Source organism: Erithacus rubecula (genome assembly GCF_903797595.1).
Source record: "Erithacus rubecula genome assembly, chromosome: 8".
Lineage (NCBI taxonomy): Eukaryota > Metazoa > Chordata > Aves > Passeriformes > Muscicapidae > Erithacus > Erithacus rubecula.
Genome location: NC_136659.1, coordinates 25,263,262 through 25,375,520, shown reverse-complemented (window position 1 = coordinate 25,375,520; position 112,259 = coordinate 25,263,262). Strand labels below are relative to the sequence as shown.

Sequence of the window (112,259 nt, the reverse complement as noted above, 5' to 3'; positions counted from 1 at the left end):
GACACCCCGTCAGTCCCTGCCTGGCAGAGGAATTGGCATAATAAAACCCACAATAATAACTCAGCTCCAGTGCCTGAATACACATCGAGTTCCCTTGATGTCATTTACTGAAATGGGGGAAAAAAAATTAAAAAGCTACCAGGTAATTGTCCATCATTAGCTGAGAAAGCAACAGGCTGATTTTACCTAAATGTCTGTTTCTGTTAACAACAGATCATTCTCCTGCCGCTGGGAGGAGCAGGGCGAGCTTCGAGGAAAGGTGCGATTCACGTTCATGTGCCTGTTTGTTTTTATTCAGAAAGATGAATCACAAAACGGGGGGGGATTCAGATATCTTCTTTTTATCAGAGGAGCAGGGACTATGCTTGCTCTCAGTAGCCTGCCATGAAATACCTGTGGAAGCTTGCAATAAAGTTCCCAAAGAAACCATACAAAATCTTACTATATTTAATGTGGAAAAATAATCTGTCTTGAGGTTTTACAAATATCTGATTAATTCTCATTGCAGATCAACTAACCAATGGTTTGCATGCTGAGTTTATAGTGGAGATCCGTCAGGTAGATGGGAGTCTCCTGGCTATTAAGTCTACACCAACTCACATTCTCCTACACGACAAAGAATTATGGGGAATTCCATGATTCCTGGACCTTGTCCTTACATTCTCTAACCACCTTCAACTAGTTTCTTTTCAGTCATTCACAAGCTCCCATGTTTCTGGGAGATTATTTCCCTCCTGTAGCTTCAGTGACACAAGAACTTAGTTGCTCATTTTTGCAATTGCTACTTCACACCACCCTCTTGCTACTCTTCCTGTAATTACAGTCTGCTCCCTCCTCGCTATTTGCTACTCAGATACAGTCCAAGTATGTACACAACACAGTTGAATTTATCAGTGGAGTTAAGGACATACAGGGGTTTCAGACACTCATCCCTCCTGAGATTTTTGTCTTGCCTCCTAGGTACTTTCATTATCTTTACCTGCTTTTGTTTTGAACATCCTTTCACTTTTTGGCAGCAAATACTGGCAGCATCCTAAGCTTCCATCTGGAATTTTGTTCTTCACATCAGTATTCATTCATACCCTCAGTTTTTTCATCAGATTATCTTCTCTACTGAACACCATCTCCACTCACTGTATAAAAGGTAATTTAACAGTTATTACTCCATTAAAGCAAACCTTGCAGTATGTATATATTTTCAGGCAAAAACTTGGGCTGATGCTTTAACCAAGCAACTTAATTCCTGATAATTTGCATCCTCTTCTATTACACATAGAGGTGTATTTATGTCATACAAGAAGTAAAATACAAGGTGAACATTATCTGGCATCTGACACAAATGTGGCACAGCAAAATCGTGTGTACAGTAGCAAGAAAATCGCAAAAAAAAAAAAAAAAACCAAAACTTTAAATTACTAAAGCACATCTTTATTTTGCAATTAAACAATTAAGATCCACAAGTAAACTATATATATATTTTCAAGTCTGTACCTAGACAACTATTTGTCAACTGAAATTAAATATATCCACAAAATATGCATAACAGCATTTTTTTCACATAATAGAATGAAATTTTACTTAAGACTAAAACAAGACTTGTTAAATGTTAATTAGCATATTTATCCTGGGAACTGCTGGTTTTCGGTAGAAGTTAGTGTATAATTTTAATGGCAAGAAATTTCATTTTATCAAAATGAGGACAAATACATAAGGCCCTTTAAAGCATACAGTAGCTGCAGTGACAAAAGCTGAATTTATTTTCACATTGTCCAGTGTTGACCAATTTCAAGTTTCCATTGTTTTCCATCAACCACCCAAGCTGCTTAGCCAAGATGGAGCATTTAGGTTGTTGGTTTGTTTTTTCCCTCCCCCTCATGTGCTTTTAAACAAATTTATAGGCAGAAGTCTACTTATGGGAACAGCCTTTGCATCTCCCCAATATTAATAAAAGATACACAAGAGTTAATCTAAACAACAAAAGAGCTGTTCAACTCTGAGATGATTTACTCCACATTTGCAGTCCATCATTCAGCAATATGAAACTGAGATGAAATTTAAAAACTGAAAGCCACAGCTGGAAATGCAAATTAATAACCAGAAGTAACTGGCAAAAAATATTGCCACCATCTGATTGTTAATAATGATCTAAATAATACTCTTCCCTTTGTATTTATACATAGTATAGCACCTGTTACAGAAAAAACCCCAAACCTTACACAAACAGCCCTGCCAAATTCACTGGTTAAAATGGGATCACTGGTAAATGAAGCAAACCAAATGGAAAACAAATCTGGATACACTGGATAAGATAAAACCTTCACTCTCTTACCTTAATTTTCCTGTAAATTATTATGGGTTATTACTGTGGTGCCCCAATGTACTGAGATAATTGCACTGGATCATTTATAGTCTAGTCCTTGTGGATATATTCTAGTTAAAGAAAAAACAGCTTAACGTAAACTGCTTAACCCTTTCACCTATGTCTCAGGCCCCTGGCCTAGGTGCAAAGGGTGACAACTTCTTTAAACTTTGTTGTGCATTATCTTTAGTTAGCAAAATTCAAATAAGTTAAGTAAAAAAAAAAAAAAAAAAAAAAGAGAGAAGAATACTGATTTCCAGGTAATTGATCTAATGTTAAAAATAATGCTTAGCAGAAACATTTACAGTAAACATAGCAAATTTGGAGCTAGCTGAGAGAGATCACAGAGATAAATTTACAAGTACCCTGTAAGTTTCTATTTGCACCTTTTTTTGTTTGTTTTGTTTTTTTTTTTTTTGTCAAATGCAGGCTTCATATTCATATTAAGACAGGAAAATTGAGATGATAGCATTATGTTATCAATAACTATTTTCTGAAAATCCCTCAGAAACACATGAACAATCAACAAGAAATGGTTGGAACAACAGAAAGCATTTGTACCAGGGTATAATCCAAATAATCTCTGTACAGAAACCCATTAAGCATCTCTCTCCAAACCCAATTTATTTTGTCCAATAGTTCAGTCAGTAGTAAGCATGAGATAAAGTGCTACTATTTAAATATCAAAACACTTTGAAAACAATTATCCTTTAAAATGTGTAAGCTTGCTAAATATGAAATACCACAACCAACAAGCTGCCAGCCAGTCCGTGAACCGCCGTTCTTGCTACAGCAGACTAGAATCAGATATTTTAGTGGCTTTTAAAATGAGGCTACTAATCAAAATGTTTGAATTTTAAAAATTGAATATTTCAGCATTTTTTAAAAATGCAAGTAGTTTATCTCTCCTTTTTACGACTGAGATCTCTATGAGCAAAATATAGCAAAGCCAACAGCCAGAACTTACAGCTTATGCACCAGATCAAAACTTCTACTGGCAGGAGAAGCCCTGTGAAAAGATTGACACCTGGGGGAGTAGCAAGCACAGAGGTCAAGTCCAGTGAAAAGGAACTGGCCTTCTTTGCAGACTTCTAAACAAACAAGTGACTAAGTGCAGTGAGATAACAGAGACTGGACAGAACAGTTACACTGAAACAAACCAACCACTTCCTCCTTCTAACAGCTTCCTAATCACCACTAATTATAAATCCCATATTCATACAAGATCCACAGGTAATGAATATGTTTTTACCAGACCTTAATAGTAGATCCTAGCACAGAAGTAGCAATGGGAAAGAACTTTTTCAGTCTCAAGATAAAAGATGGGTACTAAAATTGGCAAATACACCCAACTCAGCCAACTGGGGACCAGAGATGTGAACTACAAAAAGACTGCAACTGATATTAGAGAATACCATTCCTCTACTTGGTGGAAGTCCAAATATGCAAAATTTTCATGTGGACCATGACCAAATCACTCCTTTTATCATCAGGCTTGCTGACTGCCTGCATAGTGGCTCTACAGGCAAAACTACAGCATATGTACTGGACAACCTTCTTTTGCTTGGAATTTGGTGGATCTGTAGAGTTTTTCATGCTCATGCTAATTCCCTGAGCCATCCAACATCACCCACACACCTGCACACACACTGCATAAGCATAAAAATATCACATAATTCAGCTCCACAGCATACCTGGAGCTCCAACATCTCTATGCCAGACCTTCCTTCTTCCTGTTTCCTTGGGCAGCACAACTGCAGCACATCTGCTGCACTTTGGCCCTTCCACGGATACCATGAAGCTTTTTGGAAGGTCTCCATGGAAAGTTGCCAGCTACATAAGTTCCATAACAAACTCCTCATGTTCTTTAATGTCCCAACTGCTTTCTCACCTTTTCTTTACTAGATGGTGTGCCAGACTGTAATCAGATATTGGAGAAGAAGTGTTATTGCTTTATCTACATGGCATATAAGCTTTCAAGATTTAACACAGAAATGTGGAAGAAATGCCAGATAGCATTAAATCTAGTGAGGAAAAAGCCCAGATGTTCTTTTTCATAACTAGGAGAGAACAGATTAAAATACAACTAATAAAAGCAGTATTTTAATGCTTAAAACCTACAAGTGATTGAAAACACCAAATGCTTCCTAATTCAGGATAAATTAATTTTTCAGCTCTCAGTTATCTGGGACATCTAATGCAGTATTTCTCAAAGTGGACTGGCTGACAGTCTGTGGGTGGTTTATTAAACAATACCTGTATCTTATTTCATATTTAGCAAAAGTAAAAAATGCTCCCAAAAAACACTCAAAGCCCCCACTAGAGCCCTATGTCTGTCAACTAAAAAAAACTTTCCAAATCCATTTTAAACAAGAGATGGTAGTGGTAGTTTTCAATCTGAACCTAAAAGTAAAACAAAAATCTTAACATTTAACATTGGCACAAAATTGTCATAATATTGCTCTTATTTACAATGAAAACTATTTTTTTTTTTTTTTTTTTCCCCAAACTGGATTTGTATCATGGAAGTGTTAGAAACATACTCTTTCCCACACCCACCCAACATTTTTCCTAATCAAATGGTATGAAAATAATTATTCATAAAATCCAACAGTCATAACACCAATCACATACAGGTCTGTAAGTCATTATGTCTGAAAGATACATTCATGTTTTGTACAGCATGAAACATACAAAAACTTCTTTAAAAAACTCTTAAGGATGATACAGATCTTCATAACCCAAAGTAAAATATTAAGCAGTTTTGCTTTTTTTTTTTTTGGCCATATAAAAATATTTCAAAGGCCATTTATACCACAACAGGTAGAAAAATTTAAATGACTGATTTATGGTGCAGAAAGGCTTCAGTGCTATTCTCTTTCCCAAGCAGTTTTTGGTTACTTTTATCCTGGCTGTGGAAAAGCCAAAAGCCACTGAGTTGCTGATGGCCTATTAATTAAGAATAGGTACTTTGTTCCATTTTTTTCCCCAGTGCAGCTAATTAATAAAATACAAGTCAGTGCAGAGGAAAATTTTGAAAAGACCTATTATTCTTGCCTGTGTTTGTAATCAAAATAGTAATGACAGATGACAAATACATATCCCACACTTAATTGTGGTATAAATGGGACTTTTGAACTTGAACTGCTATGGCAATTTTACATAAGAATATTTAAATATGTGACATACCAATGCTATATAATGCTTCTATAACCTCCATTTCTGATTTCCTTCAGAATAACAGGCCAAATGCTATTTTTGTTTACAACTTAACTAAGAAGAAAATTTATTTCAGTATAATGGATGACTTATTTTACTTTTTGGACATTAAGTGCTGAGTTCAATATAACCTTCTAACTAGCCAGCAACTCAGCTAATAACCTCATCATAAGGAAGTTAAAGAATTTTAAAAGAGAATTTTTATTTGTTGCAAATGGCTTAAAATATAACTGAGATTAAAGCTACTAAATATTACTATTTTTCAGTTCAGTTCAGATCCAGAGATTCTTGTAAAATTTGTTTTTCACTGAGGGATAATATTGACTTAAGCATCAAATCTAGAAATATAAGTAAAAGAACCGGAGCTCTACTAATATTATTTTTTTTTCTAAAAATATTTAAAACTCTATCTTCCATTTGGCATTGTTCATCACTAAGTCATAAGCCAGGATTTCATGTTGCCTGAATCCCTTTTCATTTAATAGTTCATAGCTGATCTGTTTCAAATGTCCACAGAACATAGTATATTATACAATATAATTCTTCAATAGTTAAAAATTATTTAGCGTAGAACCTTCCATTTTAATTCTATGCCATATATATAGCTTACAACAAAATTGAATGGATAAACATTTTCAGGAAACCAATACAATAAATTAAAACTTTTAAATAGAGGGCACAAAGTTATGCTGTCACAGGGCAGTCAAATAAGTGACTTTTTTCTTACAGTATATTACACTGGGTACCTTGCTTCTGACTTGGTTTCTCCTGTACTAGAAAAATGTTAGAGAAGGGGGACACTTGTGCAGCTTTAGAATGAGCTCCGATACTGTATCAGACAGACATTTCTTACTTATCTTCTACCTACTTAAATAAGAACCAACCCATACCAACTGGAACAATTTTGCACAAGTATATCAGAAGGTTACTGGGGTATTATGAAATTAAATTTAAGTCCTGCAATAACTTCATAGTGTTCTCCTCCCTTCTCCCCTCCAAACAAATAAAAGAGAAAAAAGGCAGACCTGTACGAACATGGCTTGAAATCAACTATGAGGACTTAACAAGTTAGTTAGAAGGTAATGGAATTAAATCACATCTGATTGTAAGTTCAACTTAATTATCAGTGCTATTAAAGAGTTATGTCTAATTGAGTAAAACAGCTATTCTCAATAAAAGGATAAAACAAGGTATCAGTATCTAATGACCTACCAGCATTTCACAGTAAGATGCTAGTAAGTTACTAGTTGGAAGGAATGAAGGAATGTGTCAGATTTGTCATATAATTACAACACAGCAGCATACAATGCTCATTCATTAAGTTGGCAGAGGTGCTTTTGCTACAGAGAGTAGCACACAAGTACTTGTATAAGGAAAGAGGGAATGGTATTTCCATGACCCCTTGTGGTAACACATTCCAAGCACCAAGGGCCATTTAAAAAATCTGAACCCATTAAGATAAATATGACAGGACAATACCACCCCCATGGAATCATGAGTGCCTTTCACTGGATGTACACTGTAAGTCTCAAGGCACTTAAGGGGTTAAGACATAATGCATGCACTAGTTCCCATCACATAATCTGAAGTCACATGAATCAGAATACACCAGTGTATGACACACAAGCTGTGCCAAAGAAATGCTGTTTATTTATATGTTGGGTTTTTTAAAATTTTATAGTTATTATTTTGTACAAGATGCTGGTAAGTGGGCATTATGCAGCTACTGCTGGGTTAACAGATGCCAGCTCTCCTCTAACAACCAGCTGGTCTCTAGTAAGGGTGTAGGACAAAGTGTGCTGCATCAGTAGGCAGTGTGTATCTATCTAGTATTGGCAATATTGCTAATGTTGTAAAAAACAAAACTGTGAGAGTCTGTACATAGTAAATAAACCTAGCACTGGAAAAAGACCATGGCTTAGTGTATTTTAAAATTTGTTTTTTCATTTTAAGAGAAATGGGTGTAAAACAGAGTGAAATAATTCCAAGCCTTGTTTGTAGCAATTCAACCAGAAGCGCAGTATATGGCACTACAATGAAAAATCGTAGATTACCCTGAACACAATTAGTTCTTTCAGTTTATGGTTTGTTTGGAGCAAATCACGAAAATAAAGTCTTCAAACAGATGAAGGTTAGAAGAGTTTCAGAGACTGATTTTGTTTCAACGTAAAGTGCAACAGTGCTGAAGTTTTCAAAGTCCTTTGTCAATTCTTTGCTGTACTTCACTATCATTTCCTGCAAGCAGTATTATGGCACAAAGAATGTTGCCAGTTCATTATAGAGGACAGGATTCCTCAATTGATATCATAGGTTTTTTTGCTCTTTATTTATGCAGTGATGCTTGTAAAGGTTTAATAAATCCTTCTTCATACACCTTCAAAATAGCTTCACATACAAATCGGTACTGACTCTGAAAAGGAAAGTGGATTCAGTAAATTGAAAAGAAATGTAATTGAAAAATGTCATTTGGAAACAGCAAAGGCCTCTAAGATTTCCCCACCCCATTATTTTGACAGGCCAAGAACCGTGCTTCAAGGTTAGTTTAGGAAACACAACACAAAAGGAACTTTAGATGAGAGCATTTGTTTCTCAACGGAAAAATAGGATAAATAGCACTTGGAAATATATACCAAAAGTCATACCCAAAACTCCAGTATTATTATTACATCATCACCTATTTAGTAATTTTCTGCTCTTTATTTTCTTGCTGAAATTTCACTCACCTGAGGTTTCCAGACCTTTGGATTTAGAAGCCAGAGCTTCAAAGCACTTTTTCATACTTACATTAACTCAGGCATGTTACAGACACTTGCCCGTTAGAATTTGATTTGAAAGAAAAATGTTTCATGTTTTAAAGACCCAGACTTCCTGTTTCTTAACATATTATATAATATCTAACTCTTCAATGTATCCAATTCTACTATCTGCATACACAGAGGTGACTAACAGTTTATACAAATAATAATTTAAAAACCCGACAGTAATCAAACTAGAAAATAATGAAAACAAACCGAAATAAAGGCAAAACCAACTCAAATTGCATCCTGCACAATGTGTCTGCGCTGGTGAGAACTCCACTGCCAGTGCTGTGGAGCAGCTCTCTCGGTGACAGCAGCGCTATCACACCGGGACAGTTCAGCGCTGGCTGCAGCCCCGAGGGGCCGGAGCTGACCCTGCACAGCGCCCCCTGCGGCAGCGCACGGGAGCAACGGGAGCGGCTCGGGCGCGTGGAACCCCGACACAACTCCTGCTTCTCTCCGAGCCTCGACATGCTTTGTGTTCTAACAAACACTGCAACTCCTACCTCTACTAACAGCTAACCATCCTGGAGAACTGCCACAAACAGCAAGAGCCATCATCCTTTGCTACTTTTCATGTATCATCACCTTTCTCGTCCTTCCTATGCTACCTGAATGCAACATTTTAGTGAAACCAGAGTACTGGAAAATGAATTCAGCAGCCCTGAATGACCGATGACCTAGAAATGGAGACACATACATACTTTTTGCCAGCCTTAATACTGTCTGAAGAACAAAAAGTTTTGTTCAAATTTTATTAGAGGAACAGCAGCAGGGACATGAAAATTACTACAGTGAGTAACTATCTTCAAGTAATTGTGATTTGATGCTGGATATAGTGCCTTTTCTCCTTCAAGATGCTTTCTCTCTAAATGCTGCATATTATGAATAAAACTACATCAATTACTCATGTTTACTCTTTAAAACAACAACAACAACAACAACAAAAACCCAATAAAAAATAACAACAAAAAAAAACCAAACCCCCCCCCCCCAAAAGCCCCCAAAACCTCCACAAAAAACTGGACCTATCCCAAGTTTAGAACAACCAAAAATCCAAGGGGTTTTTTTCTGTCTGAAAGAAAACACAACCTTTTCAGGTACTTTCTGAAAACATACACACAAACTTCTCTTAGAGATAAGCTATACCTGACTGATACAATAACAAGTTTCTAAATCTGTTCTAAAACTCTTACAAATCTGAAATATAATACATGAAATATCTCACAATACCCAAGCATTACAGGTGCATGAAAAATTCTGATATCTTGAGGTATATCAAATGCCATGAAAGCCCCAGAAGTATCCTTTAGTAAGTTACTTTTCTTAGATTAAGTGTACTTAGTATTGCTTTGATGCATCTTGCAGATTTAATTACACTGATTTTTACAAATATTATTTTTCTGATAATTTCTCTTTAAATCATTACAGGGCATAGTTCAGGCTTGTTTCCATTACAGCTAAGGCAATATAAAATCACAGAATTTTATCACTGAAGTTTTTTCTTGCATGTCTTGGTTCTTTCTGTGTTTATCTTTTATACTACTCCCATTCTTAACACCTGGAATTAGGTTCCTGCTTTCTTCTCTGAGTGATTTTTACACTGCTGAAATTTGTAGTGATGATTTGTCATGATTTGATAGGTGCCCTTGAAACAGCTGCTACTTTTTTCCCAAGTTTGCTCTGTTGAAATTTAAAGAACTGCTCCTTTCAAATGCCTTAGGAATTAATTTTTGTCTGGAGCCAAGGCTACAGCTACACTGGGTAAAGTGATTTCTGCAATATGATCAACAACAAGTACATTAAAAATCCATCCAATAAAACTGAATCATAAGAAATTATTGTTCTGCAACTCAGAACAGCAGGGAGGATACTCACAGGTGTTTGGATCATCATGGCTCTTTGATCTCTCATGGTTCTTACAATATCTAGAGGATAAACAGGCTGATTGCACTCAATGAGACACATTGCTGTCTCCATGGTGATCAGAACCCCTGTCCGTCCAATCCCAGCACTGCAACAGCAACAACAAAACAAAGTGGAAAATGAAATCAAGTGTCTCAACTACAGTTCATACTTGAAGACTTTCCTTCTCCTGGATGCTCAGGGTTGATCATTCCTATACTGCTGGGGCAGGGATTGGACTGTTTCTGGAAGCAGCCTCTGAGCTGCTTGAACACAGCAAAACCCATCAGTACAGAACTGTCACTCTTTGGAAGAGGAAGGGCCTCACCCAGCCATTCCCCTGAGCAGAACTTACAGAGATGTTGATTAAGATCCCATTATAAACCACACTAACATCCAGAGAATAACAAAACACAAGCATATGCTGGACATGTTGTGTCAGTTTGACCATTGCTGAAATGATGATTTCTCAAATGTTGGGCCAATAAAATCTTAATCATGTCCTTCAAGTGGCACATACCTTCCTATTTCTAAGTAAGGAAAAGCACAATTATTAGAAACCTCTGCAGGGTGACAATAGTTTTCTTATTATTAAAAAGTACAATATAGAACTCAATTGCATAGATTGAAAAGAACTACATAATAGCAATCCCCTTCAAGACAAGAAGTACCATAACATACACATCTCAGAATGGCAAAATTATCAAGACAGCTTACAGACAAACTTTTTTTCCCCTTAAAAATAAAAAAAATCTAAAAATACATCTACCTTGTTTTATATACACATATGCTTTTCCAGAGGTAGCAAGCCTCAAAGACTGAATATTTACCCTTGAATTCAATGAACAATTTCAATTTTTTCAATTAATGTTGCACTTTTAAAATAGAAAACAAATGTTTCCCTATATTGGAATATAAGGTCAAATATGTACTTTGAAATGCCAGCATCATCCCAACTCATACAATAAATCAAAGTATTTGGATCTAAAGTGATTAATATAAACATTTCAAACCTTGGAAGTTACTTATTCTGATTTTAAAGAGTTTCTTCAAATTAAGTCTGGATAAACTACTGTTTAAATCTTTGTCCAGGAGGTGGCATTAAAGCTACTCTATATTTCAGTGATGTCATAAGAATTTTAGGACAAGATGTAAATGTGTTGGTTATGTAAAACGATTCAGTAGTATTTTGTATTTCTAGAATTTGCACATATAAAACTTGAATGCGGAATGCTTTATCAAATCCAGCACTAACTGTCAAAGAACCTAATGACTCATTTTACAACTTCAAAAGATTCAGAGGGCAGCAATGATGGAAAATGTGATAATCTCCCTATAGCAAACATAAGGTAGGAAAAGACTCTTCAGTGTAGAAAAAGAAACCACTGATGGAGTAGAACACAGGGCACGAGAATCATGAAGGGCACAGACAGGATGGGTGGATCCCCATCTCATCAAGAACAAGAATTAGAAACTGTTCAAAACTAGACCTTGTAAAGATAAAAATAACCACACGACACAACATCAGAAACGAGTGGTTTATGCAGCTCAATATAACAAAAACCTTTCCAAATCCTTAAGGTCTTTGTTGCCTTAAAATGTCTGTGGGTTTGGACCATTTTGTTTTTAAATTACTATTATTGTACAAAATAAAATAATTTTCTATTAGCTACTTGGATTCCTTGCACTAAAGCTGGTGGCTTAGTCCTGAAAACAAATTTTGTTGCACTAATGCCCTGTCCTATTATTCTGAAGAGATGTTAAAAATAGAGTGCATGCACCATATGGAGGAACACCTGGGCTCCTTCTGCTTGACTCCCTGCTGGAATTTAGTTATACTTCCCAACAACCACCAAGTTGGGCCAATTAAGTAAATTATGTTCAACTTGATCTGATGATGATAGAATATGATGGAACGATATTCCATCTCTTTTCTTCTGTGAAACATACATTTTTCATAAAGCTTCAATTACACATTGAAATTATCAGTTGGGAGCTGAAATGGTGCCCTCCTTGAGATTAATGAAACTGTCCCTACTGTCCAATATTGTTGTTTCAGTGTTTCTGCAGACTTGCACACTTTGTATCATAGAGGGTTTATCTGGCTGCCATTTTCACCATTTTTTCACAACCATATTAATCAAAAGTATATCAATAATGGAAGTTGAGAAGCAGTATCAATTAAGACACTGGCATTCTGGTACTAGTTTCCCTAGTCAGTAAGATTCACCCTGACTTATGTAAAACAGAACTTGAGAGCAGAACTAATGAAATAGAATTTCTGATACACAGCATATGTTTTTATTTTTCTTTCGTCTTCTTCAACAAATGTCTAATTTACTTGTAGTCTTTAAATTTATTTTATCCCTTACAATTCACTGCTTCTCTCTGAAAAGAATGATACATGCCTGACTCAGGAACACTGACCGTCTGGGGAGTATTCAAAATTGAGAGGTCAAACATTCACAGAACTGTTCCCCAAGAATTGTGATAGCACATCTAAGTTTGAAGACAACTGGCATTATTCTAGTTTGCTAAATATTTTAAAATCATAAAGATCTTGAAATTCACTACAGGAATGGAGAGTGCTATTAAAAAGCATAGCACAAGAAGAAGAATAATCACATTTAATGTGTATGTAAAGATCTAAACAATGGTTATTTTAATTCATGACAAAGGTAAATTGTTCAGAAAAATGTCTCATCCTGATGTATGCATCAAAATTCCACATAGCATAGAACTGCAGACTTGAGGGAAAATGTCTGTTAAGTGATCTCTTAATAAAGCACCCACATTTTCCACTAAGGATCATTTACACAACTACTCCAGAACTTTGTAGAATAGGAACCTGTTCTTCACAGTTACCAAGTGTCTTTTGCTGTTTCTCTGACTTGTGTAGATTGTTACCACAAGCATTTAAATTGCAAATAAAACATCCCAGCAAAATGACTACACAGATGAACACATGTTGCTATTAAAAATTTTGCTTATTGAAATGTGATTAGCATGTTAAATATTTGTTTTATTTCAATGTTGTGTTTTCCTGTCATCCCCAAAGCAGATAGTATTAAATATTTATTTCAAGAACAAAGCACAGAATAACTATTTGATGATAAAAAGTTCACTTTGATGATTTAATAAACTTGGGAAATAATTTGATACCTGCAGTGAACAACAACAGGTTCTTCTCTGCCAGCCCTCTTCTTTCGCACAAGACACACGAAATCCAGGAAATCGCTGGAATCATCAGGAACCCCGTGATCAGGCCATGCTATGTACTGGATTTGAGTCAGCTGGCGGCTTTCCTCTTTCTAATCAGAAACATGAAACTTAATCAAGGGTAATTCAAGTCCCATTAAAAAAAAAAAAAAGCCAAAAATAATAATAAAAAAGATCAATAGTACAGTTATAGCAACTTCGACCTATAATCTGGATGGCTTCAGGCAATTAGCAGTGCTTTATTAGTGTTAACCATCAATCATCCTGGATTTTATAATTACTTGGTTTTTCTTTTTTTTTGCTTGAAAGGAAAAAAGCAAATCCACAAATGCTAACACCTTCAACAGGTGAAAAAACTACAGAGCACATTTGACTACAAAGCAGTTTAAGAATATCAGCAATCTAACTGAACACTACATGTACAAGGTGGTGGTCATATACTTAGCAAACCAAATTTAACAGAACGAGATAGTATCTTACAAGACTAAAAGACAGAAGTGGAGTAGTGAGGGTACATCAGACATAAAAGCTTTCCTTCAGACCCTGTGTGAACAGCACCAGTGTTTTGGCTTGATCTGCACCTCCTACATCTACAAGGCACAATGGTTTGTTTTCCACTCCCTCCCCTTGCCCTGGTATCACAAATATAATCAATCGGCCTCTGGTTAGGGGAGGGGACAGCCCGGGCAACCAGAGTTGAATTTCAAAAGAAGAGGAGCTACTGCACTTTAAATAGCCTTGAGGCACTGAATCATTTACAGAGATTCCACAGCTGATAGCAGATGAGCAATTGTCTCAACAGGACACAGGGCAGGAATTTTAACTGCAAATTGACTAAAAGGCAGGTCTATAAAACTGGCTTCTCAACAGGTAACTCAAGCAGGGAGAAGTAAGTATGTGAACTAAATTCCAGATACTCATTTCCAAACATTTCTGAAATTGAAATGCTGGCTGGGGAGGCTCTGAAAACTACACATGCCCTGAAAATCATGCAATGCATCTTCAAAAAGGTCCTTGTTTAAGTGTAGTCACCACTCCAGATTCATCTTTTTCTCAGCAGGATTTATCTTCCCTCTTGCACATACTGTTCAAGATGATTAAGAACTGTTTGCCTCTACAAAGAGTTTCAGTTGTGATGCTGAAACACCTCTAATGTCTCATGTTCTGAAAACATCAAGGGAATGTCTTCTTGTATTACTCTTTTTCTTTGGCCAGGTTATGAAAGTCACCAGTAAAAACTTTTAGGATAAACAATATATCCTTTATGTGATCCAATTAATACAATTATGAAAAATGAGTCTCTGTGATATTTTCAGTTATGAAAGGTTTGTTGTTATTCTATGGACAGAATTCCTCCTAGGAAAGTATGTGACAATGAGTAGTTTTCTAGATGGTTCTAGGAATAAACAGTTCCATTTACATGGATATGCCACGAAGTTGAAAAGAAAATCTAGGTATGTTTTAGGTAGCATCCAAGGATTCTACCTTGATTAATACATGAAAATATAGGAAGATTTTACCTCCAGATTAGTCAATGTCATTTCTCGAAAGACATAAGCAGGATTTCCTTCTTCTGAATGGCAGGTAATCTGAAAATTCCCATATGATGAGCTTCCTGATGGCTCTGGCCAGTACTGATGACATTTAACCTAAGGTCAACACATTTTTAAAGATGTCTGTGTTTAAATTCAGAGTATTATTTTTATTTTCTCTAGCTTTTATATCTTTGTTTACAGATAGTTTTGATAATTTTGTAATCACTATTTATCTACTTACCAAATAGACTGTATTACCTAATTACTGTTTATAAAATAAAGTGTCATAGAGATTTCCTGTTTCTCTTTTCTCCTTTTTCTAAGAGGACACATGCACCAGGTCTTGTAGTTAATTTCTGAAGATGGATGTCTTTAACTTCCATTAAAATTTTTTAAAGAGTTTATCTATAAATATTCCCTCTTAACACTTGAGTGACAAAGATGCTGCTTTATAAACATTTCTAATCTCCAAAATCCTAATCTGATATTCTCAAAGTACATTTATATGGGAAAAGAACAAACGAGAAAAAAGAGAAATATGTAACAAAAAAGTTGCTAAGCTAATGCAGAAAATAGGGGGATGAAATGGTGGAATTCAAAGACTCCCAGTCAAGCCCTCAAGCGTGAATGAAAACTTGAACAACTATGATTTCCTGACATATGCTTTAAATGCCTAATTACAGAGGTCATTTCAGCTCAAGTGTACTTTTGCATTTCCAACCCACCTGGCGAATCTTTAAGAGCAGCCAGATTTGCAGACTTCCTGCTCCACTGAGACATCCCGGCATGCAGTGGGATAGTGATGTCAGAAGCCTCATGATCAGCTTTAGAGCAGGGAGTCTGCCTATGGGTATAAGACAGATAAGTCCTTTTATTTCATTATTAAGCAGCTCTCCAAAGAACTCCACAAATATAATTATTGAAGGGGTGGGGGAACCTTAGAGAACTGCTATTGCAAGTCTGTTCTTAGCAGATCTGCAAAGAAAACTCAAAGTAAAAGGGCACTTGCACTGAAATTCCCTCTAATCATGTTTATTTGGGAGCAGGCAGTATCAAGCAAAAATTGAATCACTAAAAAATGGTTTAAAAACACTGCAACTTCCCTTCAATTATTTAAATTCTATTTAGAGTCTTGACCTCACAGCAAATATATGGTTATTGAAAAATCAGAATATATAGAGACAGCTGAACTACAGTCCAAGTTGATCAGAATAGCCACAACCCACTATAAATCCATCTTCAAAAGAAATCCTGATATGGAGGAATTCCACTACACTGTTATTCCAGACAGTAATTTCTGTCCACACACTTAATCAGCCAGAGCTACTGTGAATGCTCCAGACTAAAGCAAATAAAAGTCTGGAATTACACTGTGTGTATGACCACACTTGATTGTTTTGCCTATTTCCACAGGACAAAAAGGCATAAAATACAAAGCTATTAAGGAGAAACTACAGCTTAAACCAAAACCAAAACCAAACAAGCCACAAAATACACCTGGGGCCTTTTACAGTACTATACACAATTATTTTTACTAATATTAACTCTAATTACTCTATTATGAGAATTCTATTTTAACACATTTTATATACATATTAAAGAGCAATGATTATTTCACACAAAGATTAAACAAATCTTTATAGCCACAGAATAACATTTTATGGAAAATTTTAGAGTTCAAGTTTTAAGAAAGTACTTGATAAGACAGCCATCCAGGCATGGGATATTAACACTACAAAGCTGTGTTAGGCTGCCTTAAAAATTAATCTCATTACATATCAAAGATGCAACTTATTGGAGTTCCTTTATTTGAAGTTTAAAGAAAAAAAATTCCATTAAGGTAAATTCTAAATGCTTTTTACTTTACAATAAAGAATCAAACAAAGCATACAGAAAGCATTTCAGGAAACACATGAAGAGTTAAGTGCATTTCATGACTGAACAAAGTTTAAATATTAGCTGCATTAACAACACCAGAAAGTTTAAAATCTAAGACTTGTCATAGCAAAAGAACTAGGAATGCACTGCTCTTATAAAAAACAGTTACAGAATTGTAGAACAGTTCTGGTTGGAAGGGACCTTTAAAGACCATCCAGACCAAGCCCCTGCAGTGAGCAGGGACATCTCCAACTAGACTGAGTTGCTCTGAGCCCCGTCCAACATGACCTTCAGTGTTTCCAGAGATGGATACTGACCACCTCTCTGGGCAACTTGTGCCAATATTTCATCACTCACACTGTAAAAATGTCTCTAAGTGCACTCTTCTAGTTTAAAACCACTTTCTCTTATGCCCTTGTCATATTACATGCAATCATAAATATATTCCTCTAATATTTTAAAGGCTAATCAATAACAGTTTTTTAAAAGATTCTGGAAATGGTATTTAGGGAAATGTTTTACTTACTCTGCCCCGTTCTACTTGAGTTGTTAACATTACAACCATAGAAGAGCCTTGCTCCCAAGTCATCTGCCAAAAATCAGGACAAGTGTTCGGTAATGGACCTTGACAAGCAATGTACTGGTTTATTATTGTGGAAGAAGGGATTTCCATCTAAGAGAAGACAAAGTCATTATTTCAATTCCTACAGCAAATGGAAGTCAGGTATCAGACATTTACAGTTTAATAGCTGATTTTTAAAAAAGCATCCATGAACTCTATTTCTTAAAGGCTAGCAAATATGAATTACTACAAACACTCAAATACACTTTACATATGAACTGACAGTCATGTAGTTGCCATAATGAAGATTAATGGCTGAAAAAAGAAATTACAAAACAGTTGGCCAATAATTCAGGTGCAAATAGTACTTGTTCTGTGGGTTTTTGACACTGGCTTTTAAAACACAGATCTCAATTTAATATCTGGGGGTTTTTTCGTTAAAGTAAGTAGCTGTAATTTTGCCATTACTAATAATGAAAAAAACAAGATGCAAAAGAAACTGATGCCAAATTAAACTCTACTGTTGTTGAACATAATTGTCTGAAAAGCAATCAGAAAACAAGAATTTATTGCTCAGGAGAGGGCTGGCTTCAGTTTGCATTTTTTAACATTAAATGTGGGGCTAGACTAACATATATGAAACCACGTGCCACAGAACATTAGGAAGCAAATAGATCTACAGGAAATTTCAAATCACCTGACTAGAGGTTTAGTAGCCATTCTAGCCTAAACTAGATTTATAAAAAATAGATTTTTTAAAATTAATTTTTTCATTGAAAAACTGTAGAATTACCTAATGTCAGAAGCACTTCTGAAAAATGCTACTCACATTTATGTAATTTGCATTGATGTAATCTTCATTACTTTTTAAAATAACCCGTGTAGCATCATCTGAAAAAAAAATTTAGAAAGATGTTATTTATTGACTAACCACAGTAAAATACTTTCAGGGCACATATACACATAGCAATACTTACAAGGCGAAATGTCTCTGTATCTATTTTTGGAAATGTTTTGAGGTAATCTGGCACAAGACATTGTCATTCCAGGCTTTTTTCTATACAATTGCTAAAAGACAAAGCTGATGGTCAGAACATAATACATGCAATAGACCTGCTCTTTCTAAAATATAAAAGGAAATTTTACCAAAGTTCTTAAAGAATAGTATATATTTTATAAATATATATTGCAAAATATAATGCTAGGTGTCCATTTGATGAGGAATTTACAGAATTTGCACAGCTGTGTTTTATAAATCTACTGTTCCTTGCTTAAGCCACTTGATCTCATGCATTTAAGATTGATATCACCAAGGCACAAGTCAGTGCTGAAGAAAGACCATGGCTATAAGCAGATAAATGCCCCACAAAAAATGCACTGCTTTTCTGAAATATGTAAAAAGATTTAGCTATTTGTAAAATACAGTTACATTAACCTTTAACATTAAGGTAATATTTTCCATTGGTTATTTTACCATCCCCTCATTGAGAATGCCCATAACAGCTCAGTGTCATTTGGTTTCTACAGCAACTTAGGTATGGAATGAAGGCCTGAGTACAGAATACATATTTTGGTAGACATTCTTTTCAGTCTTCATCCTGATGCACGTATTTTATTAGCATGTCCCAAGTAACCACAAAAAGTATAAGTAATCAATAAAGCTATTTATAAAACTAAAACCTAGGATTAGGTATTCTTAAGTTTGCACATACAGTACAGGATTGATTTTCTCCTTGGTGATTTTTCTTTTGAGAGCATAAGACAATTATTTTGCTAAAGGATGCTGACTGTACTGAAATTTAACTGAAATCTGCTCTGTTTAAAATAACTGCCATCCCAAAAGACTTGGAATTTGCCCCTGGCTCCAGGCAATACAATACTTACATCAAACTGAGCCAAGACAGTTCCAGTGATGAGCCCCTCTGCTAACTGAATCATGGATTCCCTCAGAGCATTATCATCTTGATGGACACCATCAAGTGGAGATTTCTCAGGGATGTATTGAAAATCAGGCTCGCTCTCCAGCTTCTCTTCCACAACATCATAGACAGCTGGAACAAGCAAAGGTATGAATGTTCTGACTGAAGATGCTGTTTGACTGAAGTTAGCTGTAAGTCTGTTATTTAAAATAGCAAAACCACCACTGTAGAAAAATCCACATTTATTAGCACATTGATTTTAGTCCCCACCAGCAAGGACAGGTAGCTTTCACTGATCATTATAATCCACAATAAAACTATTTTTTTCTTTGCTGTAATAGTAATTTTAAGTGAAAGCCCATCACTGACAGCTAAAATTTTGATCAAAACTCACATTATACCCTGCCTTGTCTGATCTAACTCTAATCTCAGATTCTCACATCATGCCTCTGATATCATTAGAGCTGCATTTACATTTTACTTAGAATTCCCTTAGAACTCATTTTAGGATTCAGCAATTAGGGCAAGATGTGCAGACCACCTGAGAAAACTGCATTTAATACATGGCATTATAAAGGTACCAGTGTTCTATGTGTGCCTTGCCTATAAGCTCAGAAATAATGTCCTCTGCTACACATAACAGACATGTGCTGTTCAAGAGCCTGTGTTTAAATTGTATCACATCACTACAAAGAAGGAAACTGGCAATTCCTCACTTCTACAACTCATGTTTTTATCTAGAATACAAAGATAATCAACATGCAAGGGGAAAGATAGTTTGTTTTAGAAAATTTGTAAACAAAGCTCATAATTTTGTGTGAAAAAAGTAAGCACACAAAAGCTGCAAGAGAGCTTACATACAGAATGACAGCACAAGTAAGTGGGGAATGCAAATTAGTGAATTAGGGAAACATTTTTATGAGGTCAATGAGGTACTCTGCAAAAGTATTTTCCATTATTCCAATTAAGCATCAATATTTTTCATTTTGCTTTTTCCTCTACAATTCTAACTATAGTTAGGAAGTGCAGCAAAATTAAATCCAGTGCCCACCTGCTGGCTATGATCCAGCAGTGCATTTTGTGAATACACTGCATAAGCTTTTATTTATTACCAAGTGCATTTTAGCACTTCTACAAAGACTCCTCAAGTGAAAATGTTATCAGTGATTTTGGATTGTTTCAAAAATGTATGGAAGGATTTTGTATATATCAACCTTCAAAGTCACACCCAAACACTGGATATTTGGAGAGGGTTTTTTTTGTTTGTATTTGGTTTAAATTTTCCTTAAGGGAATAACAATAACTTTATGAAATATATTCAATACCCATATTGCTTTCAGGACATTTTTATCAATGAGAGGGAGAACAAAATTTAAATTACCTCTGTTAGAAATATTTGATGTCTGACTTTTTCATTAGTTTTCACCACTTAGTTATACACAGCTCCTTAGATTATGGGATCAATACACTGCATTGTCCCCTTTTCAAGGAAGGGAGTTATCTCTTACAGGTTAAACACTCCATCTCAGGACATAAAATGCATTTTATAAAATAAGAGCAGGGTGTGGATTTTTATTTTTAATAATGATGCACAAGCCACTCACCATTGGGTCGAACTAGGAGCACAAGTTCCCCTGAGTGTCTCTCACAGCTGGCTTTAATAAACATCACAACTTGGTCGTGGGTATGCTCTGCTATATCCCTGCCATTAATCAGAACAACCTGGTCCCCTTCATTCAAACGAGGGACACACAGATCAGCCTGCAACGTTGGGGGAAAAAACAAAACCATCTGTAACACAAGTCATTACCAATTTCTTACCTTAAAAATAACAACTTCAAGTAACTATACTTGGGCTCTCAAATCCTAACAGCCCTGTTGCTATGGCTGCTGCACTGTATTCAAATGATAAATCCAAGTGTTACACAATACACAGGCAGTGCCATTGCTATTTGCAGCTGGGAGGTGACTGGCACTGTAAAATATCTTTCAGCAGCTGTTCTCTATCCCTCAGCTGATGCAGAAAGCTCCTCTCTTTGAATCTCCCTTTGTACAGACAATTAAAAAGCAGGATATTTTTATCTTTGAAGGGAGGGGAGAAACATGGCAGAACCATGTAAAAATCAATTTCAGAGGCTTAAATGCTTCAAGTCTGAAATACTGCAATAGTAATGGCAAAAAGAAATGCACAACTCTCAGTAATCTCAGAGAATTAGGTGATAAAAATGGTTATTATGATGACAGTCTAAACATCGTTGAAGAAAAGAAAGAGCACAAGCCATCACCAATTATCTGTCTTCTCCCTACAAAGTGAATGTTTAAAGCCAAAATTATTCACAGTATTGAATACTTCAGGGATAATAATTAACAAGATACAAGAACAATGATTTTGGCAAATATTTCAATACTTTCAAAGAGTTAACAAAAAAAAAGAAGTAAATAAATGTTAACTGCACTCTAACATGTATCAACAGAGCTGACTTCATTCAGCTGAATACCAGGTCAGTATTTCTGGCAATAAATTGACAAATATTGTGCCTAGTTTGAAGACACTCTTATAGTCACTAAACATCAGTAACAACACGCAATCAGACCTGATGAATGATTCATAATGTCTGGTTTTAATCTACATCTTGGCTTTACTCAGCTACATCTGTCACTAAAGTAAGGCATTTGCTATTTTAGCTATTTTTAACACTCTTTCAATATGTAATTTATGTGAAATTACTAAATGTCTATATCTAAAAAAAGCAATAAAGTAAAAGTATTTTTAGGATGGCACAGCTCAAGTACCAGTGCCTACTGAGTATCTGTAATGCCCTGTCATTTTCAGAACTTAAACTTAGTTTCAGTAGGAATAAATACTTTTGAGGATTCAAAAACTTTAAAAAATATGTTATACAGCCACACCAAATTCTTACTGCATGTAATTTGCTTTGCTCTGATAATGTTATAGCAAATACTAATTTTCATAGGCAGGTAGGAAATAATTTATCATTTACTGTACATCCTTCAAGATACACAGATATTGCTACCAATAAAAGCAAGCTGGCTTTTTTGATAACTTACAGGTGTTCCTGGAGCTACCCTGGACACTATAACCGGCATCTTCTGATCATATCCACCCTTTAAAAACAAATTAAATTAGTAAGAAATCCCCAATGTCAGAAAATAACTTTAATAAGTGTAAAAGGAATAGATGTACTGTTACCTTTACATTGAAGCCAAACCTTCCATTTTCGTCTGGTTTCATTCTGATCATAACAAGATTGTCATGGGGGACACCACCATTGGGCTAACAGACAAAAGTTAGAATATATTAGTATATATTTTGTTCACAATTAGATTTTCAGGACATTGTATCTAATGATTCTGCAGTTTTCTTATCAAATAATTGCACCTGGACACCTGAGAAAACATCAAGCAAGAAGACAAGAATCTTGGGTTTGTATAAAAGGGAAAAATTACACATTTAAGAGTCTTGGACATAACTAAGCTAAAGGACTGTTCTGTCAAAGCAAGCTCAAAGTAAGAAAGAATATTAAAAAACTAAGTGGCTTCAAAACTAATAAAAACAGCTTGCTAAATGAAAATTTCTTTAATTTGTTTTAATTAAGACCACAGTGAAGAGCTGTAATAAAAATGCAATACAATGAAAAAGGAAGATAATGGAAGGCATCCTTTTGTTTCTATTAACAGTCATATGCCAGAAGCAAGCAAGAAAATCCTGGTTCCCTATCCCTTACTCCATTTCCAGTCCAGTGAAGTATGAGGTGTGACATATGCTCTGCACTGATTAAACTCTGAAAATATTAGCTGCTTTCTTCTTGGTTTTATTTGGATGACAACAACATTGTTAAAGGAAATGCCAGTAAACTGAGGAATACTAGCTACCTTTTTAATCTGAAAAATATTAACTTAGTGACATTGAAGTGATTTTTAATTGGTTCCCCCATTTATATTTCATAGACTGAACATGAGCTAGTATTTCTACAGTTCCAGTAAGGATGCAAAGTAATAAATAAAATGTGTTTCAAGGAAATTTTCAATGTAACCAGTTATAGCAAAGCAGAAGACTCATACGCAGAAAAATAAAAAACAAACTTAGAAAACCAAATATTTTTATATGTAAGGAAGTTCAGAACCTGGAGTTTCACTAGGTTAAAGAAGTCTGCACAACTTGGCTCATTAGAAGTTAACTCAGTTGTCTTCTGTTGTCATCTGTTCCCGGTTAAAACAAAACTAAATTCCCCAAATACATTCATAGTAATGAAAAAGTGAAAAACTTGGCAAAGTAATGGCACAAGAAATGTTAGTGAAAAGGAAGGGTGCCAGGAAGCCTGATCATATGCCAGTCATTTCAGCCTATGCACACTGGTGTGGGAGATCAGACAGAATGAACATCAGGCAAGTGCCCACCCAGAGCATTTGGCAGCTTCTGTGCCACTGCACTCCCCAGACAGAAAGGAAATGCTAATTTCCTGCTTTAAGATGCTATTCTGAGCAGAAGTTTATAATGCAAAATGTGCAGAGAGCATTGTATGCCATCATTAATGTGTTTGACTGAAGGGACTTCGACCACACCTGTTTTCAAGCACTTCTGCCATTCTCAGACTGGATACTCAGGGATTGGAGATGGAGTAAGAAGTTGTCATTCCCATGTGTCCTACTACCTTTCTACACACACTCTCCATACGTGCAACACACAAAGGAAATTCAACAGCTTTGTGAAGACAAAATGGTGAAAGGTTATTTGAGATGGAACAGCAGAAGACTTTAGTGGTGCAAGAACCTGAATTCTGGTCAGAAAAGCAATTTTGAAACAAAACAACATTCCAAAAATTTCAGTCATGCGATGTTCCTTCTTCTGCAATCCCCAGAATAAAAAGTCATCAGCAGACCAAATTAGATGTCCAATCACAACAGAGAGCTGCCTTCAGTGAGACTGCATAGATGTGTCCCACTGGAGCACAGCAAACAATCACACTGACAATGGACAGAGAAAAAACAACCTCATTCACACAGCTGTGTTGGTTTTGCAGAACTGAAAGGAGTTAAAAAAAACAACTGAAAGTTATTTTTGTCAATTTAGTAAAGACAACTGAATACAGGGCAGAAAAACTTGATGACTAAAGCAGTGTTATCTTTCAAAACAGAACAGTACTTTAATGTGACTCAGGTAAGCACTGGCTGAAGGGAAAGCTGTTACAAATTCTGTTTCATCATTTAATTAATACAAAAATTTTTACAACATTTCCAAAAAACTCAAAAACTTTAAACTTTCACTTTTGAGTATTTTATTAAAACCCCAAGTAAATAGGGGTTTTATGGGTATCTTAACTTTGTTATAAGGACTGAGAGAACACCCTAGGTTTACAGTTTAGGATGAAAAAAAAAAAAAAAAAAAAAAAAAAAAAAAAAAAAAAAAAAAAAAAGGCATTTCTAAAAATCAGTTTGGGGAGGTGACTCAATTTTTAATGCCTGAGATTGAAAAAACTGTTTACACAGTGTTTGCTACAGCTGGATATTTTCCCATCCTGGAACACGTTTCTTGTCCCATTTACTGTTCACATCAGTATAAAACCTAGAATCTCTGGAAAACTTCTGGAAGGACAAAAATCACATAAACGATCAGGGAGATCTCTCCTCAGACAATCAACTATCTTACTCATCTCACACATACTTAATTATGGAAAAAGAACTTTTGCTCAATATTTTTGTATTTGCCGTGTCAGGCTTCTTGATAGTCTCTCTCTTGGAAATTCTGACAAGAAATGCAATCACAGACTCAAGAAGCTTCTCCTGATAAAACCACTCTAGAAGCTGGTAGGCATTTCCAGGTTTAGTTTTTTAGCTAAAGCTAGATTAAACACTTGCAATGTCTTTTTTAAAACTGATGGCAAATTACTTCTCAAAGAGGAGGTTAGGTAGAAATTTCTGCATGTGCTGAATATCAAATGCTCAAAATGTTTGCACAACCACCCCAAGGTAGTGATTTGTTGTCAACTGACACAGCACTACTCCAGTAGCTAGAGTAAAACCAGCAGGAGCCAGTGAAGGGACAGTATGGATAATGGAAATGCTGCAAGGTAATGCCCAGACACAGCAGCTCTGAAATGCTTCAGAACCAAGCTCAGGTAAAATAGGATCATCATTCTGATAAAAAGCAGAATAGCTCAACTGGATCGAAAAAAAACTTACGGTGGATTTTTCAGGTGATGCAGGAACATCAAATGTTTCATTAATATGGTTATCCAGTTCTTGCTGTGAGTGTGAATGATGAATTTGGTTCCAACTGTTCTTTTTAAATTGTTTGGGTGGTAATGCTGGAGGCTGCCCATCTATAGGAGTCTCTTGAGATCTAAACACCAAAACACAAGTATGAAGTGGAACAATCAAGAGATATTGACAGTTCTTTTAGGGTTGCAAATAAACTGAAAATGTTAGAAGAAACTCAAGAAACTTCATTGAGAAATAAGTATCTGCACATATTTTTAGAACCTCAAAAATGTAGTGCAGTAGAATATATTGGCAGCCTATATTAGCACCTGCTGCAGCATTTTTCTTGACAAGTAACTGTACACAGAATCAGCAAGTTAATCTTTTACCTATGACCTTTTTAAAAAATGGTTTTAGCATGCTAAACCCACTACTTCTGATCTGCAAGCACACCATATTAGATTAATAAAAATGCTCTCTGTGTTTTTGTATAATATGAAGAATTTCCTTTTGTTAGTCCCCTTGGAATAAAAACTTAACTGTGTAATTTATATTACATAAATACATGATTCATCTTTCATTATATGGATCTATATTTAAGAATAAGAAGAACATTTGGAAAGGCTCAAAAGGGCAGTGAGCTCACAGTTCCCATTAATTTGGTTTGAATGTCAGTTTCTAAATACCAGCAGCATATGTTGTCCTCCACAGGCACCCCATTAAAAGGTGCTATTAAGTCATTTAACAATTTCAGACAACAGCCCATTGATACCAGATGCACAAACCATCAAGAATGAACTTACAGGTTATAGCTAAATCTAAAGAGAATGCTACCACCAAAAATAGGGGTGTCTGTTCTTTCACCCACATCCCTTGCTGCTTCCATGAAGAACTGGTGCTCCTCCCTTAGCTAATGCAGCTTACACCAAGCAGCCAAAAGTACTTTTGGACAAGCCCAGGTCCTCTGGTTTACCTCAGGGAGGGAAGGACTCTCCCAGAGGCAAAAGCAGGACACTGCTCCTTAGGTTATCAGCAAGCTGTAGTGGTAACTCATCACAGATCTCTCTCCAAAACACACAGGTAGCCACATGAGCAGCTCTGCTGAATTCAATAGTCTCACCTCAGTCAACTGTTAGCAGGGCAAGACTCTCAGTAGGAGACTGCACAAGGTTTCAAGTTGCTGCAAATCTGAAAACCTAAGGCACATGCTAAACTCCATACCACATAACTTGTTTCTATGCAATTCAAGAATGGCAGTTACCAGATAGATGTTCAAAAATAAAAATATCTGAGCAAAATTGAGTATACCGATTAAAAAAAAGGATGAACCTTTTTCAAAAAGCATGAAAACTGGGAAATAGAACACTTCACTTTGAAATGCCAAACATTTTCTGCTTAAGTTAAAAAAAAATTAGTCAATATTCTTAGAAAACAAAACTGGCAACATTTTTGTCAGTGTATGAAAGAAAACAGCACATTTGAAAAGATCCCAACAATATTTTTCTCTATTTTTCTGCTTTATTTCAACTTTCAGAAAATATTTTTCTCATGAAGTGTTAAAGGGAAAAAAAAAGTACTAATTATTCAGTCTGATGTCTGAAGAACCTCATGTTCAAAACACAGTTGGGAAGAAAAATAGTATTTCTTAACACTTTTCAGTGCAACAGAAAAAAGAACACATTTCATTTTTCAAGATAAGCAGCTTTTCTAAATTCATTTTTGTGGAGAGAAAAATATGATGATTGTCAACATTTGCAAAACAAATCTGCAAGGCAGCTATAAACTATTTAGACATCAACTTTAAAAGGTCACCCAGAGATTTTTAGCTGCCTATGCATTCATTCATTCAAGTCTGGCCAGCAAAGATTACTCAGTCTTTTAAGTTATGTATTTTCCTGAAAACAATTACTCCTGAGAGTTATAAACCAAAGAAAAAAAGGAACAGAAAACATGAATAGAAACACAAAAGAAGTTATTTTGATAAAAGTAGAAGATGGATCTTATGTTTGACTAGATGTCTGTAGATACATGTCAACAAACACAAATTCCTACTGAACACACAAACTTACAGAAAAGATTTGAAAAGTTACTTAAATGAGCATTTTACAGGCAGCAATGCAAGTACTGTAATATATTAGCATAATGAATTGTGAGAACTAACAATCAAGCCTTGGGCATAAACTTCACTGCTTTATATTTGCCCAGTCAGCTTTGAATTTCCTTATGAATGCTCAGACAATGGCAGTGAAAGCAGCCTATTTTGCAGGCAAAGCAGCTCTCTGTTACTGAATTCAGCAATTTACATAATAATAAAATAACCCTGGCACTGAAAAGCTTTGGGTATTTTTGTTACAGATATCCAGTCTGATCTTTTTAATATATTTAGCAAAAGTTCCATACACACCCCCATACATTTATTAAACTAAACACTTATCACGTGCTTTTGGAATCTGAAGTTACAATTACCTCTGGGAACTCCAAGCACTATCTCTCAATTTAACATTGAATAGGATGTGCAGATGGAGAAAAGAAGTGCAATTAAAGGTTGTATTAGCTTAGCTAGAATATCCTTCTGAACTGCATGGAAACTGTTAATTTCTTTTGCTATGTTGTTTCCAAAATCAAAAAGACCACTAAATCTATTGCCATTCAGGTCAGCTCCTCTTTTGCACACATATAAATTTGATCAATAAATAAAAGTTTCTGACAAATCAGCACATGGACTACTCAAATCTTCTCAGCCAGAAAGATCAAACTGGTTAAAAATGGCTTTTTGGATTGTAGAACAGTATAGTTTAAAATTATATAGCTAATATGAACTTCATGTCTACTATTTTCTTTCATAAATGGCAAATCTTGAATCAATAACATCATCTTAAACCTTCAAAAGGCCTTAATGGGGTTCATATATTTTTGAAAGTCAACGTCTTCATTCTTAAATGTATCTTACTAGAGATCTGTACTGGGATATTAAATTTTAGTTTTAAGCTTCCAATAAGTGGAGAAAAAAAAACCCAAAAAGTGAACCCCTAACACTTTGTGATGGAAGAAAAATACTTTTTCTGCTTGGGCATAAAAGGTGCAAAAACATGAAAAAGAACAGCCAGAGCTGTACAAAACCACTTCCTTTCTTTCTAAGACTCATTTCTATGGTGACTTACTCAAGAAATGAAGTAAGTAAATAAACAAATCCTAAGAATACTCAGGAAGATCTTGTACAACTTTGAGTAAAGGCATATGAATAAAAGGGAGTATTAAAAATTGTTCTTTCTTCACTGTATCTTCAGTCAGGATTTCTCATAACTGACTTCAGCTGCAAGTCTTAGAACAGAAGGAACCTGACCCTGTCTGGCCTTTGGAAAACAAAACTCTAATATGAGAAAAGATTCACAACTGTTCCAGTTCTGAGAGTCCTCTGATACATGAATATGTTAAAAAGTCCACCAAAAAAGGAGAATTTACATGACTAGGTCAAATTAATATTACATAACCCTGAAAGTAAAGTAACTAGCTGAAGGTCAAATTGTAAATGTTGCAGCCTATTGTAAAAAGTATCATGTGCTATTTTACAAAACTTAAAATTTGTATTGTATTTCCCTCCAAAAAATTACATGTAGTTATTAAAACTGAAAGCACAGTCAGTTAAAAGCAAGGTTTTAAAACTGTATTTAAACAGCTTCCTAAAGTAATTTTTCTTGAGACATACCACTTGTTTATAAACATGTAATTAGGTATGCATTGCTTACAGCTCTCAAATAGTTTTGAAATGGTTTGCACAACTTCCCTGCTAACAGAAATTATTATACAAAATTATGAGGGCATATCTGGCATTACATGTATAGCTATACTAAGAGCATACAGTGGCAGTGATAAAATGGTATATATTGCAATATTTTTCCCAATTAATCTATACTCTGAACATAATTTATTGAGTATTTCAGTATCTTTGAATAACTCAACATGCTTTTTATTTGTATTTCTTCTGGACACAACACATAATAATAGTTTTTATTTTGCCCATTGTATCTTATAGCAAGTAAGCTTACAATATAAAGAATATTCAGCATAAGTGGGGGGAAAAAAAAAAAAAAAGGCTGACGGTGTTAGCTTAAAAAAATAAATTCTGCAACAATGTAACAAATACACTAGCAATGTCCAAATGCTGGGGTGCCAAAATGGTATTTTGGCTATGTAATTTGTAAAGCCTACTTTTGTGCCTTGACAAAAAGAAACATTTCCAAATATGCAGGAATTAAAACTTTTCTTCAACTCTATCAAAATCCCAACTTTTGGTTCCACATACAGACACTGATGGTCACATTACAGCAAACCCACTTAGGGTGGTGGGGATGGTATTGTAACCCTGAACCTAAAATATTTCAGACACAAGTCTACAGTTCTGTATCATCTAGCTCTTTGTCACAGTAAGACCCACACTGGTACTCCCTAAATAACAGCCACCTTTTTATTAGATTGTCTGGCTCTCCCTGACCCCACATTTAACAATAAATCCTTCAAGGCCAAGGTTTCTGTCTCCTCAGAAGCCCTGCACGCTACATTGGCGTGGTAAGAGCAGAACTTACGGGGAGGACTCCAGTATGATGCTGTTGGCCTGGGTGGAGGATGGGGATCTGTGATTTACAAACACTTCACTGGGGGAGGTGTGAACCACATGATCCACTAAATGTCCAACTGACGAGGGTCGTAACCGGGCTCCTTCTTGAGCGAAGGCAGAGTTGCGACTGAGAGGGAAAGCAGAGCAGTGCAATGTGACAAGAGTATTATTGCTAATCTGTATTTCTAATATCACCCACTAAAATAGGATGCTAAAAAAATATTTTCTCTCAGTGCAGGCACATGTTCATACACATTTTTATTAAAATTCCGAAAATCATTGAAACAATTATGCTGTCAGATCAACATGAATTTAATTTCTTTAAGTGTTTAAAAATTATTTTAATAAACACTAAGGGCTATTTAAAAATTTTATTTTATTTTAATTAAAGAAGACTAAAACTATCAGGATCCAACGAACAAGCTGACAGCCCAGTCAATAAGAAGAAAAATCGATTCCTAAGAAGACAAATCCTGACTCTGATCACAACAGAACTTAACCTGAATTCATTAAGATGAACAATTTATCCCCTGCCTCTTCCCCTGAAAGAATCACAAGTTTTGCACTGAGAGTCTTATCATTTCTGGAATTCAGTATTTTACCATTTGAAAACTAACACGACAAAATTCTTTTAAATGTGCATGATTAATTTTGTTATGCTTTAAGCATCATTATTACACAATCTTTCAGTAATTTTTAAATGCTACAGGTATTTATAACATTAATCTTGTGAATAATATACTGCAGAATCTTAATATCTTGTCATTTATGTAATACAAAATTGAGTAATACTGATTCTTAAGCAAGTTTCAGCACACTGAGAAAATTGGTCACCTTCCAAAAGAAATGGGATGTGTTTTCACTAGCTTAAAACAGAAGGCTCTATCCTGTAAAAAGAGTGAACATTAAGAGCAAAGACAGAAAGATTAAGAAGAATAAGCCTGCAAGAATTTCCAATTAAGCATTTTCTCCAATGTTTTAAAAAGTGGCATTAAACAAAACAAGTTATTTTTAAAATATCACACAGATTTTTATCATCAGGGCCTTTTAAAAACCAAATTAATAACTTAGTTCTAACTGTGCTTGAGAAAAAGCAAACTCTCAAATTTACGGCAGTGTGACACTTCCCACGGTTTTCACAGGCCAAGTGAGAAGCACCTAAAACTTAGCCCTGAAAACTTTCCTGGAATCTGAAGCATGGATTTTTTGAAGCTATTTGTCTACATAACACATTAATCCTTTTATTACACAAGTAGGTCACTAACATTAGAGATAGAGAGCCACTTGTAGGGGGAGAAGATTTGATGCTACTCACTGATTTGGGGTTCCAGGTGGAGACCGTGACGGGAGGCTCTGGGTTTCCAACCTATCATCAGACAGTGAGTTCCTACTCACTACTTCCCAATCCATCCCACTCATTACTTTCCGTGCCAAGGGTTTACTGGGGGATCTAGAAAAAGAAAGTAAAATGACTAACCAAAAACTGCATGATGTAAGAACAAAATTACATAAAACTCACTACAATGAAACTCATGTTCTATCATAGGAAACCAAATGATATGTAAGAAAGGAAATGTAATAATGCAAAGTTGTATTTAAATGGGCAGTTCTGTATTTTCTCCATCCACTGTACTTCATTTACTGTACTTTGAAAAGAATGCCACTGAAATAGTAGTGAACTAATGTTGGCTGTGAGGGAGACATGTGAAACAGAATCTAAGCTCACTAAACTTCTAATGTCTCAAAGACAATCTGACTCAAACAGCATAATCATTGGGGGATTTGAACTTAAAAAGTGTAAAACAAAACCAAACAAATAAGCAAGAAAAAAAACCCAAAACCAAAACCAACCCTCTAAGTAACACAACTGTTCAGCCATCTCAGGAAACATAAAGCAGTGAAAACATCTGGCCAAAAAACTCCCAAAGACTTTGAAGAACTGAAAGTGAGATAATCAACAACATAGCAACAGAGAAACAAAGTTTTGTTTAGACTTCAGGTATTTCCACCAGGATGACTGACAAGCCTTCTCCCAGAACATGCCTGGTCACTTGTCAGGCAGATGCAATAATATTATTTAACTATTTAAACTTCTTTGTGGGTAACAGAACTTCATTTGGTTTTGGGCCAGAAATGTCCTTTAGGTTAAAGGTCATTCCCAGCAGTGCTTTAATACAAAGGGAATTCTATTTTCTACTCATTGCCCTTTCTTGACATTAACAAAACCTTTTCTTCCCATTCTCCAGTCATTCCAGGATACCAACAATTTCCTGCTGTCCCTTTCACCTATTTCTTAAGCACAAATGAAACCATACTTGCAATTTCTCATTAAATACGACATTTCCCTTTTATATTGGAAAACATCAAATGAATCATCTGTGGTTGCTTTTTTCTTAGCATTTCAGTCATCCTGCAACCAAATATACCCAGATTTTCGTGGCTTGCTGTTTTCAAATGAAAACTCTTCAACTAACAACAAAAATAGTTTTAAACAATTCATATATGTCCTGTATAGTTTGTGCTCCTGGGTTTTTACTTTAATTCTCCTGCTTTGATAGTGCTCCATAGTTCAGATTTCCCCTGATCATTACCCAAACACCCCTCTAGTTCCAGTGATACTTCAATCTTTTGTGACATGATAATTTCATTTCCATTTGCCTCCTTATTCTATCACTAAATTCTTCACCTTTGCACAGTGAGGTGACAATATATTGTATGAGCAGTACAGATCCATACACCCATATAAAAAAAACAATTTCTGCCTTCACTGTCCTTGTGACACATGATAAAGCTGTTCTTTATCATCATTATTACTGGTTTACTGAAAGAGCAACTCCAGAAAGAAGGAACTTTGAGAAACTAAGGAATTACTTGCACACAAACTACATCGTCTGAAAACAGGAAACTTGGTTACAAATGTATTTTTGCTTCTCAGAGAACTTAAAACTCAATGCAAGTCATCCATCACCTTAACATTATCAAAAAAGTGTACAACAAAAACAACCCAAACATTATATTGAATAAGCTTCACATACACAAGTAAATAAGATGCCAACACTGTTTGATACTAATGGAGAGGTGATGTGCTTGTGGAAGGTTTATTTTTATTTTTTACCCCACCAAGCAGTTCTAAACATGTATTGCAATCTGCTTTGCTGCTCTGAAGTCTCACTGAGTAAGAGCTGACAAATTTCAGACAGTTAAGCGAGACGGGCTACTCGAAATAATGTTTCAGGTGTTATTCCATCTGGGGGAAAATCTAATAGTATATTGATATTTGAAAAGAGGGAAGGTATCAATAAATTCCTCAGGAGAAACACATCCAGTTTTAGTATGCTTCACTACATTTAAGGAGTATTAATTTGATTTGAAAAATAATTAGCTTAGATCAGATCAATTAAACTAAAATTCCAATTTCTGTAATTTGCTTCAAATGTGAGCAACTCAAACCACTTAGGTACCTTTCTTTCACAAACATAAAAATGTGAGCAGTTCTGAACTGGTAAAATATCAGGAAACTGAAATAGCAAAACTGAAATGCATGTCTAATTCTAGCCTGTTGTTATTCTTTTATTGATCAGCTGGACCCTGCTGACACCCAATCATCTGTTTGCAGCCAGCAGATGAGCACCAAGAGCCAGCTCTGCCAAGAACAGTCTGAGGGGAAAATGCAGAAGAACATAATATAACTGACTTCAGTAAATACAGAACTGCAGATAAAGTATTTGCTGACAGACATGTAAAAGAAACTACTGAACCTCATTTACCTTCAGTGAAAAAGCAACAAATGGAATGTAGGGGAATTGGAGGGGGGCTTTTCTTTATTTAACATGCAACAACAGTAAAAGTGCACCATCCTTGACTATGTGAAATTAAATAAATTACAAAGAGACACAGGAGCATATAGGGAAAACAAATCCAAGTTTTCCTACAAATTACATTTTTGACTGCTCCAAAAACTCCCACTGCTTTGTATCTTAAGTTACAGTCTGTAACTACATTTATGTAAACTTCCTCAATCTACATAACAAATGAACACAACTCCATAATGAGCAAAGCATCACCTGCTTCCCTATGAAAACATTCAATTTCAAGAAAACACTCACCTTTTACTGTGGATAGGGTCTGATCTTTGAGAAATAATATCTACCACCATGTAAACATCTGCAGTGTTTATCACCAAAGCTTCGTTTCAATTATTTTATTAACAGCTCTAACCTCAGAGTCCCCACCCACTCATGTTTGTTGCCTCAATTTCCTGTCTTTGCAGAAATTTCAAAGAAAAAAATTACCACACTGCAGAACTGAACTTTTTAGCGCTGTGGCTTTTTGATTTTAGTTCTCCTCTCAACACTTTTAAATCTAACAATAAGCTACTTTATTTAATTAACATGTAAGACTTGTTGTGAAATTTGTCCTGTATCTCTGACTTCTAACACTAAAACAATTTTCTCATGCCAGAGTACAGCTGATAAGATGGGAGAAGGGAACTGAGATGTATAAAACTTTAAAATTTTGAAATTCTAAATTCCACCTCTGTCTGCTCAGCCTGGATGCTTCTATTGCACCCAGAACAGGGCACTGACAGTTAAGAGAATAAGGGATTTTCAGATTTCATTTTGGTGTACCTGCAGAGACATTCCTAAGAAAGCTGGAAGCACTCCCGTCTATTTGAGTAGCAACAGAAACTGAAAACTTTACCTGTCCCCAAGTCTTATGAGCTGCAATGTCACAGCAAATGAAAAAAGTCCCAAACCCAAAACTGAGCAGTAGCGATGAAATTACATAATGCAACTAAAAAACCCCATGACATGATATTAGCTCAGCTACAGGACAGAAAGGCCTTCAAAGACAGAATTTGTCTGACATCCCACAGCTGAAGGGCTAAAAACTTACAGAAAGTGGGAAAGAATAAAGGTGTTGTTTGGGAATACAAGTGGGAATTTAAAAAGTAACTTCTGTCCCAAAAAGAAACATAACTTGAAGCCACAGCCTTGCTTTGTATTGTGACAAGGAGTACAGGGAATGCATCTCTCAGCAAAACTGACAAATACTGCTGCAGAGCAAGAGGCTTAAACTACACAAATCTGCAAGGTACATCACACCAATGACAAATGCAATTTAAAACACCTGAAAAATTATTTAATTGACCTGAATAAGGGTATAGTTGAAGCAAGATTGAATTTTTTGAAACAGAGACTGCATATTAATGCCAGGGAGTTTGCAGATACAAATGACTGACACGCACTCACTCAAATTCCCTTCTCTCAGCCCCTGTGCACACCAGAACTGAACAGCCCTAGAATATTTTGCAAGGACCCAAGAGAAAGGAGTGCCCTCTAAGCATTCCCTCAATTCATGACTTGATTGAACCTCTTCAACTCTTATTATCTATCAGTTTATGAGAATTCTTATGGGGTTTCATGGATTGTAAATATCTTACAATAAGTCAGGCCAAGAAAACAGCTGTAATAAAATTATTTTTAAAAACCCCAAACAAAATCCCCCCCAAAAACCTAAACAACTGCAGCAACAGTCTTCAGAACTCTGAACTTAATGCTGCCCAAAGATTAAGAAAACAGCATCTACATAATGTATGCAACTTATTACAGAATATATTCTTCACAGTAATAATTCAATTTTTTAAAGATTAGAAGGAAATGTTGCTATGATTTGGGAAAAAAGAATCCTTCAGTTAATTTTAAAGTAAAATCCTGAGAACTAACAGCTAAGCCTGCTTCCTGTAGGTTGAAATTGCTTGTTTTATTTAAACAGCTGTTAAAAAATTTTATTTCCCTGACTTGTGCTCTGCACCCACATTCCACTCAGCATGCAAAGGCCAGATGAGCTGGTCATTACTTGTGGCAATCACTATTTCCCAACTTAGAACAAACAGATCACTCAAGTAACAACTCAATGTAATTCTTTGTGTTCATTTTCTTACCATGAAATGATTCAAAGCTTTGCTTAGACAGTATTAGTTCAAATAAAGTAGTTCCTCATTAGATATTGTTTAGAAACCCAAGAGTAAATCTGGATAACTCTACAATAAAACCACTGAAAACAATTTTTAACTGATCTTGAATAAATCTTCCTATGTAATAATAATAATCATAATAAAAGCAATAGCAATTATTTAAATTTATGTGCCCACCTAGTTCTCAAGAAAGACCTTGAAAAGCAACCAAAAGAAACCCACTGCCTGAGAGTTTAAAAAGCTGTTCAACACCACCATGACTTTGTCTGATAAAGACACACCATAAAAGACAAAGGCAGGTTCCTGGAATAACACCCACATTTTACCTGGAAAATCTTAGAAAACAAAATTTATCCTCTGTATGAATACAAAAGGGCTGACATTCACTCAGTATGTCAACTTTAAATATAAATGTTTAGAAGACAAAGAATTAATGTTCTTAGATTAAGTTTCTTGAACAACACTGTGTTTCAGAAAAGTCTTCTGTTTCCAGCTTTTTTCACTCTTGAAAATATTAAACGTCTTTAAAATTGAAAATGCATTAATTGCTGTCATGAGGGAGACAAAGAAGCAGCAGCTGATTTATGAAAAGCCTTTTGAGATGTATTTGTAACAATACACCATTATTTAATTTCACTGATATATACATGTATGCCTCAAACATCAGTCATCAACATTTCTTAGAAAGTCAAAATATGTGGATAATTGCTCTATTTCTTAATAAAAAAGCAACGGTGGAAAACAAACTTTCTGAGAAGAGCCAAGCATTTTATTAATTAAAAAACCCCCAAGATTTATGAAAATAAGAGCAGTTCCAGCCATGGCTTTTGATTTTATTGACTTCATCGATTTTATCCAACTATATATATTATAAATTAGAAGTGACCCCCAGCAGCACTTGGTAAGTTTTGCTGCAAGGTAAGACTGCCATCTACTGCATAAGGGTTTCTGAAATGATAAAAGTACTCCTCAAAACAAAGTGTCAGTCTCTTCCACTCTCCTGACTTGTGGGGAATTGCCAAGTTCAGAGTGCAGTGAGAAAAATAGTTTTCAACTCATAGCTGTCATTTTAATTAATAGCTGTTATTTACTGAAGTAATGCTCACCTGTTATAGTGTTGAGTCTCCTGAGTACTAAAAAAAGTTGTTCCAAGTGCAAATGTAAATTCACTCCCTTTCCCAGAGCAAATTAAATTGAGGAAAAAGTAATTTTACACAGAAAAAAAAGGTTTTATAAAATCTACTTGTTGAAGAAGCATGTTACAGCATTTCTGCCCCCAAACCTAGTATGGAGCTGTATATTCATGCTGGGCTGAATAAATGAGAATAAATTATATTCTAATGCATAGAGAGAAAGAAGAGGTGGAGACAGGGAAGGAAATCAAGGTGGAATTCACCAATGCTCTTAAAAAAAGAGTCTGCAGGCACCTTCAAAGGTAGACGGACTTATTACTAGAAGCCAGCAAGCAGAAATTTGAACTCCAGAGTTCCTTAAGGGACAAAAAGACATCTCAGATCTCAGGGAAAGTAGAAGCATAAAAAAAGCATAGAGCTTCCCCTCCCTGCAAGGATTCTATTAATGATCAGAGCAAACTGCCAGGTGGATGTAGCATGTTTTACTTTGGAAAACACCATCATAGTTTCTCAAGAAATAACTAAATGTATGTCTTGACTCTATTATTGTAATTACTAAACTCCTCAGGAGTCTGGAATAAAATTAAGTAATATATTCTTGATTAGCCAACTACTCTGGGACCAAATGCATTCAAAAGCAGCTCACTTTTCACAGTAAAATGCCTCATGGAGACTACAGTGATAAAGTGTTCTCACAAGAAAGACTCACCGTACTTATTCTAAAGGAAATGCACATGTACATTTGCAGGTTATTATCACAGACAAAAATACCCATTAACAGAGTATTTTAACAGCAGGAGACCATTGTTTGTAATAAAAACAGCACAAAGAGGGCTAATATGTGTAACAACAAACTATGTGGACTGAATGCTATTCTGAGTTTTGAAAATACATAAAGGGAGAAATATTAAAGAATGTAAATTACTTACCTTGCAAATACCCTGTCTTTATTTGCTCTTTCTTTACCATACTGCACAGATTGGACTTCTGTTCTCCCACTGGAAAGCAAAACAAGTTTAAATAACATTTTTTTTAAAAATTGAACCGTCTCAACAACATGCCTAAATTATTTTTTCAATCATGCTTAAGCAATTGTCATAGCTTCAGTACAGCATAACCTTAGAAAGCATTTCACAGAAATGAAGGTCTTCTTTCCAAATAATTTTAGATGCAACAAAAGCTTTCCCTTCTGTTTGCTTTATTCAAAGCAGTAAGAAATCTCTGCTTGGATCTTTGGGTAACACTTAACACTTCATAATATTTACTGTTATAGCCCCTGTCAAAAACTTAGTGTCTCTTCCATACTCTTCCTAAACTATTCCCTGAATTGCTAATAACTTAGTTGCTACTTAGTTTAGCAAAACACCACAAAAAATTACATGATAAGCATATCAGGATTGTATTCTTCTATGCAACTTGTCAAAACTAAGTTTAGATCTTGGAACTTGCTGACTTTTCATATAAGACCAGATGTCTTGTGTCAAATCAAAGATTCTTATAATATTTCATAATTTATTTTCTAGATAAAGTACAATTTTTGAGTATCTATCAGCACTTAAGAATTGGTGCCAAGATACCAGCAGCACTCTCTCTTATAGCCTCTTTCCCATTAATAATTTCAGAACAAGCACAGTCTCCTACAGGGATATTTACATTACAAAACCAAAGAATCAGCCATTTCCATGTTCATATTACAAAACCAATGGATGTGTGAAGACTCAAGAAATGGGTCAGCTGGAATCTGATGAAATTCAGTGAAGGAAAATGCAGACTTGCAAGTGAGGAGGAATAACTCCACACACAGGCTGAGTGACAAGTGGCTGGAGAGCAGGTTTGTCCAGCACAGGTGAGAGCACATCTGGAATGCTTGGAGGAGTTCCAGAGCTCCGCAAGTCAAGCAAAGGCCACAAAGACAACTAAGGGTCTGCAGCATCTGATGGATGGGGAAAAGCTGAGAGAGCTGGGACTGTTCATCCTCAGGAAGAGGAGGCTCAGGAGGATCAAATGACAGAAAGGGAAAGTAAAAATTAGAGCCAGACACTTCTTAAGGGAGCCCAGAGACAGGACAAGAGGCAATCGGCACAAACAGAAATATGAGATATCTTAATCAGGGCAGGCAGCAAGGACAGGGCTACAAAAGAACAGCCTCATCACCCAACAAAACAAAACAAAGTCTTTAGTTTGCAGATAGTTCAACACTGAACCATGTTGCACAGAGATGGTTCAGTTTTCCTCTCTGGAGACATTCAAAACCTGGCTGGATACTTTTCCTTGGCAACATGCTATAATGGACCCCATTAGAACAGGGCACTGGACTCAACAACATCCAGAGCTGCCCTCCAACTTCTGCCATGCTGTGATGCCAGGAAATTTCTCTTTCCAAACCTGCTACCAGCTAAATTGCTGGAGTTACACATTTTTAACTCCAACAACCAGTAAGCTGGCTGAATTTGCCTCTATTCCTTTCCAATAATATCAATATTATTGTATTTGTTCTTCTATAACTGCTACTAATAACTGATTTAAGGTTTTCAGGGAATTTATGTTCCTGCTCTTTTCTCTCTCTCTGTAATTTATTTTGCACTTCTGCACTGAACTACATCTACTATTTTATTGCCTACTCAGCCCTCATTGTAAAATAACACCAAAACTTTCTTCTGTTGACTTCAGATTTTACCACAAAACCCTATATCACCCTCTGATGTGAAGAAGGAACATACTTGTTTCCCATCTGGTTAAAAGAGATGCTAATATACAGTAAAACTCCTCATGTTTTTTCATGAGTATTTGGTGAGGAATACTGTAAGACGCACTTTGAAAAATCCAATGACAGTGTACAGAAGTCACCCTTGCTCACTAACAACCTTCTAGATTCCTCTTGGAAGCTTTAAAAAAAATCCCAAGAAACCAAAACCAACCAAATTTGCTTTAACATGCATAGAAGTATTTTAAACCAATGGAAATAACTTATGTTACAATTTAATAGTTCAACAATTTAATGTCCCCAATTTCTTTAAGAAGTGGAGACAGTTCTGTCTAGACCTGTCAGTTCTGCTATTTTATTGACTCCTTTTGATGACACAAATGTTGGCTCGAAGTCTCCAGTCCCATCTCCTGCTAAAACTAGGTCACCTCTGGCCATGACTTTGTCTAGCTGACTTCTGAAAGCCTGCACTAACAGAGATCCCACAACCAGTCCAGGTAACTTGTTCCAGCAATGCAGTTTTAAAAAACCCAAACACTTTCCTCATGTCCACCCATAATCTTCAAGGTGAAATCTCACCTGCCTGTTGCCAGCCTTTGGGTCCATCAGTACTGACATCACCCCTGAAGTAGCTTTAGGATTGCTACTGAATTCCCCCTTATCTTTCTCTTCACCAGATTAAACAAGCCTAATGCCCTCAACCTCCCATGGTGTGCCATGTTACTCCTGTTACGCTGCCTCTCAGCAAGCTCTCAAACCACTTGCAGAAATTCCAGCCTTTTGGCTGTTTCAGCAACTTTAATGACCTTCTTCATTTTTATGCAGTTTTCCTTTTCATCTTATGTTAACTTAAGTTGAATGTCATCATCAAAGAGTTATCCTGTAATAGTAACCACAATGACTCAGATTCAAAATCCTTACAGAAATGAAAAAGCTCCCTGAAATTCTCTACGGCAACATTGAGTCAAGCCTGTTCAGAATCACAGAATGCTGTTTCTCAAATGAGTACTGCAAATGCTGGTAAAAAACCAGATGCTATAAACAGTTAGCCACTGAATTAGTTTCCTCTTTATACATTTATGCAATTCACAAGTGTGACAGAAATAGCCTGTTATTGTGTTTTCTAGCTTTTCATCATGTCCCTTTGTACGTCACAGACACTACTGCCATTCTAGATGATTAGGAGAAGCTCTGTTATTCTCTGTTTCAGGCATGATTTAAACCACTGGCATTCTGCATTACTTGAAGAAATAGTTAATTCAGTCACTGAACAGAGATATTTTTTTGTAATAAAAGTATAAATCACCAAAACCCAACACCACCACTCCAGAATTGCAGGGATTATAGTTATAGCACAGACATTCTGGGCACCTACAAGCTTTTTTGCCTATTATTTCAAGTTGATCCTTAAAGGTTATGGACTTAATTTCCTCCCTGTTTTCTAAAGTTCTGGTTTTGATACACAGCATGTATGTCCTTTGTTTTCACCAAATTCCTATTTGTATACATGTAGATAAGTGGGCTTTACTTGTACAAGCTTCTTTTCAGTGATTTGTATTTGGTATTTATTTAGGTCTATTTTGTTGCTGTTGCTGCACAAAGTATCTGAAACTCAACAGTTTTCAAAAACATCAGTTCAAAGACTTTGAAGTTTTGAGACAACATTTTTAAAATAAACATAACCCAGTAGGAAGACAGGCCAAGAAATGCAGCATGGGAGACAATCTCAGAGGACTAGTGCAATAATGACCTCAAATAATATAATACTTATATTTTCAAGCTATCTTAAAAAATTGACATTTGAAACTTAGTCCAACAGGGAAAGGAAACAGTTGCAGGATTCAAAACCTACTTGAATTACATTTTAATATAGATTCTAGATAATTCTCTGTGTTTATTGATGAGCTGCCTACTCACTCATATTCTTTCCCATATTTCAAATCAGCACTTACCAGTACCGGAACTTGGAACCCAAAGTGAAATAATGTGCAAAAAAGTTCTTCTGAGGTGGGAGTGGTCGGTCCAACCGGAAGAACGTGTGATACTCCACACAAGCTTTCCACAAATTCTTACATGCTCGGTAATTCACCATATTGAATCCCAGTAATGTTTCTCTAGATTCATGCTAAAAAGTGAGAAAAATGTATTTCAGGTAAGAATTATTTCAAGTTCTTTTTGAAACTAAGATTTATATTGTTGGCTTTGGGGCATTTTTAAAAAATCATGCCTTTTGAAGTGATACTCTAATTTTCTATTAATTTTATGCAAAACAAACCTTTCTAAAATATCTTTACAATTTCTTTTAATAGTCGTTTTCTCCCCCTGGGTTGTTTTTTTATCCAACAATCCTACTCAAAGGTTAATAGTCTGTTTAGTAATATAGAAAAAAATCCAAAAGGTATGACCCAAACTACATAAAAAGAATTTCATGATTTGGGAGCTTAAAGACAATGCTCCTCTCCTTCCAAACCACTGTTGAGTAATTGTCACACACATGTGGCAGCTGGAGATTGGGAACAGGTATCCATCTCAAGAGCAACTGACAGTTCCTACTTCTAAATGATTCCTTGGATTCCTGGGAAATGCAAGAAGCAAAACAGCAAAGGAAGCTAAGCTATGCTGCTTGTTGAGAAAGCTTGATAACAACCTCTGTAGGTCCAAAAATATCAGCAGCATTCTTCTTGCTCTTCACAGTACTAAATTCTCCTCAACATTTTTCACACATTAATTGATTTCACTTAGTAGTAAAGTCCTTTTCCAAGTTAAGGTTTTTGTTTGTCTGCTCATCAAGGTAGAGATCTGCAATTCTTCCCCCAGTGCTGTATTCAGGAACAAGAATGACATTGTATTTTCAGCCACAGGAAAAATTTAGGCCAAAATAAAATGGATTTTAAAAATCCAGCAAATTCTAAGTATTTATTGATGAAACTTAAGAAATTATATTCAAGAAATGAACATGTGAACAGAACCATTTAAAAATCAGAAGTCAGAAACAAGATAACAGAAATCAAGCCCGTTATCTCTGCAGCTATAAAAGGCTTTATCAACAATATAAAAGTCAAACAATATAAACAAGGTCGATTACTATTCTGCAAGAGAGCAACTATGTATAATTATGGACTGCCATTATCTGGAACCTGTAAGGATCAAACAGCTAAGGTTTTAGATCCTAACAAGAAGTAATCATGATGTAGTAAATTTTCATGTTCTGTCAGACTTTTAAACAGTTGGAAAAGAAAATTTGACAAGTTATATGAGCTGGTGATCATGCATTTTAATGTCATTCAAAGTATTATAATTATGAGTTGGGGAAAAAAATATAACCTGCTGTTTCCCCTAGTTTGTATTCCAGAAAATGAGCTGATCTGAATCTTATGCCACCATCTGATCAGTAGATCAGACAAGAAGCATGAAGGAGGAGATGGTATGGCAGGATGAGAAGGAGCTGCAAGAAGATCAACTTAATTGTAATGCAAGACAGCACTTTCACAGGAACTTGGTGTGCTAGAGCTTTAAAGGTACCTTAACAATAGTTCTATTCATAGCTTTTATAGCTTTCATGGCAGTGCAGGGAGAACTGATTCTCAAATCCTACACTTCATCTCAATTACAGCTGGGAAACATTGTTTAAGACAAAGAATAATATATGATATTGGCTCTTAAGTGCACTCATCCCTCCCCTATTCACCCTTGAAGGTTCTGTAATATTCTAATGTATCGAGCACTTGAAATTCATTTTAGCTGATGATTCTGGGGTGCAAGATCTGGTTCTACTGCTGGATTCAAAACAAGGCTGCCCTTGTATTCCTTGCAAACAGCAGGCTTGAATCAACGTGGGCTCAGCACAAGACCCCAAACCAACACGTGTAATATCCAGGGCACTTCAGCTGAAAACACAAAGTAACAGGACAGTGCAGCCCTGCAGCCCATGGAATGCTAAAATCACAAGGCTCCAGCAAGATGCAGAATGCTCTGTGGTCTGATAATGACATGCAGACATTTCAGGGGGTTATGTCTGTTGAGATCAACGTTGAAGACTACCTCAGAGAGTCACAGCAGGACTCTGCTTCAAAATGATTACCTTAATAATTGTGTCTGTGGTTTTTATTAAAAGAGAGGAAAACAGTCTGCTTGCTATGTAGAGGAAGAGTGAAGCAGCTGGGATGCAATACTGGTAATGAAGCTCTGGGCCCCAGCACAAAACTACAGTAAGACAAATAGAGGTAGGGGATAGTGAAGTCCAAGTCATCTTTGTGATTCCTATTACTAAAAATGCAAACCCAACAAAAAGCAGACTGGATATTGGTGCTCCTCTCACATAGAACAGCTCAGTACTTGAATAAGCACCTTGAGTGGGGTCATTTATTCAAACCCACCTTTGCCTGCCTTGAAATAGTGACTTTAGAACAGATAGATCTCTTGCTACTCAGGAAAGAAACTGGGTTGAAAAACTTACTCTCTAATGAGACTCCTTTACTTGGGCTAAACAAGGAAAAATCCCAGAAAAAAAAAAAAAAACCAAAAAGCACCAATTCCCTAACCCATCTGAGAGACAAAAAGATTTGTGCTTTATAATGATGTTCCCCATACTCAACATCCTCCAGAAATAGTGGGCAGAAGTCCAGTGAAAGCTTAAATGCAGCACAGATACTTCTGCCAGCAGTATGTGCTATTCACAAAAAAAAAGGCAATACACAAACTTTGATAGGATTAGGTAGCAATCAAGAAGGCATCTAATGAATTAAAGTGCTACTTAAATCAAGTATGTACTCAAGCAGATAAACCCATGCATCACCTTGTGAGTTCAGACCAAATTCTTTCTAGAAGTCAGTCAAAAATAGTCAGACAAAATACAAAGCACAAACTTCAGATACATAACCTATACTTTTAAAAAAATAAAATCAATTATCTTGGCCACTGACTGAAACTAGGTTTCAGTTAAGGCCAGAAACCTCTCATATTGTTTAGTTCCAAACTCAAGTAATTTTTCAATGGACATCTGGCCTCTACAAGAGTAAAAGAAAATCTTGAATAGCTTCTTTGGCTATCAAAGGATCAAGATCACAAAAACATGCTGGATGCCATTAAGAGCTTGTTACCAGCTATTGATATTTCTACAGCCAAGGGGGCAACTGAACAGAACCAGAGAAGTTTAGGGAAACATCTAGAAATGCTAAACTACTGAATCATTCTGAAGCAGCTTCAAAGCATAAAGGGAAGCAGCATACAAAGCAGACAGAACAAAGCAAGATACAGTGGAAAAACCTGCTATAGAAGTAATGGCTCAGGGGGCTTCTAATGAAGAAGTCGTACATATAACACACTGTTCCCCCACTAAATCATAAAAAAAAAAAAAAAAGGAAAAAACCCTGCTCCAGCCATATGACTGTTAGAATACTCCACCAGCTTCCACTCAAGACTGTATTACACTACCACTGGAAAACGATTGTGACATTCAACTGCTTCATCTCACTTCATTTAAGTGATTTATTTAAACACAGATACAATCTAATAAAAGTAGGCAAATCATTCTTTACTTATGTTGATGCCTTTAAGCTATGCCAAGTCAGCAAATAAATTTAATAAGTGATTACGAGATAAGGCACTTGCACTTTTGAGGACAGTTGCAATTAAAAGCTCTCAACATTCATTAGCAGTATTTGAAAAATATCTTTTAAGGATTATATTAATGTGCATGCAGCCCAGTTGGGAAAAAATAAAACCAGTGAAAAATTATTTTCCAAGTCGACTAATTTAATATTCTGCAGCATCTCAACTTTGCATTCAAATAAAAGCACTTTCTCAGATGTACAATTTCTTATATATTTACACACCAGTTTGAAACACATCATCAGCATACCATGAATGTATTTCCCCTATCATGTTGTAAATAGGTGTTTAAAACATACACTCAAAGATATTGAGACAGAGATATTTTACATACCAAATGTGCAATCACTGAGTCACTTCACCTAATATCTGCTGCCTAAAGAGAGTCCTTTAGGCTCCCTTCATTGTTAATGGGAGCAAAAACAAAAGCAAAAGAAAGAATATACAGAGAGCAACTTAAACCATCCTAAAATGTACTTTCTGTTCATACAAGATGCTTCTGCCTTTACACTTTTGTAGGTGATTATTATTACAAAGGAAATCTAATGATGAGCTTTGGTGAGCCAAGTATCAAGAAACAGAAAATATGTTCTTTTAACCTAAATGAAGCTGAATATAGGCGAGATGAATTTTATCCTATGAATCTAGTCAGGGAAAGTAACTCTGGAAACAATAATTTTAATATTACTGTGATTAAAAAATTAGTTTGACTTCTTTGGAAGCCAAATTTGAGCTTTGATCTTAAGATATTCATGACTTGGAATAAATGAAAATTAAGTTCTTGCCACCAATTTTCATCTGATACACAAAGTTTAAAGAAAAACACTACAAGGCTTTTTAATTTTTTGACTTGGATGTCTCAGAAGAGAAATTACATTAATTATATAAACTATATTCTCATGAAAGTAATAATATATAGAGCACTAAAAAGCAACAGAGAAACAAGATGAGAAAGCTATCTTTGTATTACCTTCTATTACAAAATTTCTTTTCTGCAGAAAATAGAGGAAATACTCAAGTACACAGTACCCAACCCTATTTTATATCTAGGTATCTTAATCTTCAAGGTCCTGAGCTCTGCTATCACAGCATTTTCAACAAGTTCTGACTTGGAAAACAACTGCAGTTGATAAATTCTGAATTCCAAAAAAACCCCAAATTCTCATCATATATGCAAAGACAACTTTCCTGCAACTGTAATAGAAGTAACACACACTGGTATCAAGACAAAATTTGACCTCAGCCTGACTTTGAGAACAAGGCTGTAGCTTCAGTGGGGTTTTACAAAAATGCTATGCTACCCCAATACAACATTCCTCCTCCATCATTTTTCTGCACATATTGCATATCTGCTCACATTGACAGACACTCCTGTTCCCTTCATGTTTTTAAAGGATCTGCTTTTAAGATACACCTGTTGTATACCTGTATGACTTGTGTTTTCAACACTAGTACCAGTCACCATACATTGCTCTGATCTGACAGAACAGGTGTGTTTCTCTTGTTTATCCACATTGTCTCAAAACCAGAACAGCCCTATAGTACTCTGCTGTGGGGTGACTTTATGATACTTGTATCCCCAATTGTCCATTCTGTTCATGCTGGATATCAAGTCCTGAACCTTTAAGACTAGTGCAAAGGGGAAGAAGTACAGAGTTTGTTATCAGTTTGGGTTTCCTCCCAAATTTTGCCCTAAACAAGGACATACTCAAGATACATTTCTGCCTAGAGTCATCTTTTATATCTAGTCTGTAACTCTGCAGTTCAGGTCTTCAAATCATAGAATCACAGAACATTAAGGGTTGGAAGAGACCTTAAAGATCATCTAATCCCAACCCACCTGCCATGGGCAGGGACACGTCCCACCAGACCAGGTTGTTAGACCTGGCCTTGAACACTTAGAGGGCTAGGGCATCCACAGCCTTTTCCAGTGTCTCACCACCCTCACAGTAAATCTTTTCAGATGCAAGAATTGCACAAAACCTCTTAACTAATCTGCTAAATTAATCATGTAGTCACATTTTTAATAAACTCCTCCATCTTTCCCCAGTGCTATGTTTGTGATCTCTCAGGGGCACAGAACAATCCATTACTTGCTGAACCAAATGCACAGTGGTCCTGTAGTGCTTCTTGGGGCAGCAAACACACACCTGAAGCAGTGAAACACTCAGCTACAGCCTTTTCTACAAGAAATTCAGAAGTAGGCATAAAAATTTATCTTTAGAACTACAAAGGAATTCTTATCTCTTCTGTTTAAATATAACTAATAAAGTCATCATGTATTACCAAATCTGAATGATACAAGTCAACATATTTATCAAACATTAATTTACAACCATATACACAACTGAAGTGGCATTAAGCATTACCTTTAATTTTAGTTTGTTTTTTCATTAAATTTAAATTTAATATTGATTTGCTTTCAAACTTTTCCACATTTATCTTACACAACCAAGTTACATTTCCCGCATACAAATGTAAAACTAAAACTATATAATATATAAGAGAAACCAAATTAAAAAGAAAACCTATAAAGCACTGCAATGGTCTATCTGAAACATGAAACAGCCAGAATATTGGTGACACTGGACTTTCAATTGGAGACAAAGCCAAGAATCAACATAGTATCAGTGTAATGCAGACATGCAGTAGAAGAATTTCATTGCTTTCAGATCAAATTTAAGACAGTACTCACCAATTCTTTCCTAAGTTGAATAAAAAACTGCTTGCACTTGAAAGAAATTTTTACAATCTTCAACCTAAATGAAAAATAAAACCACAATACTATAACATTTCATATACTGAATCATGGTTAAAGACTTAAACACCTACTGAAAATATACTTTCTAGAGAGAACCGATTTCATTTCCATGGACAAAAAATAAGATACCAAAGATTATATAAAATAGTTTGTATAATTTGAAATTTATGAGCTGTGTATTTACATTATCCATCAAATTCACTTGTTTACATCCTAAACCCAAGGCAGTTGCTAATTTTGGTACCTTTTCCCCATTCCAAAGCCCAAAGAGCTTTTCTATCCCCAGGTCATTCCAGGCAGATGTTCTCTTTTCTGAGGCTGCTTTCATTATCCCTTAGAATATGAAAAAATCCTTTGAACTTCACCTGATCCCTGAAAGAAATTCTTTCTCTATGTTCTTACATGTCTTTAAATATAACCAGAACTTGTTTTAGTAAAATAGCTAAGATAAGATGTAAGCACAGAGATAGGGCTCACAACCTTTAAACAAATGTTCACACTATTAGGAAGAAAAAACCATTTACATCATCACATGACAGGGAAAAATCTGCCCACAGAAATGTTCACCTTTCAGATAATCTATAAACATATTAAATACTGACAGCAACTCCAGACTGTTTTGGATGATCACTGTAGTACAGGTTATACAGAATGGGAAAAGACTGGCTGTATTTTTACCACAATCTGATGACATGCTTTTTCAAAGAAATGTAATATTAGGATAGCCATATACTTTATTAAATACACAGGAGTATCACTTTGGTCAAGAAAAAATGGAGGTTCAAGTTGCAAAAAAACCCACAGTAACATTTAATTACTTGAAAAATGAACAACTGATACAATACTGCAAACTGACTGGAATTACTACTTGCATATTTATCATTTGCTGAACAAAATACCCTTTAGACCAAGAAGGATGAGAAGCAGAACATCAACAGACACCTAAGTTGGATATCTATATATAGAAATTATCTTCTTAACTAAATCAAATGAAGACATTTTTCTCCAGGGGATTATTCAGAGCAGGAACCCTAAGGTGGGATATCCTAATTTGTTGGGAAAGTCTTTATCTGCAGTAGCATAAAGACACTCTGAGAACATTAGTGTTTAAATTATGCTTATTTACATCTTTTCCCATTTTTTTTTCTTTCCCAGCCTTAGCATTAGTTTAACAGTTAATAACAATAACAATAAAAGCAGCAGCAATAACTGTCCTATTTGTTAATTTGGCTATTTTAAAAAAAAATTCTTAATAAATTCTTGCTATCAGAGTTGGTTTCTCTAGGATTTGAAACTTAAAGGGGAATTACATCTTATCTACTGAATTAAAATTATTCCCCTGGCAATACATCAATCTTCTTAGAACCTCCTGTGACAAAAAATGGAGGATGGGTCTTATATTTGCTGAATAGGACATACACTAGTGATTATTAACAGTTGGACTGTGGGAAAAACAGAAAACAGAAAAAAAATTTACTATTTAGGCTGCAATTAATCAACAAGTATGTTATTACTAATTTTTCTAACATTTTGGTATACAGTACGATTAAAAGAATATTTTAACATATACCTTTTCTAAAAAGGGAGTTCCATTTATTTAGCAATTATTCAGTTCATAAAAACATTTACTATCTTTCACTCTTAGGGGTTTCCTCTTCTGCTAAAGAAATTACTGCTCTTGCTGATTTACAGACTCAAGGAGAGCAAGAATAATACATACAGGGTTTTAATCCTAACCCCATAATTTAGGCTCACAGAGTGAGGTCAGCTGACTTTTAAGCCTGAAACCATTTGGAACAGACTCAAAGCTGTAACATAAACTAATGAGGTCTAACTCAACTGAAAAGAGCCATCATTCAAGTACAAAGAAATGACTCAGCAAAGCTGATTCCCAGCTATTTCAAGAAAATACAGCAGACAAGAGAGTTCCTATGCATTGCTAACACCCTGCTAGGCACTGAATGAGCATACCCATACTCAGCCCAAGGAAAAGGCATGTGTGCCTATGCTTCCTTTCCCTGTTGGCAATGCTGCATATCCAAGGAAAAGCATAGAATGGGCAATTCTATTTTTCTGGTATGGTTTTCCCATCTACAGTCACCTCAGACATCCTAAATAATGAAATAACTTTATAAATGAAGAGATATTTAAAATCCTAGTCTAAAATGCAGATTGGACTCAAATACATGGAAGGAGTCTCATGATACCAAGCCCTTGTTCTCACAAGGGCTTTGCCACCCCGACCCTTGGGAGAGTGATTAGGTAGGACATGAGCAATCTAGCAAATTTCTTGAGCAAGACCCCTTTGACACAGGTTCTGGACCAGTCACCCAGGGAAGATGCTCCTGGTAACTCAACTCTCAAACAAGAAAGGATTGTCCAGATTTAGTGGCCAAAGACAAACTCGGCTCCAGCAGCTGTAAGATGGCAAAGCTAAAGATCTTAAAGGAAGTGCAAAGATGCAGCAGACTAAACCACGGGTTCAGGAGAGACAAACTCCAGTTTGTTCAGAGTCCTGGTGGGCAAAATCCCACAGAAGCTGCCTTTGGGTTACAGGAACAGAGGACAGGCAGGCAGTCTTAAAGGACAATCCTCTCAATCCAGAACAATCCCAATGTGCTGGAAAACATTGCAAGCATGAGAAGAGGCCAGCCAAGATGCAGTCACAACTGCTGACTGGGCTCAAACACAAAAGGAAGTGCACAAGGTGTATAAGCAGGATCAGATGACCAAGGAGGAACACACTACCACCTAATCATTCAGGATAAAACTAGGAAATCCACAGCACAACTGCAGTTGCAACCTGCAGTGGATGCAAAAGGCAACAAAGCTTTCCAGAGATGTAAGGAAAGCAAGTTTCCTAATGCTGAACAGGTGCTCCAGTAGTAAATGAAAGGCTGATGTACTCCATGATCTTCTCCTTTGGTCTTCAATCTCCTTGGATTCCCAGGTCTCTGTGCCTGGTAGCAAAGTCTAGGGAAAGGAAGAATTATATACAATACAGGAAGATCAAGTTAGGACACATGGGATAAAAGGCAGTGTCCTTTGTCTTCCCCTGTTCCTCACTTTTCTTCCTCCTGTTTCACTTCTCCCCATGATCAAAAGGTTCATAATGAGCAATTTAGATATAATAACAAATTAAGAATGAGAGGGCAAAGATATTTTACTTGAGTCTTCTCTAAGCAATACAGCTGAATCTTTATTTCCTCCCACATACATGCATTTCTATCCTCTCACATGTCTCAAAACTCAGGAGTACTGAAAAACAGGTATCCAAATATCTACTATAGCCATAAAGCATTGAGAAGAACATTACACAGCTCCAGTTTCATAGGAGCAAGAATAAGTGGAAGCAAAAAGAAGTAGTATCAGTACTAGTGGCACAAGAGCAGCAGCATGATTATGGATAGAAAGAAAGGGTAGTAAGTCTATTATTGAGCTATATTGTGGAAATTGGCATTTCAGATTAGTACTCATAGCAAAAGAAAGCCTCTAACAGGCTGAAATGAGGAAGGGTGGTTATTTTCCTTTTTTTTTTTGTAAAGACCAATTATGTTGGTAACTATAGTCTTCACAGCAAGAAATTAATATCCCTGGTATCAGCTTATATGGTTGAATACAAAGAAAAACTGCTTAGGTAATTACACACAAAAAAAACCACACTAAGAATTTAGATCAGCATCCCTGGCATGCAAATAATATGAAGCAGAACTCACAGAAACCTCCAACTTTCATTAGGGACATGTAGCTTAATTATGACTTAGATTGTACATACTCAGTAATTTACCAGTGTGCTTTATATAACATCTTTCTACTAATGCTGTTTTCCCAAAAATAACAGCAGTAAAATCAGACTGAAATAAACCTTCTTGATTATTACTGCATTCCATTTATAAAGCAGCCTTAGCCTAGAAATGGCTCCAACATCTCAAAACTCTCATCACATGAAGGATATCTTCCTGGAACGTGTCACTAATATAAGGGCAGGTCTGACTGACTGGTACAGTAGTTTCAGGTTTATCATTGCAAGATCCAGTTTTAATTTATCCAATAATCATGAAGACTGGAAATTAACATGCTTGGCAATTATCTCAGACTTACTTTTCTTCAAATGCACATAGGGTAAAATGTTCAACCATGTTCAGTTGTACTGGCTGCAGATAATACTTTGATATAGTTATGTTTGTTCTTTCTCTACAAAAATCAACTAAAATTCGACCAATGACAATGCTTCTCAGCTTGGTACAAACCACAAAATATATAACATCCTACAATAAACCTTGAGATGAAGCTCAGCACAAAAAAAACAGAATATCTCAGAAATTCACTGGGTTGCAGAAAAGATCAAGCACACATCAGCAGCAAACAAAAATGCAAAATCAGTACCAAATGAACAGTTCTGATCTTTTCTCTAGAACTAACAGCTTTTGTGCCTGGTGAACTAATGTCTGTTATGATAATCACAAATTACTGACTTCACACACTCAGAATACAACTACAGCAGCACAGCAACACAAGTAATAAGGCTGTCAAAGTGGATTCCAAACCAGCAAAGGAAACCAAGGGAAGGTCACCTCTGAGGGAACTAAGAAAGGCATTTCCAGAAAGGTGACATAACTTCTGTAGAGCACCAGAGGTTATAGAGCACTTCTAAAGAGCACTACAGAAGTCACAGTACAAAACAGGAGTTCTCATAGATCTTTCCTGACCTGATATGAATGAATAACAGGATCCCAAGTTAAGCAGACTGATAAATAAGGTAGGATATTTATGGGAAAAACTCTCTTTACAGAACAGATTTAAAAATTATTTCAGTTAAGAGAAGGAATAAATGACAGCATTTTCTGCAGTAAATGAGTATTTTTGATCATACCATGAAAATGGTTATTTACAGATGAAGAGATGACAATATGCTGAATGCTCCACCTCAGTTATTCACAAGTACCATAACTACACTAAATTTCAAACACACAGTACGACTAATTTATAGGTCATGAAACAGAGTAGTCAATCTCCTGGTTAAGATATTTCAATTCAGCTGTCTCTTTAAAGACTGCAAGCTAGACCATCACACTGGCCTGGTTATATAGTTAATTAAATGTAAAGTATGCTTAAACTCCTGAAGGAAAAGAGGGTTGAAATTCATTACAATTTCATTAGAGTTTCAAAGTTGTTTAACAGCACAGCATGCAGACCAGCCCACCACAAAACTCCCCATAGCATGATATGATACAACTTAAGTTTCAGTCTTTTTAAGAGTGGTAAAAATATCTTGAAACAGCAAAATAAAATCATTAAACAACTGTTCTTACCAATGAAAGGTGTTAATTCGTACTCTGTTCTTAAAAATTAGTATTCCACCTGACATCACTCCAATCATTATTTCATTGTTACTCTGATCCTTTACAAGAAAAGAGAAAATTATTTGAAGAACAGTATAAAAATATTTTGAAAACTCATATATATCTATTCTCATCTCTTTCCAAATACACAAATTAATGTGGAAGGAAATGTCTTTGACTAAGGCAAATAAGAGATTAAATTATTCCCTCCTATTTAGGACAAACCCAAATGTTTGCTCTGAGCTCCTTATAAGCTACCACAAAATTTTGATTTATCAAGTTAGATCTTCTGTCTTTCACTGACTTTGAAGAAATAAATATGAGAATATTCTGCTTTATTAAGAATAGCAGCACTAATAGATTGGCTTGGCATTTGCTACACTAAAAGCAACCTGAAAGGAAATTGCAATCTCAGAACACAGAGAGGAAATGCTCTAAAACAAACAATATTGTCAGCATATTTAAATAGCACATTTTTTTTTTAAATATCTTTGCACTCTAATGAAGCACCTGCTAAAGAACTCTCAATGTGTGTGCAATAGCAGGAGATACAGTGAACAGTTAAGAGGGGAAGATTTCAAATTCTCTTCCAGTTTTCTGGTTGAGAATTTGATTGGAACCAAATTAAATATTTTCAAAGCTGACAGATTCTTAAATATCAAATGCACATTCAAGCACATTTTTCTTATTCACCAGTAGCCAGCTGAACTGGCATTTAAGGCAACAAAGCTCAACCTGATTAACACACAGATAACTAAGCACAAATACTCTCACTAGAGTGAAACAGCAGATATTCAATCAGTAAATCCCAGTGAGGCACCTAATATGATAATATTTTTTATTCTATCTTTCTCTTTTAAGAAAAAACCGGGAAGGCTCACTAAAAAGAAAAGTGTATTTTTGCATAGATCTCAGAGGAATACATTTTTACACTGCAACACTACTTAGCCCAAACTTACCCTTGCATAGTGCAATTCAACTCCATAAAGTTCTAAGGTACGTGCTGTATTGAGATAATTGAACTCTGCTTCTGCAGGAGACAACCCTCTGAAAGAAAGCAGCTAAATCAGAAACCTTCAAACATGAACTCCCACATCAGGCTCCCCAAGTGAGTATAGACAGAAAATCTGTGTTCATTTTACTACTTCTATCCCCACTCTGAAATCTGAGTTTTCTTTCTCATGAGAAGCAGACTGTAACCCAAAATTTTTAACAGAAAAGACCTTGTGTTTCTCAAAGATGAAAAGTTTTGACAAGTGCCCACATTTTATTTTAATGCACTTTATAATTTGAATGTTTATGGAGCCCTAGAATCTGGAAATTTGTTTTACAATCCTGTATTTGGCATTCATAATTTCAACTTAAATTACCATCAACTCACTCAAATGTCTTTACCCTAGCTAAGAGAATTTTCTAAGCCTTTATCTTAAATTTAACATAACATTCTGTAATTTTAAAAGCAAACAATGTGACCCAATCACGCAAATGTTTTATAAATATTGCTTACATTTTGTTAAATTTAACTAACAAAAGGCACTTAAGTTCTAAAATACTAAGGAACCATCACTGCGAAGTACCACAATGTTACATACTGAAAAAAAATATTTTCCATTGCTTCATTGCCTTTTCCTCTTTCTGAAAGGTCACAGACTCACACACAGGAAAGAGCAGATATTGAAGAAAAGGACTTTGTTACTTCTAAAGTAACTTACTGGTGAGAGCATCATGAAAACAAAGCCCTTATGCTGAGAACATTCCCAAAGACTGAAAAAATCTTAAAGAAATTATATCTGGCTAAGTTACTATCCTACATAATACACAGAAATACTGCTTTCAGAATAACTTTAACTTAGCATGTTCATTATATCACAACTTAGATACAGATAGTCTGTGTAGACCATCAATGATATTTAATATACAAGTATTTAATCTACAAAAAAAAAAAAAGTCACATTATCTTAAAAGAAACAATCAAAACCAACCAACCAAAAAAACCCAACACCCCACCCACCCTGAATCCTTTAAGGAAAAATACTATTTTGTTTTATATAATAGCACAGCATCAGCAGTCAGGATTTGACAAAGTCAGTATCTTCTCATGTAAATCCTTACATGTGCTGCTGATGTAATTTTGCTATTTCTTTTTCAAAGTCTTGAGGCTGGCTAGGGATGAAAGAATATTCTGAGAGGTAGCCTGGCAAGTTTTCTGAATGGTTGTAGTCTCCCAGCTCGGCTAAAATATTAAAAAGAAAGGTTATTGTTTATCACTGATGCACTTGGCATTGTGCAATGCCCCCAAATTCACACGAGTCTGCTCCCACATAATTTATGATCACAGCAACAAAAAACAGAGAACACATTTGAACTTCTCTTTTCTCTTTTTCAATAGACAGTCAAATTCTCAGTGAATATCATGGAGAGTATTTAGAGAGAACTTTGATTATGCACTTATGAAGGAAATTGGTAAAGTGTTTCATTTTTAACAGACAAATTAATCCATAAATGCTGTCATTACAGATAGCACTAAGTAGGCTATAAATAAAGGATAGTATTCAATTTTTCTCTTATTATTTTACCTTTGCTTGTTATCATGTGATTACACAATTTTATTCTTTTAATACTACAACTATTATTTCGTCATGAAGATCTGCAAATTCCAGCCACTCATTCTGCACCAAGATATATTCAGAAGCATTAGAAAAATATTTTTTGCACACTCAATTGTATGTATGGAACAAAGTACACATACATACACCTACATTGAAACTACTCTACTTGAAACTACTAAAAACATAATTACATAATTTGTAACACTTTCTTAAAATTCTAAGAAATAAATTACAATCACATTTGTCAGAAAACAACATATAAACAACATTTGCTAAAATTCTTTTGAGACTTTCTAACTACAGAAAAAAATACCAGCTTTAAAGATCTGCAATCTGTGTAACACATTTACAATGAGAGAGAAGAAACACAAAATGAAAAGTGGATAGGTAACAGTGATATATCATGTTATGGGGTCCTGGGCAGGCCTAGTGGCACTGACAAGATGGATGAAGGCACTTATGGAGCAGGAGGATGAGGAAAGGAAGTGAAGGTAGGAAAGAACTCTGGGTCACTTGCATCACCACAAACACACCGTACTTCAAATAATGTTAAAACTATAAAACTGGACCAGGTTTTATAATAGAATGCACTCCTTGCTGAAATCCAAGAGTACAGGACTGAGATCTGCCATTTACATGTATCTATAAAGAATCCAGGAAGTTTATTACTAGGCAGGTACAGGAATCATTAGATAGAGCTCTGCACGCTGAAGAACTTAACAGTGGCAGGATCTTGTGGATAAATGTAAATACAATGCACTGTGCACACCCACCACTTCCACAATATTTCAAAATAAAAATGCCATATTGCATCCTTAATACCCTAAAATGTTATCAAGTTTCCACAGTTCCTGTTGTCAAACACATCATCTCTTCTAAGACAAATCCCTATGGTGTGACAGCACTTGCAGTACATTTTTCAGGTAGCTGAAATGTGGGAGTTTTGTTTAAGAGAAATTGTTGTATTGACTGACCTAGAAAAAGGTGACCACTGAGCAAAACTATGCATGAAACATGACATTAACATTACTATGTTTTTTTAATGAAAATATTAACATGGACACTATTTCTCTGTTATGTCCAAAGTATAAAAAGTACTAATGTGGACCTAAGTACCTTTAACAGTAGAAAAACATAAGATTGTGAATTAATATACCAGGATTGCTTAATTTGAGTTTATGAAGAAAAACTGAGTGAGGAAGAAAACTACATCTCAGTTTTCAAGAGTCATCTACTTACTGGATGGCTTAGAATTGCCAAGACAGATATTAAATTTTTTGGCCAGATAGGAACAGAACTCCTTTTCCACATCTATTTGGAGATTCACTCTATAGCATGGTAAAAATGTTTTCATGTGTTAAGAAATACTTTTTAGTATCACTCTCTAGGCAAAAGGCACAATTCCATGCCTCAGAATGCACAGGAATAAAAGAGAATTGATTTGGCATTTTCTAACAGCAGGGCTTTAAGTATTTTTTCCATATCCAATTCCACAAAACATGCTGGGGGAGGACAACCAATCAATTTCCTTAATCATGAGAAAATTAGCACCACGCCCACAAACACCACAATATAATGCTATACCAAGTACATTCCTTAGAAGCTAATCAATAAGACTTTTACTGTATTTCATTACTAACAAGTACACAAACACTAATTATACTTACATTGAACAGCATAGGAAGCCAGAAGAGCAGCAGTATTATAAGGACAGGGTAATCTGTTTTGGTTTTAAAATGATAAATAAAATTACATATTTCATATGACATTATGCTGTTTTAAAAGCCCTAGTCTTTTATAGCCTATGGACAAATTTGACATGCAATTATTATAAACAGTACCACTTGCACAGACAGTGATTTAGTCTTAATATGTTTTTACTTTTGCAGGCAAAATCTCTCATTATTAAGTTTTTCTTGACCAGATTTGCATTTAATGTTTAACACAAGAAAAATATCTTACCTTCCAGTAAGAATGTCCTGCTTAATTTGCAAAAAGTACTGGTACCTTATTTAGAAAAGCAAACAAAAAAACACTATAATTAAAAAGAAAATTATTCCATAATTTTTCATCAACATAATTTGCTTTCAGTAAGTGCAAAACTAACCCTTGACATTTTGCATGGTATTTCCTAAACTCTACTACGAAAGAAATGAAACTTTGCTTAGCAAAATAATAATACAACTTGGTAAATTAAATTACTTATAGGCTATGAAGTTATACATTATATTTCACTAAAAGGCTACAAATTTCACAATTCTTCCTGCTTTATACAGCAACCACAAGTTGTAGCTTGCATCTGTGTATGGAGGTACCCTCATAAGAATAATTTGCACTCCAGGTAGATAGAACTAATTTATTCTGAGTATTTGATACTGCTGTATTTTCTTTTATACTAATTATCTTAGTATTTTGGAGTCACATTGTTATTACAAAAGTTGTGGAATCTATTATGTCAAACAACTCTTTATTAACTTCCCGTGAGCTTCTAAAGTTTTCTTTTAACTATTATGTGAAAAAAAAGCTTTAGAAATTCACCTAGTTTTTCCTTGCCCACTCTTTCAAGTCAGGAAGGAGATGGATAAAACAAACAGAATGGCCAAACATTTTAAAACACCAACTATTTCCCACCAAACAGAGGCAGCAGACTTAAAAATGACTTAAAAACTCCAACAAGCCAGAAAGTACAAATAAATTTCCCTCTAAATTACTTCCTTTGTTTCTCCAACAAAACCCAAGTATTTTGTTAACATCTCAGAATGAATCTTTTGTTCATTCAATTTAGCTCCTTCATATTTCACTCAGAGGTTTTAGAAAATCTGAGAAAAATATAACATTTACATCACGTGGCAAATCACACTGGCTACAAAGCTTCACTGAACTAGAGATTACAATGGGGTGCCAAACAAGATTTATCAAGGTGTCAGGATGCTAGCAAAAGCTTTAACATTCAGGAGAAAAATCCTTGCAACACAGCATAAAAGTTTCTGCAGAATTTCTCTATGTTGCCTTTTAACTGTTTTAACACAAGTGTCACTGAGTGGCAAATTTAAACATAATTCCTGCTTTCTTATAAATTTAAATCCTACATTATTGCTATTATAATAGTCATCTGGTTTCTTTCATGTAGTTCTGATTCCAAAGCTGGGCTATACCTATTTTATTATAAACACCAACATTGCTTATGAAAAGCACAAAATATTAAATATTTGCTAATAAAAACTTCAACTAAGAAATTAAAGCCACAATATTTATTTATTACACACAATATGACTTCTCATAACTGTGTAGTCATCAGAAAGTAGATTATAAGCCATTTTAAGGCTTTCACAAACATTTACAAATACACACAGAGAAATTAAATTATTTACAAGCTATATTACAGCAGAAAGGTAAAATATTCCGTTTGCAAGAAAATGAGGGAAAACATTTGTGAACTGACAAGCAAAGATTATTGTATGTGCTCAACTCCCACAAAACCATACAGAGATCCTTTAACTAACCAGAAAGGCAAGCAGCTTCGTTTAAAAGGTATTAACCTCAAGTTAAAACTTAGACATTAGTCAGGCTTTAGAGATCTCAAAATACTTCAAATACTGGAAATGCATATTGAAAACAAAAAAAACCCAGATACAACAAATTTCTTTTTTTTTTTTCTGATTAATAAATGCAATAAATTACAAGTTAAATATATATTAAATGGATATGGTACACGTTTTGCTTGAGCATCTCTTCACAAATACACAGCTGCATCTCCATTTTATTTGCCTTTTTTTGGTATAAAGCTTTATTAGAAACATTCATGGTACTTAAAGAACATCCTGACTAAAGAACACCAAGCAGAGATCATCTTCTGTCCGCTGTTTTCAGTGAACAGTGAGGTTAATGGCTTGTTAGCCAACCATCCCAGTTTGAACACTGAAGCCTCACATATTATTGAGCAAAATGGGAAATCAATAGAAGCTTTAGCAAAGTAGATCTGCAAAAGCCTGAACAACAGACTCCACTAAAACAACAAAGGCAGCACTGCAGTACCATGTTTTTATCTAGCTTATATAGCTATAGCTAGAAAAGGCAGGACAGAATTATTGCTAATGGAGCCAACATTAATAAGCAATTCTTCCTGCCATGAGGAGAACTAATGAAGCTTCATTCCCTGCCCAGAGCAGCTCCTGAAGCAAAGCCTCCAGCACACACTGAGCTCCCACTGACCTCTCCTGACCTGGGGCATTCAAACCCACCTCGCTCACATCAGTGCACAGAGGTCTAATAAGACATGAGCTTGCACTGAACCTTTCCCTGCCAACTCTTCAAACTGCTTCACGTGTCGAGCCATTCCTCTGTTCTCATGGCATTTGCAAAAACTGAGCATTTTGGAAGAGTCTCAGCATAAGCCAGAATTAGTAGAAGTTTGCACTTTCTTTTATTTCTCTTTTTTCAGGTGGGAATATGTCAAAGGACCCATATTTGTGACATGGTATCCTAGCTTCACTCCACAAAAGCCCATGGATAACATCTCTCTCTTTATAATATTTCCAAATACAAATGACTATTCTCAGAGGCAATTAGGCCTATTAGCAAAAAAGGCAGAGTTGACCTAGATACAGAAACCATACATTATTTCTCATCTAAAACAAAGCTGTGTTTATGGCTTTGTATTTAGAGAATAGCACTTCTCCAGTTTTCTCCTTCTTTATGGCTTACTTCAAACTGAACAACATTTATTCTTTTTTTCATCTCCTCAGGAATATTACATACTTTCCTTTAATTCAAAAAATGTGTTTTTAATTATTTTGATAGAGTGAATTTCCTAGAGTAAATATTTCAGTAAAACAAAGTCTCATCCAGGATCTCAGGGACTCATTTTAGTGAATTTTGTCTGCATAGATACGTGCAAAATTTTGTCCAAAATATGATAAATCAAAGGCAATGATAAACAAATGTGGACTCAAATTGTCATAGTTTTGGTACTTCGGTTTCAAAAGCTCTCCTCAATAATTTTTTGAATGGGGCTGACCTGTTTTTGGAATGGCTGACATCCAAAAATTCCAATCTGTCAATTCATGCCATTTATGTAGAGGGCCAGAAGTAATTAGAAATATGGAAAATTTGAGGGATTTCTTAAGAGACTAATTGCAATTCACAAGCCTCTGATTTTGATTCACATTGAGCATTTTCTTCAACAAATTTCAACATACTGCTATCAAAATAAGCTTACATGAATCAAACTACAACTACAACCATAGGGAGATTAATTTCATTAGTACTAAGCAGAAAACTGGGGAGGAATGTGTAAAAAAAAATGCAGAATGTTCAGCAATGTTTTGTCACAAAGGAAAACACACTGCAAGACAGAATTAAATTTGTACTTATTGGCAAATACGGGGATTAAGTTTTTCCTCTTTTCTCTATTCTCCATTTTCTATTTCTACTTGGTAGTATTTGCTTCATGTAGTTACTTCACTTTATATATAAATTCATAAGTTTATTCACAGAAGCTTTTTGTTATATTGATTTGGTACAACTGCATTGTTCATTTCTGTAATTATTAGACAAAACTTAGAAGCTTCTACACACAAGAATGAGTTAAAAGAAAATTCCCATGTTATACTTCAAAGAAATCAATGACTGTTCTAGAGAAGTATTTCACTGACAAAGCAACCAGACCTACCTTGTATATTCTTCTTGGAGCTTGTTTGGGTCACTTACAAAAAACTTAACTCTGAAGTTCAGACTGTGAGGAGATCCTCCTATGGTCAAGAAAAGTTATTTCTAATTAATCAGGGCACCCTGGAAAAATAGCATAATAACAATAGATGAATTGACGAAATACATACATTACTCACTTTTTAATTGTTTCCTGATAGGTTTGTTTGGATCCAACCACCTCTGGAAAAAGACAAATTATAACACCAACTTCAGAGAACAAAGTACAAATCACAGCCTTATATATCAAGAAACTGGTGCTTATCTATTACATTTTACATGATCTTTTAGCAAAATGCCTCACTGGCATACACAGGCTAATTACTGATTCTGGAGACATTACCACTATCATCAACTGCTACTGCTCTTCTTTCCCCAAGAGTAACCTATCTTGTCCAGATACCTGTTTTACAGCAGTAATTCTACTTTGAGTTGCTCCTATCACTGTCACAGGAGCCTGAGAGGTTCTGACCTCTATGCTGTGTTTAACAACTGTCAGCTACTCTTTAAGAACAACTCCCTGTGGTAGTGAAGAGCTGTAAGCAGGCTCATTTACCCAACTCAGAAGTTAATTTATTTAACTACTTCCAGTACTTCTGACTCTGGATTTTGCAGGTCTGGCACATCCAGGGAGTGATCCCACTGGCTCAAACTGTCAGCCTGAGTGTCAGCATTGCTCCATCACTAGCTGAATCTTGGAAGCCAGAGGCTCAGCACTCAGCCTCCTGGATTAAGGACTAGAGAATAATTTCACTGAAGAGTGCCAAATCTTGATTTTTTTTCTACGGGAGATCACTGCTATGTACAGACAGAGCTTTAGAAAAATCAATGTGGCAAATTTCAGATAGAAGTGTGGCTGCCTGGAAAGTTCTGCAAGTTGTTGAAACCACTGTCCATCAGCAATGCAGCAGTCTCTGTACACACCAACACAATCCAGATAACTCCTAAATTCATCTTTAGTATAAATACTGTTCAATTCCTTGTGCTGTCCTGCAAGGCAAGTCCACAAGCCTCAGGCAGTCATGATATGGGCACAGTTCCTATGCAGTGACAGACACCTAACCCAGTACAGCATGTAACTCCCTCACGCTTATCACAGGGCTTTTAATTTTTTTCCAGATGAGGGAGGAGGAAGCGAACACACAAGTACCTGAACTACCTGACACACATGATGGATCTATAGCTAGTCCTGTGTCATTTTATTCATGAGAAGTAACAAATAATGATGACTAGATCCACATGCTGTATCCTTGTAGTAACTCAAGAGGAAGTAAAGAGACAGTTTGATACAGCCTCAAAAGCATAGTTGTCTAAAAAAAAGCCTCATACAGGATCTATTAACTTTTAAGACTAAGTGTAAAAAACACCCTAGCCAGTTATATATATATTTTACATAAGAATCTTTCAAACCACATTGAAATATACTTGATTTTTACTTTGATATTAATATTATAAAAACCACAAGGGTTCTGCAATTAATGAGATCCATGTTTAAACACAATGCTAGAGGTTTCACACTCAATTAGCAGAATCCCCTTTTCTTCATCATCTTTATCTGCTGCTGCATTAACTACATCTTAGCAATATTTTGTTGTGTTATTTCACAAGAAACTAGAATATTTGTCAGCCCAATATGGTTTCCTGGTCCGAAAGAACCAAGTGCAAAAGTAAATGCGTATCAAAACCTGAAATTAGTCAAACCCATATATTCTTCAAGCTTGCATGACTAATACTGGTAATATTTCTTTTTAGCTCTGACACATTGTTCTCATGGCAAATAAGTGCTGAAGAGACTAAATGTTTAGAAACAGAAAAAAAAAAAAAAAAATCTTTCAAGTATGTGCTTGTATCAAATACCTGTCAAGTCATTTTTTCAGACTAACCCTTATCCTTGTATTACAGTGCTGTGTTCATCTGCTTCCAGACAGATAAACTAAGAGAGCTCAAAGGTCTATCCTTTGGCAATCCAGATAAATTTCTGAATGTTGGCTGAAATACTGAGAAATATTCAATTAAATACTTCTTAAACAAAGCTGAAAAGTAATTCAGCCTTTTCTTCTGGTTGCCTATGCTTTTTTAACCTGAAACAAAGCTTAGAATAAAAGTATTACAGAGGCAGTCCACCAATGTCTTAACAGAACTGCCAACAAGTGAATGCGGCCAATTGGATGCAGAATTTGGAAGTGTTGATCCCATCCCAGTGCAGCACATACAACAGGAATTAGATAAAGAACTGTCTTATAAGGAATAACATTTAGCTAAATTGCACTTTGTAAAACAAGTATTGTTTGATACTTAAAAAAGAAAATATCCAAGAAAGCCTTCTTCAGGCAATCAAGATCCCAGTAGGACCACAGAAACTAGTGCAGTGAATGTACTTTTACATCTCTTGGTTTCTACTCATGATTTACAAAGTTTCAGTTTTGTAGAATTTCCTTTCAATTAAGCCCATGAACTATTGTAAATACATAGTTCCAAAGGAGTCCCTTCTTTGTTAGGGTAAGGCCATGACTGCTCCTGTGAGATACTGGACTATATAAAGCACTATTGAAAGGCCACCAGGTATCTGGGCTAGAAACAGAAACTCCATAGACAACCATCTAAAAACTCCTTGTTAATCTCTAAGCCTTAATGACAAAAATAACCACAAAACAAATTAAAAACTTATTTACTATTTTTAGCAACAATAATGTAATCTACTAAACAGATACAATAAAAGAAGCAATATCCTTTCAAGATATTACTTCATAAGCACAAAACCCAATATTTTACTCCAAACCTGTGACTATTAACACTGAATTTAATCATAACTACAAGATGATACAGACCCTCACAAATGATGCAGCTGAGGAAGAAGGCACAATCTTGCAATGGTTTCTATTTACTGCTCTTAAAATAACACAAAGCACAGTGATGAACATGATGATGAGTTTTAAAACTGTACTTATAAAACAGAGTCAACTTACAGGGTTGTCAGTAGATTCATCAGCCAACTGTAAACCAAAGTAATCTCTCTCTGTCAAATCGAGATGCTTGAAGACTACGTCCAACAGAACTTGGCCCTGATCATGTTTCTGCAGAGAACAAATACAGACCTTTTCTTTAATCAATAAATATATATAACTGGACCACAGATTTCTGGCAGTAGAGCACATATAAAATCTTTCAGATGTGCTCTAGCAGCACTATTTTAAATATCACAAAGTGTATCCCAGCTGCACTATTTTTAAATGAGCTTCATCTCTTTTTGAAACATATGTAAGGAAATCATTTTTCTTCTCTGTCATTTTCTGACAGTAAGAACTTCTCACTTCTCAGCTAGCTACATGATTATTTCTGAAAGCCTTTCATTAGCCAAATTTGATATTTAAAAGGAGCACAGAAAAGGAAAAAAAAAAAAAAGTTCAGGAATTAATAAAGAACATGGTTCAAACAAGACTCTTGTTTGGGTCCTGAATTAAAATGTACAGGTTTATACAAATTATCCTTCTTTATCAGAATATCTATTCCTGACTTCAAATGAACCAGCATATTGAAAATGTTTCAAAAGTTTAATGGCAGAGACAGCTAAAAAAGACAAATATCTAACCAAGAAATGTCATTCACATACGTTCTAAGATAGCACTTCACTCTAAATGAATTAATTTAAAGTAACTGAGTAACTAACACTTATTTTCAGAGTCAAGTGAACAAACTTCATTTCTACTACAGGGACAAATGTTACCCACAAAATGATATAAAAAGTATACCTAGCAATTTTTTGCCTAAACTGAAAATACTGCCAACATAACTGAAACTCTGTGTCATTATGACAGCACTCAATAAATAGATTTAGTGAAATCTGAAGGGAGTTTCCTGAAGAAGTTAGAAGTGTCATAGCATCTTGAAATACAAAAGACAAGAAAAATTCTGCAAGAACTGTCAAACAAGAAGAAATATGAAAGAGATGATTGATTAATTTTCCACCCAGATTTTCTACTTTTGTCACCAAGCAGAGAACCTTCTAATAATCTTCTAGGTGCCAAGTATTATTGCAGTTATAGAATTTTATACATCTTGCCTTGCTTACTGAAGGCAGTAAGACATTTTAGAGTTTTAAAATAAAGAAACCCTTGCTGTTCTGCTCTCAAAGGACCCTGCTTGGTATAAAGATTACATAAGTTTACCTTTACAGCTGTTAAAATGGAAGTATGTAAGTAAAAGATCAAGATAAAGTTACAAGAATTTCATTAATATCCATACGAGAGAAAAAATCTACAAATCTACCTTCAGACACCTGTTAACATCTCAGAGCATCCTATCAAAATGTTTTTTGTTCAGATGAAATTACACTGAAGCTGAATAAACTGTCAGAGGCAGTTATTTGGGCCTAAAATCTCCCAAGAAGCAGGATCATTTATTTCATACATTATATTTCATATAACTATATGTATTTCATAATAATAAAAAAGTAGAGAATAGTTGCCCGCAAATTATGCTTGAAATAATACCAGGAGGACAATCATACCCATAACTCTACACATATCTTTAAACTGAAATTACATAAGGGATATATTTCAGGTCCCATACAAATTTGGCTAAATTGAAGTGATCAAAGAATTCCTGTATTTACTTTGCAAAATACCTTATTTTTTTTTTAATGATAGAGAGAAAATTTCTTATGAAACGTAGGAGCATCATTGTTAGAAGTCCACCATTGTAAAATTTATGTTACAAATTACTAAAAACAAGCAAAGAAACAAACAGATGTTAAAACACAAATGCAGAACAGCATAAATGCATAAGGCATTTTTATATACAATCCAAATATAGCCACTTTAATTTTTACTAAATTAGGAGTTTCTGTTATATTTTGAAATAAACCAATAATCAGTAGTTTTTACAGCAAATAAAGCTAATTTTAAAATTACATAGCAACACTAATTGCTTCTTGGCATTTTTCCCACCTAGATTTAAATAAGAATACATACTAAGAACTTTTAACAGCAATTCCAGAAAATGGGAGAAGTCTAGATCCTAGTTTAGCCTTGCAATTACCACAGCTGACATGGTACTTCCCATAACAATATGCAGATACCACCTCTGTGGCTTTCTTCTATCCAATCTTGCTAATGTGTACTGTCTCTTAAATACCTGAATAGATGTTTCCTAATGAAAAAACTTAGAATTGGCTGAAGAGTTTGAATTATTAAGAAATACAGAGCATCATTCCACAACCGCAAGGAAGGAATTTTTCCTGCAATTAAGCAGCAAATTTGGTAAGAGAAGACAGGTTTCAACATGAAGCATTTGTTTGGATCACAATGTTTTACTCAGTGCAAAATAAAGATAAGTAACTAGCAAAACCAGACCTTAGCTTAACCCATCTTTGATATTTATGTAATGATGTTGCAGCTTGCCAAAGGCAGGTGAAGGTCACAACTCTGCTTGTTGAGAAAGATCCAAAAATATTTGTAACACTATCATAATATTGAACAGTTGCTCAAAATTATAAAAAGTATGATAGCAAGCTTAAATCTGATTTTTTTTTTAATAAAAAAGCAAACAAAATAAATGTAGAGGAGCATAAAAAGAAACTTGCTTTGTTGCTACAGATACAAGTGAAACATTATTTCCTCATAAAACAAGAAATAATGAAAACATGTATGAAAAATGGGAACTAAGAGAAAAACCACAGGATCTAAACACAAAAATGCAATTTTTTTTTCTGAATTGAAGAATTAGAAGGTTGGAGGCAGAACACCTCATAAATTTTGGCCTTTTAGGATAAGTTTGACATAAACACTAGACAGCAATATGTTAACTGCATTTTAAGAACTATTTATCATCTAGTACCGCTAGATATATACAGATTCATTTTTAATTGCAAAAGGATTGTCACTTGTTCAAAAACACCATGTGTGAAAATTTAGGCAGACACCTGCAATGACACAGGTTTGATGCCTGCTTACCAACTACCACCCTCCTCTCAGTCTGCATTACTGACATTCTGGTTTTGCTGCTGCCAACAGAACTGGCTGCACCCACAGCAAACACCACGAGACATTGCTGCCGTGTCAGCCCAAAAAATTTGGACTTCTGATGACAGAGGAAGGGGATAACAGGTTCTGGGCTTTCCTGGAGCAGGTTACAGCTCTGCTGCTCACACCTTTGTGAAGGCTGTGCTGCTCTTCACTACTGACAACCTTTCCCTCACAGCTCACCACCATGCCTGGGTAGCTGCTCTAGGAGGTGCATTCCCCAACACTGCACAACTGTCTCCTTTCCTTCTACAGCTGATGGTTTGTTTTTTTTTCTCCAAAGAAAAAAGGGCAAGTATCTAAGTAATGCTGAAGACTAAATTATTAAAAATTTTAACTTCTAAAATTTCAGGGGGGTGGTATGAGGTTTTTTTGTATGGCTTGTTCTTTTCTTGTTAGCTTTGAGTTATTTTATAGATTTTTAGATTTTACTTCTATTAGAGTATAAATTCATGAAGTTTGAAGAGACTTCTGGGATAGTAAAGGCTCCAAATTGAAGCATTTGTCCATAAGCACTAATCCTGTCACAGAACAACTCACTCCATCTACCTTGACTTAGTTTTCCCTCAAGTTTAGTGTTACCCCCACATCCATCTGTTGGCTTTGAGGAAATATAAGTAAGCCAGCCTACATGGAAAATATATAATTTTAGGTACTTAAACAAGTAATTAAAACAAATTAAAGTAATTTGATCTCGAAGAAACAGTTTTACGGCAATGCAAATCATTCTGATCATGTTGTTAAATCACATCAGCCTCCTTTCTTTCAGCTACATATTTTACTGAAGTCTGCTTTTCAGGACTGAAGGAGGGTTTCTTCATTTGGTAAGCAGAGCATTTTAGAGAAAGGGTTTGCAATCCTCAAACACATGCAGGTTAATTCCAACTGATTCTTCTGCCTGGAACCAAAGCAGCCTTTCTCTAGCTGCAATCCACAGGGATTATCTGCTTTGATTTGCTACTCTCTCTACAAGGTAAGGCTTAGCACAAAGGTGCCTTTTTTGCAGATCAATGGAAAGGACTGGTTGAAATGTGAACTTAGAACATCACATAAATTATCAAGAGACACTGTCTGTGATCAGCACTTGGCTGTTGGAGAAGAAACAGCACTTGACTACATTTTTATTAACACACCACTGCATCCTCCAGATGATTAAGTTTTACAGTCATTAGCATACAGAATATCTATAGCAATCACCAGGAGATAAAAAAAATGTTAATTTATTTGATGTTATCTTTGTTCTTCCTATTTTGAAAACAATTCCATAAATATTTATGCCTAAGTATAGTGTCAACCACAATAAAGTAAAACAAAGCCATAAAACCTGAGAACCTGTATAGCATGTAGGTTACATTTGCTACGAATGAATACTTTATTACTCCCTATTTGTGAAAAAACAGATTGAGGCTAAGACATGAGATCAAGATGTTCAGCACCAATGAACTTTTTGTTCCCTAGACTCAGTTTGCAGTAAAACATGATCCATGCAACTAAAATATTTAGTACACTAGGGAGGTGGTAAGAACATATTACATAACTTTTTCTTGGGAGAGACAGAACAGACATTTGAGGATTTATAGCTGGTGGTTCTTCTTTTCTGAGAGGCACTAGCATCCTCTAAAACATACAGCTTTTGAGCACCTAGATCAAAAAGAAGCGCATCTTCCACCTACTGCCCAACAATTATTCCTTATTTTTCCCCAATTCTTACTTTCTTGATAAGAAAAAAAACACGAGACAGATACTTCAATGAAGAATTCATGCACCTGAAAGCAAAGCTGACAACAATTATAATTTCTTATGCACTGCTAATGCTTTATATCCAACTACATTTTGCACATATTGCTTTTTGGCGGACAGCATACATTGGAAAACTGTTAGCCAGGATGAGATGTAATACAGAAAAGGGGAAAGGATATTTAAAAAAATCATCCCAGAAGGGAAAGGAGGCTTGATGTCTTTAAAAATCTGCCCCTCAGCTTCATCATCCAAAATTCCCACACTTTACTACTTGGAAGCCTGGAAAAATTAACTATTTTTTGAATGAACTACAAAAATGCCTCAAGAGAATATCCTAAACCCTTCCATCTTGACTGACATATCTAAAACAAATAACCACTAGATCTGTCTCTGAACCTTAAGCCTCTGGATGTTGGATCCTTGCAAGTTTTTGCCAGATAACAGATTTCGCTTCTGATCAGCAGCTGCAGGCTCAAACGACTGATTAAAGAACAGAAAAATGCAATCCCTCTCACAATCTTCCCTGAAACATTCAAATATATCAATATCCTTGCTGAACACTGGGTATCAGAATTCAATATAAGTACTGAGCATTAGAACTTTTTCAATGGTCTGAATTAGATTTGTCCACAATGATTTGACGATTGCTTCACTTTCTCCCTCACTTCCCACCTGAAGTCCCACAGCCTTATTTGATACTCCTACACTCCATTTGCTAAAGTTCAATTTCCTTTTGAAAAATTTTAATTATGCCACATATGTTAGCTTTCACTATCCCATTATTTAACCTTTCTCTATATAAGTCATCAATTCCATAGCTTTTTAAGTAAAAGCAGAGTTCTACTACCACAGGAACACCTACTGCTTTTCTTCTGTTGAGTTCTGGTTCTTCTCACATATAACGTTAAATGCTTTAATGTTTTCTTGTGAGGTCCTCTCCTATTTACCATGCTTTGTTTTTTTTATCCTCAGGAAGCTGAAAGAAAGGGTTGCACTTGTGTAATATATACACAACACCATGAACATTTTCATTAGAAGATGGGATGAATAACCTATTTTAAATTCCAGGTTCATGTATAAAAGTTGTTGAGTTTTTTCCATTAACAGTTCTCAGTATTTAGCAACCAGCTTTCCATTTTCCTTCCTGTCATTCTCATTAGTGTAGTAGAAGGTGGTGGGCTTAAGTGAGAGAAATCACAGAACAAGAATATTGCCTGAGAAAAGCAAAGAGTGGGGAGGTACTCTGAGATGGCAGCTGTGACCAAGTATAACCATACAGGTGATTGAACACAGTCAGCTACACAACTATAGGAAGAGCTCCCTCTCCAACCTTACTTGTCATCAAAATACAAAAACCAGAATGCAGCAGAACAAAAGCTTGATTCAACTCAACAGCAAAACAGTTGTCCATTTGCACTGGACAACTTTAATCCATGAAGAGAATTACTAGAACTAAATTATGCTTTGTACATTGGATTTTGAAATGAAGATGTGTTAGTACTACAGGGGATGCCAGAGTGACTAAGTTCCCAGTTACACTGTGCACGTGTACAAGCATGCCTGCCTGAACACAACTTCCCCTTTTACTCTCTGCTTAACAGTGTTTGAAATTCAAACTCCAGCCATACAAAAGCAGCACAGGAAAGCAAGCTCAGGGTATTGATCTGCAGTAAGCTAGATATTGATTTGCAATAAGACCATGACTTACATTAACTCTGAAAGCTTGTACAGTGTTGTCCAGGAGAAGAACGTTGCAGACCACCTCCGTATGCTGCCTGTCTCGTGCCAGCTCAGATGCTCGTACATTGTAGGTTCTGCCAGCAGGCAATCGGAAACGTGCGGTCATTACTGTCCACACAGGGTCTGCAGGCAAAGCAAAGAGAGCATTTAAAAAGAGCCAAAAAATGCAAATGCAAGAATGTCTCACTTCAAAGAAAGGTGAAAACACAGCAAGTGCATTATTTAAAAACTTCATTACAGACAGAAGTAAAGTGAATACTAAATTCACAGTGGCCAATAACGAAGCAATGTCTTACATGTTACAACACAACCTTATGCCAAAATACTCAGTCCTTTACTTTCTGCCCATTGTCCACACCCTCCCTATTTTAAGGTTGTTTTGTGGGTTTGCTGTTTCTTCATTGGGTTTTTTGGTTTGTTTTTAAAGATTCACAACATTTTCAATTCAAAAAGCTTTGTAATTTCTGGGCATCATGGCTACCAGCTTCCTGATATTAGATGCAATAAAGTAACCAATTTCAGTGCAAAACAGCAAAAAGATGCTCACATAAAAAGTTTTATAGAGAAAAATAAAACAGCAAATGCACAAGACACTGATACATTATTCTACAAGGCCTATGCATTCACTGCAAAATCATAAAGCATGAGAATGCATAGTGGTAACAAAAACATTAGCATTGTTTTGTTCCCCCCTTTTTTTTTTTTACATTACAACACGAATAATTTAATGTTTGTCAAACTACTGAATCCTCTGTTTATGTCAGTTTTGGATTTACCCATTTAGTTTGGGAGCACAAACAATTCTCATCCTCTCAGCAAGCAACCATGAGGATCACAAGTCTATGCCCTGTGCTGAGAGCTGATAAATAAAATGCGAGAATTGACTTTCACTTTTCAAAACTAAGATTCTGATGATTATCATCCAGCCCCAGTCCAGCAAAATCCTTATGTGCCCACCCGAAGCTATCAGCTCTATCCAATGACACCAGCTACTTTCTCAAGTGCCTCACAGGATCAGGGCCTGTGATTCACTTAATTATACACTCAGCAAACTATTTCTACATCCTTTGACAAGAACATAAGCAAACAAAGTTTCATAACTTCAGTAGAGAATATATTGAGACATAAAATTAAAATACCCTAGGGATTAGCAAAAGAACAGGTATATACAAAACTGAACACAAAATGATGATTTCCTTGTCTTGCATAAGATTATGAAGCCTTCAAACACATCTAATCATTAGCTTCACATTTGAGGAGGGGGACAGGAGCATATGATGATTAAAAAATAAGATTAAAAAAAGATAAAAAAAAAGGAGAATTTAGCAGAGGAGAGCAAACATTCCAGTAGTGATTAGAGAGCTTGCATGAATCATAAGAGGTATCTGTTCTCCAATATACACAAAGAGGGAGAATGAAAGATTAATCCTGCCTAAATAGTTGGTAACTTAGATACATAGGCTCTCATGGAGTAGAAGACCAAGAACCAAGCTGGGACTGGTTCAATCAATCATTCTCCTGAGCAACTGCTCTAAAAATCCCTGAGGTATTTTGCCTTTCTAGATCACATCTTCAGCTCTTTAAGTGTGACCACACACCTGAAACAAAGAAATCTGCTTCATGATCATCCCTCCTTGCAAAATACTTGTTTTGACTTACTCAGCATTTTCAGATTAACAAGTACTTGCTTCCTCCACCAGACATCTTTTTTATTTTGGCTACTCAGTCACTGGCTTCAGAACTGAAATACTGTATTCATGTAGAACTACAGCAAGTTTATTTTTGTTTTGCTAAACCAACATAATGAACTGAATGATATAGACACCACATAAAAGGCACCAGCTGCTAAATTTATGACTACATCTTAATGACAATTTTATGAAAAATTCAGTCACAAACATCAAAACTCTCAAATAAAGCCTAAAAACAAAGTTCATCTGACAAGTCCTCATGGAGAGGCTGCTTCTGCTATACCTTCTATAGATCTCAAGAATAAAAAGTGGGAGAAGACCTTTAAACACTGAAGAGGAATTGAACCTCCATACCAGTGATCTGAGCTAAGCATGTTACATTGCACAGTGTTTTGCCATATAGACACAACCTAAAAGCCTTACTAGTCATAATGGCACAAAGGTTGACATTACCAGTGCAGCTACACAACTGATAACTACAGCCAAAATTTTAGGATTGCATTTGCTGATGAGCTGAAACTAAAAACGTTTCAGAAAAGCAAACAATTTGATTACAACCAGGTTCTCCATACCACAGAAGCAATCTCATGACACGTGTAATATACAATGATTTGAGAAAGTGACAAATGAACTGATACCTGAAGAGGCTACCTGGAACAGAGGCTAGACAGTGCTAAAGGAATAAAGTAGGTATTTAATAAAAGGCCTTCAAAGGATTCACCTTGGGCAGTACAAGAGCCCAGCCATGGCTCTACCCAAGATAAACACACAATAGATGACTGGTCATGAGTTTTTACCCCTTTTATAAGTGTTGGTCCATTTACATATTGGGGTTAATTGTCCAGTTACAGCTTCAGGTTGTGAAGTCACATCCTCCCAGATTGTTCTCCTCAACTCACTGCTGTTTGTACTTTTTGAGCCTGAAGCTACAAAGGTATCCTTGTTTCTCGGGCTGGAAAAGGATTGCTCTGTCTAACTAAACTGAGAAGAGAACTTGCTAACAGTTTATATGAAGTTCAGAGTTATATACCAATGCAGTACAGAATCTGGAAAATATGAAAGCTAAACCTTAAGGCATCAGAACCATGAAATGAAGAGATTTTTGCAACTACAGAGCACAGTTTTACAAGTATTAATGACAGAAATCCTGAAATGCACCTACAAAATGGAAATAAAACAGCCATGAAAGTAATAGAGAAGAAGGTGAAAAAAGACTGTCTTCTGCAAGCCACATTCAAAGTTACTCTTTCCCTGTATGTCACCAAAGAAACCATGGAAGTATGCAGGGAATATGTTAAAACACCTTTACTATCACATGCTCTTTCAAAAATACTCCTCCTTCTAAGATCTGCCAGGGTTATTACATGGAGCTGCTTTGTGGCCAATCATGTACACAAAACCCATATTTAAACCTCTATCAGCACATGTACACTTAACAACTTAACTGCAGTTGTTAAGCACAGATAGACCCTGCAATTACTGGTTTTACTGACACACTTGCTTTACTACATAATTGGCCCCAAAATGAGCCCATATCATCTTTGCTACCTCTTTCTTTTAGAAACACATGCACCAAGAACACAGACAGTATTATGTCTCCCAAACACATACTGCCATTCTTGCTATATATTTTGAAAATTAATAGTGAAATGGCTATTGTTTACAAGGTTACAAATTACAGCTGATTTCCCAACAAATATTGATATATATAATGAGAAAATCTGATAGAAATTCAGCTACACTCATCTCATACTTCTGCCATAAAAATATTACAGCAAATGTTAGTATGGAACAGAGGACTGCTTTAAGCTTCAAAGTAAAATATGCATACTCAAAAGAAATAGGAGTAAAAACAAAAGTTGAGACTTAAATCAAAAAAACAGTTTGAGAACAACTGGCTTAAACAGCAGGTTAACTTAAGCAAGGTATACTGTGTGTGCATATCTATGTCATTGGCCACTTAATGCTAAAATATTTTTATACATCCACGTGGATTATTTAAACTGGACTTTATCTTTGCATATGATGATGGGTTTCTGCTTATAATTTTTTAGTGCCTTCTGCTAAGCATGCAATATTTAGGTATGTGAATTAACAATCTAAAGAACATGCTGCTACAGCAACTGGAGAAGGACAGGCCTCGTGCAAAGTAACTCCACTTACCTCTCAGGTCTGTGGAGGGAGCAAATTCTACATTTCCTGCCTGAGCTCAGGTTTCAAGTGGTGAAGCAATTCCAGGGAGTGTTCTCTATCAAAGGGCAGAACATTCCTGCAATACTGGCTTGGTTAGGGCACTGAAGAGCATACAGAAGCTTCACAAGTGAATTTCTGGCATCCTTTATTCTTTCATGTAAACGTATACAGTATAACAACAATTTGCTTGGGCTTACAATAAACTAACTGATTTTAAGCAGTTTAATAAATAAGCAGTTGGTTAAGCAGGTAATTAACTGAAATTTCATTTATCCAAGAGTGCAGCCAATTTGCTGACTTGATGTGAACTTTCTTTAAAAGAACTCTTGATGTAATGTGCAGAAAATCAACCACCTTAACACATTACTGTATGCACATGTGCATGCAAGGACATGAGAAATTTCATTTTTCATAGCTCATCTAAAGCAGCTAAAGAAGCTCATGCATTGCCAGATTCCCATTTGTTTAGGAGCTCATATTTTAGCAACCCAGAAGGCACAGATTTGCACCATGGCCCACCTGCTCATTTGGGTCCAACACAGTACATGAATTTCCTACAAGAAGTAGGAAAGTAGGTCACACTTACAGAAGACCTGTGTGCTTATAACATGATGCAACTTGAATAGATTAAGTAAAATGCAGACCCCACTTTTACTAAAATTATCCAGACAACTTAACTATATATATCTATATAGAAAAAAAACCAAAACCACAAAACCCAAAAACTTCTTAAAATTATGAAGATAATTTTGAAGCTTTGAACTGAATAATACAACATATTGCAATTCAGACAAATACTGAGGTACACCTAGAGCCCATCTTCATATAGGTTTATTGAAAACACATTAGTGACACTACGTTAAATGTTCTAATCCAAACTAGTTTGAAAATGCTAAACATTAGGTGGCTATGCATTTTTCTGACAGAATGCCACATTAAGTCCAAAGAAAAGGTTCATTTTTTTTTATCTTTCAAAAATTTTGTTTTGAAAGTTTTCAGCAATTCTGATGCAGTACACAGCTTCAGGACATTGCTCATAAATAAAAGCAGAGCAGAAATGTATTTTCATTTAAGTGAATCAACTACAATCCAGAAATTGTTCTAACGAGAATTGGACTCCATGATCTTTGTGGGTCCCTCCCAGCTCAGAAGGATTCTGTGATACCTTCCTTTTTTATGCTGACCAAATAATGGAAAGTATCCAGCATTCATTAAAGTTGATATGTAAACACTGATTTATTTCATTTTGCAGTCACGAGGTGCAAGACTTCTAGCCAGGCAACATCCTCATTAATGATTCCAGGCTTTATCAAAGCTTTTTGTTTTATTTCTAAGTTTATTCAATAACAATTATATATAAATTCACCACATTCATTCTACTTAAGGAAGATAACATACTCCTGAAAAGTATAGCCACTTATGGCAGCTTTTCCTATAACTTCACTGAAAAAGAGGGATAACACATCTTTACTGCTGACCAAGTGGGACAGTTACCGTGACAGTACAATGTAACTACAGCCACTGGTTCTTCAGTGCTACTACCTCCCCAGACAGTCTGGAAACAGAGCACTGGATACAAGGAGATACTGGCTTTGGAAGTTAGGAAGCTGAAGTTCCCAAAAACCTCTGCTGGTGCATAAGCAGACTGTGCTCTCTTTAGCCTGGTACCTGCATGGGGCTGGCAGCTCCCAGACTCCAAACTCGCCTGCTCCTGGGGCAGGGATTCCTGCATCCTTCCTTACAGCCTGGCCCTGAGCAGTCTCCACACTTCCTGTGTGAAAACAGTGCACAAGTTCTGCTGATCTGCAGCTGCTTCTATACATTCCTCCAAGATCTCTACTATCTCTGCAGCTCCTTGAGCAAATCCCTCATGGATGCCAGAAGTACAGAAGAGGAAAATCCTACTTCACTTCTGAAAGCCACAAAGAGAAACATACTCATGTTCTCCTCAAAACATCTCAGCTACATTTCAAAGAATAAACTACTCTTAGATCTTCCTTTTCCTCAATCATAAGAAGAGCCAAATCTAACAAAAAAGGGCATTAGTTCTTAATATATATATATATGACAGTTTCTGAAAATTTTGGGCCCAAAATTCAACAACTGACAGAAAAGAAGTTGAATTTAACCCCTCTCCTCCACCATCAGCTTCCCCTATACATGAACTAGTAGCAGAGAACTAATTTAATATTCTAGCCACTTACTCAGATACATTTCTAAGATTGTTAATGCGTATCATGAACATGAGGATTTAATGGGATTGGCTGTGGATTTCAGTGTAGTCTTGATGTCTAAATTAATAAGCATTCTCAGTTTAAAAATTACTCAAGGCTTGTTCTTAAACTAAGACCTCCTTGAATGCTTTTTACCTAGTTTTCTGAAAAGGGGTTTCAAATTTGAACAACTGCTATGTGATATCAAGCAAGATCTTCACTGTTATTATCACATAATTACCGACAGAGACAAAGGTTAAAGATGAAACACCTTGCACTGTAACTCCCAGATTTTCATATTAACACAAAAGTAATAATTAGTGTTTAGTCACTCTACATAGGATGTGTTAGAGACAGCTGAAGGCCACACACCAGAACACAGCAAATCAGTGAGATAGTACTACAGCTTGCTACTGTTTTCTCTGAAGAATAAACTATTTTGACAATTTGACAACTCCCTCCCTTGCTCCTCCCTGCCCCCAAGAAGAAGGGCACAGCTAAAAGAGAAGCCTATTATAACTGACACTTCTATCTAATTAAATGTCAATACTCATTATGCTTGAACTGCATGCACCACACTCACAAAAAAGCCTCTCAAATTCAGCTGATCCCTTTCCCTGCTTTGAGTCTGAAGTAGGACAGTAAAGGAAGATCAGTATCTGATCTGCCTTACTCCTGTATGCAACATTTCAGGAAACATATAACAGCAAGATAAAATTCATCAGTTTGAGATTACTACAGCTACTGACACTTTAGGAGCAATACTAATAATAAAAAGCTCTTAGAAACCATGCCATCAACACTAACAATTATTTTGAACCTAAACCCTTTATGTCCTCCCTTTCTGTGCTCAGCCATGTTTCATATGCAGACAATAACCTTTCCATCTTCACTGTTCAGGACTCCAGATGAGATAACAGACTGAGAAGATATTAAAATTTCTTTGGCAAGGAAAAAAGGGAAGTTTTATAGAACAAGTCACACATACATTTGAACAAGATGTGTGAAGAACCTCACATGAGGTTTCAGAGATTACTTTGAGTAAAACTGTAGAAAATGTCTCTATAATATGCAATACACCCCTACACACCTTAAGAACCAGAAAGAACAGCACACCTATCCTCCTGTTAAAGCAATGGACTACAGCTGATCTTCAGGAATCACCTGATCACAGTGTGACTGCTCTACAGAATGGTTTAGGGAAGCCATACCTTGGTGAAGAAACAGAGAGAAGGCAGTTGAGGCTAGAAATGACTTTAAATGACAATACTGGTATCATGTAAGCCTGTTATATGAAAACACAAGTTGATGGCAAGCACCAGCAAGAGCAGTGCCAGCTTGTGAGGCAGCAAGGCCACAGAGAGGGAAGAGGCCCCAGGGCAGAGCTGTGGCCATGGCCCCACTCAGGCCACTCCAGCCAGGCCAGGCAGCAAACATGCACAGGCACCATGGCAGCAGCAGCTTACACTCCTACACTGAGCCACTGAGAATGGAAATGGCCAGGCTAGCAGGGAAAAAAAACAAATCTAATTTTATTTTTAAAAAAGGCAACTAATCTCTGTGGAAGGGCAGATAGTTGAAGCAGTCAGTAAAGAGTATGTCTGCCAGGAAAAACAAGAACAGAAAGAGGAGCACTGTTTAAATATCACTAAATGGTGACTACAACGATTCTCCTATATTAAAAAAAAAATATAAATTAAACAAATATGCAAATACATTCCTAAGACATAAAACCTCCTTGCTTCCTAGTATGCAGCTGTCAGTTCATGATATCTGGAGGTGTTTATCATGTGTAAAGATTACTAGGAATAAATAGAAAAGTTTTCCGAGTTCCACGTCTATTATTTTAAACTCAACTCTATCCATAACCTGCCCTTGTTTGAAAATAGCATTAAAAATGGTAATCCATGACTTCACACAGATGAATACTACATCTATCTCTTCCCATTTGTGGAGCTGGATCTTATTCTTGCTTTTATGACTCAATCCTATAATAAGATGTAATAAATGAAGCCTATAACGAAACATTACTAAAATATCTTGATAGAGACTTCTCAAAATAAATCGGCAGTACTTTTTAAAATCTGTTCCTAAACTAGGTTAAATAGATTTAACTAAATCTTTAATGAAAGGGAAATCTGGCTCTGATACAACCCTAAGATCAGGAAGCCTAAATATTTACCTATCAAAAGAAAAAAGGGCTGAAATCAGTGCAAGTTCAGACAAAGTACAGAAGTACCATGTGATAACAGCTTAGTATTTAATATCTTGCTTAAGTGTGAGGGGAAAAGAACATATATCATCCATCTCAAACCCCACCAAATCCAAACTTCTTCCTACAGTTTTCCTCAAAGGTATCAAGGCATAACTAAATTTGTTTCCCCTTTGCAACATGACTTAAAAAACATTTCTTCACCTATTAAAAAAGAGGACTTTACAGTTCTCTACAGACCCAGTAGAAAACAAGAACTCCTCAGTGTATAAAAGAAGTCTTTTAAATTTTTGAACTTTTAATGACAATGCACAACTGCCTGTAGCTAGAATAACCAAGTGCAGTCCTTTCATGACACTAATTATTAACAGCTCTAAACTTGAGCAACAGCCAGACTACACATGCTGAATAGAGGAAATGTAGCAAGTGAAAACTAGGTTTTGATTTCAGCTTTTCCATCAACAAATAAGAAGGGTTTTTTAACACCCTTTAAGAAATAAAAAAGAGAAGTTAAATGCAAATAACAATTGATGGTCCTCAATAGCTGTACACAATTAAGCAGATAGAACAGGTAAAACACCAAATGATGCAAAGTTACACATTCAAATTTGGTGTGACTGTTCATTTACAACATCCTGTGTGTTGTACAGGCCTTAATCACAATTATCTGAAAACAACACTGACAGAAAACATATGATGGAAAAAAATCTGTGGGCCACTTGAGCATCCATGGGTCAATACTGCTGCATGCTGAAGGACCTGCAAGTCCAAAGCAGCCAGTGGAACTGGCAGCTGTGGTTCCAGCCATGGCATCTGTGCTGTGAAGTCTTTGAAGTTAAAGGCAGTCTGAACTGAAAACAAACAGGCAAATTTCAGAAAAAACTTTTATTCTACTCATAGCCCATTTCAAGCTGAATTTTGGCTGGCACTAAAACTGAGGTATTAGACAGGGGGAGGAAAAGTTGTCTGTGTATATTTTGTTCAGAGTTGTTAAACCTAAGCCAAATTATCTTCAATAGATTTAAACATAGCAGATGCTAATTCTATGGCTCAGTACAATCAACTGGACACTTTCCATCAAAATTAGTTTTTAATCAGAAACACCATTTCCATAAAATAGAAATTTTCACATGGAAATTTCAGTTTTGCCAAAACCCACCAATTTTCCATGGGAAGCACTGAAATAATGCCGATTTGGCAACCTGCCTGGAAAACGCTTGTCAACTCCACTTCTTCCTCCAGCAGAAAACAAACCAAGGGATGTCTTCTGGCAGTGCTGCCCAGAAAAATGACCTCACTCCATCCGTGCCCCTGGCTTTCAGCCACCCTGCTTGCACTCTGGGCACTTGGCCTCTCCACAGTGCAGTGGCTGTGGGCTGTGAAAGGCAGCAGCTCACGTTTTGGCTGGCCATGGGATGTGCACTCGAGAGACCCCAAAGCGCAGCAGGGAACTGGAACAAGGAACTCCCTGCATAAGGCACAATCAGTTTTGCTGGTGCACCTGCCTAGCTGCAAAAGAACCAGCCTATTTTACATCATCCCAAATTTTAAGGCCTCCTTTTATTTATTTCTTTATTTACTATATTTTACAATTTCACCTCAGCTTAAGTAAGTATTCTTCTGACTTACATCTGCCTCTGCTCAAAGACTTTCTTTATAGGAAACAATTTCCAGTTTCAAGCCAGTTCAAGACTAAAATTCAGAATTATCTGAGTGCATCTGAAAATGAAAATATCACGCATGTTCAAACAATCAAATTCTAAAATTCCATTGTATGTGAATGATTATAAACAGGAAATATAAAATCAGAGTTTTGTGGGTATAGTTTCTATAGTGAAGCATCTTAAAGATGTCTGTACTGCCCAGATTTGTTAACTGTACAAACACACTTTGTAACAATTGTACCTGTACTTCTTACAAAATTAAAGTCAGAGTCAAATCAAAAGTTTTCCAAGCTTTGTTCTTCCAAACTGTGGCATACTGACCCCAACAGTCACACTCTGTCAGGGGTTATGATTCACTAATGTTCAGAGCAGACTGTAGGCCACCCTGCACTCATCTTCATGCATTCAGAGTTTTGAAACTTGTTAAACTACACTCAAGTTTGGACAGCAGCAAGAAGATAAATTATTTTCATGCATATTTTTAAGAGTATCTAAAAGTACTTTTCCTTTTGAGATTTAATTCCTTCTCATGAAAATAAATTGACAAATTTACAGAAGCATCTGTAAAAAAAAAAAAAAAAGACATGGGGAAGAAAACATAATGCAGGAGTAAACACAAGATCCAACATTACACAGAAGTTTATAATTCTTACCAGGGTTCATCAAACAAAACTTCCAAAAAACCTTTCAAGTTTAATTTTTTTTTGTTTCTGAATATGACTGTTTTCTTCATTTTAGCTTTTGTTCTTTATAGAATTACACAGTAATACTTGACAGTTTCCACAAAATAAACTTAACAAAAATAGCAGACACTATTAATGGTGTGAAAAGCAACATAACACTGTCAAGGCTAACTATGAATATACTGTGGGGGGAGGTAGGGAGCAGAAATCCCTACCTTCCTAAATCCAAAAAGTAAAGGCACAAAGTTGAAGGTATCCAGTTGAAAAAGATGGAGGAGCTAAAAAGACAGAGTTTATAATGCACTACTACTACACCAGGCTACCCAAGTGAAACCAAAAATCACTGACAAACTGCATTTCTGTATTATACATCTTTCTTACTCAACCTCAAACCACTTATCAGAAGTTACATTTCTTTTACTAACATATTAGCAAATCACTTTCCAGGTACACGGTATATATTTTCAAAAAATAAAAAGCCATCTAGTGTATTCACATTTAATAAAATACTGAGAAAAATTACCTGACCATTTTGCTTGGAGCTGTAAACTTCTACAATCAGTTGCCATTCAAAAAACTTTGTTTGATTGGTCTGAGATTAATGAAATTGAATTATTCTATTATTTACTGAGTTTATTTTTAGAAGGAAAACAACTTCTATCATCTCCTCTAATGCATTCATGTCCAGGAAGGCACGGAGGCTTCAATGCTTGTTTATCATATTGGTTCAGTTCAGTATCAAGTTTCACATCCACTGAAAAAATAGGGACATAACCATGGCACAAACCATTTAGTCAACTAAAAGCAATAAAAGAAACATCACAACTCCAGTGGAATAAAACATTACCAAGAAGTGCAAATGACCCACACATGCTTGCATGTGTTGAAGTCAAAGAGCAAAAGGCTATTAAAAGGAGAAAGTACTACAAAATTATAAAGGACTATTTATAGGCTTCATGTCATGCTACTATTTAATCACACTGCTATTTATGCTTTCTGTCATACATTTACCATCTCTAACAAGAACAAAACTTTGAATGCAGTTTAATCACCTGTATGTCACAGGGCCTTCAATGGCATTTACTTAGTTCTCTGCTGCTCCCAAGAACTTTCTTGCATGCAAAGTGATTCCCTGCTAGGACAAAAGCATGCACCTCCTGCACAAACCAATGTGGGAGGGGCCCACTGGCCCTGATGATTCCTTGACAGTCATCAGACCACCTCTTATTCTCCCTTGTAATACAACCAGAGGTCTGGAAGCACCCTGTAAAAATATGTTCTCTGTCATTAAAACTGGAGTATAGTTCAAATCCTCATCCAAAGCCTTTTCACTGTACTGCAGCTGGGAGTACAGAGTTATGTCTCAGCTAAGAGGCTGGGGGCAAGTTATGGTTTTGATTTTTCCCCTAGCCCAACCCTAAATGCCAACTTGATTGTAACCACAGCCCAATACAGAAATCCACAACATCGCTGCAAATTTTCTTATATATAGCGATTAAACTATGAGTAAGTGTAACACAAATGAACCTTTCTACTATACTGCCTAAAACTGACATCTACTTCTTCATAATAAAATACTCCAACCACAGTTGCTCTCAAAAGTCTTAATCCAGTGATTAATTTAGCTTTCTATGCCAGAAAATCATAGTATTTGCATAGAAAATTGCTGTTAAAAATGAACTTATGGTACTTCACTGTACAACTTTATACAGGAGAGACTGCCATGTTCTAGTCTTTAACAATCTTTTCCCACTATAGTAAAACTAAGGACATAGCACTCTTGTTCTCTTTGAAAGCAAAGGTCTAAAGCTGTAGACTTAATTTAGGAGCCTTGTATGCAAACTAATTCACCTTTCAATTCACACAGCAGCTTCACAAAATGCTTAGCAAAAATCCATTTGCATAGTGTCTTCCACTATACTGCAGATAAGAGATTATTGTAAGAGAACAGAAACAGTTACAGTCCCCAGGCTGTTAGAAAGCAGAAGTTTTGCAGGGCTGTCCCGTTTTCCCTGCAGTGAGTTCTCTGCTGCCCCAGGCAAGTGCTCAACTCCCAGCCCCACCTCTGCTGAGCCAGGGGCTATGCAAGGCAGCAGGCCTGAATGACAGATTTGAACTAATTCCCTCAGTGCTCTCAGTTCTCCTTTCATTCTACTGAAAAAGTACTTCACGTAATAATGTGTGATTATGCTGGATGTCTCCGTTTCAAATTTGTACCAAACATCGGAAGCATGTGTAGCCTATGAAAACCTGACAGCAGAGACCCAAGGCAAGGCTTAGTAAGACTGTCTGCAGCAAAGTTAGCACACTATGAATACTAGAAAAGTTTCATAGTCAAAATAAAAGGTAATGCAAATCTGCAAGAAAAAACAAATATCTCACGATTTCCAAAAGCATGTAAGGAACACACACTTCAAGTAGCCAATCCGCAATGACAGCATAGCAAACTGCCACAGTGTAAAACTCACCCTGGGCAGCATATTTGTTATTTTTATACAAGGGGCAACATTCTGACTCCAAAGCTACTTGAGAAGCACCTCAGTAACACAAGTCAATGTACTTTTATGACAGTAGAGCTTTGACATCTGGAAATTCATACAAGCTTTAGGTAGACATGCCAGTGTTAAACCACTGTGAAAGATGGCAGTAACTCCTCGGTCAGAACTAAACACACAAACTGTGCTGCAGTTGTTAAATCTAGGACATAATCACGTCCTCAGGTGCAATTATGGCTCAAGCCAAATACAGCAGAGGCCTTAAGTCAGTAGACAAGTTTCTGCCCAGCATTTCAGCTCTCAAGTATCTCTGTGACCCACACTTGCAGTGTGAATTGCAGTGGAGAAGCAAATATGTGCCAAACAAACTCTAAAATTCCTCTAAGCCTGTAAAGACAAAAAACTTCAAATCACTTTTCAGAAATTATGAATGTAAGTGTCCCTACTGAGAAAAAGATTTGCAGAACGTACCCAAGTTTCCCAGCTTCTCATCCCTTCAGTAAAGGTGAGAGTAAAGATTTTTTGACTGTTGTCTGTAAAAGTGGAAGTTGCCAGCAAGTACAATCACCACTTCCTTAAATACCTTTCCTTTAAATCCATCATTAAACACATTTTTTTCTGCTCAACTGCCAAGCAGTCAACATTCTGGGAGAGATTCATTTCTCTTTTCTAGAAGGGAACAGAAGCTACTGTGGAAGAAAAAAAAGCCTGAACCTCTCAAAGTACAGAGCACAAATGACTATCTGTCCAGTGTTGCCCTCTGAATAATGCCATGTGCAGAGGCTGTTGATGGTCAAAGGAAGGAACATCATGAATTCAACCTGGGGTCAGCCTGTGCCAGTCCCAAATTACCAACAGTCCTTAGGAGAAATGTCACCATTAGATCAGGTGTGATTATTCACTGCTAGTGCTACCTTGAACAAATGAGAAATCTTACCTGAAAAACTCAGTAAGCAAACCTAAAAAATAATGAATAAAGCAAGTTCTGAGAAATTCTGGCTTAGTTTTCCAAAGGCTCTAAAAGAGCTTCCTCAAGACATTTATGTTTTATATAATGGAAAGTGCAGCTCTAAAATTTCCAACTACAATTCTTGCTTACATTCAGAGTTTATTAAGTCACAATAAAAAGCTCAAAGGTATCAACACAGATTTGCACAGAAATGAAAGCAAGTTACACTAATGAATATTTGAGTTATTTTTATGAATATCATTATGGTCAAAAACTATCCCATTAAGTTGATAATACAAAAATTACAATTTTTTCCAATATACTTTCTTGTTTATAAAGACACATGGTTTCCCTTGGGAGAACTGTTCTATAAATATTTGACAAGCAAGGCAAAATTTTTTTGTCTTAGCAAGTATGTTGTGATTCCTGACAGAAAAAACAGATAACAATGGACAGTGGAGATAGCACACTGTTAAGTTGAACATAAAACACAAAACTGTTAAGTTTATATTTTTGGACATTTAAATGGGGTCCTTTAAAAATCATTAGGTATTATTAGGTAATTTAAATATTATATTAATTAACTAATCTTAAAATAGCCTGGCTCTTGCTCCTATTGTTTTCCCTGGAAAGGCAGGTAGAAACATGGGTCAGCCTCACAGGCTGGTGGTTACTGATTCAGGGGTTGATGAGGTAGCCATGCTGAAACTACAAAGGTAATAATTCATTACTGAAACCATCAGTTCTCTACCATTCAGCTCCTGCAAATACTTCAGGTCTCTTTCATTTATGTTCTATCCTTCACAAGGTTCTAACAGCTCCCCTTCTAACTGTTCAATTTCCTTCATCACTCAAGTCCTTCCCTACAATTTGTCCATTTTTCTAACCACATTTCAACTTTCCTCTAGCTGACTTGACGCCCTACTTCTTTTGGGGGGGGGGGGGGGGTACAGAGGATGGAAAAGCAACAGAAATCACAAGAATGTCCCCAAAATGCACAGAAAATCAAACAGGTTCTGCCTGAAGGCAAGAAGAAAAACTGTAGCCAAGAGACAAGAACCATGCCCAAGTTTGCTCCTGAGGTTAATACAGAATTGCCAGGTACATCCATAGTTGGATATCACTGTTGGATGTGATGATCTTTAGAGATCTTTCCTAAACAATTCTAAGAGAATCAACCTAATCAATTCTAAACAATTCTAAAATTCCAAGTGTGAAGAGACACTCAGATGATAAAAGATTACACTCATCTTTTCTTTACAGTGAAAATATTGTACAAAATGCACTGAGAAGGAAGAGTCTACCAACATACAAATGAAGATGGCATTAAAAGGCAAAGCTGAGTCAGTACATCTGCACTGCTCCTTCTGGACACTGTTTAAAAACTCTGTTCATTCATGTGCCCCTGCAGTCAGGCCCAAATGGCTTTCTCACATCTGCTCCTTTAGGCACTCTTTTGTAATTAAATTCAGCTTCTCCAAACTCTTTACATCTATAGCATCCCAGAATTAAAAGGCTACAGAAGAGAGGCATATGGCAGGATATGGAATGTGCACATTAACAAAGAAAACCAAGCAACTGGCTTCTGCTATTTTCCAAGTCTATTCAGACACACTTTTCCCTGCTGGCAGCTCTGCAGCACAGCCCAGGTCCCCAAGAAGCAGCTGCAGGAGCCACAGGTGGGAACAACAGGAATGCTGGTCTGCAGTGAGGGTCTCTCTGAACAGTGGTACCATGCTTATCTGAGGACACAAAGCTCTTCCCCATGCTCCCAGAAATGCTTAGAATACATATTGATCAAAAATGAAGATGCTAGCAATAGCCACCACACTCACCAGTAAGACACAGTCACTTTATCTCTAAACAGCAAGACAGACTCATCAAAGTATCACAGATCAGACTCAGTTCTTCTGGGGACCCAGGTCTTTCACTACAGTAAGTACTTTAAATTGAGACCTTAGGAAATTTCAGTACTTTCAAAACTGCATTGGTAAACTCAGTTAGCAACAAACTTCCTCTTAAAAAGAAGTACAGGACAGCCCAGAATAGCAAGGCTCACCAAGTGCAAAGTGCCAAACCAAAACCGCTGGCTTCTTAGTTCAGTTTTCCCAGTTATGTCTTTTCGAAACAATCAGTGGATCAGTGACAGAGATGAACAAGCTTGCCATATTATGAAGAGGGAAAAACTTCAACCTACAAAAAGGAACGTACTCTTTTCCCATTACAGGTTAAACCTGAGAACAGACATAGAAACTACATTTTTTAATAGAATAAAAAACAAGATCTGAACCCACTACATTTGCATTATGATTATGCAGAGCACTCTGACAAAGTTCAGATTGAATTGATCCTTCTGAACTCCAGCCACTACACCCGCAGCATTAGCAAGGACAAGTACACTGGGGGAAGTGTCTGTTGCCATGGATGGACACATATGGAATAGTCACCTAGGCACAACCATGCAGTTGTTGAAATAGGATGACAACAAGAGAATTCAAGAGTCTCAGAACTGTCAGCACAGTAACACCAATGATAATGGACCATGAAATTGTTAATACCTTCTGTGGAAAGATGAGACAACAACACACAATTTGTTCCCTAGATCACAGGAAGCAGATCCTGGCGACCCATGACTGGAAATGTTTAGGTAGCTCCAGGAAGTTGCAAAGAGAGTAAAAGCAAGCAGATGAATGAGCCTCCTGACAGTCCAGTAAAGGTTTGCCAGGTTTTGGCTATGTTCAGGGTAAGATGCCCTCTCCTCAGAAGTCAGTCTTAGCAGGTCCCAAGTCGGAGCCTGTGAAACCAGAGGGAAAGTGATGCAGCTCCAGATGAATCACACAATTACTGAACTGAGGCTGCCAAGAATATGCACTGGAACAGTGGGTGGCCACTGCCATGCACCACAGCACTCCTTCAGCCTTAGTTGATGGCAGTGTCTCAATCTGAAGACGATCTGAAGGGTTCTTCAGTTCTGATTATTCAGAGGAGAAAAATGTATCAAGGCTTGTCCTTTCCAGATGCAGAAACTGGTGTTAGGATACTCTGGCAACTTCTTAAGAATGATAAGCATGATGTTTGTACATCACAGAGAGTGGCAACAGTAAAGAGCTTAATGCCACCACAACATTCTTCTTATGAAAAATAGCTCCCACTCTCCAAGAACCAACACAGCATGTTTATTTACCAGGTCACCCAAAAATCTGAGGGAGCTTCTCAGCAGCTAAGAGTATGAATGCCCGTCTGAGAATTAGCTGTTCTCAAATTCTTAAAGCTAGAGCCCAGAGAGCAGAAATCCCTGTTATTTAACACAAAAACAGCAAGAAGCTTGTGTCTGCTACTGACAGGCAGGCAGACTGCTATGAGCTATTCTGATTCTTCATGAAGGATGTAACATAAGCATTATTAAATAACAGACATGTCCATCTGTCCTCTAGAAGTATATAAAGAGAAACACAAATTAGAATTTCTTCACAGTCTTAGATCATCCGCCTTTCTGTAAGAAAATCTGCTGAAAAAAACAGAGAGAAATGAAAAGGTGCCAACTAGACTGAACAAGTGCTGACAGAGCTCATGAAAGTGCAGAAAAATCTTATCTAGCTCTCAAGAAATCCAAAATAAGTAACTCAAGAGCACATACACCCAAACCTACACCTTATGCACACTTTGTGGTAGGCTTTGTTTTTTAACAGACATGTAGGCTACACTACATGTACATCTTAGTCACATGGTGGTCACACTGGCAAAATAACTCAAAAAATCTATGACCGACCACTAATATTTTTGCCACCATATATTCTATTAAGCCACTTTGTAAGGTTACTTTAATAGTCCTCTGAAACATGATATGGGAAGATGTTGGTAGCTGGAGTAGGAGTAGCCATGCCACCATTACATAGCAAGTTTTAATACCACTACAAATCTGGTTCTTACATCTCATCTTGCAGTTCCATGGACTGATGAATTTTTAGTCTCAACCACAAGGGATGAGAAAAGTGTTAAAACTGTAGGTGTTTGAACATTTATCTAAAATTCACTTTTGTAGTTAGCTTGTTTTCATGTTTTGTTGGCTTCACTAAGAAGTTTCTTTCCATTTTCTATTGAATATGATTGAGAGTTTAAGAGAATAAAAAATTGCTTTTCAGAGTAACTATATTAGTTGATCAGAGCTATTACTTAAATGCCTGTTTTCAGAACATTTGCAGATAAAAACACAACATCCACGGAAAGTATATGAAATTTAGGCAAGGTAACAGGAGAAAAATAGCTGAAATTTTGTCAGCAACATTTAGTTAAAGAGTTAAATTGCACTGGCAGCAATTCAAGAAAAGTATTACCTGAGAAATCCGAGAGCAACCCTGAAAGAAGATTGTGCCTTCCTTTCAGCTGGGAAAAAAGAACAGTGTTCAAGGGTCTATGGAAACAAGCAGGCAGTAGGATCCATGTTATCAGCAGGCACCAGCAATACAGAACTGATACAGGCTAAAAAGACATGACACAGCTATGAGAATGAGGAGGAAGGTGATGGCAAGAGCTCCCAGAGGAGTGCTGCCAGCCTGATGACACGGGCATCAGATCCCCAAGTGTACACATAATAAGGCTGTAGATATTTTAGGAGAAGATCTAGAGAGGAACACACAAAATGTCATATTTATTTACACCTTATGTGCCATAGACGGTTTGCTTTCCATTTCCAATTTGGGACTATACTTCAAGACATGGGAATTTGGTGGTTCACTTTCATTGGGTTGGTGCATCAATTCCTGGTATTGAACTTTGGGAAATGACCTATTTACTGAAAAAACCCAATACTGAATGATCATGTGTAGCCTAAGTGAGCTCATTTCTCTTCCAGTGCATTAAGCTCAGATTGTTGTTTTACTTCATAGCTCAATCCTTGAAAGAACCAAACTTTGATTCTCTAGTGCTAGAGATGGAATGGAAATTTGGAAAGTCAATTAATTGGGATTATTGGGATATTTAGCCAGAAAGAAGGCATGAACTACAGCTCATATGACTGACCAAAGTTAACTAATATAATTGCTTTCTGAAAGGTTGTACACACCAAGCTGCAGAAACTGTCTCCGTGGGTGCATCATACTGTTAAACAATGCCAGTTCTTCTTTTATTTTTTTCTGAGTAAGTACAGAAATAGAGGGAACATGAAGTTTTAAGAACAACAAAAATATACTCTTACATTAGGTGAGACATTTTGAGACTTCAACACATGCAGACACACCATTACATACAGGCTTAGAACAAGTCTATTAACATGGGAGCATGCAGAACTGGACTTAGAAGGCAATTCATATTTTTCTGCACTTTAACCTAAGTTCAGGTTTGAAAACTATGGCATTTGCAGGTAACTTAAATTCAGATGCATATTTCACCATTTTAGTATCAGTAGAGTAAAACTAACATCCACAACAAACATAGAAACAAGAAAAAAAATACCAAACATTTTTATGCTGCTTGTTAATAACTTGACTGCAAAGTAATCAAGTGCATCTCTGCAGACTTAGGAAAAGGAAGGGATTATTTAGTGCATTTGTTTGCCAAGAGCACCTTGTCATTGATTTCAGGGACATGACATGTCTTGTCAAGATATCCAGTCACTACTGGAAAGACACTATGAAAGCAGATTAGATTGCATTACTTTTTTTTTTTTTTTTAATGAATTATTCTACCAAATGGCTTAAGTTTTTCATTTTTCACAATAAGCAGGTATCATACTGTACTGATATGGACAATTGCTGATCTAAATAATTTTTTAAAAACTTGTACATATCTAACCTCAACATCTTATCAATCTAAACCTCACTGTATTATTTTATGGTTATGTACAAACGACAGTACAGGTTTAACTAATGATTCCCACACACACGATTCAAATTAGGCTTTCAACTTATCCTGAGGGCAACAGGCTCCACCTCCTGTGCACACTGAGAAATGGAGGCTTTCTACTCATGTTGTTATTGATGTACTTATTCTAAGAGATAAACAAGAAGCTTTGGAAAATATGCTAAACAGCAAAGGGGAGAGGTAAGGAAAAAAGGTAAAAAGGTAAGGAAAAAAGGTAAGGAAAAAAAGCAGCAGAGATCAGGATTTCTAGAAGTAGGATGTGACAATATCACAGACAAGTAGCCTTTACTCTGACAAACTCTTTTTATTTTGACATTACCTGGCAGTGTTAGCTAACACAGCATCCCTGACCCACTCCTGAGTCTGGCCTCTTGCTTCCAGCCTTGCATCATTCTCTCCCTACTGCTGACATAGCCATTTGTACAGCCATATGGTAAACCAGAGTGGGGAAATAAGAAGCAACACAATTTTGGCAAAATTATTCTTCAGTCAGACCAATTCCCCAACATGACTCATTGTGCAGTGGCAAAAGCACTACAGCAGCACAAGGAGGCTGGCAGGTGTCCATGAGGAAAGGAAGGCTTCCTTCATGGTCACAACAAGGAAAAGGTAAAGGTATTAGCATCCAGCCAAGTGAATATCATTCACTCATTCATCTCATTCATTTTGTTAAAAGCCATTTCAAGAAAAGAACAAGAGGGTGTAAAATTGTGGAAAGGTAAGTAAAATGTGAAGATAAATTCAAAACTGAAGCTTTTGACTGTGCATTTCCTGAATCTGGGGCAAAACACAACCAGATAAAATGGGGTGATAACTGCAATCAGTGGATGGGATTTTTTTTTAATGATGAAGCTAACTAAAGCAAGTGTTTCATGTGATAAAAAAAATCTAATAAAGTGAGCAGATTTAAAAGGGATTAAGAATGATGACAAATGGAAGGGAAGGAGATGAAAGTGCAAAAACGGAGGGGAAATCACAAAAAGAGACAACAGCACATCCTTCCTTGAAGCACTAGAGACCAGAAATTTCATGTATTTTTCATCATTTCCATAGCTACTTAAGGATTATCACAAAAAAATAGGACTGTTAAAAAAACAAACACACATGAAACCTGTAAACTTCTATACATCTGTGCTGAAATAATGCCTTTCTTTTTATTTATTGAAATCATCTAATATATATACCTGAAAATGTTGCATCACTTCCCTGCTTATCTGCTACAGAACTCCCTTCCATTTTTCTGCATTCTTTAGGTCCCTTTCACCACAGAACACACAAGGACTTGCACCCAATACAGCAAACAATGACAGTGAAGAATCTTTGGGAAGAAAGAAGTGGCATGTGATTTGTTTTGTGGTGTCTGAATCATTAATTTGTATTTTGTTTCAGGAGGTGCCAGGGGAAAGATTAAGACTATAGAGTTAATGCAGACAATTCTGAAAAGGTCAAGTTCCCCAAAACTTACAAAATTCAGTGATAAAATGTAGCCAAAGACACAACATGACAGAGGTGATGGAGATTGACAGAAAACTACTCTGAAGGGCTCCCTGTACTGTTTCATCTGAAGGCGGTGCTATGTCTGGCATATCAAACAAAATGGAATCCGGTTATCAATGCAGACACCAGAAAAGTTTTATTGAAGCTGTACTCAACTACAAAAAGAAACCAAACAGAATATGCCCTGAAGTGCCAAATCTGACCTAAACTCCTATTTTTGTTTGTGCATTAAGAGGTCTTCAAAAGAACAACATGGCTTAATACAATCCATAATGAGCAGCAAGACTCATCCTACTGTGTCTGTACTGGTAAAAGACTTGCACAGAACCTGGTATTTGCTGCACTTTCTATCTTCAAATTTATACATTCAGTAGGCGTACAAAAAAAAAAATCTCCTTTTATCCAATGATCTCAGAGTTTTACTGGGAAACTATTTCTCATTTATAAAGGAATAGAACAAGATGCAGAAAACCAAGTAATTTGCCTGTCATTACACAGTGAGTCAGTGGCAGCAGCCCACACTGGTCATACATTTCTTGCTGTTCTTATCAGGTACTGGCATTAGAATAAGGTCTTGTATAATAGTTACATCCATATGTATCCACAACATGATCCTCACAATTTCAAATTTATGCTCCTTCCTTCTTTTTCTCAGGAAATGAACACTAAGCTCATACAATGCACTCTATTTAAAAGATAACACATTAGCACCTTCCTTTTTCAGCCCATTATTTCTTTGACTGAAACATACCAGAAATGCTTTTATGTTTGGGTTTACCATGAACATTTAAAATAGTTGTATATTCTACAGGGGAAAAAAAGCTACAGCTATCAGTACCTACATGTCAAAACCCTTAAACCTAGGAATGAATTTACAGTCAGTTGTATGTTGCTACATCAAGGAAGGTTCATTGTATACAGGACACGAGTCTTACACGTCTCCACGTTATTCATCACTGTCAGGATTACTGAGTTCCGGATCTTTTATCTGATCCAAGAGTGCACTCCCATTCTTATCTGCAGCACGTGCTGTGCCAGCCCTTTTGATGCAAAATTTTTCTCCCTGTGGTATGAAAAGTGACTAGTGCATGAGGGGTGGGGGGAGAATGAGGATGACAGTACAAATGAACAAGGAACAGTAACACATAAACAAAAGATGAATTGTTAGAAAAAAGGTTAATTTATGCAACTCAAAGAAAAAAATCTCCTCTAGTTAACAAGCAATTCTTAAAACCCACAGAACTTGGCATAAATTCTATGATTCCTTTAGCATATCATCTTTGGCACACAAACACAGGAAAGATTGGATTTTATCTTCATCAATGACTTTGGCAGACCTTTCCAAAAAGGAAGACTGTTGTAACTGGGGCTGATATATTTTCCTACAACTAGTCCCTGCAGCGGAACTTTTACTTAAGTTTCTTCCTGTGCACTCAGTTTTACCATTTGCCAGAATATTGATGGAGTCTAGACTTTTACTTCACAATTATTTTTCTTATCTAGCACATGTCCAAGTCCAAATAGATAAACTTATACTGAAAATAATGATTGTCACTTTTGCCAATGAAAGACAAAGAATGCTATTTTGATGTATGGAAATACAGAGATTGTGCTATGAAGAGTTTCATGCCAGTGCATCCAACATAACTGGCTTAAAGATTTCAGCTCAGGCAGCAGCAGGTGAGTAGGCAAGGCCAAGTTGATTATGTAGCTGCTTGATACATGTTCTCCCACCTGAAAATGCCATATAACTGTACAAGAACAGACCAAAGACCTGTTGTGGGTAAAGCAGAAAAGTGCTAGCAGCTGAAGGAAGAGAGAAAGCAGGAAACAGCTGTCATTATTGGCTCTCCCAGCCAGTTGAATGTAGCATCCTGGATCTTGAGCCCCTGTGTGATTGTTTCTGCTGCACCACACTAATCAAAAACCTATCAATCCACACCAGCACATACCCCTGGCACACCCTGGTGACAGAAGATCATGACACACACTGAGATGGTGGCTTCAAAAGGCAGAAGGCAGTGGATGAAACAATCACCTCCAGGAACGCTGCAGGCTCCCACAGGTGGAGTAGCCCCACCTGCACACATGCTCTTAACCTTCTGATGGATGAATACAACTCTTAAGGTGCCAGAGAATGTATACATTCCCTTGAAAAGCCAAAGTATGCTAACATAACATTCAGAATAATTATATTTTTTAAATGCATTTTGAAATCTGCACAGCCATAGATAACCTGGTTTCACAGGATCTGCAGTGCTCAAGGGATTTATTCCTGCTATAGTTAATTGCAGTCAATACAGCAGTGAGAAGAGCTGAGGGGACGTGGGGCTTAACTATGCATGGCCAAGCTAACATCCTCTGGAAAGTGACCGCCAGACATGGGTGTAGGTCTTAGAACACACTAGCCAATGTTCAATTGGGCACAGGGAAAGGAGAAGGAAGACCCCTATATATTTCTAGCTGTACTTGTCTATTAGATAGCTTAGTTAGCTTTAGGTTACAAACTGAAAGATGACTTTCATAGTGTTTTACCTCTTCAGAAACAATTTAACTGACTTAGAAACCAATGCTTTCTTTCTAAAACAGAGATGGACACTGAAATAATATCTTAAATTTACTTTTCAGAAATTCTAAGTGCTTACAAGTCCAAGTCATGTAAAAGTTTCTAAATATCACATGGTATGTATTCATTTCTTACCTGTTCAAATATTATATTCCATACATACTGATATTTTCTGCTTCCCTCTATTTTGATACGAGATGTTTAAGATGCATAAAATGACTCCATAAAATCTTTTTCCTCAAGAAATAATAAAAAGGCCTCCTCCAAAAGATCAAGGCAAATGGCTTCAGATGTTCAGCTTTCAATCCAGATTAATAAAAGATAACAGAACTCTTTCTTCCTCTCCTTTCTTCTTTCCATCTCTGACAACATCCAAAACAACACCCATTTTTCTACTCTAAGGCTGCTTTTATTTCAGTTCAGACGAGAATTCAACCAGAAGTCATACTGAATTGTCTTTCCTTCAGAATTTGTTTCTGCTTGTGTTTGGTCTGATCTAACTCAGATCAAATCTATTACAAACCAAAAACAAAACCAACAAAAATCCACTCCCAAATAAAACACAATTTGTCTACATAGACATCTCTTGCAAAATAAAATTCTGCTAACATGCAAAATCATTATAGTGTAACACCCTTCTCTGGCTGTAATTACTTCTGTGCTATAACTTCTTCAATGTTACCACAGAGGCGTTACCCCCACGTGTGATGAGCCCAGACTTGGGCAGCACATCCCTCTGGCAGCCCCAGGGACGGGCTCTGCTCTCACCCTTGCTACCAAAACCTGGCCACAAACCCAATACACCAGCAGCTCACCTTGGCACATTGTAGGCAATGAAAAAATACTTAAGACAGTCACACCAGGTCCACAGAGTAGAGGTATTAAAGTCTCTAAAGCACATATCAACACCTCATAATAAATTACATCAGTTGCTCAGACACAAAGGGTTTCCCCCAATTTTTAGTATAAAACTATATAAAACTACATAAAACATATATAACTATATATGTACATATATATAATAACAGACTGATAATCTTATTGTAAATGCTGTAAATCTGAACAAGGACAGAATGTTAAGAGTGAGCTGTAATTAGTGGTACTGCCACATTAGTTCATTTGACAGTCAGATCCAGATGTTCCTGATGATCAGCCTTTTGTCTGTCCTAACAGGGCACCAGTGGCAGCACCCTTTTCCAGAGAAACCAACCTCTGCTGATTTCAGCACAAGAGGCCATTACTTCAGTTTGTTGTTTTAAGATCAGTAAATCAAGATACCAGTATATCATGATATAATATAGATTACTGGTAAAACTGAGTTTCTAACATTGACACTAAAACTATAAATGGGTCTTGTCAGTTGAAATCCAATCCATACAATTCCTTTTTAAAATTAAGACCTTTCGAAGTTCTCACAAAATGCTTTTTCTTTTCAGTTGTATTCTCATAACAAAAGAAAAGTCTGGAAAAAAATTGCACAAGAGAAACTGTTTTACAAGACTGAAGTATTTCTTAGAAAACTGTTTTATAAATACATTTTTAAAACATAATCTATCTTCTATCGGCACTAATGAATCGGACTCTACCTTGACAAGTTTACAAAAAAAAAATATTTTTTTCTGCACTGAAACTTTGTTCTCCAATACAATCACAGTCACCCCTAATTTGTGCTGTGGGTGAGGCTTTCAGAGCTGCTATCCTCAATTTTCTTCTGTTATCCAAGCCAGCACTAAACATCATTAGCCAATGCAAGAGCAGGTGCAGAAACTGCTCCTGCTCTATGCTTCGCTCTAACAATGAGCCACAGATAACTTTTAGGTGGGTTATCCTTGCTTGTGCTTTCCACTGGGAGCTATTACTTACATTCCCATCAGCATTCCCAAATTCCTTTCCTACTCACCAATTCATGACTCCTAAATTCCTAAGTTCTTACACCTAAAATACTTAATTTCGTATTATTAAATTGTATTAATTTTTTGCATACTCAAATCTTGAATTTATCTTATTTTCCTTATGGGGTAATCCAGTCTTCTGATATACTAAAAATGTTTCTGTTATCTGCAGCTTTTAATAAGAAGAGACACAAATGAGATAGGATTAATTTCAAGACTAATTTTTGAAGAGCATGACTAATAACGCTTTTAGAGTATAACAGTTTGCAGGGTTCTCTTTGGTCAGCTTCTGATCCAATTTATGCTTTCTCTACTGATCCCAGTAGTCTTCCAACCCCTCATGGACACTGTATCCAGTCATTTATGGAAATTTACATTCAATTTACTTCATTCCCAGTAACACATGCTTAAATACAGCAAAAAAACTTCAAATTCCTAAAGCGTCATCAATGTCTTCAGCACATAAGAACAGCGTTTACTCCTAAAAACTAGGGTGGAAAACTATTTTCTGAAAACAAGTTTGGGCAATTTCTTTACTCTATCAAGCAGGCACAATTCACTGCAAAAATACCAAAATTGCACACAAGGTGATTATACACCAATTCTGCTGAAAATGATCTTAGAAGGTAAGTGGGAAGGAAAGTGAGTATTTTTAGTAGGTCATAAGATACAACATAAACCAACTATGTCATGCTGTTGTAGACAGGGAATTCCTCATATGAGGATACTGAGTCAGGCGCACAGCCCACGGGACAGATGAAGGTCCTTCCTCATGATTCTCAGTTTTGCAAAACCTCAAATGGATTTGGTTTTAAGCTTCCTAAACCAGATGCAGGTCAAACAAGAACAGTCAGGAGACTGTTCCTATACCAATCACTACCAAAATGAAACACCTGAAAAGGCACAATAATAAATAAGAAATAATTTGGGTTACATCATATAATACTGCTGAAATTGAATGCATTAGAGTTTTTAAGCACTTTGAAACACAATTTTTATCTATATATAGCTGATGGAATGCTTACTAAGACATTCAATGTTACATCTATTAGATATTAGATTCAGGTTTTTTTATAATGGTAAGGAGTGCAACACACTCACAGACCCTGCCGTGGCAGAAAAGAGCACTTATGGAGAAGGGATGACAAGTACAAAACACAGTAAAGTAGTCAGGGAAGGATTTAATTCAAATTTAGGACTATATTTTTGTCCCCAAGGTAAGTTTTTAACTACCTGTTCTAAAAAGAGGATATACACTTGTATATACTTTGAAGCAATATAAAAGGGATTACCTGACAGTGGGAAGCTATGAAACACACTATGCTGTATCAAGCAATAACTTCTTTCTTGCTCCATACCAATACTATATTTTTTTAATATCCATGTTTCAGGTTTTCTGGCACCTACTTGCACGAGCTGGATAGATTGCTGCTTTTCCAGCCTTCCCCATCTCCTACCCATTTTGGTGTTTTCTGGAGGGGGGGTTTCTGCTTCTATTTCCTCTTCTTGCATTCAAAACAAATTACAAACATTTGAAGCAAAATGTATCAAAATGTTTCTGATATATTTGAGGTTGGCTGTTTAAGAACAGCAGCGCTCAAAAGAGGATTGATAATACCCACAAATATTTGATCCATGTCAAATAAAACGAGGTATTTGGTATGTCTTGCTTACTGTCATGAACTGTTTTTCATAAAAAAGCAGAAGACAGATAAGTCTAAAATTACAGAAGTATGTTCACTTTTAGACAAATGTAAAATTATTTTTTGCCCTTTAGCAGAACCAAGTTTCCCTAGCTAAACTATTTTTAGATGTCCATTATTATTTCTTCCAGCTAATAAATTTGTTACATTCAAAGGACCTACAAGAACAGGGGAAGGGCAAGAATGTGTTTTAAGAATAAAGAAAAAGTCATGTTTAATAAACTTGAAACATTAGGCTTACAAACTGTGCTAGCAACATTCTATTACCTTGCTTTGTTAAATGTTTAACAGCCTGGGAAATTAAAAGAAGCTTCATGTTGCAGTGACAAAATTAAGATAGGTTTTGGTGTACCTATCAGTCAGTTGAAATGCAGACATTAACATACTAACTTTGTGGATCCTTGAATGACATAAGTGTCAAGATGAAAGCAGCTGACTCAAATGCAATCTGAATTAGACAGAAGTGGAAAAGGAAATAGGGAAGAACTATGAGGAACTAACAGAAGATGCAACTTCACTTTCCTTTTTTTTTTTTTTTTTTTCCCCAAGACAACACCATGACAGGATTTAAATCCTAAATGCCTATAATTCCAAATGACAACACTGAAGACCAATGGCTCTGCAGCTACGATATGGTCTGTGTTACCAATCTTGCTCCTCACCACACTCCCCTTTGCCTCTCTTTCTCCTCATCACCAGCAAAACACTTCTCAAGGCACAGAGTAAGTTTCATCAGAGAAGTCTTTCCACTCCAAGTCTTAGGAAAGGGAAGGACTAGAGACAGGCCACGCTTCCCTAGGTCTCCACTGAGCTGAAATGTTTCTCAAGTGCCAAAACATGCACCTGTTTATGCAGCAAGGTAGGTGAGGAGGGGACTGTGGGTCTGCATCTGAAGCTGACTGGACTGGTGGTAGCAAGCCTCAGCATCACTTGGTTTTCAGGATGAAAATCCACAAAGCTCTTAACACCTTCTCACACAGAACCAGACTGTCTGGTGAGCAGGAATGAGGAGATTTACAGGGTGGGGAAAGGTGATCGTCATCTAGAAGGCTCTGCTGGTAGCTTGACCTGTTTTTCTGAATTAGCAGCAGCACTGAGAAGTACAACTGGAATACAGAAAAATCCATTAATCTGAGTACCCTGATGACAACCAAAACAAAACTCTCCCCTTCTAGATGTGCTCCCACCCCACAGGTGGTAACACTGTACCATTACCTGACAGAAGCTGCATGAGCTGCCCAAAAGCTCATCATCACTCAAAGGGTTCATTTATATGGCAGTAAAGCATTACTGAACACAGAGTGCTGTATTTCACATCACAGTATCTTTGGACTACTCCAAAAGAAAAACACCCATTTTCTAAAGCTTCTGGTGTGCTCAAACCACCTCCTTGGAGATAATCTCACTTCCTAGAATCCACCTAAAAACTTGAGAATCCAAAGGACTGTTCCAGATGGCATGGTCTGAGGTGTAATGTGAACACTGGAAGTACTTCCAGCACAACCCTGCAGGATCACAGGCTGGTCACTCCTGTGGTTGCAGCATCAGAAAATTGAGCGCTTGGAGGAGAGGAGATGCTGCACACAAACAGATGAAAACTAACCAAACAACTTCATTCTTTGAAGAGTATTTCTATATTTTCATCACAATATAAAAACAGGAGATTATACTTAGCATTTGGTTGATCTCTGAGGAGAAATCAGTGACTATTTCACTAACAACATTTACATAGAGTGCAACATGCAAAATAACATGAATAGAGCTTGAGAGAAAAGATAAAAATTACACTGTTTTAGAGTGCCGAATGTAAATACATCATTTTCAAATGAAACTGTCAAACATCTTGTTGTGGTGGCAAAAGCCAAATCACTATGCAAAATGATAATACAAGAAAAGTCAATTGTATGTTTCTAATAATAAATGCTCTTGTGGCTTTTGAAGTCACAAAAAACCTCTTGGCTGAATTGAAGCATTGATTTCTGTAGTTATTTACGTGCAGTTCCTATTAGAATTCTATTGAATGCATTGAATTGTGAATGGAAGTGCTTTTGAAAACACACACAAAAACTGTTAAACAAGGGACAAAATAAATGGAGAGAGCAGTGTTGCCAAAAAGTTTCAAAAAGTCAACAGAATGTTTCAACATTTTTTTTGAAGTGCAAGCATGTATGACAATGGTTTGACAGAAAATAAATCTAATACAAAAACAATATTCAAAATGCATTCTCCATCACTCCTGAAGAGAAAGCATAAGCATTGGTATTTGCTTCTCAGACATTATTTCTACATAACTTGCAATAATCTTCAAATATAATCTATAGTAAAACATAGTTTTATTTTACAGAATTTTAAAATGCTATCACTCCATCATTTTGTCCACTATACCCCCAATAAGATGACATTTTACATACTGTGCATATAGATATATCTGAAGTGCACAATATATGTTAATTATGCTAAGAAAATAAGGAAATTTATACACCACCAAAAGAAAAAGTTTCACTGTTTTTTCTGAGTACTAACACAAGACATCTAAGTCTGGAAAGCAGATTTTTAGAATGTAGCTTTCTGTTTAAAGCAGAAAAATAATAAAATTAATAAATTTATCTTCAGAACTTCTGTATCAGTCTTTATTTCAACATAAACCACATTTGTTTTCCCACGGAAAGTAATGAACACTTCTAAAATAATCTTACCACAGAGTGCTCTTCAATATCTTAAGTAGTATCTTATTTTGAAGCAATTTGAAATTATTATTATAGCACTACTCAATGCATATAATAATTTATTTTATTTTTCCTAATTACTCATGGCACACTCATTCTGCTGAAGTATGGCAACTTCTTTGAATCTGCAGTTACACATCTGTGTTCCTAACACGATGACATAATTTGCTATCACGCACTACTATCTGATGAGAGATGGATCTCTGGTCACATAACACATGCCAGCTAATTGTACACAACTGCTGGAGCACACACAATCATCATGGTACACCACAACACAAAATATATTCAAATGAATATGGAAGACTTCAGTGGGAAAAGGCTTCTGCAGATACCAGAGTTGCTACAATCATTTTACACAACAGTTAAAATGAATCTGTTTGTCTGGTAAACAAAGGAAAAAAATATACTGTAAAGAGGTGGATTAGAAAATGCTTACATCAATGTAAGTTAGAAATAGAAAACAGAGATTTGACAGAGTAGCTCTACTGGCAACATAATTTCTTTTCAAAGGTGGCTGAACATGAGCTGAAGTTTCAGATGTTAATCAGGTTTCTCTTTTAAGCTCCTCTCTCACATACATTTCATTAGTATAATTTCTACAAAGCACTTTTATTTCTGTTTTCTCAGGACTGTGATTGTGCTTCCAATGCCAAAGAAGTTATTATCTATATCACCCTTATTCAGAGAAGGGTGCTTTTTATGAAAATCCTGCAGAAAGCATCCAGCATTAATGAGTCCCATATAGCTTTTCTGTAAAAGGAGGGAGAGCATATGTAACTAGGGAGGGGACAGCACCACGATCATTAAAAGGAGGTAACGCTTCTGCTAGTAACTACAACCGAGTCTTTTAATTGCTTACTTCAGTTTTATTAAAGAGCTTACAGCTATCTAGAGAATTCCTGATCTTTCATTTAATTAATCTCAAGAATGAAGTTCTCCTGCAGGAATTTCCTCTTGGAGGACTTTTTGTCAGATGTTCATTTTCAATCTATTTTCTAGTCCTCTACTGAGGAATTCTGTTCTAAGTGTAACTGTATATATACATCCTTAGTGGTTACTCACACCTCATTTTCCTACTGTCTGTCTCTCAGTCTTTCAAGTGGCATGTTTTTGAAAGCAGCAATATTTTAATTAATATCTTTATTATGTCTATTATTCAATTTTATACAATTCACTTAACTATTGCAAAAGCTTGAAAATAATCCAGAGTTTCTGCAAACATGAGGATTGTAGGAAGTCAAAACCAGCTTCACCAAAAGAGTCCAGGGAACATCCACCACACTGCATCCCTCACCAGGCACACACTCACATGGTCACTTCCCCAAGCAGATCCAGGAACTGCAGAACAAAATACTCAAATCTATACTGTGAGAAAAGGGAAGAGACAGTATCACCAATATCATAAGTCTCTTAAGTAATAGCAAACCTATTCAGTGAAGATGCCAAAAAATTGTAACCACATTACACCACGCAGGAAAGCAAAACAAAAATAATGTTTGCCCAGCAACAAACTCCAAAATTATTTCCTTAGTCCAAATTTGAATAGCTGAAGGTTTAAAAAAATCAAGCCACTTTCAGCCTGAGTAGTTTACAAATCTGACTTACATGGTGTATTTTAATATATCATACAATGAAAGGAGAAGCAAAATATTAATTAGGAAAAGGTTAAGAAAGGTAAGAAACTTTTGCCACCATTAATGTTCTGTCCCTCCTCACCTAGCTGTATGTATAGTTAACTTGAGAAGAGGTGACAGAATCACAACTAGTAGTTACTGGATCAGCCCTTAGCACTGAAGAATCTAGATCAGGAGTCTTATTTAAGCTTGCTAGAAAAAAAGCCAAAAAAAAATATTCAAATCATTTGGAGGTAAGATGCCATAATATAACCATCTGGTGTGTTTGTTCCATTGTAATATCACTTCTGCATTTCAGTTTCTTCCTCCTGTAGTTGTGTGTACCACGGTTATTTCAGCACAGACTTCACAACAGGTCATAAGATTTGTTGACATTAAAATAAAAATATTTACCTTTCCTATGTCATTATGTTTACCAAAACCCTACACACTTCAAAATCATTGCAGGGCAGCTGTCCTTTTCCTCTTTCCCCTCTTCTCTATCCTGACTCACACAAAGATATTATAGCCCTCTAGTTTTAGAGGCAGAAACATTTTAGACTTTCAAAATCTTCTTTTATAAACATTGTATCCTTCCAAATATTAAAGGGATCTGCTCCATGGAACACAGGTGCACTTGGACAAGCTAACAGGATGCACTGTCTCCTTACAGAGTCAACACACAAGCCTAAAACATAGTAAGTGGGGAATTACTTGTAGATTAGGATTCCCAAGACTCATCCATAGCCTCATTTGCACTCAAGTACTAAAAACAGACTGTGGCATCAATCCTAACTGCAGCTTGCCTCCCAGGAGAAAAAAAAAAAAAAAAAAAAAAAAAAAAAGAGCCTCTTCCAAGGTAAGTCTTAATAGCAGCTCACAGTTTGGAGGTTACAGGCCACAGATTTAAAACTCAAATACCAAGTTCCATAAAATTTTTTCAAGTCAAACAAATTGATACACATCCCTTCTCCAAAAAAAAAGGCTCTTCTAAATAGTGGCACTCTATAAACTCAGTAAAACATTTCAAAAGCAGTACTGAGGCTATAAGCAGTTTAGAGACACAATACAAAAGTGGCATATGCAGTGCACACAACAAAACAACTTACAATGCAACACACGACTGGACATCAGCATTGGTCATCTTTAACCCTATTTACACATCAAAAGACAAAAATATGTCTCACTTTTTCAGATGACACTAAAAAGTTTGTTGCATGTACCAACACAGACAAATGCAAAGTGACATATGCTAATTTTAACTCTCTCCAGAGCCAATTGCTCATGGGAAGATTGCAGGTTTTTCTCCCAAAACACATCTCTGAATTCACTGACAAGGTTAATGCAAACAAAACAAACACAGTTTTATTATGTGACCTTCCTCCCAAATAGTCCTTTTTTTTTTTAAGGAAAAGCATTGAATCATAGCTGTTAAATCTGAGAAGCATTTTTTTTTTTTCTGTACCAAGAGAAATACATCACATTTTGGATTATTTCTTTGTTCAAATCAGTTAAAAGAGCTTTAATTACAATTAACGTTTTGCAACTTCATGGCTTAGGAAAATATAAGGGAAAGCACCATCAAGAAATTATTTATTGGCCCAGATAAAAAAGTGTACCAAGTTGGAAGTTCAGAGAGCATTAATAGCAATAACTGTTCTTCCACTGACAGGTATATTTTCCCTGTGCTCTTAGTGACCATGTGGTAATTTCTCTACCTGAAAGACAGGAATTAACAACGTTCTAGCTCTCTGCAAGCCTGAACTAAGCATGTAGTTACTTCAGCACTGTATCTGTTGGCACATCGAGGGAACACAAGTTCTGGTGTGTCACACTTGAACCTCTCCTTTTAAAAATACAGCTTTGCAGTGTTTTCAAATTCATTTTCTGGACTCTTCTGCAAATACCACCTTCCACTGTGACCAGAAAACACAGAAATCTTGCTTGTTAACCTCCTCCAAGACAAAGTACGCCTGCACATCTCTGAGACAAAGGAGCCACAGCAGGCTCCTTTACCAGCTGCTGCTCGGGTTTACACGGACAGCAATCTGCTGCAGACATAGTTTCAATTTCTTGCTTTCAACCTGACCGATGCCACAAAAAAAGCAAGCGACTTAACTAAGAATCGTTTTCTCATCTAAAAAAACATCACTTATGTAACTTTCATTGCATTCAATACTTGACACAAGTTTCAGGGCAGTACTGATTTGTTTGTTTACTGATAATTTGTTTCTTGTTTCTGTCTTTTGCAGCAGACACAAAACATTCTTTGGAGGTTTGGTTGGTCGGGTTTTTGGGCGGGTGGGTGGTTTGTAGGTCAGAGAAATGTTGGTACACAAATGCAAAAAACTGGTCAAAGGACTCAGGAAAAGGTAAAGTACATTCAACTGTCCCAAAAGTTAATAATATCCTTTTGGAGACAAAATGAGGATCATATGCTTAATCCAAGCACAATTAACAGCACAAAACCAAATAAATTAAAATTGTTACTCCAAGCAAACCCCAGAAATGAGCTTACATTTATTTTTTTTCCAATTTGCTTATTAAAACTATCTAACAAAACAGCAAAATCACATAGAACTCAATACCTTCAGACTTAAACTGATATTTCCCAAGAAAAAGCACCAGTCAGAACAAGGTTTTGACTTGCAGATATTTAGCAATTTTTAATTATAAGTCCAAAACCCAGGTTAATAAGAGAACTGAATACATCCTCCTTAAATCTAATCTACACCAGTATAATAAAAAAAATAAATATCCAAGTATGAAAATGTTAAATCTGTCAGCACAACATTTGAATGTCATTTGAAGATCTGGGCCTTTGGTCATGGAGAATAATTCAGTTATTATTCTCTAATCTAGTTACCCTGAAAAAGATAAGAAAGGCCCAGAAAGGCAATGTAAGAAGGCACATGCTGTAAGAAGTGGACTATCTACTTCTTCTTCATCAATCTTAGCGTCAGACTGAAAACTGTGAAGTGGCAATGCAGAGCTCACTTCACACCCTAATCAGTGAAAATATTTCCCAGAGCATTCTTCATTACACATCATAAACACTCATAATTAAAAGACTGTTTATTTTTAAATGGATATTAGCCATTTCCCCCTTCCTCATGTAACAGTAGAGATGGCAGTGTCTCATAAACCACACAAATGGAATTGCATTTATCATCCAATAGTCACAGTAAACTTGTCCAAGAAGTAATTGCAGTGTGAGGCAAAGCAGTGTGCCAAGAGAGGTCTAATTGCATCACCCTACCAAGTATATTTTTGAAGGTGCATAAGCTGAGAAAGGAGAAGCTGGTTCAATTCTCACATTTCAAAGAGAAATTCATCAGGTTATGTTTGTCTGATCTACTGAGAATTTCTGTGACAACCAGCTGTAACATTCTGTGGCATGTACTGGGACACTGCATACAACCAGCACAGACTTAGTGTGCTGTTAACCAGATTCTTTTAACCTACACATCTGGTCACTGAATTCTGGTATGTCAGCATATCAATAAAACTTCTGTGAACCCTTTAACTGCTATAAACTTGTAGTAATTGATTTTGTAGCAATAGTTTTTTAATAATTCTGAAATTCTCCAAAATAAAGATGGAGATTTTGAATGTGTACCTGCATATATAATACTATAATAATTATATATATGTACACAAATATAGACTTAAAAGGAACTCCAAAGGAACTTTAGAAATTAAAGGTTTTCAAAAGCCTAGAGAAAATTATTTTTGTGCTACCTAGTGGATTACAAGTCCTGAAAGAAAAACAGCCTCTGTTCCCAAACAAGCATATATGAGCAGCTGGTCCAGACAGCAAAGACCTGCTGTTGCATTACCAGCCCACTGCTGAGCTCCTTGGGGTTTTGTCTCCTGCTCAGGCCATTCTCCTCACCCTTTGCCCTTCCACCTTCACAGTCCCTTCTTTTCCCCATGAACAATTCCATATTATATACATACACAAACCTTTTTTACAGTTATTTAGGATGGAGCACATTAAAACCCATGAGAATTTTGCCTGACCACTTTATGAAAAGTGACAGCACCAGAGTGAAAGTGTGCTAGTAAAAAAAAAAAAAGAAAGCACAGTCAACCATCTGCTGAAAGATTCTCTTGTTTGACCATTTTATAATTGGTGAGAATGGACGTGAGGTGACACAGAAACAGGATATGAAGGCATGGGATTCATATGATCTTGCACCAAACTTAAACTCAAACTGGGGAGGAGAAAGGCACAATCATGATGAGGCAGAGGATCAAACTATAGGTAGTAAGAAGAACCAAGAAAACAAGCACAGAAACGTGCTATTTATCAGGAAATTAGACTAACACTGATTCCAACACCAAAAAAAACACCAATCATGCACATGTCCACTGTTTGCTCTAACTAAAGTTTTGACAGTTGAAAAGTTAAAACAGAATACTCAATCCACAGTCAATTTCAGAAGACATTTACCCAGCCCACTGGCTACATCCAAAGCCTAAACTGCCCCTGAACAGCAAGCTGTTCTTTTCCCCACATCCAGTGAGTTTATGGCTGACCCATCTTGGCTACCTTCCCCTGCACCCCAACTCCCCTCAGTTCTCCAGAACACACTTGCAGAGTACAAATCCCACTTGATCTATGTGCACATAAACCAGTGCACAAAACTCCCATGTACAATCCTTATACAGTAACAACCATAAATAATGACCCAGTGAAATGGAACCCTCAGATGCTGCTCAGGAGCTTTCAGCAGTGCTGTTACAATATGAAAGCAATCTTTTCAGAGTCCCTTTATCCCTGAGTAATCATGTCACACACTATTGTATTAGGCTGCCAGCCCAGGAGCTCTGCATGCCCAAAGCCCCTGTGACATCACACAAACACATCCAAACATTCACACACAGCAAATGCCCACAAACAGGCCTGGTGCCTACTGAACCAATGTTTGAGATCAAGTTCCTGCTGCAACTTTTGTGCAGGTGGATTCATCTGCCCAAACAGGGGCCACTGCAGGATCTAAGCCTAAATTATGTACCCTGAGTACATCATTACCATATATTTCAAATATGCTAATGCCAGTGACATGTAAACAGTATTACATGAACTCTGCTCATTAATAGAGAGCTCATCCACTCCACAGAGCTATAAGCATTACTTCTAAAATTACAGGATTTTGGTTTTTATTCATGCTTTAAAAATATAGCTGCTAATAATTAATTAATTCCAGTCACAGAAAAACAGTATTGGCTGCTGAACTTTCCTGCTGCTATAGTGTAAGTGTACCCAACCCTGAAAGTATTTTTAGCAAGGGTGTTCAATCAATACTGCTATGTACAACCTAAATTAGACATTAACAGGACATGAGAACTGTAAAGCATGGCAACAAACAATACACTCCACACACAATTTTGCTGAACAAGAAGCAACCATTGAAGTAAACTCTAAATCTGATTCCAAACAAATTTAACTACAAACATAAGGAAAACATACTGAAAGGTAAAATTATTCAATACATTTCTGCTTGTGAAGAAAATGCATTTGTATTTCAGTGTTCAATCTGACTTTGAAAAACTAAAATTAAAACCACACATCATCTAAAAATACAAAGAAACTGTAATGACAACAAAATCATAGCAAAAAAAATCAGACCAACAGTACACTTCTGAGTTTATGAAGTATAAACTTGCCTGGGAAACACATTGACACACGTGTACATGTCTGTAAGCTTATCACCCAGAATAATATTTTATCAACATGGTGCAAGCCAGTCATGCCAATATGTAAAAACAACTTTTTAGGTCAGTGAAGCAAGAAATCCATTGTCAAGAAAATGGCATCCGTAAGATTAAAATACTGAATATATTATGTTCAAGCAATGAACTGGAAAACTTTCCTACAATATACATATCTAATAAAAAATGGGTGTACCAATTCTAATGTAACTCATTCCTGTATTCCTGCAAAGCACATTTACAATGTGACGAGCACAATGTCTGCACGCGTGTGAACACGTCGGTGGCTCCCAACGTTACAGAGCATTTATTTGCCAAAACAAGCAGGCAAACGTGCACGCACAAAACCCCCTCACCACTGAACTCCGAGTTTAGCTCAGGGCAAGAGAAATGCCCCGTGGGTGAGCAAATGTATGTGCACACTGCAGTCTAACAATTATTCTTCAGCTGAGATCCATTAGTACTTCAGTAATACACAAATATTTTCTATCTCACAGTTCAAAAAATTATAACAGCTTGGCCACATTGAAGTCCTTGATGGGTGTACATAGCAGCATAAAGTTCATTCACGTGCATTTTACATCTGAACGATGTATTTCCTTCGAACAAACCAGAGGTGGGAACATTCCACGTACACTGGCAGCTATCTAGTTTCAGCTACTAGCTCTTGGAGATTTTTGAAAGGAAGAAGACGTTATGCCTCTTCCAGCCGGTGCTGCAACAGCATGCACGAGTTAACCCATCACCAGGTACACGGAAAGCCTCTGTCGCATACAGACACAGCGATTATACAAGCCTTCTGCTCGAGGGAGACACTAAAAATGTACCAGAGGAATGCAACGACAGCACTCAAACCTATTTTCCCTGCTCATAACCAGGGCAACGCGCACATGTGCCTAGAAAGCACAGGATCGCAAAGTTTTTTATTAAACAGGCTAAAATAAAAATCTGTTTCAGGCATTCGGCAGAGTTCACCGCATTTTAGAGACCCCGACCTGCCCCCGCAGCTCGCTCCCCTCGAGGCTGTTTACGCGCCCCCCCGAGCTCCGCACAGCCCCCACACCCCCCGCCACAGGGAGCCGGCTCTCCTGTTTTTTCGGAGGGGGAACCGGAGGGAGAGCGCAGGCACACGCTCCCCCCTCACCGAAAGGGCTCAGGGCAGAGTCGCTCTCCGCCCGCGGCGACCTGAGCGCGAAGTTGCGGCGTGGGGGGGTGGGTTAGAGCACAGAGACGCGGCTCGCAGCACCCCTCGTCCCCCCAGCCCGGAGCCCCGAGCGCGCCGGCGGCCGCCTTTACCTTCATGTAACATCCACGTCCTGGTTCCAGATGGAGCGGGGAGCGCGGAGGGAAGAGGCGCGGGGGCTGCGCGCTCGCGCCGCTGCCGCCCCGCGCGACCCCCAACCCGCCTCCGCGGGCGCGCGCACGGGCACGCGCGCCGCAGACGCTCGGGCACGCGCAGCGCCCGCACCCGCCGCGGGATCGGGAGCGAGACCCGGAGCGGAGGCGCCGCTCGCCGCCCCCCCTCAGTCTTCCCGCAGCGCCCGCCCGAGCCGCAGCCTCGGGAGCAGCGACAGCAGCCGCCCCGCGCCCCGCCGCAGCGGCGAGCGCCGCATCGTACTGCAGCGGCTGGGCCGAGGGAGCGGGGGGAGGAGGGGGAAAAAGAGCTGGGGGAGAGGAGGACGCAGGAGCCCTGGGGGGAAGGCGGAGGACACCCTCACCCTCCGGCCTCTCCTCCCCCCCTCTCCTCACAGCGACCGGCCGGAGGGGCCGCACGGGCCGGGGTCTCCCTCACGGGGCGCGGCACTGCCTCGCACGGACCGGCGGCTGCCCCGCGCGCGGCCCCGACCGGGAGGCAAAGGAGACCGGGGAGAGGTGGAGCGGCGGGGCGCTGCGGAGGCGCCTTCCCAGCCGGCGAGCGAGCGAGAGCCCGTGGGGGAAGAGGGAGGAGGACCTGCTGCCTCCTCCCCTCATCGCCGCCCTCCCGCCCGCCTCACGCGGGCAGCATAGCAACCAACATGGCGGCTGCGCAGTCACCCGGCGGCGGGCGGCAGGCGGGCCCCAGAGCTCGCGAGAGCCGAAGGGGGGCGGGCGCTGTGCTCTCCTTTCTATTGGTCCGGCCTGGGTTCGCAAAAGGGAGGGGGCAGGACCGAGAGAGCCCTGGCGGTCTGATTGGCTGAGCTTCCCATGGCTGAAGGCGGCGGTGGGCACGGATTGGTCCGCTGAGCCGCCACTCACGCCTGCAGCGCTGCGCTGAGGCGGGCAGCTCTCTGCGGCCGTCGCTGCCTGTGCTCGGTTCCCGCCGCTGTCCTGGCGTTTCGCCTCGCCCGTGGAACGGGGCGGTTGTGCCCCTGGGAGCCGCAGGCCTGCTCTTTTGACCTGCTCCCTTCGGAGGGAAAAACCAGCCACACAGGAGCAATGGGGTGTCTTAATGTCGTAACCCTCCGTCTTGGTCACATGGCCTCCCAATCTCACCCTGCAAATGTCCCAGAGGATCATTTCTGCCTGCCGGTCCTTGCCGGAGCTTTCCAGAGTGTGAGATGTGCTGTGCCTCTTGGCCACATAAAGATTTGCATTTGTGGCCCATGGGAAGGTTTGCGTTCAAAGACATGGTTTAACACAACCCGATCCTTTGATATACTTTTACTGTGTGTGAAAGGGTTTGCATAAAAATGTCTTAAATGTCCACTTATTAAAATAAAACCTCTCACAACAAACTCTTTACCCAATAACAGACACATAAAATATATATAATCATTTTGGCTGGGAAAGACCCTTAAGATTACTAAGCCCAATGTTTGGGAATGAATTCTTGGATTTCGCAGTTAAATTCCGAACCATAGCAAGATGTGGAGCAATACTGAAGGAGTTTGCACGTTCTCTTCTAATTAGGAAGCTTTCTAAAATCTCATTCGGTTGATATTTGCAAACATTATATACATTTCCAGTCTAAATTGTTCTTGTGCCAGTTTGTTCTTTTATTTAAATAGTCCTTCCCTCTCAGCAGTGTTTTCC

General features: G+C 36.7%; 1 protein-coding gene across 3 annotated transcripts; it reads right to left on the bottom strand.

The window, feature by feature from the left end:
• Positions 1–1,406: 1,406 nt before the first annotated feature.
• On the bottom strand, positions 1,407–111,153 carry PTPN4 (protein tyrosine phosphatase non-receptor type 4). 3 transcript variants are annotated; one of them, XM_079311386.1, is made up of 27 exons: positions 110,544–111,153; positions 71,539–71,693; positions 65,037–65,144; positions 62,211–62,253; positions 62,036–62,114; positions 58,327–58,371; positions 58,032–58,084; positions 55,868–55,988; positions 54,715–54,802; positions 53,726–53,814; positions 48,348–48,411; positions 41,995–42,167; positions 38,268–38,336; positions 31,544–31,678; positions 30,197–30,355; positions 25,596–25,755; positions 22,606–22,689; positions 22,464–22,520; positions 20,999–21,155; positions 19,360–19,526; positions 18,453–18,543; positions 18,305–18,366; positions 17,440–17,586; positions 15,021–15,149; positions 13,444–13,592; positions 10,255–10,390; positions 1,407–7,988 (listed from the first exon to the last, which is right to left on the bottom strand). In XM_079311386.1, the coding sequence occupies exons 1-27, from the start codon at positions 110,554–110,556 to the stop codon at positions 7,902–7,904; spliced, it is 2,820 nt and encodes a 939-aa protein (XP_079167512.1). In that variant the 5' UTR covers positions 110,557–111,153; the 3' UTR covers positions 1,407–7,901. The 3 variants fall into 3 exon arrangements, 2 of the variants coding, with proteins under 2 accessions (XP_079167512.1, XP_079167513.1); XM_079311387.1 differs by lacking the exon at positions 110,544–111,153 and adding an exon at positions 75,425–75,447; XR_013774941.1 differs by lacking the exons at positions 1,407–7,988; positions 10,255–10,390; positions 13,444–13,592 and adding an exon at positions 15,761–15,879.
• Between the last annotated feature and the right edge of the window lie 1,106 nt (positions 111,154–112,259).

What these genes read in the sequence shown, in the direction of transcription:
- PTPN4 (XM_079311386.1), bottom strand. An exon ending in CCACCTGGAACCCCAAATCA is followed by an intron (nt 30,356 to 31,543) that starts GTGAGTAGCATC and finishes TTTCCCTCTCAG; the next exon opens with TCGCAACTCTGCCTTCGCTC. An exon ending in GGGTAGCTCCAGGAACACCT is followed by an intron (nt 21,156 to 22,463) that starts GTAAGTTATCAA and finishes CCAACGTTGCAG; the next exon opens with GCTGATCTGTGTGTCCCTCG.